This window comes from Silene latifolia, chromosome 7 (assembly GCF_048544455.1).
Source record: "Silene latifolia isolate original U9 population chromosome 7, ASM4854445v1, whole genome shotgun sequence".
NCBI lineage: Eukaryota > Viridiplantae > Streptophyta > Magnoliopsida > Caryophyllales > Caryophyllaceae > Silene > Silene latifolia.
Window position 1 is genome coordinate 10,636,631 of NC_133532.1, and position 144,179 is coordinate 10,780,809.

Below are 144,179 nucleotides of genomic sequence, written 5' to 3' on the forward strand. Positions count from 1 at the left end.
ATTGATTGAAGAGTGTGCAAAATGTGTGATGTTGGTATGAGCAAACCAAACTCAGAAATTGGTGAGAAATTGAAAAATCCGGTGAGATTTTGACCGGAAAAATAGAAGGCTTGATTTCACTTTAGAGCAAAGTTAAGGGGCTTGTTTACTCCAAAGCAAAGTTAAGGGGGTTAATCTCACGTTATAGCAAACTTAAGGGGTTGTTTACCACTTCCCCCAAACTCGTTAACATAGACTAGTTTATGTTTTTATTGAGATATTTTGGAGGATTAAATTTGTCATTTAATATTACAAATCTACCACTTATCTATTATTAATATAGATAAGTATTTGATAAATAATATAGACTAGTTGGAAAGCCCGTGCGATGCACGGGGCTCCAATTAGGATTATCTTTAACAACGTGCATGTTGAATGTTCCAAGAATTTGTTGAACAACATACTCCCTCCTATTCATTTTAACCTTCCCTATTTCCATTTCCATCTATTCATACAACCTTCCCCCTTTCCTTTTTTGGACACCTTTTTCCTTATAAAATGACCTAATTACCCTTACTACTTTTCTATTATTACCAAACTAACCTACCCTAACCCATTTACATAAACCACTAACCCAGCCCACTAACCTAACAATTAATCCTAAACTAACCCAGCCCACTTAACTAACCCCTCCCGCCTTATATTAATACCCACCCAGAAACCCTAATTACCCCCTCTCTCTCTTCCGCCTATAATCCCCTTCTCTCTCTCTTCCGCCTATAATCCCCCTCTCATCTTCATCTGCCCATTCTCATCCTTTTCCCTCTAATCTTCATCACTTCCGCCTACATCTTCATCTACCCCTTCTCATCTTCATCTTTTTCCGCCTCTAATCTTCATCATTTCCGCCAGATCCTTTGCATTACTCTCTGAAATAATGGGAAAACCCAAATATTCTGTTCCTGAGATTGATCTTCGTTATATGGAGAAGCTTTATGAAGATGCTTATGTGGGTGATTCTGAGTATGAGGGAGAAGGTGAGGGCGCGGGTGAGATGGAGATGAAAGTTGAAGAAGTTGTTGCATGTTCTTCAACTGTTGCTCCTTTGATATCTGTGGACGAGGAGAGGGAGGGGATGTTGGGGTTGGTGTCCTTAACAGTTAGTGCAAGGACTTATAAACCTCTAAAAGGATCAAAGGGTATACTTTGTATTATAATCAGTTGATCCACGTTTATCAATAACGGTTGGCTTGCTAGATAAGTTTGACGTTATTGTCATACAGATGGCGGTGATCAACTGGTCCCTAAAAGTCACACCTATAGGATACGTCTTGAGTGATGTGACGGTATGAAAATACAGTCATATAGATGCCAAATTTGACTAACCAGTTAGTCTGAGTTATTTGACTAATAATTAGTCAAAAATGTGATGTTGAGATATTATATTTAATACGGATTAAATATCATGGGCTAAAGGCGAATTAACCAGTTAATTCGTAAAATTAAATATAAGCGTTTTATATTTAATTAAATGTGTATTGAATATAATTATACAATACTGTTTTGTCGGACATGTATTAATAATTCAACTAACCCGTGATATTAGTTGATGCCTTAATTTCCGATAACCGATAGCAGTTTATAATTAACCCGCGTCGTATACACTTAGCGAGTTATGGACCGGACCACGAGTTTAAGTGAAGAGAATAAGAAAAGCCCATATGGGCTCCTCTCACTCGGTTTGGCCGAGTATAACATAGACAAAAGGAGAGTTTTCTCCTTAGTCTAACCTAATATTCATTTGACAAAAAGAATTAGGGTTTTGGGAATTGTGCCTCCCAAAATTCGGATCTCACATCCAACACAATTCACAAAAACTATCCTCTCAATATTGCTAAGGCAATTAGAGGAATTGATCTAGCACAAGGGCATTACTCGGACTATCTTGGGTGCATCGTTTAGGAGGAGATTTACTTTAATCTCTCATTGCCTTTTGCACTAGGACCGAAGGTTATTTCTACATCTTTATCGCTTTCATCTTGTTTTTCGTTTTATGACCATAAAATACATATGAATTTTGCGTTATAATCCTATAAAGAGAGGGTTTTATACGGATCTAACCCTACAAGTGGTATCAGAGCGAGGCCACGTATATTTTTATATGTGTTTTTCATTAAACGATTTTGAAAACGATGAATTTTGTTCAAAAATTGGTCTCGGCTGCCAGTTTTTTTGTCACGGCATTTTTGAAAAAAAAAAAATTGCTGCGTTTTTTTGTGATTGTTGGAAACCGTGTCTAGTTTACACGGTGTTGATTGCCTTGTTTTAATTTTTGATCTTTGCGTATTGTCTATGTAATCGATATTCATCGCTATATGTTAAAGATCGGTTAAAATCATTGCATAAAATTTCGTGTTGCACAAAAAAAAATTTTTGTCTCGGCATTTTGTTCTTGAAAACCGTGAGGCTTGTAATGTTCACGGCCTGTTTTCTGAATTTTACATTAATTTGCGTGCCACACAATTTTGTTAGATCGTTCGATCTCTTGTTTTAGTGTTGTTCTTAGCGAATTGTTGTTTTAATCGATAATTACAACAAGATGTGAAGAACATGTCAATTGTATTTTTATTTTAATCCGGATTAGAGTAAATTGCAATTGTGTTTAAATCAAACCGTTTTGTTTTGATCTTTCTTTGCTCACAAATTGAGCCGTGTAAATTTTTTTGGGGTAAAAGACCCTCTCGGCATTTCTGCCGGTTTTAAAAAAAAAAAAATTTTTTTTTTTTTGGCCCCTGGTACTGTTCACGTGAACAGTACAGAAGAAAATTTTTCTGTTTTTTTCTTTCGGCCTTTTTAATGCATAAAACGTTTTTTTTATGCTCTCGCTTGATTAGTGAAACGGTTCACCCACGAAAACTAAAGTTACTTTAAAAATTTATTGTAACGGATTATATCGAATTAAAATTAAGTTGATGAAGCGGTTTTGTCACATAATTTTAATTATCTTTGGTGGTTTGGATAAATTAAACATAATTACGGAATTATGTCACGAATTAATTTATTTTAGTTGATGCATTTTATTTATCGTTCTTTTTATATTTTGAATGTTTTGAATGCCTTTTAATTACGTATTTATTTATTTTGCAAACGGTTGTAACTTAGTGTGGCCTTAGTAGAACGTGTTACCGTAATGATGGAACACGGTCTTGGTTGTATTTTGAGATCTCGTATCTCCATTTTATTTCTTTTAATTACAGTTTTTATTTAGAATGTAAATAGGTTTATATTTGTAAATTTTAAATTGTAATTCTTGAGAAGACTAAAGATGGAGACCGGATGCTCACTCCCGCTACATGGATCAAGATGGAACACCAAGACAAGCTTTTCGGGTCCAACGGTGGATTCCAAAGTTGTATATTGTTCTTTTTACTAGGATAGGCCACACTAGGAATTTTATTTACGTATCGCATTCAATTTATTTATCTTATTGTAACGATAGCTTGCATCATATTCCGCCTAAAACCAAACCACCTAATTATTGCATGAAAACTGACACATATAGAGGTCACGAGTTAGTTTTCATTGACATTCGTATGTCACACGATCATGCTAAGCCATCACCTAAATTGATTCATTCACGCAGACGCTAGTTTTTCGTTCACTTAAAATGAATTATAATTAAGTTGATGGGATCTTCCTCGTATAAACCAAAATTGAGAACGGTCTTTATAGGTCAAACTCCAAGGACTCCCTTCTTCGTCGGTAGGCATACTATGACCCCTTCTACGTCGGGTAAATTGGAACCGATTGACTTATTTTATCTCAACACTATGGTCACTCGTACGATCCTGTGACTATGGTGGACTAATAGATAGGATTTCCGGAAATCTATCGACCAAGAGTTCTTCCGAAAGAATTAGCTAAACAGTTGGCTTATCAATTTACAGAAATTGAGTCTTGGGATCACTTGTATCTTTCTTGAGGGAGATCAATTATGCAAGTGCGAGAGTCTACATGTTTTAAAATGAATTTTAAAATAGACTTAAATCACCTCGATGAGTTGCTTATTTCGTTTTGTTTTTCTTTCTTTTTCAGTGTAGATCACGATTTTAAACTGCTAAACAACAAATGGCTGGTTCAAGTGATAACCCAATGCCAAGTGCCACATTGGACCGTGAGTCCTGGCTTAGGATCTTCATGAGTCAGATGAATCAGTCTACTCGACTGAAGAATGACGGATCCAACCGCGGGATCGGGAGGCGGATTACGGAATCTTTGCTGCCGCTGCTGACGGGAAGCTCAGATATCTGCTTGAGCCCATGCCGTTAAACCCAGGCCCCACGGCTGGAATTAACGAAATCAACGAGTATAACGATTTCGCTTTAGAAGCGGGTGCGGTAAAGAACGTACTCATTTTTGCAATGGAACCCAATTTGCAGAAACGCTTCATAGCCCAAGGTGCAAACAAGATTTTCACCACGCTCACTAAGGAATTCTCGAAAGCACCGAGAATCGTGACCTATGAGCATACCACTCGCTTCTTTGATGCGAGACTCCGAAAAGGCCAACCGGTTAGCCCACACATTCTCGGCATGATTGAGAATGTCGAGAAACCGGAGACCTTTAATCGTAACATCAGAGAATATTGTTATCGACCGTATTCTTCACTCACTCCACGATGGTTATTCGCAATTCAGAGCGAATTACTATATGAATGATTTGAAGAAAACTCCCCATGAATTACACTCCCTCCTCGTACAGACCGAGAAGGACATGAAGTTCGGTGGGAGTTCGAAACAGATGTTCTCGTTGTGTCAAACAAAGGAAAGGGAAGGGCAAAGCTCCGCAAACCTAACGATGAGGTAAGGCGAAGTTCAAGAAGTCGGGTTCGGGGAAGAGTGGTCCTGGTGAGGCGAGTAACTCATCAGGGCGCGACAAAGAGCAAAACCGAAAACATGGAATGCCATCACCGCCACAAGATCAGGCATTGGAGGCGGACATGTCCTGTTTATCATGAGGACATAAAAGCGGGTCGCGTTAAACCTGTTGGTATGTCTTCTTCTTCTACTTTTATTCATATGATTGAGATTAACCATGCAAGTTACGGAACTTGGGTGCTGGATCTTGGTTGTGGTTCTCATCTGTGTAATCATGTGCAGGGCCTCCGAAATCTCGAACCTCTCGTAAAGGGTGAGGTTGACCTGCGTGTTGGGAATGGAGCAAGAGTGGCTGCCATCTCCAAGGGGACATATGTGATCCAGCTTCCAAGCGGATTTGAGTTATCATTATATGATTGCTATTATGTTCCTAGTCTTTCCAAAAACATTATTTCAGTTTCTGCACTTGACAAACTTGGTTTTTCATTTGTAATAGAAAATAATGCTTGCATTTTCTCTTTACACAATATGATTTATGGCAAGGCAGTCTCCTTGAACGGAATTTATGTTTTAGATCAGACGACCGAAATATTACACGTAATGAATAAAAAATTAAAGGTAGGTGATAAAGATCAAACATATCTATGGCACTGCCGCATGGGACACATTAATGAGAAACGCGTAAAACAGCTCATAAAAAAATGGAGCTATCTCGGCCTTTGATTTTCAATCATTTGGCACGTGTGAATCATGTCTCATCGGTAAAATGACTCGTATTTCCTTCAAAGGTGTTGGAATGCGCGCTGTCGACCTATTAGGACTCATACACACGGATGTATGTGGACCTATGTCAATCACCGCACGAGAAGGCTACAGGTATTTCATCACTTTCACGGATGATTTAAGTAGATATGGCTATGTCTACTTAATGAAGCACAAAAGTGAATCCTTTGAGAAATTCAAAGAATACCAAAATAGGGTACAGAACCTACTTGGTAGAAAGATAAAAACACTACGTTCAGATCGTGGTGGCGAGTATCTTTCTCACGAGTTTGATCAACACCTTAAAGACCGTGTGGATCGCCCTACGCTTAACTCCACCGGAACACCTCAATGAATGGTGTGTCCGAACGGAGAAATCGAACACTACTTGATATGGTTCGATCCATGATGAGTCACACGGTTTTACCTGATTCATTATGGGGTTATGCTCTTTTGTCAGCCGCTCTAATACTTAACCGAAGTCCGTCTAAAGCTGTTGACAAGACTCCATATGAACTATGGAAGGGAACGGTCCCTAACTTGTCCTTTATACGGGTTTGGGGCTGCGAGGCTTATGTCAAGTGGAGACCTGAAGATAAGCTCGGCCCGCGATCGGTCAAGACATACTTTATAGGTTATCCTAAAGGAACACTTGGTCATTACTTCTATTCGCAAACCGAACAACGTGTTTTTGTTGCGGCTAGTGCGACATTCTTAGAGAAGGAATTTCTCGAGAATGCAAAGAGTGATAGAACCTTCGACCTGTCGGAGATTCCAGAACCAAACACCGAGCAACCATTGGAGGAACCTATTCCTTCAATCCCGGCTGCGGTGAATATTCCTGAGGAACCTAGGAGGTCGGGAAGAGTCTCTATTCCTCCAGACAGATACATTGGTATGGTCGAGGAACATGATATAGACGACGTTCTACTCTTAACGAGTAGTGAACCCGCAACCTATAAAGGTGCCGTGACCAGTTCTGACTCGAAACTATGGCTTGAGGCCATGAAATCCGAGATGGACTCTATGTATGAGAACAACGTGTGGGATCTTGTTGACTTACCTGCTAAGGTTCGTCCCCTTCAATGCAAATGGCTTTACAAGATAAAGCATTCTGTGGAAGGTCAACAAGATATCTACAAAGCACGACTAGTTGCTAAAGGTTTCACCCAAGTGCCAGGTTTGCACTACGATGAGATTTTTGCACCCGTAGTCATGTTGCGTTCCATCCGGATTATCTTAGCGATTGCCGCTTTTCATGACTATGAAATTTGGCAAATGGACGTAAAAACCGCCTTCTTAAACGGCTTTTTGGAGGAAGAGTTGTACATGGTACAACCCGAAGGTTTTATCGATCCAAGACATCCTAAAAAGTGTGCAAGCTTAAGCGTTCCATTTATGGACTTAAGCAAGCATCAAGGAGTTGGAATCATCGCTTCGACCAAGTGATAAAAGAGAATGGATTTACTCGATCTGTCGAGGAACCATGTCTATATATCAAGTCGAGTGGGAGCAAGATTGTCTTCCTAATATTGTATGTTGACGACATACTCCTGATTGGGAATGACATACCTCTCTTAACTTCGGTGAAAGTATGGTTGAAAAACCATTTCCAGATGAAAGATCTGGGAGAGGCACAAAGAATTCTAGGCATCCGTATCTATCGAGATAGATCACGACGGATGCTATCTCTCAGTCAGGAGTCTTACATAGACAAAGTCCTAGAGAGATTCAGCATGACTAACTCCAAGAAGGGGTTCCTTCCTATGTCTCCAGGGGTGCATTTGAGCAAGTCTCAGGCACCAGAGACACCGGAAGAGAAAGAGCGCATGGCACGGATACCATATGCTTCGGCAATAGGATCTATCATGTATGCCATGATATGCACACGTCCCGACGTGGCATATGCATTGAGTATGACAAGTCGATTCCAACAGCATCCAGGTGAATCACATTGGTTGGCTGTCAAGAACATTCTTAAGTACCTACGGAGGACTAAAGATTGGGCTTTGACTTATGGAGGCGAACAAAAGCTATGCGCAACCTAGGTTCTGTGAGATGCTAGCTTCCAAACGGATCGTGATGACTCGAAATCTCAGTCTGGATTCGTTTTTACTCTTAATGGCGCTGCTGTCAGCTGGAAGAGTTCGAAACAAACTGTTACAGCAGATTCTACGACTGAGTCCGAGTACTATGCCGCGTCTGAAGCTACAAAGGAAGCGATATGGATGCGTCAATTCTTACATGGGCTATCTGTAGTGCCTAGTTCGAATGACCCGATCACCATCTATTGCGACAATAGTGGTGCCATCTTCCAAGCTAAGGAGCCAAAGTCTAGCAACAAGTCTAGACATGTACAACGGAAAGCTCATCTAATCCGGGATTACGTGGAGCAAAAGACAGTAGTGATAGAAAAGATTGCTACAGATGACAACATAGCAGATCCTCTCACTAAAGCATTACGACAAGATAAGCATGAAGGGCACGTTAATTCCATGGGAATTAAACGTGTTCCTAAGTTGTAGTACTCTTTTATGGATTAGATTCATTCGCTTTTGTACTCTATACGACCTCATCGTTTTGATAATTTATATATATATTTTGTTTTTCATGTGGATTTGTACGACAAATTTTGAACACCACAAAGTGAACTGCAAAAACATTATATTTTTTTTAGTCCTTAATTGCCCACATGAGTGATAACTCGCAATTATTTTGTGACGTTGGTTGATGGTGGGTTCAACTAGCCATAAGTCAACAGGTTGACTGACCAATCACAGAGGCGTTTTATACGGATATTTCGTAGGACACAATTGTGACATCGACATGGAGTCCTAAATGTTTTCCAACATTCGGTGCCCGGTCGTGGATAGGACATCCATAATGATCCTAAGAGTCGATTCTGTTGACTATCGACTGTCTCTTGAGACTAAGGCAGATTTTGGGTGACTTTGGTTTCTTTCTCACGGTCATCCGTAACGAGGGGCCAAGTAGATTTTTTCTCTGGTCATTTCATGCTTTGTGCTTAGATCGGAAGGAGTTCGAGTTGAAGGAAATATTCACCTTTATCGGTACTCGATATTTCTCGGGGCCACTCGAGGAGTCAGAATCGAAATGCATGGCCATGCTCGGATACGGATTCGTTTTATCAGTTAAGTTACTCTCTAGTCGGGGAAACCACTCTTGATCCAGATCGATTGTAAAATACGACCTTTGCGGATCCAGAACTGCAAATTGTTTTACATTGAGTGGGAGAAATTTTAAATGAATATGAGAATCGGTTATCGCACATACACTTGTTCGGACAAGTGGGAGTTTGTTGGAGGTAGTGTCCTCCAGTTAGTGCGGATAACGTCATTGCACATACACTTGTACGGACAAGTGGGAGCTTGTTGGGGTTGGTGTCCTTAACAATTAGTGCAAGGACTTATAAAACTCTAAAAGGATCAAAGGGTATACTTTTGTATTATAATCAATTGATCCACGTTTATCAATAACGGTTGGCTTGCTAGATAAGTTTGACGTTATTGTCATACGGATAATGGTGATCAACTGGTCCCTAAAAGTCACACCTATAGGATACGTCTTGAGTGATGTGACGGTATGAAAATACAATCATATAGATGCCAAATTTGACTAACCGGTTAGTTCGGTTATTTGACTAATAATTAGTCAAAAATGTGATGTTGAGATATTATATTTAATACGGATTAAATATCATGGGCTAAAGGCGAATTAACCAATTAATTCGTAAAATTAAATATAAGCGTTTTATATTTAATTAAATGTGTATTGAATATAATTATACAATACTGTTTTGTCGGACATGTATTAATAATTCAACTAACCCGTGATATTAGTTGATGCCTTAATTTCCGATAACCGATAGCAGTTTATAATTAACCCGCGTCGTATACACTTAGCGAGTTATGGACCGGACCACGAGTTTAAGTGAAGAGAATAAGAAAAGCCCATATGGGCTCCTCTCACTCGGTTTGGCCGAGTATAACATAGACAAAAGGAGAGTTTTCTCCTTAGTCTAACCTAATATTCATTTGACAAAAAGAATTAGGGTTTTGGGAATTGTGCCTCCCAAAATTCGGATCTCACATCCAACACAATTCACAAAAACTATCCTCTCAATATTGCTAAGGCAATTAGAGGAATTGATCTAGCACAAGGGCATTACTCGGACTATCTTGGGTGCATCGTTTAGGAGGAGATTTACTTTAATCTCTCATTGCCTTTTGCACTAGGACCGAAGGTTATTTCTACATCTTTATCGCTTTCATCTTGTTTTTCGTTTTATGACCATAAAATACATATGAATTTTGCGTTATAATCCTATAAAGAGAGGGTTTTATACGGATCTAACCCTACAGGGGAAGGCTAAGAGGTGGTTAGCCTGTCATCAAACATTAGATCGAAGAGTTTTTATGGAGTTGCTCTGTAAATATTGGCCTCAATTTGGGATTTTTCTGGAGTACGAGGTTGAACAAAATGCTAGGGAAGGCAGATCTGATGTTGCATGTCCCATTTCTGTTGTTGATCTTCACCCAGAAGATGAATTAGACGCGATTAGCATTCGTAGGAGCCCATTGATAACCAGATGGTTTATTGGGGAGATTTCTAAATCTTGGCCTTGGTTTTGGGGAAGTTGATTTCTGAGTATTTGCCTTTACGGAGGTTGATTTCTTTTACTTGACCTTTTTTTATTGTTTTTAATTTTTTTTTTTTGTTAAAAATGGACTAGTGATGATAAACCTGGTTTAAAAACGCATAATTATCATTATACTTAATCTACCCAGTGATGATTTTGTTGAGGGTAGTTGGTTGGCTTCAAAGTTGATGTACATGCACAATGCCACCACCATTGTTCTGTGACGAGGCTGTGTGTGTACAACAACCTTGACATTATTGTCAAATAGTGCTGCTTTTCACTGAAATTTTAATGTTTAATGTTCATATCCATGCTGCCAAAGACTGAATATTACAAAAGTTGTGCAAAGTTCTAATTAATTAACCATCAGAGACTACAAAATGAAACAACATCCTGATCTACTACATTTTTTGGTCTTGTTTGTCTTTGGTCTCTCTGCTGTGTACCTTGACATTCCTTGGATATGCATTCTCAAAATATTGGCATCATTAGATCACTCAGTAATGTGACCAACAGGGGTATTGTTCCCTGTTGGGTCATTACTACCATTACCGTTGGCAATTATGTGACCAACAGGGACATTGTCCTCTGTTGGGTCATAACTGGTTCCACTTGTGCTTGCAATATCACCTGAACTCTCTGTTAAACTCAGTAATTCATTAACCAATGAACTTATACTTCCTGCATCACCAACATTCTGTACATATTGTATGCAATCTTTGACCATTTCAATGTTAGCACTAAGATACTCAGGCAGTAAACCAGCATTAGCTAGTTTGGATTTGTGCATATGTGGAATAGGATAATCAATGCCACCCTTTTTTTTCATTATTTCAAGCATACATGCCTGCAATGTTATCCATACGTACTTGAGTTTTAGAGGATCTTGTTCTTCATATGCACTGATAGTGTTTGATATGATTTCATCCAACCTGAGTGCTTTTTTTTTTGTTGGAGAGATTGGATTGACCTAAAAAAACCCAAATCCAAGTCATTTAAGTCTGGTGAATTGGGTGTTTGATAAGCCAATTCAATTTGCCATCCATCTGCTGTTGCATGTTTTTTGAATTCTGGATCATCATTGCTAAAATGTGGACGTGCATTGTCTTGTTGAATTATTATGCGTTTACTCAAATTTGACGGCCATTTAGACTTAATTGCTGGTAAAACCTGATTTATAATCATCTCTCTAGTTACATGCTTGTTTATAGACTCTATGCATTTTGTTTCTAATGTTCCTGCTACTCTATTTTTTGAGTTTCTTTGTGCTGGAACTTGGCAAACAAATGGCCAAATTCCAATCTTGCCATCAAAAACAACTTCCCCATTAGACCCATACTGTGGTCTTGCTACTGCACACATGAACATAACTTTTTCTATGAAACTCTTTGACTGAACACATCTATGTGGTTCAGTTTCTCCTTTAGCCAAATAAAACCTTGTGGTAGGTTTTGTTTTAGAAAACCATTTTTCATCTAAATGAATGATATTGCTTTGATCTTTGAAAATGACTTGTTTAGTTATTTCATGACATTGTAAATGTTGTAGACTGAAAATTAATCTAGCAAGTTTATTTTTGTCGGTCAAACCTGGTTTGAGTGCATTTGTATGACCTCTGATTTGTTTTGACATCACCCATCTTGAAACCGTGGACTGACTTACCCCTAAATTTTCAGCAACTCCATGTTGTGTGGACCTTTTGAGCAGCTCAATAGACTTGAGCTTCTCCTCATCTAACTGAGCAGACCCCTTCCTCTTGCAACCCATCTTTTTGCTTCTAACATCTACTGGAATTGATGCCAACCTTTGTGATTTTTATAGATTCCACAGTGTAGTTATTGTTTTTCTACAAATTGAGAATTGACTTGCTACTTTTTCCATGACACCATAATTTGGCTTTCCATTTTTACTGTTTTGTAAAAGAATCTCAAGGATTTTTGATTTTTCTAGGTTTGTTAAATTCTTCATTGATTGTAACTGATTCTTTTTGTTTGAAAGTGTTTATGAGAAAGGTAGTTTTTGTACATTAGCTACTAAACGAACCCTCATAAAGACCCATCTATTTATAGCACAAGAACTTTGCACAATTTAAAAATTTGGCTTTTGGCACCTAATTTACAAATCTGAAAATTTTGGCTCCAAATTTGAAATTTAGTGCCAATTTCAGATGGGATTAGAAGGATGTGTAACATTTCATTGATTTTTTGGGTTAAGTTTGCTTATGGACAGTTTAATGGGCCAATCAAGTTTTATGATGAAGGAAAGCATTGGTTAATCTGAAGTCCATCATCGTTTTCTTCTTCAGTTTGACGGAAATAATCTGAAGTCCGTCTTTCAGTTTAGTTATAAGGACTTGTGTAATTTTGTTGTTGTTTATTGTGTAATTTTATTATGGTAGTAGAATTTGTAATAATTGTAAAACAATGTAATTTTATTTTTACGCAAAACCGTCATGTATCGAAACTGGAACTATTATTGTAAGGAAATTTTATTTTGACAGTGTGTTTGTTAACTAAGTGGGAAATGAAATCCCCTCTAAAAAGGGAGGGAGTAATTAGCTTCTTAAGCTATTCCATTAACTCTCTAATTCATAACAACCTCACTCCACTCTACTACCCCTACTACTTTACTTTACATTACTTTTCATTATAATAACCCTCCCCTTAATTCTTGTGCAATTCTCAATAGGGAAGGTTAGAATGAATAGGAGGGAGTATTGTAAACGTTGGTTTACATTGCCATGTTTGGTAGCAGAAGTCAACTAAACTAAATATAAAAAAAAAGTCCAAATATGTTAAAAATTGGAACACACAAAACTTCTGGTTGATTTAGTTGATTACTGCTGGATCTTCAGTCCCTGTAACGTAAAAGTTACTCTCTTTGGTATTAATTATATCAGTTGTATAACATCCAAAGAGACAGTTGTATTATTCAATTATGTAGTTACCTATTTTTATTGTTGTAGGCACCATCAGTTTTTAGTTAACATAAAACGGTATTGCAAAACGTGGTTTAATTCTACCAAAATAAACATGTGATAATTGAAGCTCACAAATTCTCATTGAAGACATGACATATCCGTCACAAGCTGAAGACGGATACCATTTTACCTCACAATGTACCCACTTTTTCTCTCTCTGCAACACTATTCATGTGGTCCCCTTTCTCCACTAACCCATTTTGTTACCATTTTATCTCACAAAATATCCGTCACAAATGGTAACCCGTCACAAGAGAGACCAATTGATTGAAGCTAACCTTTATGTGCTTCGCAAATTAGATTAACGTACAATATCTACCCATATATTCGACTCTGTAAGCATAAGACGGTGTAAAAGCTGGTATAAAAGCTGAAAGAGGGTACGCAAAACAACAGGTATCTCGATCATATATGTAGCATGTCTGGATAATTTGTTATATCTTTAACCAATAGAATTTATTTTCATAATTTACAATTAAGACTGATTATTTCCTATGAATTTCATGTAAATAATATCTTTCGTGTGGCATTGGTATACTTGTTCCCTATCATCAATGTAGAGCATTCATCCCTTGATGATGTTGTTTTTTTACGTTGTTACTTAAAGCTAACCATGACTAAAATTTGAGTTCATATAAATTTCAACATGATTAAGTGACTGCCCCTTGCCTCTATTTATCGTCATGGCGTAGCATGACCTCAATGGATATTGTCTCCGGTTAAACACGAAATATATTTTTGTATATAAGAACCCATCATTATCCCCGTGCACATCTATGAAGATATGAGTCATTAAAGTTGCATGTCTATTATATAGATGTATCTTTATATCTTAGAGAATAACTAATTACTCCAATAATTAAATACTCCATTGTCTCAATAAAATGTTTACATATGCTTCATATACTCTCTCCGTCCCGGTCAATAGTTATCTATTTCCATTTTTGGCTGTATCATTGAATAGTTATCTATTTCCATTTTTGGCAACCTTTTGTGGCTCATGTGCATGTGGTCCAAATTCACTCATATTTATTTTCTTAATCTTTGTGCCAAAAGTAATAGATAACTATTGATCGGGACGGAGGAAATATATACATAAAGACCAAGGTACAAAGAGATGGGAATTGATTTTATATTTTTAAAAGATAAAGTATCTATACACCTTACTAAAATATGAGTAAGGCATGTTACTATTCCTAATGAATAGTACTTTTTTTGCTTGACTTTACTTGACTTTGTTGCGGGCTTAAGCTAACGGACTGAACAAGCGTGGATTTAAGAACGTGGCCCAGTAATTTCATCCGTTTTATGACCCATCCCACATTCCACAACCACAACTTTTACTTTTTTTTTTTTTTTTTATCTTTCTTGAACTCTATTTATGTCATCTCTCAATCTCCCCCCACAACCACACATTTTCCTTGAAATCTTTCCAGAAAAAAAAAAATGAATAGAAAACCCAATGTCACCCAGGAACTCAGCGCAAGTAATCGAAAAGTATTTTTTTTTAATCACCCATGTTTATTAATTTAATTTTTGGGTTTTATTTTTTTTTAATCATGATCTAATTAAGGTAAATATTGAATTTGATGGGTTTATTGTTTGATCTCAATGTTATCAAATTGGGTATGTAATCATTAAAAAAAATGGGTATGGAATCCTTTTTTCATCTATTTTTCAGGTACCAAACTAATTGCATCAACAACCAAACCATGGAGAGTTATGGGAAAATAATGCGAAGGTAACTGCCGCCATCAACTCCGCCAAAGTCATTGCAAGGGATATTACACCTGATGTCGCAAGCTCCACATTCTCCAGGTATATACTTATTTTTTGTACATTTTCTTTCCTATTTTTCGTTAAAGCTTTAGTGGTTGAATTTTACATAGTGGGTTTGTGATTCTTTGTCTACAAGTTTCATGTCAAGGAGGGGGTTTGTTGTTTTCGTGTCTTTTGTTTGAAATGATTAAAGGTTGGTTGTTTTAGATTACAACATTTATTTGGGATGATATTGTTGAATTAGTAGGTTGTGTGTTATCATTTTTGACTTTATGATTCTAGCACTCCCTTCACCTTTGTTTCTCAAATTGCCATTGACAGGACCTCTTTTCCTTTGGAGATAGTACTACTGGTACTGCTGTCTGTGAAGGACATCTTTTCCTTTGGAGATAGTACTACTGGTACTATGGTTTGTGGAGGCAAAGAGAGCGAGTTCCTTGTTGAGAAAGGTGTGATGGAGATCAGGTTATTGTCTTAAAGGTTTAAAACTGATCTGAATTATGTTTTGTTTTCTTTTCTTGTTCCATGTTTATTATGATGATTAATTTGATTTTGGTTTTGTAGTAGTTTTTAATTCAGAATGGATGCTTCCATTGAAAATATTGAGACTAGGTTTTGGTCGACTGTCTTCTTATTAGTTCATTTGTTATTAGTTTTTGGTCAATTGTGTAGATTGATTATGATTATAGTTAGTTGAATTATGCTTTGAATGATGAAGCAAGAGTTTAGATATTTTTATTATTTCATTAAACAATCATTATGCACACACAAAAAATCAGCATCGTAATAACAAGATCATAGATATAATCTCGCAAAGTACCCCATCGAAAAACTTGAACAGAAATGCACATTTCTATACTTTTAAAAGCAAATAAAGAGTAGGCGATAAACCTGAAGGTCTATTGTACCTATTTACTTTAGAAATGAGCTTTTTTACTTTTACGTGGCCGTTGCTTGGCTCTCTTGCATATTGTTATTTGCGTTTGGATTTTGCAGGGAGCAAGAAGGCCACAGTAGCAGAGTTGTGACAGATTCACAAGGTAGTACTTTTGCTTTTGGGGCTTTATTTTGTTAGCTTTCCGCTTTGCTGTTGAGCCGGTGTGCTGCACAATTATCGCAAACAATGTTGACATTATTTGTACGCTTTTATTGACACTTAGGTAGTTTGACATTTAGGTTGTTATTTATGTTGTCTCAAATGCCACCCTTAATTCTGTGATGATCAGCGACATAGGAAACGAAACGGGAGTCAATGCTCATATTTATTTAGAAAATTGAATGACATTGAGTTTCTATCCACTGTTAATAACACTCTTAATAAACCTTTGCTTTTTTGGGTGTTTATGAATGTCGAATGATTGGGAGGAATAACTATGGGGAATTAGGCTTACTCACCTAAAAGAGAAACTAATATTGGCAGATCTTGTGGGAAGAAGTGTTAAAATGTGATTACAATAGATGGTTGGGTAGCCCACTGATCCGATCAATCCTCTTTGAATTAGCCCTTTTACGCGATGATGACATTGACATTGCTTTGGATAAATCTGGCCAATAGACATAAACCATTCTGAGGATTGACAGGGAATAGTTTTGATCAACTACAGCAGGAGATGAATCAATTCCTTACAGGCATGCAGCTAAGCAAGCAATCTCTGTTAAAACTAAAAAAATTGAAGATTATTTCTTCCAAGAAGAACATATTTAAGATAGTTAATCCATATTATAAAACAGTGAGCAAAGGTGAGGTAATAAACAAAGAGCGATGATCGGTAATACAGGGGAGTCAAAATAATTAAGGGAAGAGGCTAATAGAGTAATAGGGAAGGAAAATAGGTGAGGGTATAAACCAAAGGTATTAAAAATAATTATTGATTATTTCTTTTCTTCTTAGGCATGCTCAATGTTGGGAAATTATCATTGTCGTATGCATCAAGAAGACTACTGAGAGTTGTTTGTATCTCGGATAAGCCCGAGCCAAACTCAGGTACCATTCTATGCTAAGAAAACTTTTTAGTGAATCAGCATTGCATGAATTATTTTAACAGCTCCTCAACAATGATTGTTTTCACTTACGGTTATCCTATTGAAATGAACTCTCTTGAATTGGCAAAAAAATCAGTAATAGATGAGACTATCATTCTAGAAATCGTCTGGACGAGTCTTGGAATCATGTTTAAAAGTCACTCTCGTCCCCTGGATTCTTATATTTACTCTGGAGTAAAATCAGGTTCCACATATATGAGTGTCGGGGAATGTAAAGTATGATAATTATGGCTGAGAGTTGGGGAAGGTTGATCCAAATATTTTACATATCAAGAGGTTAAGAGTAAGAAAGTACTTTGATTTATAATATTAGTTGTGGTTGACAGTAATCTTTAGTTGAAAAAAAAGAGTTTTGAACCTTTGGTTGTTATATCAGAAATTTCCAAAGGCACCAAACTATGCAATAGTTGTGAAGACAGGGATCATTTGACAATATCTAATTGGTAATGTTGCGTTGTCGTAATTTGTACAAGCTCTATAAGCCATGATGGTTGACATGTAACATTACGGTGAGTTGAGTTAATAGTAACCTTGATTAGAAGTAGGAGATCACAAAGGCCTATTGGTAAGCCTGTTGGGATGCTAGGTTTTTTTTGGTTGTTAATTCATGATCATTATTGTATAGTTTGCCATATAAATTTGTCATATTTTTACAATATGTGGTATTTTAAGGAAGAGGATAGAAAAGAGGAATAACAGTATAAGTAGGGGAAAGGATGGGTGAAGAGAAAGGAGGAAGAGGAGGAGAAGGAGGAGGAGGAGGATGGTGATGCGGAGGAGGATGTGGAGTAGAAAAAGGAGAAAAAGAGAAAGGAAAAGGAGGAGTTTGGTATAAGAATAAGAGACTGGTTAGGTAAATAGCTTTTTGCTTAAAAAGTACTGTCTTTTGGCAGTCAGCCGCTGAATTTATAACGCCAAATAACGTTTCTGAATAAGATCAGATAGAACTCGTGATGTTCTAACGCTTTTCTTTCTCTCTTGGTTCGCCGCGGCACCGATGTCTTTATTTCTGGATTTTTACCTCTTTCTGCTTTGTCTTAGTTCAACTCGGTTATCTTAGAAACCTACTGTTCCGTTAAGTGATGTATGTTTTAAATTTTTCCAGTGAGGGAATATCCTCATTCTTCGACTTTGTTTAATTCATTGATTTTCGCACTTCTCCCCTTCCCTTTTTCCTCAACCCTTTTCAGTTTTAGCCCTTGGTCACTTGTTTCTGATGGTCCTTTATCTATTTGATTGCAGGTTATGCAATGTCTCATGGTTGTCGTTGACACCCCTTGAAACACGGATAGGCTGCCATAAAGGCGCTCAATGATTAAGGTACGCTAATAGTAGGTGATATTGCTTTGTGCTGAAATTCTTGTGGTTTAATATATAGCTGGAGTGAGGCTACTTAATTATGGTCAATTATTAACCTGACAAAGTAACCATTCTTGAATTAAAAGAGAATAGTGGTATATAGGTTTGCAGTACTAAACTGACTTGGTGATAAACATTTGGCCTCTTATCAAAAATACAAAAATCTAAAAAATGACTTGTTCAACCATAATTCTTGGCCTCAAAATATGATAATTGTGCATAAAAGAAATTTCAAATAACCATTTCCGTAGAGAAACAAGTTTGCCTATTGTTTATTTTTCACGAAAAAAAACTCGGGACAACTCCTTTTTAACCAATACCTAGACCTCAATGGAACTCTAATGACACAATTACCTTGCACTATGATGTGACGTTTTGTTTTGTTGAATGACATCCAATTTATTTTCTAAAACAGAGCACTCAAGATAGATAGTGGAGTACGAGCTTATGAAGGCATGAAGAGTGGTTACCCACCTTGTCGTTAACTACTTCTACCAATAGTTTGTTGCTGCGATGTTGATATTTTCGACTACTACAAATATTATTTCATTTGTTAAATAAATAAGATATGTTGTTGCTTTATATACATCTTTGGTAATACTCAGTGTTGCCAAATTTACCTTGTCTCCATAAGTCGATAGTACATAAACATTACTCTTATTTTTCTCATCTGACATTTAAAACTCGTGATTCATCAACAAGTTATGTGTAATTTTTGTTCTTCACCAATTCTTGGGTATCGCCTCGTGAGGCCATAAGCTTATGTTATTTGTTGATAAATATGTTTATTCATACCTAATTTAATCCAATACTCCGAATACAGCTGATTTGTTCATGAAATGATCTCTAATTATAAAATTTGACTTGGGAAAAAGAAACTAGATTATGAAAATAACTTTGCGAATAGTAGTATCTTGTGGTGGTACCACGTGTAAACGCTTGCGGTACAACTAAAAGAACCATTGTTTTCGAAAGAAAAAAACTAGATAATTTCAGTCAATAGTACAAATTACATAATACTTTCCATTTTATGCACTATTCATAAGTGAACATTCCGTTTTGATCTTCTCTCAATACATAAGTGAAAATATATTTATGTGAGATCTTATTTGGTTCGTCTTTACAAGTACATTAAAAATATCTAACTTTTACAATTTTTGTAAATACGTAACTAACGATATTTAGCGCGTAAAACACGCGTTGACAAATGTGAAAAAACAAAGTGGTAGAGTGGAGTTGAATGGAGGAAGTAACATTTTTTTTGTTGAGAAAATTGCATTAAGCAAATCGTTTTAATTGAATGCACAAATGTTTTTTTTTATTCAAACAATGATAAAATATCACGGGCTTTCCTTTAATTTCTTGCTTTTTGTAAAATTACATCACTCAAGAAGGTTCATCGGATCTGTAATGAATTGATTACAACCTTAATTAATGTGGAACTAACTTTTCACAAAGAAATATATATATACTCTGATAAATTTGTGTTTAGAGACGGTCGCAAAAAAGGTTATCTTAATTGTGCGTGTTTCTTATATTAACTTTCATGAGCTTGCTACGCTAAAGGTATTAAACCAACTCGGTATAACTATCTTGGGGTACGGCGCGCGTCGCGCGCCGTGCAACAACTAGTAGAGTATAAAACATACCCAAAACAGAAACGTAAATTATTGACTGAAACACTCAAAAAGGGATAGTGTAAACTATTGACCAGGGAAGGAGTAAATGTTTAATTTTTTAGAGTTTAGGATAGATAGTAGGTATTACTTGTAAATCCGATTAGATCTATATTAGTTTTATTAAAAAATTTGATTATAGGATTAGTTAACCGGCAATATAATTTATATTAACTTCATTGTGTATGCACTTTATTGTGAAATTTTCAAGAACGAATTTCGTCTTGCCAAGTCCAACTCAAATACCTAGTCAAAGTCGCGCATAATGAAAGTAAAAAATGACTCATTTAAAAGCAAGGATGTCATATGGAGAAGGGGCATGAACGATGGTGGAAACCATAACTGCCTCAAGAGTTATGAAGATGTCATACCATAGTTGACATGATGTACAATTTAATACCGACCTAATAAATCGCCATTTACATTCACTCCAACCAAAACAAATGCACTGATATAATTGAACACTTTTAATAGAGTTTGCTTTCTAATAAAAGTGATTTTCTTATTGTAGTGCTAACTATTCTTATATTTACGATAAATGTTTAACATTTATTATGAACCAATTCCTTATTTATTATATTCATCACAATTATGGAGTATATACATATGTTCCTCTGTATTGATCTACTAATAATATTTACCACCATAATTATACAGCTTGTTTGGCTATATGCCCATTTTTTTTAGAAAATATACAATGTCTAATTGGTTTTGATTTTGACTTTGCTTTTATAAGCGTTTTTTGTCAAAAATTATTAAACATTTCTCTCGTTTCCAATAAACTAAAGTACTTCGTATTTAAACATTTTTTCCCCTACTATCTTAATTATTTACCAAAATTTTGTTATACTCTGCCAAATGCTGATTTTTTTTTTCTGTGACTTGCTGAATATATTATTTTTGGTTACAAATTTAAGGTTGACCGAAAATTATCGAATCGTATCAATTCTTTTAAGCATTAGAACTCATTCTGGTTCTCCTCTTCTATTATATACACCATACTTAATAGTTTATCTTTCGAAATTTTAAGCGAATTGTGCATTTGGTATACTATTTCAATGCACTAATATAATTACCTTATTGGTATACGTCAATAATGTAATAAAAGATTATTTATAGAATTAGGAGTCAAATTTGTATTATAGTCCACTTAAACTAAATTATATACATAGTAGTAATAAGTCCTGACTTAGTAGTAGGATTAGATCAACGTCTAGCATGGTTAGGGCACTTCAAAATCATACCTCTACCCAAAACTCATATACGGGGTATTTATTTATAGTTTTATACTGTCATTTATGTTTAAGTAGTTTGCAGATATTGGATTTGCTAACATAACTTGAAAATGGTCGGCAAAAGTGGGATGTTATGCACATAAACGTCACTATAATCTCATATGGAGCATTAAATAATCCACTCATTCTATTTTTATTGACCTTTTTTCTCCAAAATTTATCCCAAATCAACCATCCTCCGATAATGATAAAATCGATGGACTATTACTATTACCCCCAATCTTATACTATTACTCATTCTATTAAGATGACATTCTCCCCCTTCTTCTTAATTAAGGGATAGAGTAGTAATATCACCTGTATTTCTTAAATTTATGAAAATGAAAATAAAACAATAAAAATGGAATGAATAAACTATTATCTTACACTAAGTATACTCTAATTTTTTATTGCTTAGATAAGGTAACTATTTGATTTTCTTTGGACGTTCTAGTGAAAATTAATTTTGAAGCTCAAGCCATCATATTATAGTAGTTCAAGACCAGATAAAAATTTGTGTCACCGTACGATTACTTACAGAATATTTAAGATTGAAAAAGTACGTCTTGTTTAAGATGGAATATCCGTCTTAAATCTTAAAACGGGTCAAAGACTACCACATAGTGGTAATAAAGACAAAAAATTTGATATTTTCTAGGCAATTTGTCATGTGATTTGGTATATATTTGACCCGTTTTAAGCTTAAGATGAATAGTGTCCATCTTAATTGAGAATTTGTGTAATTTTTAAAATGAACTAAACTTTAGTATGTAATTATTAACATGAATCTTGCACCTATAACCTAGATATACAAAATTATTTCAAGCTAATACTCATTTTTGTAGACTCTAAATAAGAACAATTGTCGGCATACATTATTACTCATTTACACACTTGTTTCATCAATATATATTTGGTACTTTGAAGGAACAATTGCATTTTACAGTACTCCGTATATGATAATGGTAATGTGGGTCCCATTGATACAACAACTGGTCATTGCTTTACCAGTCTTAACATAAAACAACGTAGAGTAGTCAAATAAACGTTTTATAAACTCAAAATTTAAAGATGTTTTCAATATTGTTAATCATACAAATCCTCTCCATATATTATTTTCTCCTACAAAAGAAATTCACTTGAAAACACTATACCAATATCACAAATACTCGTGGAATATAAAGTACTAAACTGCCCCCTATAACACTTTAGTTCATTTTCAACTTAAGATAGAAAAATAAGTTAAAGTTACCATTACTTATAACTTTATACTCACTAAACTCTATATTTATATGCGTGCGATTTAATAAATTTAATCTACTTATATAAGGATAAAATTAAATGAAATTTGTTTTCTACTTATATTAGGATAAAATTAAATAATATTTGCTTTGTTCTTAAGAAATTTACTTTTACAAGGATAATTTTTTTTTGTTTTTTTTTTTATAAAATCTACTTTTATTAGGATACATTGAATGACATTTTAGTTCATTTTCAACTTAAGATAAAATGAGAAGTTGTTACTCACAATTACATATAAATTTATAATCACTAAAATCTACATATATGTGTGATTTAATAAATTCAATCTACTTATATTAGGATATAAAATTAAATAAAATTTTTTTTTTTAAGAAATCTAGTCTTATTAGGATAATTTTATAAATTTAATATTGTTTTAGAAATCTACTCTTATTAGGATAATTTATTAATTTTTTCTTTAAATTATAGGATTTCTAAAAAAATTGGACTCTCTAATATCGCTCGAAAAGTTTCTGCTTTATATATGTATTAATTTTTGGAAAGTATTTACTTTGAAAATTCTTTTAGTAAGAAAGTGTTAAAATAAGGTTGTGGATTGTGGGTGGCGACAAGGTTAATTAACAATGGAGATGAGAGTAGGTTGTGCTATGTTGTGCTGGTGGAATAAAATGGGAGTTCAGACATAGCCTACGGTATGATGTGTCGTGTTTGAGCGTGTCTAACAACCTACGCAATTCCTTCATTTGAGACTTATTTCTTTGTATTTTGGGCATATGCCCAAGCGTGTCGTGCCCAGGTGAAAGGGTGTCGTGCCTGGTTAGGCACGATCTTTCTTCTCAACCTTTGGCCCGGGCACGACTCACGACCCATGAGCATGTCGTGCTAGGTCGTGCTAAAATGAGCCATGAGCCGTGCTGGAGCGTGCCGGCCTAACAACCCGTGTGCCCATTTTCATCTCTAATTAACAATAACGGTTGTGGCAATTGTTTGGTGGTTTAAATTGTTGTTATATGAAGTATTGGATAAAAGAAGAAAATGTTATGACCGATTAAAGGGTAGAATATATACTTCATGTGTCCCCGTGAATAGTTTACATTTACTTTATTTTATAAGAGAGAAATATAGCAAGTGTAAACTATTTACCGGAACAGAGGGAGTAAGAAAGATATATTATCTCTTACTAGACAAAAGTAATGGTACAAATTGACAAGCTTCTACTCAAATTGGCAGCTATTAAAGCATCATGATGCACATTCATCTTATTAGCTTAATAACCATAATCCTCTTAGGTTAATGTTAGAATATAAAACCGATCATGAGACTCCAACCATCACCTTAAACTTTTGCTTGAAATCGTTTCTTGACGGTTAATACCATAATTTTATTTCATACATATACAACTCATAAGCCAAGCATAGAAGACTAACAAATTTCTAAGAACATGAAAAACTAAGTACAAAAGCCAAGGATGACTTGCCAAGCAGGCAGCAACAAACCCTCCTTACAATGGCTTATCGACCCGGGTTCTGAATGTCGGTTTCCTCCATTAGAGACGAGAAGTCATAGAATCAGAATTCTGATGGATGGTAGAAATCATCACTGGTGGAAGAAGTACTAGTAACATTAGAACCAGAAGTGGCAGAATTACTGCCTTCTCTATTACTATATTCCTGCACAGAAAATTTCTGGTTTACTTCTTGCAGCTGTTTTTTGCCAAGAAATCGCCCGCCTGGTCCTCTAGCCCGTTTCACAGCATGCTGATGCCTTGACTCATGAAGATACGGCTACAACACGATCTGACCCGAGTTAGATACAAAGTCGGAAGCTTAGACTCGGCCTTAAAACAAAGAATCAAAGAGCTAGTTACATACCTTACAGTTTTTCAGTTTGTTTTGAGCCTCAAGTTTTGCACGATGCTGTCGTCTCCTTAAGATCCTGCAATACTGCTTAGCATTGACATAAACAGGCTCATTGGTAGAAAGATCGAAAAGAAGTAGTGAAGCTCGAGCTGGTGCAACTCCCATCCCCTCGGATGGAAGAACCTCAAACTGTTTCTCATGTAAGTAGCCTATAACAGGATAAAAGAAAGACATCTTGGTGCACAGAGGACCAAGTCCTTAAATGGTTTAAATAACAAATGACTGGAACAGAGAGAGTGTTAATTTACGAAGTATTGTATACTCACTACCCTACTAAAGATAGTAGCGACAGCCGCAATGCTAATGCAACTAAGAGGCTAAGTAAGTGAAAAGATAGTAATTTTAAACTTGATGCTCATATAAAAAGCATTTCCCAATTTCTTAATTGCAGGTATCAGCTTTGTCAACATTGCTTCTTTTAGTAAATTATAAGAAAGATCCTGGAATGATTCCAAGATCCTTCATCACTCATTAAGTAATGAATTGTTTACATATTTTCTACCACAATCTATTATTCCCTTAAAGGGAAGGGTTAGTGACATGAAGATGTCAACTTTTAGATATTAGTACCAATTATGGAGTATATATATAAATATAACCCGTATTCAATATGTCTCGGGTTTAATTCCTCTTTCCAAACATACAAAGAGTACAGATATAATATAGAGAAGCCTTGGTCTAGAGGATCGATACATGGACCTCTTGATGAAAAGACGCGTTTTAGTTCAGTAAGCCAATTTGCTTTGTTCAATCATAATCCATAACCAAAGAAAAGCGACACTGTGATTGCATCATAAACAGAAGAATGTACCTTTGGAGACGATTTTTCACACACCGGTAATAAGGCCAGAAGGCCAGAATCCATTCGGTAGCAACGAAACACTATTTATATTCATATCAGCATTTTATGTGAACATAAATTTTCCATGAAAGTTATACAAGACTACAAACTTGAAAAAAAAAAAAAAAAAAAAAAAAAAAAAAAAAAAGTTTGGTTGGAGCAAGCTAAATTAGCTATAACATTAGCTAGAAAGTTACAGGATAAATCACTGTCACAAGCCATAACATTTCAGAAAATGACATCTAGAGTTCTTCGTAGCCACGGATTCCGATTCCCATAATGACATTGTGAAGAAAAATATGTACTTTGGCTGGATTTCCTCATCATTCTACTACACCTTCAATGCTTTGCAAGTACACATTGCAAGAATCAACTATCAATGATAGCAAAGAATGGTTTGTCTAAGGCCACCTCACTCTCATCTTCCATTTCAGTTCGTTGTATTACATGAGACGATTTTATATGCGAGATGCATCAATTAACCATACAACTAAATAAGGAATGTATTAAGTATTTGGGTTTATATCACATACGAGCCTGCCTCGCACAAGACTCACTGGTAGAATAATCAGTAATGTACTGACCTGAAAATAATGTTATCATAACTTTAGGTTAATCTTGTCTGCCCATTTGAAAATATCAGAATAAACGCGGTCACCTCCTAAATCATCACCACTTTGTCCGGCAGCAACCCTCATGATATCCTCAATTAACGCGAAATTTCCCATTATATCGACGTGTGCACCACTTTGGGTCCCACGACCTTCTAGAAAGTTGGCTGGGGGAGAATGATCATACTCTCGTACATAAGTTCGTAGTCCTGAAGGATTAAACCGGTTTTTTCCACGCCAACCTTTAGCACACATGAAACCCGAGCTTAATACTGGCACTGTCTCGTCTCCATCGACCAGAAGCACTCCGTCTTTTAAAGAACTATCTTGACATCCCATATTAGCTGATATATCTATCTGAAATGGGATACTGCAGTCAGCTGAAGGGGTTACTTTATATACATATGCTCTTTCGGTTGGGATACCAACTCCATATAGAGTGAAGATCTCCAGTTCAGGTGCATTTGGCAATCTGATCGTTAGGAATAACAACAAAGTCTTAGTCCAAAATTGATTTCTGGTCATCTAATTACATGAACCGTCAATTAATTTACAATAATAAGTTAATACCGATCAAAGAAAAACCTCAAACGAAGTTTGAAAGAAGTTAATAATTGAAATAGAAGCCAAAGAACCTTACTTGGTCTCTAGAGGGTTCGACCAATATTTGTAATGTTGGTACTTAGGATCGTCTAAATTGTCAGCAATGCCATAAGAGAACTGGGAATCACCACGAGCCATCATTTTTGGAGCAACAAAATGAAGTAGATCTATAATCTCACCAGCTGTGTACATTTTGTAGTCAGCAACAGCTTTTACTCCACCAATCCCCATATCATGATACTCAGTCCAAACATCTCGACAAGTCTTATTTGCAAAATTACTACCCTTTAGAGCACCCTGAACAAAAAGAAAAGCTTAGCTGTTAAAATACAATTAATGCATTACAATGAGCGCACAGCCGCACATATAAAGTTTATCACATCTCTTGAGGCTATGGTCAATGGGGAAGATATCAGGCCATTTGGGGGTTGGACTCGTGTCAACACGCTACTATCAGAGTATCAGGTCATTTCGGGTTTGGATCATTTTTGGAGGAGACTGGTTGAAAGTCAATTCAGGTTCAGGCTGAATTTAGGTGGTTGTTCTCGAGTTTGGGCCTAACTTGGGTTGGGTCATTCGGATTGGCTAGTTTTGCCAGTCAAATTCCAAGCATAAAACTATAATTCCTTACCCTGAATTCAATCCTCTTGATTTCAGACAATGATGCTTCAGCAACATCCTTGCCAAAAGATATCATCCTCCCATAATTGACCGCCTTTCTACTATTACCTTGAGATTCATCATTGGTGTTTTCCGATGATGTGTTATTGTTGATATGCTTTCGCTTACTGGGATCATAATCTTCTTCAGGTGCCCAGTCAAGACCTCCCCAAATAGTGTCTCCACCCCTTGGGATCATTGACATAGTAGCATCCCACGTACGAGTCATCCTCATCACATGCTGCAGTGTTTGAAAATGAAATAAATCATTATTCAGAACACCTGGTGCAATTGCCCTGTTCATGAACACAAAAACACCATGTAAACGTGTATATGAGACCAGCCCAAAAGGAAGTAATAAGAATAAGGGTTGGTCTTAGATTGTGAGACGGTCTCAAACAAGACTCATTGGCATAAGAATATGCAGCGATTACCTGGCAACAGCAATGTCCCTGGCTTCAGCTGAGAAAAGGCCAGGAACAGCCTTGGGAACACCTAGAAATGGTCCGCCAATATTCATCACCGATTTTATGTGCTTGGCGCACCAATCTGGGCCACCGCCTCCTCCCATTGGAGCCGGAGCTTCAACCCACTTCATAAAATGGAGAAAGTACAACACACCCATGGAATGTGGAACTATAACAGCCTTCTTGCCACCATTGGTTGCAACCATAAGCTCTATGCTACTTTTTATCCGACTTAAAGTTTGATCCCTAACCTGGTCCAGTTCAGTTTTTAAGAACGAGTTAAGCGAGAGAAAACAGGTTTAGAAAAGGGAGTGAATGAATGCTGATACTCCATTTGTCTCTACCATTTATTTGCTTACTGCATTTTGTCTGTCGCAAGTCGCAACCATTACAGTCTCTGTTTATGTAAATTTTTTGTATTAATAGGACTGATTTGCCTCATTTGTATGTGCATGCGTTCGCTTAAGAAATCGTATCCAAAGCAATAAGACACAGGGAATACAATTTAGAGAAGACCTCAAAATGTCGAAGTTAAATAATCAAATGTAATAGACATGAAGTACCTCAGTGTTTTGGAATGACAGTCTCCAATCATATGAAGCCATATACATGTTTTTCTCTTCATAACCTATGCGTGCCAAATTGGCAATCATAACTGCCCACACAAAATATCCTGGAGCAAAATAATCTGCAGCCACAAGTCCAGGAACCGCTCTAACCCTTATACTAGAAGGGTCAAGTCCAGTTTCGTTGTCCAGTGACATATGCTCAACCCAGCATAATGGTCTACAAAAGATGGATCAGGAAGTCAGACTCAAGAAATTGACATACGGAGTATTCCTTTCTAAAATTAGAGCAAATGATAATCCCTAGTTTAACCACTATTCCTTTCTAAAATTATTACTAGCCGATGTTTTGGCCATCCGCTACATACTGCCAACATTGTCAAACGGTAATAAAATTTTATTCAAGGTTTCACCTTTTTAATATTCATTCCTCTCAAAATGTTACAACCAAAGATCACTTTAAAGAAGAAAACTTTAGACCACCATATCACCGCATTCCTGGCAAATTATAAGGCACAATTGAAAAAATTCTGATTGAAATTTGGCGTTGTTAGAGTTGGGGCTATTTTAAGAAGATTCACCCAACAGTTTAAACTTTAACTATTGATGAATAATGCAACATTGGGTTTATCTTAAGAAGACCCAATTAACTTGGGATTATCTATATGAGTATATGACTGCATTCAAATTTCCTATTTGTTCAAGAACTCGCTACTTGGAAAGCGGACAAAAGTACTGAATGACATATTCCATCGCTAGCAAGCAATCAATTTCAATAAATAATCCCCCTAAGCAACATGATATACCAAGAACCAGGTTAATGTCGTTCTGACTTCCCGAGTCATGAGATACACTTCCGAACATTGTTTCTAGGCAAGTGAGATGTTGAAATAAGGAAATCCTGTCAATTACCTTGTCGTTAAGAAATCAAGTGTTCCCAACTTCCCATTAACACAGCTAAAATAATCCTCTCGAAAAGAAAACCAATTCACAAGTCTGTTCTTTAAACATAATTTACAAGAATCTTTTGCACAACCAAATGCAGGCAAAAAAAACAATAAAACAACCACAAACCATCCAATTTTACTTCATTTAAGGTCGAATTAGGCTAAGTAGCTGGGGTCTCCTAACAGTAACAGGTGCGAAGATCATCATCAAACATGTACAAATTCTTCTGACAGATGACAATCAAGTTATTGCAAGAAATAAAAGAGGAATTATGAACTAATAAACCAGATATTCACCTACTCCAGTTACTAAATTTTGCACGGCACCCAGAATAAGGAAAAAAAATAAAGAACAATCGTTCTGCCATCACTGAGCAGAATTTCAGCATAGAGATCCATACTCCAACCAAACAATTAAAACAGGTTGGGGCACAAAACAAACATGAATTCCAAACATAGATGAAGTACGTCAAAGTTTCAGTTATATGCCATTGCCGTGTGTGCTTGTAGATCATGTATAAAACATGTGAAACAGTTTATGCAAGTTGAACTTCTTTGCAGCTCCAGCGTAAATGATTTAGGTTGAGTACTGACTAACACCACTATTCTTTGATTGTGGATTATGATAAAATCAAGCAAAATACTAGCTGGCCTACATTTTATTGTGAAGTAACACTCATTGGATGCCATTCTCGACACAACACTTATTATGAATCTCCTTAACCGCCTCTGTGTTGTTAATACAAGGGTAAGACTACGTAGATCAAACCTCCTAACCTCGCCATTTTCAAGAGTCCCGAAACATTGGGATCATAATGTTGTTGTTGTTGCAGAAGTACTAGTAAATAACACCACTAATTACTATTCTTAACAATAGCCATGATCACCAACATGATTATATCCACTCAAAAAGTTGCAAAAGCAATAATTCAACAAAAACATTACTATCCTACAATATGATATAGACAAATTAAACAGAAACTCACACACAAGTCTACAATCCAAATTCGAATAAATTTCCATAAAAGTGACAACCCCATATACAATTCCATACTCTATAATGCACACACAAGTCTACAATCCAAATTTCGAATAAATTTCCATAAAAGTGACACCCCCATATACAATTCCATACTCTACAATGAGTATAATCCTATGCTACAAAATAGGTAAAAACTAACTTAGCAAGTCATTCTATATTTATTTTTCTTTCGTCTAAAGGGAACCAACCACAAGGGCGATTATGATGCTGACATAGTTTGAACCACGGTCATAAGTACCACCCCCGACTTTACCAAGCTAAGCTAACTGACATCTGCACCAACTCATTGTATACAAAATAGGCAAAAACTAATTTACCAAGTCATAGTACATGACCCGTATTAAGAGTAAAACGGATATATCCGTCTTAAACAAGAATTTGTGCTATATGAAATGAGCAAGTAGTATGTATGTATACCTTTTATAGACTTCACCAAAAGTACCACCCCAAAGCCTTTTCCTAAACAAACCATCAGCACAAGGCTTGCCTTCCCACAACTCAAGTCCGGCCGTAACGATCCCAGGCACAAAAACCACCGGGTGAACCGCCGTAAGCCCCTCCTTCCTAAGCTTCTCACCCGGCGGATCCGGCATTGGACCCGTTATCGCCTCCGTAACATACTGAGGAAAAGAAGAAGGCATTGCATTGTACAAAAACAATAAAAACCACCATGTTGAACATATTAAACCTATAAACCAACAACAATTATTCACACATGACCACTTATTATTACCATTATTCTTCCCTTTTCTCCCTCTCTTGCTCTTCTCTTCCCCATCATCTACGATTTCGGGTTCGGATTCGGGTCGGGTCGGTTCATTAGGTTTTCTCCTACGGAGATTCTGCATTTTATATTGTAAAATATACAATTAAATTACAAAGTATTTCTGGGTTTTGATCAGAGAGGGGAAATATGAACTGGGTATTGCCGGAAAACGGATAATTTGGCGGGAAATTGATTAAAAAGGGCAAATTTTTGAATCTTTATTATAATTAGAAATAATCAATTTTTTGCTGGAAAAATTCAAATCTTTTTTCTGGGATTTGGTGATTGAGTGAAGATTGAAATTGGGTATTGCCGGAAAATTGATTTAAACTCCAAAGTTGGAATCTTTTTTACGTTTTTGATATGCCGGAAAAACGGAAGTTTAATTAAGTTGAATTTATAATTTGTGAGGGTGATAATGGAGAGAATCTAGTGGATGAAATGGTGTAAGGTGGGACCCAGAAAAACAGAATAAGAAGAATGGGAGCAGAAATGGGAGAGACGATAATAGATGAGATTACGTTTTGCTTGTTTCTATGCGTGCGTTGGTTGGTTGGTTGGTTGGTTTCAGCCTTTCAGGGCAGCTCAATGTATCTGGAAACAACAAAGATGAGGTTTTAATTTAGTAGAGATGGACAAAATTATCTTGTAAGATTTGTATATTTATTACAATAGGTCTTGGTATAGACGGGTGGGGCGAATAAACGGGTAAAGACCTCTAATAAAATGGGTGGGGGACAAGGTGAGGCACCCCCCATGTGCTTCCCACTTTATGGCAAATGGGTATTTTGTGAGGGGAAATGGTATCCGTCTATACGTATAGACGGATAGTGTCCGTTTATAATAAGAATTTGTGTATTTATTAAGTCATTAGGGGTCAATTAGTAAATATGTAAATGGGTTAATCGGGTTGGGTCAGTTTGGGTCGGGTCACTTTTAAATCAGCAAGAATTCGGGTTATATTGGGTTGGGTAGGGTCATTCTGGATTCAAGTTATTTTCGGATCAGCTATTTTCAAGTTATTTAGGCAGGTCATATTTAATCGAGTCAATTTGCGTTAAAGGGATCATTACAACTAATTTTTATGAGGATTATTATAATAAACCGACTTTAATTAACCACAAATTATATTTAACACTCCTTTCATTAAGCGTGAAGTGATGATGAAGGTTATATGAATTGTCACGAAGGTTCATAAATTACAGGGTGGATTAAAGGGTAATTGGGTGCACTAACAGGTTATGAGTGGTTAACGGGTAATCGGATGGTTGAATGAGCGGATTAACGGTGGGCTAATTAAGGTATTAAGTTAACCAAGATGCACTGTATAAATGGTAGTATTAGAGTTCGTGGATCCAATATAAAGTTTAGAAAAGATAAGGTACAAGTGTACAATTTATAAAACTCAAGAACACAAGGAGTACAACTAGGAGTACAACTTACAATTGCCTTACATTTGTATATAAAGAGAGTTGAAGATAACATCAACTCAATTATAGGTCGTGCAGTCGACAACCGTGCTATAGTATAAGATGGTCAAACAGTGAATAGCCCAAAATTGACATTTAACTATATACGGAGTATGTATTTTAAGTATACTGGATTAAGGATAAATTACAAATAACCATCACGTATTTACATATTTTTACAAATTACCACCACGATTAAGGATAATTATTTACTCCCGTATCTAAGAACAAGTATTAAGTGTGAATTAAGGATAACATTAACTAATACGAAGTACTTCATTAAATCTATTGATAAATCAACAAGGAATTGGGCAAACTAACACTGCCGAAATGCCAAGTGCCGGTTGGCGTGTCTGATTAGAGCTCTGGATACTTCATATAGTTTCTTACTATCTTATTTGTACGTATACTCGACGATGTCGTTTTCCATTTATTCCACACTTCTTTCACTACTATTGTTATATGAGTTTCGAACCTTGGGCCCTTGGCAAAAGATAACCCGATCCAAACAAACCAGCTCTGATTGCTGAATCCGACCGTAAATAACCCAACACGATCATTTAGGTAAATCGATGAGTGATAGAACTTCTCGACCTAATCAGAATCGTAATTGAATTAAAATGATTTTTTAATTACGTATGTATTCGACGAAAATGATGATCTAACACTAAATTAATTTATTAATAATTTATTACTTAGTGTGAGACCGATGTTATTTGAAAGTAAAGCATTAATAAACTTTAGTTTTCTTTTTAGTTCATTTTTTTTTTCATACGTTTGTTCGAAATGTGTAATGAGAACATCAAATAAATATATTGAAATAGAATGAATGGAGGAAAAATAAAATAGTAACAAAGGTGTGATAAACATTGTCTAGTTATAAAAAAAAAATGATCACAGCCGATAATTGAATTTTACTTTCGGTAAACAGCCGATAATTGAATTTTACTACGAATAAACAGTATCAACTTATCAATGGGCTTGAATTGTGCCCTTAAAAAGAGAGATTAATCATTTTTCGAAGATGTTTAATTCTAAAATCAATGACAATATTAAGACACTTACAATCTTACTTGATAAACTTCTACTTTGACTGAAGTCATCTTCACATTATCAAAAAAAAATTACATGACACGATTTGACATGTGAGATTAATCACGAGTAATACATATTTATCATTTATAAATTCTCATTTGTGAAGAACACTTTTCGTCACAAGCTTGTAACTTCTTACAAGTTATAAGTGGATAAGCAAGTGGAAGAGTATGTTATTTGAAAAGGAATAAAACAGTGACAAAAGAATCAGAAATACCGAAAACCGGAAGGTAGTGCCGCGTATAAAGAACCGCTGCCTTGAAAACTATTTCTCCGGTATGACCGTGGTGGCGATCAGCTAGTGCCGGTAGTTCCCCAAGGTTAACACTACAATCTCTACGCAGTTCCGCCCACTCGGAACTGTGAGACTTGGAACGATCGAAAACAATACCCAGAAACTTTTAAGAGAGCAGAAGAGAAAAGGAAGAAGGAAGTGTGTTTGTGTTGTATTATTTCTAAAGTGAAGGGACTGCTTATATAGGAAAACGGAAGAAGAGCAAGGGCCAAAAACGGTTCCTATAATTGAGCAATCAAGGGCAGAAATTAGGGGAGCATTAACAACACATTAATCTCCCACTAACAGTCATATTGACTAAGCACCTGGACACTTCAGTCCATAACAAAACAAACGGTTCTGGCCCAAAAAGATAGGCATAGCCCGCCGCAGGCGATTGCCAAATCCCAAATCCCGAATCCCGAATCACGAATCCGGGCCGGGCCGGGCTCGGGCACGGCGCACAGCGCACGGCGCACGGCGCACGGCGCACGCGAGCTGAATTAAGCACCTCGCAAGGCTTCCACAAAAGCCTCCCTTGACCCACTAGTGATAGTGTAAGGTAAGAGAACATATATAAACACATGAAACTCTTTTTTCCTCACCAATGTGGGACAATTGGAAAAATAGGAAAGCCTCACATAAGCCCCTATTTTCAACAATCCCCCACTAGGGGCGCCAGAGACAAGAAAAGAATTCTGGGTAAAGGAAGAATTGGATACTTAGGTATCAATATCTTTCGATTTGAATTGACACTTTAGTGAAATGAGGAAACAACTTACTTACAGCGAGAAAATATCTTGCGATTTGAATTCCTAGCTGAGCTTCGGTCGATACCCCCCACAACACATATCATAACTTCAGATTAAGATCGTTCCGCGAAAGTGCAACGCGCTCTGTTAGAGCAATGCGTTTAACTTGGTATTGGCAGACATGTTCACTAGACTTCTCATAGTCTTGTGATCATCACACCTGCATAGGTGGCTCAAGTGCTTCTCAACAGCACTTTTCACATGAGTCATTAAGGACCCAAGTCCAACCTGGTGTATGATCCATCAAGTGCGTCTCAAAAGCACCACCATTAAGGCTATGAATCATACAACGTCATAGGAATAGAAGCTTTAGACCTAGTCAAGTCTCACTCTTGACCTAAGGACTTACGCCCCATTCCCCTCGACGTATCAACGACTAGTCTCCTAGCCAGCCCTTTAGTAAAGGGATCAGCAAAATTGTTTTCGGTCTTCACATAGTCCAACACAATCACTCCATTGTCTTGGAGTTGTCTAACTGCAGCGTGCCTTATTCGAATATGTCTCTTTTTCGAATTGTAGACACTATTCTTTGCTACACCAATAGCAGCCTGCGAGTCACAGTGCAGGGAGACCGGTGTTAGCCGTCCGCCCCACACTGGTATATCAGCTAAAAGGTTTTTCAACCATTCAACCTCTTGTCCTGCCAACTCAAGAGCTATGAACTCAGATTCCATGGTAGAGCGTGCAATACAAGTCTGTTTAGAAGACTTCCACGATATAGCACCTCCACCCATGGTAAAGACATAACCACTAGTAGAACAGATCTCATCATTACCTGCAACCCAGTTCGCATCACAATATCCCTCTAACACAGCAGGAAATTTACTATAATGCAAACATAAGTCAACTGTTCCCTTTAGGTATTTTAGTAAACGACGAAGAGCATTCCAGTGTTCATTGCTAGAGTTATGTGTATAACGACTCAGTCTACTAACTGCATAAGCAATATCTGGTCGAGTACAGTTCATTAAAAACATCACACTACCTAGGATTTTAGCATACCCTTCTTGGGAAACACTCTTGCCCAAGTTTTTACACAATGCTACACTAGGATCATAGGGTGTTCTAGCAGGCACATCATCAAATCAGTTAAACTTTCTCAACACTTTTTCAACATAATGAGATTGACTTAGACAGATTCCATTGGGGTTTCGGATGACCTTAACTCCTAGGATAACATCAGCTTCTCCTAAGTCCTTCATCTCAAATTGTGATGACAAAAATTCTTTGTTCTAATTATCACCTCTAAATTATTACCAAGTATTAACATGTCGCAACAACATAAAGACATATAAGCACACAATCGATTCTATTACTTTTGAATAAACACATGTATCGAATTGTTAACCACATAGCCATTACTTATCAAAGTGTTGTTAAATTTCTCATACCACTTTGTTTAGGTGCTTGTTTCGATCCATAAAGTGACTTGTTCAGTTTACACACTTTACTCTCTTGACCCTCAATCACAAAACCTTCAAAGTTGAGACATATAGATCTCTTCCTTAGTTCACCATTCAAAAGGCGTATTAACATCCATCTGATATATAACAAGGTTATGAATAGCAGCTAAGACGACAAGAGTCCTAATAGTCGAAATTTTGGTCACAGGAGAGTAAGTATCAAAATAATCAATACCCTTCTTTTGTGTAAAGCCTCTAACTACAAGTCTAGCTTTGAACCTCTCTATTGTACCGTCAGGTCTCATTTTCTTTTTAAAGATCCATTTACTTGTAATGGGTTTACTACCTTTAGGTAAATCAGTCAACTCCCAAGTCTGATTTGACACAATAGAGTCAAGTTCACTTTTAATAGCATCTTTCCAAAAATTAGCATCAATGGATTTCATTGCCTCACTATAGGTTTTTGGGTCATCTTCTATTAAAAAGGCCGAAACAAACTCATCACTAGCACAAACAGTGTATCCTAGTTCAGACAACATAGTTGTATCATAATCATCACCGAAGTTCTTTGGGCATCTAGGTCTTTTACTTCTTCTAGGTTCAACAGAAACATCAATAGAAGTGCTAACACTAGCATGTGAAGACAAATCAGGAGATGCAACAGATAAACTAGGAGATGGTACAACAGTTTTCTGAAAAGGAAAAACATGCTCAAAAAATTCGGCATCTCTAGCCTCAGATATAGAACGATCACTCAAAGACATAAATCTATAAGCAGAGCAATTTTGAGCATAACCTATAAACACACAATCATAGGTCTTAGGTCCAACGGTAGGTCTCCTAAAATCAGGTAAACCCACTTTAGCTAAACACCCCCATACCCTAAGGAAGCTCATGTTAGAAGGATAGCCCTTCCAAATCTCGTAGGTGTCTTGTCAATTTTCTTATGAGGTACACGGTTAAGAATGTGACAAGCTGAAAGAATTGATTCCCCCCACATATCGTCAGATAGGCCAGAACTTAAAAGCATAGCATTCATCATTTCTTTTAAGGTTCTATTTTTACGTTCAGCTACACCATTGGATTGGGGTAAATAAGGTGGACTAGTCTCATGTATTAAACCGTTTGCGACAAAAAGTCGGCTAGATAACTGGATTTATACTCACCACCTCTATCAGACCTTACCCTTTTAATTTTTCTGTCAAGTTGGTTCTCAACTTCATTCTTAAAGTTTATAAAAGAGTGTTCAGCTTCATCTTTAGTCTTAAGCAAATAGACATGGGTGTATCTAAAACAGTCATCTATAAACGTAACATAATAATTATTGCCACCTCTACTTGCAACATTTTTGAAGTCGGCTAGGTCGGTGTGAATTAACTCAAGAAGACTCGTGTTCCTAGTAGTCACAGGTTTACTAGGTTTCTTTGTAAACTTAGCCTCAACACAGCTAGCACATTTAGAGAATTCTTGACTCGTCAAACTCGTAATTAAACTCAGAGTTCTAAGTTTTTTAATATAATCCACATTTACATGACCTAACCTTCCATGCCAAAAATCAATAGACTCAGCGATATAAGCAGAAGAAGATGCAATATTATTAATAGCAGAATCAGAGTTCAATACAAAAAGACCCCCAGAAAGATAACCCTTGCCCACAAATTTCCCATTACGCGACATTACCACCTTGTCGGCCTCAAAAACAAGTTTCAAACCAGCTTTGTTTAACAAGGCACCAGAGACAAGGTTTCGACGCAATGAGGGTACAAATAAAACATTACTGAGAGTAAGTGTTTTCCCCGAGGTGAGTTTGAGAAAGATCTTGCCTTTGCCTGTGATCTTTGCAGATGAAGAATTACCCATGTAGACGCATTCCCCATCAAAGAAACTTCCTCGAACTCAAAGAAATAAACCCCTATCAAAGACACGAGGTGTCTCGAAGCTCCGAGATCAAGACCCATTCAAGAACATTACCCACCAGATTAGCTTCCACAACCACATCCGCAATAACATCATCATCACACAACATTGGCCTCAAGAAATTTCTTCTCGAGCATTGGTAGGCTTTGTGCCTGGTTTTCCGCAAACATAGCGGACAATAAGACCCTCAAAGACTTTACGAATCTTAGGAACCGGTTTGGTGTGCTTCCCTGAACCATTCTTCTTAGCAGACCCCGATTCTTACCCCGACCAACCTTGGCCTTACCCTTACCCTTATATTTCTCAAAGATAAGACGGACCACCGACTCAACCGTTAGCTTTAACAAAGAAGAACAACAGAACAGTCACGAGTTGACTAGCGGGGAAGGTCTTTAAGGCGATTAGCCTCCTCGGTCCTCATATGTCCTATAAGTTCCTTAAGGGACAAGTCTTTCTTTTTGTGCTTAAGTTGGTTTCGTAATCGGACCAGGAGGGAGGGAATTTTTCTAGCGAGACATTAGCTACGAAAATATCATCAAGTTTCATGCCTTCATTCACAACATCAGCACATAAGTTTTCATAGACATAGACTTGATCCATGATAGGTTTCCCGTCAGCCATTTGAAATCCCAACCATTTTCCCACAACATACTTCTTTTTCCCCGCATCATCAGCCCCATACTTAGTTTCTAAAGACTCCCAAATAAACTTAGCGGACTTATTTACAAAAATAAGTCAAACAGGTGTTTGTCATATTATTCGAAATATGCCACCTAGCAGTTTTGTTATCCTTTACAAATTTCGCAATATCCTCTTCATTGGACTTAACATCTTTAGCAGCAGGAGGGGTCGTCTCAACATCAGTAGGGGTGATAGGTTTAGGCGGGTCATTAAATAAAACATAATCAATTTCTAACTCGCTCAAAATACATCAAAAGTTTAGGGACCAACGCTTATAATTGTGACCGTCTAACGACTCCAATTTCGCCAATTCAGAGCAATTTTCGACATAATGGACATAGTTACAACAACTAAATAGTTTTCAAATTGTTATTCGAAAAGGAATAAAACAATGACAAAAGAATCGAAATACCGAAAAAGGTAGTGCGCGTATAAAGAACAAATTTGCCTTGAAAACTATTTCTCCGGTGCGACCGTGGTGGCGATCGGCTAGTGCCTTAGGTAGTTCCCCAAGGTTAACACTACAATCTCCACGCAGCTTCCGCCCACTCGGAACTGTGAGACTTGGAACGATCGAAAACAATACCCAGAAACTTTTAAGAGAGCAGAAGAGAAAAGGAAGAAGGAAGTGTGTTTGTGTTGTATTATTTCTGAAGTGAAGGGACTGCTTATATAGGAAAACGGAAGATGAGCAAGGGCCAAAAACGGTTCCTATAATTGAGCAATCAAGGGCAGAAATTAGGGGAGCATTAACAGCACATTAATCTCCCACTAACAGTCATATTGACTAAGCACCTGGACACTTCAGTCCATAACAAAACAAACGGTTCTGGCCCAAAAAGATAGGCATAGCCCGCCGCAGGCGATTGCCAAATCCCAAATCCCGAATCCCGAATCCCGAATCCCGATCCGGGCCGGGCACGGGGCGCGCGCGAGCTGAATTAAGCACCTCGCAAGGCTTCCACAAAAGCCTCCCTTGACCCACTAGTGATAGTGTAAGGTAAGAGAACATATATAAACACATGAAACTCTCTTTTCCTCACCAATGTGGGACAATTGGAAAAATAGGAAAGTCTCACATAAGTCCCTATTTCCAACAGAGTAAGTGGGAAGGGTCTGTGATAGATCACAAACTTGTGACGGTCACAATAAAGACTGTTTATTTATCATTTATTCATATTACTAACGGGTAACATATAAGTTTTTAAGTTATTGTATACTTTTTCATACGGAAGCGTAGGATCAATGTAAAGAGTGTGCTTATTTTAATGTCGTAGTTTTAATTTTAAATAAAGGTTATGTAAATGTTATCTCGGTGTATGGCTTTGTAGTGCTAGATTTAGATGTCAAGTGTCTGGGGCTACCTAGTCGAGTAGCTTACTATGTATTGTTCATAATAATATAAGTTATTCATCTGCTCTCAAAAAAAAAATTGTAAAGAGTGTGAGAAATTGAACATAACCATGGAACTAAATAAACATTAATCAAATAATTTGCTTCATTATTGTAGTAAACCTTGCACCACCCTACAATCTTAGTATCTTACATATTTATACTCACATATGCACCTTTCGAAAATCATTATTGCTCGTAACCGAGACGTATGGATGCGCTCTATAGTTATACGGAGTACTAATTAACTTGTCGAGCTCACGCTAGTTCGAATTTTAAAGATTCATTGAGCTTGTCATGGTTAGCTTGCGACAACCACAGCTTGTAACAACAACATAAAAAATGGTTAATCAACATATTTATACGATGTATAATTTTCGATCTAACTTACCTAATTGAATGCTATGTTTGGGAATGTAGAATTGGAATTGAATTCTGTAATTGAGACATTTCAAGCGTTTTAAAATTTCTAGAATTTGGAATTGGAATTAGACTCAATTTCATATCAATTTCAACCTAGTTAAAATTTGGCACTCTCAAATTCCTACTCCCTCCATACCAGACTAATGGTAATATTGACCGTTTTGTCACTATTCATGATCGTAGGGAATCTTCGATATTATTCTTAATCTATAAGACAAAATATAGTCATGTGAGATCTTGTTTGATTTATCGTTATGAATGCTATAAGAATATCAAATTTTTATAATTTTTAATAATGCGTAACAAAAGATATTTACGTTGCAAAACGTATCTCGACAAGTGTGAAAAAGTCAATGTTACCATTGGTGTGGTATGGAGGGAGTACTATATAGTAGTCATTTCAATTCCATCACTACTTGATTACGGTTTTTTTGTGATGCAAGCATGATTTTTTTTAAATTGCAAATACTTTCCGTCACAAAATTCTTTTTTTTTTCTAATAAAAAGTTATAAAATAATGCTGGTGACTTCAACCCATACCCGACCCGCCAAATTCCAATTCGATGGGTTCCCAAACGTCATTGAGAAATTGAAATCCGAAATCGAATTCCAAGTGATATCTAAACGAATTTTTGAAATTGGATTTGGAATTGATTTCAATCATTTTGATTTCTACAATTGAAATCATGAAAATGAAATCAATTTCGGGTTTTCAAACATTACCTAAAGTAATTTATTTGCAAGACTCACAAGCTAACAAAACATTAAATTCGTTTCCCCCAACTTCATCGGTCACCATTAAACAACGGGTTTTTCTAACCTATGCCCACTAGGCATAGGTTAAGAAAACAAAAATGGAAAGAAATAAATGTATTTATTGTAAAGAAAAGTAAAAGTAATAGGATATTCCAATTTCCCATAAAAACATCAATTAGTTCTTTCCATTTTTGTTTTCTTATCCTATGCCTTGTGGGCATAGGTTAGAAAAACAGTTAACAAAATAATACACATGTAATTATGAAAATATCATTTATTATAGCAAGAGTTACATTATATATCGTCTTACATTAGTGTGCCCAATTATAACGTAACTCAAACAATTTTGTATCCGAGTTGTATAAATACACTCCATCGGCACGAGCATGCCAATTACAATCTTTAGAGTGACAAGTTTTCGGATTTTTAAAATCAGCTGAAAATACATCAAAAACGCCATGACCTTTACTCCATTGCATGTCACAATAAAATAGTGTCGATAAAAAGATATTTACTCTAAAAGTCCAATTCACTTGTTGGGAAACACCTAAAATGTGTTGTCCAAGATCATCATTCTTAGATTTACAGTGAATTGTGAGTGATTCATTTTGTGGTAATTCATTTACCACATACACATTAACTTTTGCATTAAATTCACATTTTGCATTTTTTGGACAAGTAATTAATACTAATATAAGTATTAATACTAGGGATTGAAAGGAAAAAGGTGTATTCTTGCAATTGAAGATGTTCATTGTGAAATGTGATGTGTTAAATTATGTTTATGATTGTGTAAGTAACAATAATCTTAGGTGTTATATATATGCACTTTAGGTCTTCCAACTTGTTTTAATGGAGAGAAAAATATATTAGGATTTGAAATACAATAAAGGAACTATGCCCTTCAAATTATAGTGATATTTAATAAAAATCGATATTTATCACCTATTATATATATTTATTTACAAATTCTCATGCAATATAATATCTTTCAATAAGTACTATCTGTGGAGTATTAGTGAGATTTTAATTTTGTTAAAAAATTATATTTAGAAGGAAATTTTGTCTGTCTTTTCTTAAATGTTTTTCGTTAAATTGTTATTAGTTTGATTCTTGACTGTAATTTTGTGTGATTTTTTAGGAAAACTTCTTGTGATTCTAATGGCTAATGAATGAATATTATGTGCAAAAAGATACAAAATTACTTAAAAACTTTTTTTAGATGTCATTTAAATACCATTTTGTAAATAAATTGTTATAGTAGGTAGTTATTTCTAAGATAATACTGCTAATTTATAAGACAAAAGTGTATATAATAGGTTCTAAATACCAAATTTCTTAATCAACAAAATATGTTGAGATTTGTCTTGATCATACTCGATAAGACAAGAAAAGTATTAGATCATACATTATTTTTTTCTAAGTACTGCTCAATAATCAGTTAAAATATTTTTCAAATACGGTTTAACTAAACTAACTATCAAGATTGGCTCAAGGCAAACTCAAATTTTTCCAACTTCGCTTCAAAAACGGCTACTCACTCAATGATTTATACTAACCGTAGTTCTATGGTGCGGCGGTCTTTTCCGTGATGTGCAATTTTGCACTTAAGTTGTTGGATTGATTATTTAAAAAAAAAATAGGTTGTTGGATTAATTAATGGCTTTAATGACTTATAAATGAAGAAAAAATATTTATTTTTTTAATTTTTAAAGTAAAGTCATTAGATGGCTCTTTGTTCAACAATTTTTTTAGTAAACTATGTACCAAAATTGTTGAGCAAAGAGCCATCTAAGAAAACGGTAGTACCCAAACAAGAGAAGTTAGATACAGAAAATGGTAAAAAACACGATGATTTCACAAAATGGAACGCGATGTTTGAGCAAAACAAGTGACCACATTTATAGGAAGACCAATTCTTCGAATGAGTCTCTTTACTTTAAAGATCAGTCGACGACTTGTACTGGTATCCAAGCAACATAATGCGCTGTTGAGCATCATATGAGCAGCAAAATTCTTGTGACTCAAAGATTGAAACGAAGAAGCAGATAGTACGAAATTATAGGATTATAAGATAAAATAGTCTTACAACTTCAAGTTTGTTCCTCGAGATCATAATAACTTAAAGTTGAGGAACAAACCAAAATGGCGGGCAAGTTGAGGAACGTGTATCATCACCTTCATAAAATCTCCATATTTCATCACTCTGTATGTCATATATACCCATATCATGTCCACCAAACTCCGTAGGCCAATCCCAACACCCATTTCCATCGTCATTAAAATATACACAATTACGCTGCAAACCTGTAGCCTCTACAACCAAAACTGACATAGAAGAGTTACAACCTACAAACAATGCCACGTCACCAACATCTTCAATCTCATGCCACTTTTTTTCTTTCGGATCAAGTTTATAAACCTGAATATAAACTGTTCGATAAACAATGTCAAAATCATAAGTCCTAGGATCGTCTGGACTTAGCACTTGTTCCTTGTACCGTAGGAGCATAAGGAGATCAGTACCTGATCGTACTAAATATGTTGTTCCGAACCATTTTCTATATTCCACAAAAATGTTAGTCACTTGGTATATAGTCTATTGGTTTAAGAGGCTCAAGACGATCTTGGAATTTCTTAACGTTCCAACGTAAAATTTCTCCATCGTCATACAACGCAAATACCCAATCGTTAATCGCAACAACATCAACAATAAGTACTCTACTCGTAATTTCACCGAACCTAACAACTTTTTTTTTTTTGACAAGTACTGATGTCCATGATTCATCTTCATGCCTAGCAAAAGTTAACTTTTTGCTAAAGTCATAGACTACCATAATAACAAACTCATATTGACCGACATGACCGTGTCGAAGCACTTTCAGTACAATAAGCTTATTAAAATAAAATTGTAAAATATTATCGCTATCTTTTTTTTTTATCAAAATTATTGGAATCGGATGCAATGGTTTCTCAAGATGGGAAAAGGAGTTCGGGTTTAGTGATTGGATTGAACAATTGAACGGTATAGTCGTGGTCAATCATTGCAACCCTACCATAAGCCGAACCCCAACACCTTTTCCTAAATGTATGTGGGAGACTTGGTTTGTAACACTTATTATTATGATGATTAAAGATCTTCCGAATACAATTTGGATTTTCTTTCGTGTTTTCAGCAAGTAAAAGCCATGTCATGGTTGGTGTAGCCCGCCATCCGTGCTTTATTGATGATGAAGCACGATTCCACCAACGACATACAATAGAAAAAAGAATAAAACTCTTCAAAAGATATAACTTGGGTGCAATTATACTAAGAACATCGAGAGGCAAGCAAGACCAATCTGCCGCCATCATCCTAGTGCAGCAAGTGCGATCGTCCTGACAATAATCAGGCAATGGCTATTTATATTACGTAAAAGTCGGTTTGAGCCTGCCTTTAGTCCTTAATTCATCTGAGGTCTTCTTCCATTCCTCCATTCAATTTTTTTTTTCCTTTTTTTTTGGAAAATAACTAATCTTAAACCTATTAGGGAATATATATATACGGTATTAGTATTATGGAAAATATAGTATTTTCTTTTGAGGGAGGAAAATATGAAAAATTCTTGTGTACTCACGGAGGACCGTACCCGTTACACCTAAGCCACGACTCCCTCCATTCAACTCCACTTTACATGTATTCCTTTTTCGTCCATTCAACTCCACTTTACATGTTTCATTTTTAGGCCAAGAAAATGACCATTCTATCCTTATTCACACTCCATATTTACAAAAAATGCCATCTATACCCCACACTAATCCACCATAAAACCACACCTTTATATTTTTTTAACATTTTTAACCCCACCATTCTCTTTCCCTATGTACTTTTTATAATTTTTTTAATCCGCTCCTTAATACCCGTGCAAAAAGCAAACTTGCGAAGTGGAGTTGAATGAAGGGAGTATAATAATTGCATTTGGCAGATTATTTTTAGATGTAAGGACGACCGTCGTTCGAAAATACAAAAGAATTTTTCGGAAAATATAGTATTAGATTGATAATATCTAGGTAATTTTGATAAAAATAAACCAATTGAATTCAGCACAAAGGCCTTAATATACAACCAACTTCAAACATGAAACGATTGGCAAAGGATGAGTGTACTGCGTAAATAACAACAATTGGTCTCCCTTGTGACGGGTTACCATTTGTGGCGGATATTTTGTGAGATAAAATGGTAATAAAATGGGTTAGTGGAGAAAGGGGACCACATGAATAGTGTTGCAGAGAGAGAAAAAGTGAGTACTTTATGAGGTAAAATGGTATCCGTCACTCAAGAGTGACGGATATGTGCCGTCACAAACAAGAATTTGTGAAATAACAAATACCAAGTACAAAACAAAAATATCTTCTTAAAATGTACATTTGAAAAATCTCATCACGGTTAGTCCATTGTGATTTGATACAAGATCAGCATCATCCCTAAATTTTTGTTTCATTTTTACGAATCAAATACTCGATCATTTGTCATTCATCAGCAACCAAATAACACCTTAAGAAACAGTCAAGTTCAAATATGAAATGATTGGTAAAGGATCGAGTTTTTAGTAATTAGTTAGAGTGCAGTGCGCAAATAAAAGATATAAACCCAAAAAAAAAAATTGGTACATTTGAAATATCTCTTCACGGTTAGTCAGGTGTGATTCGATATAAGATCAACCGTCATCCCTAAGTTTTTGTTTCATTTTTACGAATCAGATATTGGGTTTATCTTTCCATGCTTAGTCGATTCTAGGGCTGGTCAACGGTCGGGTTAGATCAAGGGGCGGGCCGGGCTTCTTTTGGTTGACCTGGAACCGGCCCAAGATAGGGGCCGGGTAGGCCGAGTAAAAGGGGACGCGAGGAGCGGGTTTTGGGCGGGCCTAGGTGGGTCTGGGTTGGGCTTGGTTTGGGGGTCGGAACCGTTATGAGCAGAACGGGTCAAGCGGGTTGGTCCGCGCTTTTGACCACCCCTAGTCGACTCCAATAATCCTATCTTCGTACAAGAAATTACACACATTCTAGTTCGTTTTTGTGAAGATAATTTATTAGGTAACATCAACATCACTTTTATTCGCAGAAATATGTAAATTGAAAACAAATCTAGAATAGTCAAAAAAATAGGACAAATGATTAATTATGTAGTCCAAATTTCCTCACAAGTTTCTCCCAAAAAATAACCCAAACCGTTGTTACCCGCCCTACTATTTAATTTGTATGTGTTCTTACTCTTCTGAGCTTTAGTTTCAGGGAACTCAGTAATTCATCATTTCACTGAGATTTGAGAAAATAATACTTAAAACAAATAACACCTCTTTCAACCCTCATTTTGACAACTCATTTCTACAAGATTCTCATAATTCATGATTAATTCATCCAAATTCCTACATTAGGAAACTTCCCTTTTCATCATTTGTATTTGAATCAATCATACAAGAGCTCAATTTCCAAACCCTAGCTTGTACTTTCCAGGTATTTCACTTTGCTATTTTTGTTTGATTCTGGAGATCTGAATCAAAATTTGTTTGATTAGTAGCTGAATTTAGATGCCCATTTTGTTGAATTAAAGTAATTTGATTTGTTTTAGGAGGATTTTAGGCAAAAACTCAGTTGCCAAAATTGTTGACTTTTGTGAAATTGAATTGATTTTGGGGGATTTGAGGTAAATCCCAGGTGCCCAATTGGTTGAATTTGAAAAAAAGATTTGATTTTTGGGGGATTTGAGGTAAATCCCAGGTGCCCAATTAGTTGAATTTGAAGGAAAGATTTGATTTTTGGGGGATTTGAGGTAAATCCCAAATGCCCAATTAGTTGGATTAAAAGGAAAGATTTGATTTTTAGGGGATTTGAGGTAAATTCCAGTTGTCCAATTAGTTGAATTTCTAAATTTAGAAGGATTTTTGGGGAAATCTGGGTGTGAAGGATTGGTGGATGTATGAGAGTTGTGATCTTTGGAGAAAAGATTGAATCTTTGTTACTATAATCATGGAAGAAAGAGCATCATTGAAAACCTTGTTGATTGTGAGCTTAGGGATTTTATTGATCTTCTTTATCATCAATGTTGAGTCACAACAATCTCCATCACAACAACAAGGTCAACAAGGGAATGTACCTCCACCGCCACCGTTACCATCAATGCTAAGACCGCCTCCACCTCCTTTTCCCCTTCTTTCTCCTCCCCCTCCATCACCATTGCCATCGCCGCCACCACCACCTAGTATACCTCCTCCACCTCCGCCATTCACGCCTCCCCCACCTTCTCCATCACCACCACCGCCTTACGTGCCTCCTCCCCCTCCTCCTCTTTCACCACCGCCTTCGAGTCCTCCTCCTCCCTCTCCTCCACCACCGGTACCACCTCCGCCTCCATACCTCCCACATTCCCCTCCAAACTCTTCCAATGAGCTGAATCCCGGTTCTCAACTTAATCAAAATAGAAGAAAAGGGATAAAGAATGGTTCTAATCTCAACCCAGGTCAAAGGATCGGATTGCTATTTGCCGGCATTGTTGTGATCTTGCAAATTGGGGTGGTGGGTTTCTTGGCTTTCAAGAGGAGGCAGCTATTAAGGATGCATAAGCATAACCGATAATTGAGCATGCTGGTGAAGTTCGATTGTATCCGTGTTGTACCTATGTTTCATTAGGAGTTTTGACATTCTTTTTCCCAAAATGAGGCTGAATAGAAGAGATATGTGGTCGATTGTATTTGACGAATCAATGGGTGTCCCCGTTAAACTAGCACAAATGTTGAGGGGTCATATCGATTATCTTCTTGGGAAATTTCGATCATGGTTTGGGAGATTCTTTCTGAGTAATTCTGGTTCGGAGGAACGTAGATGCATCTGTTGGGATTCTACTAGTTTTCTGTTAATGGGTAAATTTTTGATCAGCTTTCTTTTTCTGTCGAATTCTTTATAACAATTTTAAACCTGTATGTCGAAATTCCTCTGTTTAAAGTACAATGACTTCGAATTGATACTCAGAATTCAGGAAAGTGGAGTGTTTTTTCTCTCCATGTTCATGTAACGGTTCTATACTTTTTATTCATCTAGGCTAACTTTGTACGATTGTAATGAGAGAATTTTACAGGAACTATTTCGCCGACCTTGTTTTGATTTTTGCCTCAATCTTTACACAGAACTGTTTTGTTTCAGTGCATTTCATAATTCAACTTCATTTTCTTTTAGAATGTCTTTAATTTGAATAACACAAATTCTCAGCTTGTGTCGGATACTTTGTCACAAGCTTGTGTTTGTGTTGAATAAATAGGTACATTGGTTTCGCGACCTGTTTTAGTCTGAAAGTCTTGTTTGTTCTTCTGCTAGTTTTGTACTCGTATTATGATTTCTCATCCTAGTCGAAAGTGTTTCTTGTTTGTACTCGTATTACAAAAAGATATTGGCTACTACTGACTGGGAATACTAGTTAAAACTTAAAAGATATTGGCTACTTACGAAAAGATTTTTACATCTCCAAAAATATCGACTCACCAGATCGAGTTGCCAAACATGGAGGACATTTCAACCAAAAAAGGTCGGATATGGACATTTTGCACATAATCTGTTTGAGCAAGTGTCGATTTCGATCAGTATGTACTTTGCCATACCGCAAATGGACTAATTAACCAATTTCACCATACGATAACAGAAAATTTGGAGTTAAGTGTCTACATGCATGGTTAAAACAAACCAGACTTCAGATTAACAGTAGGCTTAAACTGACAACAAAAAACCATTATTGGCGATTGTAGATTAACTTAATTACTTCTTGAGAATAATCCCATATCATAGGAGGTCTTGGATTTCATGGGCCAATCACCCAAGAAATGATGATAAAACTTCTGGGAGTCATGTTCTTGGTCAGTTCCCAGCTTTTCTTCCTCTAAAGCTTCTGAACCCATCATTCTTTCGTTTTCTCTTCCTTTTATCTGATTCGAGTATCTGCAAAGTATACGCAGCCTAAACTCGTCAATACTTGTCATTGAAATCGATAATGACATCGCATAATAAACGAGATGAGACGGTTACATGTATACAAACATCTCATGCAAAACATACGGAAAACAACGTATTCAGGTAGGTGTCCTGCGAGAGGTCGCTGACCAATGCTGCGCTGCATAAGATGTGCAGAGTTGTAGCCTCAACAAATAACACCATGCACAGTATACTTTATACTTCCCACTAAAGCAGCGCGTCCTAAGAGAGATGTAGTCGATGTAGATGTTCGCAAACCTTACCCCGTTTTCATGATATTATAAGTCGACAGCCGGTGGTGCATGTTTTTCAGCATAACACACTACTATTTTCATTTACGTCGTGACTCTATTTAGTAGCGGAGCTAGGATTCCCCATTAGGGGCAGGCGAAAAATTTCAGCGAGGGCAAACGAGTAATTTCACAAGGCAAATTTGAAAAAAGCTCGAAAATTTAACTAAAAACTTCGGATTTTTTCAACTTCAGCGGGGTGAAATTACTGAAAACTGAAAAATCTAACCTTATCTCCTCGAACCTAAGAACTACTCACTTTGTACAAAGGTAAACAAATGATCGAGAGAGATGCTTAGTTTATTCATCCAACATAAAAAGTAACTAAGAATCAAACCTGATTTCTTTTGCATTATGCTGATCAAGCCAGAGAGAACTACTACTGGTAACATCATCGCGATCCGACAAACTAACAGTAGCTGAGGATTGAGAAGGCAGAAAAGGGTAAAAAGTAGTAGCAGTAGTATTAGGTTGGAATTTGTTAGGGTAAGTAGTAGATTGAGTTTCAGAACTGTAAGAAATGGTAGGATAAGGTAAACATGAAGATGATTTCATTGTTGTTGCTGTGTTAGGGTAAATATTAGTTACTGGTTTCGGAATTGCAGTATTATTTGAGGCATCAATTTGCTTCTTAGATTTCCCTTTGCCTCTGTTCATATGTCTTTCACAGTACTTAGAATCAGGGTGTGCTTCTTTTGCGCATCGCCATTTTTTACCGTCTGTTCTTTTGCACCGTCCTGGCTCTGGGTCGTGTTTTCGCCCATATCCGTATCCTACCTGAAAACAACCCAATCCAACTGCCACATACACAATTTGCTGGTCATTAATAGATTTATGATGGCAATATAGACCTTAAAATAGAGTAAAGGTGACTGATTAGAGAAAGTCTTCATAATTTGATATTTACCACGTACTGGTCAATTGTTTACCTTTTCTATTTTAAGCGAGGTTAAAATGACTAAGATGAGTATAACATATACTCCCTCTGTTCCGGTCAATTGTTGTCATTTGGTTTTGGCACAAAGACCAAGAAAAGAGGAGATGGCCAATAACTAAATGACAAGTGGACCAAATTGAGTGTGAATAACCAAATTGTTCATCAAATGCATTCTTAAAATAGAAATGATAACAATTGACTGAGACCCCCAAAAATGGAAAAGAACAACAAATAACCAGGACAGAGGGAGTAGTACTAACAAGGATACCAATCAATGAAAATGACACAAATTTCAATATCAGTAGGTCTCATGAGAGAGGTCTCCCAATAACGTTATTGAGAGACAGTCTCTCCGGAGTTTTTGTGTTTCAATATTTTCACATAATAAGTAATTCAAACATTAATTGTCAATGAATTCAATCAGACATGGTAGATGAGTCAAATGTGTGCATCTTTATTCAATGTTGATTCAACACAAAAAACCTAATTTCAGACACAACATTGAACAATTATGCCTTAAAGGCTCACTCTAATAGTAAGGTCACAAGGTTGTATGAAACAAACCTAAGCTTATGTTAAAGTTACGAGTATAAATCAAACACAACATAATTTGAACAAACGTATAAAAAAATTTAAACAAATGTATGAAAACGACTTAAAAAGGGGATTAGATGACTAGTAGTAACATAGGTGAAGCCATCCACTAATTTTTCTCAATTATACCCTCTTTACAGTTCATTTTCATTCGTTTGTTCGAAATTCCTCTCACGTAATTTGAACAAACATGAAAATGACTTGAAAAGCGGGGGTAAACAGTAACCACTAAAACAAGCTAAAATAACCCTTTACCAATATAATAGTAACATAGGTCAAGACATCCACTAATTTTTATAACTACACCTTCCTTACAATTCATTTTCATTCGTTTGTTCGAAATTCCTCGCACGTAATTTGAACAAACGTATAAAAACAACTTCACTTGAAAAGTGGGAGTAATCACCAAAAATAACATAGGTCAAGCCATCCAATATAATTTGAACAAACGTATGAAAACGACTTAAAAAGCGGAAATAAACACGAAAAAAAACTAAAAAGGCAGGTAGCAAGAGCATACATGGTAGTGACTGCTGCAGAGGAAACAACCTAGAACAAGAAGAGGAAGAAGAAGAAGAAGTAATGACAGTAGACATAAGACCAGGAGGAACAGGAACACCAGACATTAAATATCTAAAAGTAAGCACTTGATTTTCTAATTCTTGCCATTGATTTGCAGTAAAAGGATATTGACATTGTTGTTGATTGTTACTGCACCTGTTGTTATTTCTTTCAGCTATCATTTTTTTTTTGAGTTTTGGGAAAATTTTAACTGTGTTTTTACCCACAAAAAAAGATTCTAGTTAAAAGCAGAATATAAAGGTCAAAAAGATGATGGGTTTTTTAGGGTTTTTGCAGAGATTATGATTTGGTATTTGATTTGAAGAATCAAGGTATAGAGTAGCTGTAAATGAAATGATAAGACAATGGAAAAGAGTTGAAAGAGTTGAATTTTTTTTTTTACTGCTAGCTGTAACCTGTAATGTTTGATGACTTTTTGTTGTTCTTTCTGTTTTTACTTGGTACATGAAAAACAACACCCTCTCTACTTAAATTACTAGCATGAGTAGCATCTACATATGGCTGATGGCTCTATCCTTTGGACTACCAAGCCAACACGTTTTATAGCACTAACATAAGTTTATAGTTCCTCCATTCAACCCCACTCGACTACTTTCTTTTTTCACGTTTGTCAAATCGTGTTTTACGTGTTAAATATCATTACCTAATTATTTGTAAAAATTATAAAAGTTAGATATTTTTAATGTATTTATAAACACGAATCAAACAAGATCGTTCATGAATATATTTTCACTCACATATCGAGAGAAAATTGAAATTGAATACTCACTTGTGAATAGTGTACAAAAATAAAATTGTTAAAGTGGAGTTGAATGGAGGAAGTACTTAAGGTCCGTCTTTATTGTGACAGTCACAAGCTTGTAACCTCTCACAACCTTCTCCCATTTGCACTTAGATCTGGCAAAAATCAACCCGACCCAATTGACCTGACTCGAAAAAGGCTAACTCAAGACCCGAATTCGACCCGAACCGCCGCACCCGAATGACATCCGAAACTCGAATTGTCCAACTCGACCCGAAAATGACCCGAGCTTTCATGGAGCCATAACAGACCCGACCTGGAATGAGCCGATCTGAAACCACCCAAGCCGAAAATGACCCGACAAAACATAACTTTAATCGACCCCAAAAGCTTTGAAATGCCTTTTTTTCTCTTAATCATTGACCCAAAAATAATTTACCCTAAAACAACCCGACCCGCTTGACCCGAAAAATATACCCGAAACAATCCGAAAGGAGGCGACCTGACCCGAACTAACCCGATAATGTGACAAACCCGAGCTGAGCCGACTCGTATTAACCTGACCTGAACCCAACCCGTTTTGCCAGGTCTACTTGCACGCCCACTTGCCACTTTTACTTGCCTCTTTGTGTCACGTCACAAGCTTATGAGAATTTGTGTTATACTTATCGTTTCTATTGATAATTTACGTTTTTCCTTTTAGGGTCGTTACATTAAGTTATTTACATTTTTGTTTACAGATAATTGTATATTTTAAATGACTATTAAACCCTCTTTCTTGTATGAGTATTAAGAGAAACGTATTCATCTTAAGATAAATTAACACCATGTTCTTTTGAGCTGAATGAAGGTGGAGTAATCTTAAAAAAGTTGGAGTAAACTGAACTTAGCTGAGATGAAATAAGCTGAGCCGAATTGAATTAAGTTAAACGTGGCCTAATTGTAATCTAAAAGAAAAATAGAAACTTTTATACTCCGTATATGACGGAAAAATTAATTTATCACAAATTCTTGTTTGTAACAGCCATATTCGTCACAAACTTGTGACGGATTAAATATCACTCACATGGGTTGATAAAGACAAGTCATTTATGACTTTCTATGCAGCCCTCTTCATTTTGTCGTATATACTCATATGACTGTAGAGCTGACAATTCTGACTCGACCCGAAGCCGAGTAAATCCGACCCAAAACCTGAGAATATTGCAATCCAAAAAGCCGACATGACCCTATGATCAGATGATCAGTGACCCGAACCCGACCCAAATCCCACCCGATATTAACCTGACCCGATTTTGGCCCAATTAAATTTATGACCCGATAATTATCAAGGATAATATTAATCAATGAAAGTAATTTTGTGTTTAGATTGACAAGTTTGACTTAATAATAAAGTAATTAAATTAAATATTTCGTATTGGTTAAAAACTAAATTTAATGGTTAAAAATTGAAGTATTGTGAAAAGGTAACTAGACTCGATATTGACCTGATCCTAACCCGACACATCATTTGACTTGAAATGACCTGACCTGATAACGACCGAACCCGACCCGAAAAGGTTGGTTGACCCAATCTGGCTTAAGTGCTTAACTTGACCCAAAATCTACCCCGACTGACCTAATTACCATCTACAAGTGACTATGTAAGTGATATTTGACCTATTAGACCATCCTCAAGCAGAAGGTCGAGTTAATCGGGTCATCAATATTTTTCCTCTTAATCACATCTTAATTATTTTGACTCACTTTCACGCTCCCAAGCAGAAGGTTACGACCTAGGTCAGCAACCCAATTATTTTCCACTTTCTAGCTAATGAGAGAGTGTCACCTACCGGGTCACCATACTCAAGCAAAGACAGCCTTCCCCTTGTTTTGACGGTTGTCTTTTTTTTTGTTTCCAATCATTGGAAAAGTACCACCTACCGGTTCACCAACAAGGTCACCAACTCAACTGAAGGGTCACCGATTGACCCTGAGTACTCAAAGGTCACCAAAATCATCCAGTTAATCTTAATTTAAGGTATCATTAAGGTGACCTAACAAAGTCACGACCCAGTCGATGACCTTATTTGGAGATAGACGGATAGTTACAATTTACGAAGTATAAGTTTACAAGGGAGAATTTTAATTTATTTATATTCAAGTGCATGATTATCCCAGTCGATGACCTTATTTGGAGATAGACGGATAGTTACAATTTACGAAGTACAAGTTTACAGTGGTTAGTGAATAGTGATGGCTACAATCCTTTTGGAAACCTATGTATAAGCCGATGTATAGAGTAAGTGTGAAAAATCTAATCACGAGATACTCCTATAGTTTTATTTTAGGGTGATGCTCATTCATGGACACAAATTACTCTTTTATTGACACAAATTACGCTTTTATCTCTTATATTTCTACCAATTCACTCATTTACCCTACTTTCCCCCCAAATTCAACTTGGAAAATAAACCCCAACAATTAGGGTGTCCACCACCGCTAGTTGACTCCCTCCACTGCTGAACATCAGCCATCCGCCACCGCCAGCAACCATCTGCCACACCCTGTCATCGTTGCCTCACTTTGAATGTTGTGCAACCATCCGCCACTCCCGAGACCGCTCGTACATATATTCCGCATAAATTATACTCCCGAATCACCCAGGCCCGGCTCGGATGGGTGTACAGCCCGCTCGGGCGCACAGGGCCTCCAGATTTTGGGGCCCGTTTCAGTTGCAATAAGAAGTTAAATATTTGACGTTTTATATATAAGCAGTATGCACGTACATGGCGCAGTGGTAATTCAACCAAATTATGCAGCGTAGACCCGCGTTCGACTCCCCATTTAAGCAATTTTTGTTAAGTTTTCTAGCTACAGGGCCCACCGTAGTTTTTAACTTTTTATCCACTGCATTTATCTTTGACTTTGTGGTAACCCGGGGCCCATTTTACAATCTCGCATAGGGCCACTAAAATCCTAGAGACGGCCCTGGAATCACCCGTACTAATTTACAATAGTTTGCAGCATTACGCCACTACATTATGCATCAATTTGTTAAGTTTTGACTTTTGAGACTATTATAATTAGTTAATTGATTAAATGTTCACTTTAGTCTTAGTGATTAACGAAATACTTCCTCCATTCAACTCCATTCTACCTATTTATATTTTTTACACTATTCACAAATACAAATTCAATCTCGATTTTCTCACAATATATAAGTGAAAATATATTCATGCAGGATCTTGTTTGATTCGTCTTTACGAGTACATTAAAAATATCTAACTTTTATAATTTTTGCAAATAAGTAGCTAACGATATTTACCGCGTAAAACACGCGTTGGCGAACGTGAAAAAGCAAAGTGGTAGAGTGGAGTTGAATGGAGGAAGTAATTAATAACCACTACCATTGTGTTTACTAGCCGTTCAGACGATATGTAGTCAAATCAATAGATAAGGGTAATTACTTGTTGAATAAGAGAATTAGGAATTATAATTGGAGAATTTTGGATTTTTTTTATTAGAGTTTAGGTGTAGGGGTGTTCATTGGTCCGGGACCGGACCGGACCGGACCAAACTCTCCGGACCGAAGACCAAATAAGGGTTAAGAGGTGGACCGAGGACTGGACCATATTAATATTGGTCCGGACCGGACCAAAAAAACACGTGGACCGGACCGGACCAGACCAAATGGAACAAAGTGGACCAAATATTATTGTGATTGACATATTTTAGCATATAAAACTAGAACTCGAGAAGTTCGTAATGATCAAAATAAACAACATTATTTCCGTACAAGATTTAGCTACATAATTACACATCTTATAAAACATGTAAACAAAGTAGAAAATAAAATCAATAATATTACAAATTTAAAAATTCTTTTATTACATAACTTTGGTCCATGGTCCGGTCCGCGGTCTATTCGGGTTGGTCCAGGACCGGACCGAAGACCAAAGTAGAGTAAATAGGTGGACCGTGGACCGGACCAAACAAATTTTGTCCGGTGCTGTCCGACAAATGGTCCTAGGTCGGTCGATCTTTGGTCCAGACCACTGAGTGAAAAGCCCTATTTAGGTGGGAAAAGAGAGAAAAAATTGTTTTCAAAAGGGTAGTACTAGGAAATTTTAAGGTAAAAAGTTCGTGAAAGAGTAATTCATGTACATAAAAGAGGAATAACGTTATTTTAACGTCACAAGTCTCAAAAAGCTCTTATATAATCTTGTTATTACTAGACTTGTTCATCTGACAAGCTAAGTATGAGTCTATGAATGTGACATTACAGATTTACAATACACCTCATTTTGATTTTCGACGGAGTATTCATTTGATGGTTTCAGAGAGCCTTATGTGATCATTTTAACGACGAAATATTATAACTAGTTTTTGTAAGTCAAATGAGTCACGATAATAATTACAATTTTGGGGGAAAGAAAATTTAAACTTGTTATCTATTTTCACTATATATCTTTATCTTGAATTCTTAACTGATTTGTTAAGATTCCTTCGGTCAATATAATAACTCTTTGTTCCATCCTTTTTCATCATTAATAAAGTACTACTCCGTATATCATTTTAAAAATATAATATAATAGCATAAATAACTTCTTTAAAAGTTAGAAATTTAGAATTAGCAAAATTTATTTTTGAAAATTAAATAGGATAACCGTTTTATAACAATAACAATGGAAAAACTTTATACTCCCTCCTATTCACAATAAACTTCCCTATTTCCTTTTCCGTCTATTCACAATAACTTCTCTATTTCTTTTTTTGGTAAATGTTTGTGTGATCCAAATTTAATTGTATGGTGGGGTAGTGTATTTGTGTGGTCCAAATTTAATTATATGGTAGGGTAGTGTGTTTCCTTAATATTTGTGCAAAAATGAAATGGGAGGTTTATTGTGAATAGGAGGGAGTATAGAGTTCTTCTTTTGTTATGTTACATTTCCTTAATTCCAATGTTTAATAACTTTTATTCAAATGACATTTTTATAAAGTTTTTAAATGGAAAATATTAAATACGTAATTGGTATTCACAATTTTAAAGTCATGTTTATTGGTCCTCAAGCCAACTTCATATTTTAGAACTGAATTCTTAAAATTAAGAGAACTGTACTCCTTCTGTTCAGTGAAATGTTTACACTTTCTTTATTTTGTGAAGAGGAAATAAAGGAAGTGTAAACATATCACCGAATGAAGAGTAGTTTTTAAATGGAAGAACCACTATTACCATTGCTCTTATAGATAACACCTAAGCTTAGGCCTGTTCTTTTGAAATTGTCTCAATTAATCGAATCGGGACTTAATGGAGTCAAATCAACTAAATCAATCAACTTAATAGAGTAATCAATCAATCAATCGATTCGAATCGAAATCGAAATAATAATAATAATAATAATAATAATAATAATAATAATAATAATAATAATAATAATAATAATAATAATAATAATAATAATAATAATAATAATAAATAAATATTATAATAAAAATAATACCAATAATAATAATAAATATTTAATAATAATAATAATAATAATAATAATAATAATCTAATAAGATATATAAAAAAAACAAAATATTAATATAATAATAAATATAGTAATAATAATAATATATTAGTAATATAAATGATAACATTATTAATAATAATATAATATATTAATAAAAATAACTAAAAAATAAAAAATAATAATAATAATAATAATAATAATAATAATAATAATAGGTCTAATATAATAACTTATTAACATAATAATATCAAATATAATAATAATAATAATAATAAATATGTGATTAATAATATTAATAATAATGAGTATATTAATAAAATAATAAATATTAAATAATAACTTATAAATATAATAATATTAAATATGATATTAATATTAAATATGTTATGAATAATAATAATAATAATAAATATATTAATAAAATAATAAATATAATATAATATAATAATAATAATGATAATAATAATAATAATAATAATAATAAATGTATTAAATATAAATATAATAATATAAACAATACGAATTAATTGTTAATAAATATAATAGTAATATAATAAATATAATAATAATAACTGATGGGGCATATTCTGCACCGCTGACCAAAGTCAACACACTGAGCAAGGTCAAAGATATCCACAGCAAGTCAACGACTTGGACTGTCTAGCCGATGCATCCCATCGGCCAACTAGCCACGTCTCGGCACCGACAACCCGACGGCCGGACACATACCCGCGTACTCATATCCAAGACCCTCTCGTAGGCCGCCATAGGTTCATCGGCCGAGGGTAGAACGGTCTTTCCACCTGATAAGCCACTTGGCCACTTGGCCACTACGTGACAAAAGGTGAAAGCCTATAAATACTCCTCAAACCTTCTTTGAGGAAAGGATCTCACAACTAAACCTAAATACACTATTCATCTGGTAACATCTCTCTTATCTCTCTACAATACATTCCTAGCCAATTAGCATACAACTTATACCTCTAAGTTCACCGACTTGGGCGTCGGAGTGGGTGCGCTTGCACAAAGCCAAGCCCTCGGTTCGTTCATTGTTGCGGGGGGAGGCCGAGGGAGACGATAGAAGCACGGAGGGTCTAACCCAAGACATTATTCTACAAGCCACGGGTGGTAACGATACTTGCTCTGGAATTATACCCGGAACAATTGGCGCCGTCTGTGGGGAAAGACACTAGAAGCTAGTCACATTCATTCCCAAACAAAAAACACAAAACAAAAACCCACCCAAAAAGCTAAGAAAATGTCGAAACAACAAGATGCGATCGAATGGCAAATCGAAACCGCATTTTACCAAGATGATACTTTCAACAATTCTCGAGTCGTGTGACCCTCCACCGGCGGTGTAATCCAACCGGAGTTCGGGATGCCATCAATACCCGACACGCCGCCGCCAAACAACCAGGTCACCATCATGGGACATGTGGTTGACGTAGCAAGGCTGAAGATGCTCCTAGACCTAATTAGTAATACGCCCGCTCACACTGTCACGTCGACAAGAGCGGCGGAAACTGTCCGGGAGACCAGGGCCCAAAATATGACTCCGAGAAATTTGAACGGAGCACTAGGAGAAGCCGACCCGGTCAAGACGCAGGGGAGCCCAAAGTGGGCGCGGTAGACCTAAGTCCTTCCCGCACTCACGGGAGGACAGCGTCCCCGCCACACGAACGAGGCTCACCCCGAAGAAGCTGAGAGGAGTCCGACTCGGCGAGTTGGAGAAGAAGCCCGAGTCGAAGAAGGAGCCCCTCCCGTCACGGAGGAAGGAGCCGAGTTAGGGACGCAAGAAGCCGATCGCCGCGTGTCGTTCGACACATGGTTAGGCGGCCCCCTCAACGCCTACGTCTTAGAAGTCCCGGTGCCGAACAAGCTCAAGCTACCACCTCTGTCGTATAAGGGAGATGGTGATCCAATCGACCACGCCGAGGCTTTCGAGTCTTACATGTCGGTATGGGAGCGACCCGATGAGGTCAGTGCCGAATTTTCCCAACAACTTTGCATGGGATGGCTCAGAGCTGGTACAAAGGACTTCCTGACGGCTCGGTGTATTATTACGCCGACCTGAAGGGCGCTTTCCTAGCCCAATACTCCTGCAACAAGAGAAGGGCCGTAGAGACATCTGACCTCCTGACTATCGAGACGAGGGGGCGAGTCTCTCCTGAGCTATGTGAAGAGGTTCGATGGAAAAGTCCAGAGATTCGAGAAATTAATCCCGAGCTGGCAGCCTTCGCACTGATGAAGGGCCTCCCACGGGGAGCCTTAAAGAACGAGCTCATCAAGAGCGGAGGCCTAGGCCTGGACGCCGCCAGAAAGTTGGCCGACCAGGCCATCAAGGTGGAAGACTACCACAAAACCTGGGAAGATCCCCGCGAAGCCGAGCACTCCGAAAAGAAGAGTCACAGCGGGACACCAGACCCGGGACGAAGGACGCCGCGACAACAACGGCTCGCGGTCCGAAGGAAGACGCCGCGAGAATAACGATCACGGTCGGACGATCCGACCGGAATAAGACTCGGCGGGCGCCGGGTGGAATTCAGAACGTACCACCGGAGGCGGTATAGTGAAAAAACCCCTCTCATCGCATCGGTAGCCGAAGTCTTCGCCCGAGCAAAACGAGGGCCGAAGTGGGAGAGACCCCCAAGCCAAAAAGTGACGGTGACACGAGCGAGCGATCTTGAGTACCACGGCCACACCCGGCCATTTAACCAACGACGCCGCCATCCGAAGAATGCCATGAGGAGCGATCCGGAAGGAAGCCTCGGCAAGTACGTTGCAAAAGGCCAAAAGACTGACGCCGGCGGTTCAGATAGGAAGTCCGTCTTCGAGCGAATTGGCGTGATTCATGTTGTCATCGGGGGCAACGAAAACGGAGGGTCCGCTCATGGGCACAAGCGGCACCTAAACGAGCTATACCAGGCCATCAACTTTGTGCCCAACTCAAGGATCCCCTCTGCAAGCATCCCCGATATGACTATCGGAAGAAAGGACTACGAAGGGGTCATCGCCCCACACACCCGCTTGTAGTCAATTTGGACATATCCAACCACCTGGTCAAGAGGTGCCCGATTGACACGAGTGCATACACGAATATCATGTTTAGGGAGTGCTTTCTCGGCCTTGGCACGAAGATCAAGGACTTAAGCCCCGCACCAACCCCTATACGACTTCGTGGCTGGGCGGCTGTGCCGGGATCAATTAGACTCCCGGTGACGTTCGGCGAAAAGAACGCGGCTAAAAACATCCTAGCTGAGTTCATCGTCATTGACGGCTCGTCCGCCTACAACGTTCTCATAGGCCGAGTCACCCCGAGCGAGGCCGACGCAGAATGTCCATCCGGCCCTAACGCGATGTATGTCTCGGACCGGGGGGAAGCGCATAAGCTCGTCTCCAAAGACGAGAAGGATGAGGTGGTCAACGTCCAGATAGCCGCCCGAGGTTGCAACATGCAATCCCTCAAAGAGGCGAAGAAGTCCGAAAAAGGAAAAAGCCCGTCCTTACAACAGGGGGGCGACCTCATGGATACGACTAGTGGCTGATTGGGGGGATGTGCCTGTGATGAGCCGTTAGGGCATTGGTAATCTCGTAAAATTTATGTAGCTGCGGAGGTGTCCGAAATAGCTGTGGACACCCCGACGCATGTTTTTCTTTTTACCTAGTAAAAAAAAAAAAAAAAAAAAAAAAAAAAAAAAAAAAAAAAAAACCATCCAAGCCTTTCATCAAAGCGACTTTGCCATCGCTTATCTATCAAGAAATGACGCCTCACACACACCGTCATACCGACAAGAGCGGCGATCTCTATCAAGAAACTAGCGCCGTCGCAGTCACCCTAAGTAGTAGACGCCACGGCAGTCACCCCAAGAGGTTTGATGCCGTCGCAGTCACTCCAAGTGGTAGACGCCACGTAACACGCTATCGAGAAACACGCCGCCACACACTGTCATACCGACAAGAGCGGCGATCTCCATCAAGAAACTAGCGCCGTCGCAGCACCCCAGTAGTAGACGCCACGGCGAGCTCACCCCAAGAGGTTTGATGCCGTCGCAGCCACCCAAGTGGTAGACGCCACGTAACACGCTATCGAGAAACAGACGCGCCACACTGTCATACCGACAAGAGCGGCAGTCTCCATCAAGAAACTAGCGCCGTCGCAGCCACCCCAAGTAGTAGACGCCACTGCAGCCACCCCAAGAGGTTTGATGCCGCCGCATCCTCCAAGTGGTAGACGCCACGTAACACGCTATCGAGAAACGTACGCCGCTCACACTGTCATACCGACAAGAGCGGCAAATAGCCTCCATCAAGAAACTAGCGCCGTCGCAGTCACCCCAGTAGTAGACGCCACGGGCAGCACCCCAAGAGGTTCGATGCCGTCGCAGTCACTCCAAGTGGTAGACGCCACGTAACACGCTATCGAGAAATGTACGCGCTCACACCGTCATACCGACAAGAGCGGCAGCCTCCATCAAGAAACTAGCGCTGTCGCAGCTACACCCAAGTAGTAGACGCCACTTTAGCCCCCCCAAGAGGTTTGATGCCGTCGCAGTACCCAAGTGGTAGACGCCACGTAACACGCTATCGAGAAATGACGCTGGCTCACACCGTCATACCGACAAGAGCGGCGGTCTCCATCAAGAAACTAGCGCCACTCACACTCGTCGCACCGATAAGAGCGGCAACCACCCTCGTAAGGCGGATACCACGACAAGAACGGCCGTCGCACACTACGTTCGCAAAAGCAAAAGTGTCTTGGAAGCATTGAGACACAAATCGAGATACACACTTTAAGACGGCCCCGGCCAGGTCAAGACGGAAACGAAAAAGAGCGCTCAATTAGGAAGACGGAGAACTCGACAAAGATGAGATAAAGACCTCGGCCAGGCCGAAGGCGAAAGAAACGAACTATTATTAGAAGATAAGTTACAAGAATTACAAGTGAAAAGAATACGACGACGGCGTCCCCACAGGGATAAGCCGAAATATAATCTACCAAGGCTGTACAAAAAAGAGGCAAAAAAACTAGCATTATGTTCGAGGAACCGAGAGATAGCGGAGAGGAAGGGTCGAGTAATTGACCCCGGAAAGTCAAGGACTGCTGTAAACTTGTTCTCATCAAGCGACATGGTAGCATGTGAGGAGAGCTGAAACAGATCTGCAGAAACTTGTTCTCATCAAGCCGCGTCTTCTTCGGCGGGCAACCCAAAAGCTTTTCTAGCGGCCTCGGCCTTGGCCTCGGCATCCTCACCGCCCTCATCCTTTCGGCTTCTTCCTTGGCTACTCTAGCCCTCTCAAGAAGAGCGCTTTCTCCGCGCCGCCTCCTCTCCATCTTCGCCTTCACCGCCTCCTTGGCCTTCTCCGCCGCGGCATCCACCTTAGCTCGGAGCTTGTCATCAAGCGACGTCGAACCCGCCCCACGGAAGGAACCATCAAGAGGAAAATCTCCCCGATAACTTCCCTAGCAAAGATCTTCGGCCAAATCCGGAACTCGGCGCACGGACTTGGGAAGCGGTCGGTTTGCGGCATCTCGATGTCCGCCTCCTTTTGCTTGATGATGGCATCTCGCCCCGAACCACCTCCGCTTTGAGCCTTAAATAGGTCCGGGACTCGTTCCTCTGCTGAGGTAGAGGTCGGCGCGCCCGAGCAAGCTCACATTTCCTCCGCAGCCTTCGCGGCCTTCGTGGCGCAGCCTCGGCTTTAGCCCTCTCGGAAGGACCTCCTTTTCGGCGTCCTCCCCTGAGTTTTCTCTGCCGAGAGCGCCTTCTCGCTTCTCCCCTAAGCCTCTCGCTCGTTGAGGAGATCCGGCTCGCCGATGCGACCACCGCTTTGTGGCATTACGCTCATGAACGGCCAGAGCCACGGCCTTCTCTTGCTCCCCGAGACGAGCGGCGGTAGCCACGTTCCACCTCGCCAGCTCCCTAATAAGCTTCGTGCCCTCCTCTATAAGCTCGGAGACGGAAGCCTTCTGGGATGAAGGGACGACGGTGGCAATTTGGCCACTAGCTTTGTGGGTCGGGGAGACGAAAGCCGTCCGAGATGAAGGGTTGACGGTGGTGCATTGATCACCAACCTGTGCAGAGGATCCCACCGCCTGCCGCCCAACGCCACAAGCCGGATAGGTACCATGCTTGGGCTTCTTGGCCGGAGGAGGCACTTCCTTGCCCGCGGTAGAAGCTGTCCTTTTCCTCCTACAGATAAGAGGAGGTCCCTCCGCATCAGAGTCCCCCTCATCAGGAATTTCAACAACCTCCACCTTCTTAGGGGAGGGGACGGGAGCTGAAACCGGCGCTGCTTTCCGCGTCCGACGCACCACACCGGTAACAACCCTCGCTCGCGCCTCCTCCTTGCCCAAGACCTTTAGCCGCTGCTCCATAAGATCATTCGACGACATCCTGCGGTCATGGGCTGGAGCCTTGGGATGCAAATTAGCAACGGTTTTATCTTTGTGTAGCCCCATTCTCCGAAGAAGATCCTCAGGTAGTTCCGGTCCAAAGTGGTCTACGAAAGAAACAAAGCAAAAGTCAAGTAGAAGAAATGAATCGAAGTTCGAAAATCAGGAAACATTGAGAGCGGCGGAGGGCCTCACACCGACCCCACTCACCCCGTGCTAGGGCCGGTATGAGGCCGACATAGCAGAGCGGCTCATCCCGAAGAAGAATGATCTGCGTTGGGGGAATCCATCTCTTCGGCATCCCACGCTTGTCCACCTCAAAGAGCCTCATTGCCAGTCTCTCATCCTCCGTAAGAGGGACCCTGCTAGCGTCCATTTTAAGATGCTTACGAGTGACCCATCTGTCATGCTCCGCCCTAGTCTCACACCGCAGATTAACCCGGTCTTTGGAAGGAACGGCGCGGATAGTCATTCGGCACTTTGACATACACCCACTGACCTTGCCAGCCCTTGCAAGAAGAAGGTTTGTCAGCAGAGACATAACCCTGCTCCGTTTGTACACTGTACCACCCAACACGGCCAGAGAGTGACGGTTTGAGATGATGGAGTCGGCGGAATAAATTCACCGTCGGAGCCTCTCCCTTAAAAAGACAAAGCCGACAAAACTAATTATGGTCCTCATGGCCAGCGGGTGCGGTTGGGCAACAAGAACGTTCATGGCTCTAATTATGGCCACAACGCATACCCGTTCGGCGAAACCGAAGCCCGAACTCCAAATGCCGCAGGTACACGCCAAGATACTGACCCGGCGGAGGGCAAAGACATCTGACTGACCCTCCTTAGGGATAACAATTTCGTATCCCCTACCCAAGAAAAAATGATCCTCGAAAAGTTTCCCGCCGGAACAACGGGCAAGCTTACGAGACCAAGCACGATCAAGGCGGTCTTACGGACATAGCCGTGATCCATGATGTACTGTCTCCCCTCACTAGGGCGGGACCTTTCCACTTCATCACCAAAGTCGCCACAGAATCGAGTCCTCCCATTCCTCAAGAATTTGAGGATCAACTTCAGGAGAGGAGACCTAGGGCCCCCAGACGCAGTTTACTAGGTCCAAAGATCAGCGAGAAGACATGTTCACAACAAATTACTAACAAGAAAAAAATAAAAGTTCGCTTGTTTACCTTAAAGAAAAACACTCGCCGGGTCAAAAACTCCGAAGATCAAGAAGAAGAAAACCCTTGAAAGTTTGGAGAGATGAAGATTTTAGAGAAAAATTTTCGAAAATAAAATGGAGGCCAAAATCACGGAATAACTTCCCTATTTATAGAGAAACGCCCATGAAGAAGGACCAATCAGGGCACAGCCCATGAAGTGTCAACCAATCAGCGAACACACACGTGTCAAGCATGCAACCGCGGAATGTCAATCGTCGCAACAGTTGAATGTCAATCAATGCAACAGTGACCAAGCGTCTTCAACAAGCCTATTCACATCTCTGCGATTTGTTCATTTCAAGCAAATTCTGGTATCTACTCTCCGCGGCTACCGATCAACCAAGTCATGGAGCACCGGCGGGGCAATCAAAGTCAACCCGACTCTCGGCCCTGGTCTCGGCCAGCGTCATGTTCCTTTTCCACATCGGATACCCTTTACGCATCCATGTGGAGGGGGGATATGGTATATAGTGCGGCCTAACAAGAGCCACGCCGGTACACAAGAAGACACCGATCAGAAATTTGCGGAAGTTTGTGCGAGAATATATGCTCGGATACATCGGAGCCCATACCACGGCATAGACTACGCTGGGGGCAAATTGATGGGGCATATTCGCACCGCCGACCAAAGTCAACACACCGAGCAAGGTCAAAGATATCCACAAAGAAGTCAACGACTTGGGTATCGTCTAGCCGATGCATCCCATCGGCCAACTAGCCGACGTCTCGGCCGACAACCTCGACGGCCGGGACACATACCCGCGTACTCATATCCAAGACCCTCTGCCGGCCTGCCATAGGTTCATCGGCCGAGGGTAGAACGGTCTTTCCACCTGATAAGCCACTTGGCCACTTGGCCACTACGTGACAAAAGGTGAAAGCCTATAAATACTCCTCAAACCTTCTTTGAGGAAAGGATCTCACAACTAAACCTAAATACACTATTCATCTGGTAACATCTCTCTTATCTCTCTACAATACATTCCTAGCCAATTAGCATACAACTTATACCTCTAAGTTCACCGACTTGGGCGTCGGAGTGGGTACGCTTGCACAAAGCCAAGCCCTCGCCTCGTTCATTGTTGCAGGGGAGGCCGAGGGAGACGATAGAAGCACGGAGGGTCTAACCCAAGACATTATTCTACAAGCCACGGGTGGTAACGATACTTGCTCTGGAATTATACCCGGAACAATAACAATAGTAAATACATTAATATAAAAATGATAATGATATCAATAAGAATAATAATAGTAATGTTGAAATAAACTAATATGAATCGAATCAATCAATCGATCTGAATCAACTTAATCAATTGAGTGAATCAATCAATTGAGTAATCAATTGAAATGAACAATCAATCAATCAATGAAGCTGAATCAATCGAATCGAGTGAAATTAAGTCCAAAAGAACAAGGCCTTACTCTAAAATTTACGAAGTAGTATGATTTACGGAGTATACATTTACAACAATTTTCCCTTATGACGAGAATATATGTCACAAGCTTACGACATATCAACTACTCCATATTAACTATATGGATATATAAGACAAAACAAATTACTACTCTCTAGATACTCTACTTTCATCTTATCTATCAGTATAGAGTAATTTTTAACCTGTTTCAAATTTACGACCGATATGTCTTAGACCATCCCCAAGCAGAAGGTCACCTTAATCGGGTCACCAAAATTTTTCCTCTTAATCGCACCTTATTAATCTTGACCCACTTTCACCCTCCCAAGCAGAAGGTCACGATCTGGGTCACCAACATAATCATTTTTCCACTTTCCAACATTTTCAATCATTTACCACATTCACTACCCCACCAAAACCTCTCTCTTACTTTTACAATTATTATTTAATAACATACAACAATTAAGTTATTCTTTTCATTTTTAAAATTAAATTTAAATATGTTAAGTAAATTAAATTTATAGTGTGCATTAAAAAAAATTATTGGCAATAAATAAACTTTATTGAAAACATGAGTCAACATATAAAAAAACCGCATACATAATTCAAAAAAAAAAAAACACGATCTTAAAAAACATCAAATACTACGAAATAAAAAAACGTAATTTATTTTCGCAAAGACATTTTTACTCATTATAGTACTTTTTACCTATTTTTTTCCATTTGATACCCTTTGATGAAAACTAGTGTGTACTACATCCTACGTAGTACAAACCCCAACCCACAACCAGGTTTAAGTTTTCAACCACCACGACACCACCATAGTACCATACTGACCCTCTGCCAGCCACCGGCCACACACCATACTTCCAGCCCCTTTTGCGGGAAGCCCGGAAACTAATTCGTCCTTCCCCACAACCCGCACAAACCCGTAATTTTTTACGTGTATGGTGATAGTAGTTGTCAACGGTAGAACGGTTGTTTATCGCGGTGGTTAACGTGGTGGTGGGTCGGAGAGTAAATGGAAAAATAACCAATTAAATGCCTTCTTGTTTGTTGGGAACACGCCTTTTATAATTTGATTGTCAACTTCAAATTGCATCTGTGTACAAGTTCTATTTGTTTGCTTTATAAAAAAATCAGTGGTCTGAGATTGCAATCGTTTGCAACTTCTAAATCCATTGAAATCATAAGAGAATGATAGGGTGAAATGAGAGAGAAATTAGATATAAGTTAGAGAGGGAAAATGGATTGGGAAATGAGAGGGGTATAATTGTCAATAATGTACTGCGATAAGTAAAATGCGTACTGCGAAAATCAGCACCCTAAAAAAATACATTCTAAACTAATTCAAGTTACGAAAGTTTTGCCAAATATGCTCACCATAAATTTAAAAAACATCAAATACTACAATTTCTTTACAAAAAAAAAAAAAAAGAAAAAAAAAAACGTACACCAAAATCAGAAATCATGTCTATCCACTATCCACACATTCATATCATCATTCATCCCACCAACTATCTACCCATCCACATTCATCCCACACACTCTAAACCAAAAAAAAAAAAACCCAAAAATCTCATTCATATCGTCATTCATTGCTATATCATTCATAAATTTGGGTTTTATTTCGATTTGGGTTTGATTTCGATTTGGGTTTGATTTCGATTGGTTTTCTGATTGGAGATTTCATCGAGTTCATTCATCCCGATTTCTGATATGCAGGTAAATTCTTGTTAAATCGTTTTCATTCATCGATTTCATTCATCCCGCTTTCTGATTTATTTTCTGATTCATAATTAATAATCGAAATCTTGTGGGAATTTTGTTGGAATTTTGTTAAATCGCTGGAAATCTCGTTGGAATTTTCTTGTTACATTTACATAGTTGTTGCGAGATTGATGATTAATGATTAATAATCAGACTTATATTGTTGCGAGATTGATGCGAGATCAATAAATCGACTTACATTGTTGCGAGATTGATGCGAGATCAATAAAGAAGTTGGCGAAAAGAAAAGCAAGGAAGAAAGGCAATAGCCTGTATGCAGCAGAACAGCAGAGAAAGCTGCACTTTTTTTTTTTGTACTTTTTTTATTTTTTTGATTTTTTAATGTTGTAAACCAATAGAAAGACGCCACGTGTAAGGTCACCAACTTCTAACAATTTCTCTACTCAGGGTCATGGGTTGCCCCTGAGTTATTCAAGGTCACCAAAATCGTGTTGTTAATCCTAGTTTAAGGAGTCATTAGCGTGACCCGACAAGGTCACGACCCAGTCAGTGACCTTGCTTGGGGATGGTCTAAGACCATCCCCAAGCAGAAGGTCACCTTAATCGGGTCACCAAAATTTTTCCTCTTAATCGCACCTTATTAATCTTGACCCACTTTCACCCTCCCAAGCAGAAGGTCACGATCTGGGTCACCAACATAATCATTTTTCCACTTTCCAACATTTTCAATCATTTACCACATTCACTACCCCACCAAAACCTCTCTCTTACTTTTACAATTATTATTTAATAACATACAACAATTAAGTTATTCTTTTCATTTTTAAAATTAAATTTAAATATGTTAAGTAAATTAAATTTATAGTGTGCATTAAAAAAAATTATTGGCAATAAATAAACTTTATTGAAAACATGAGTCAACATATAAAAAAACCGCATACATAATTCAAAAAAAAAAAAAACACGATCTTAAAAAACATCAAATACTACGAAATAAAAAAACGTAATTTATTTTCGCAGTACATTTTTTACTCATTATAGTACTTTTTACCTATTTTTTTCCATTTGATACCCTTTGATGAAAACTAGTGTGTACTACATCCTACGTAGTACAAACCCCAACCCACAACCAGGTTTAAGTTTTCAACCACCACGACACCACCATAGTACCATACTGACCCTCTGCCAGCCACCGGCCACACACCATACTTCCAGCCCCTTTTGCGGGAAGCCCGGAAACTAATTCGTCCTTCCCCACAACCCGCACAAACCCGTAATATTTTACGTGTATGGTGATAGTAGTTGTCAACGGTAGAACGGTTGTTTATCGCGGTGGTTAACGTGGTGGTGGGTCGGAGAGTAAATGGAAAAATAACCAATTAAATGCCTTCTTGTTTGTTGGGAACACGCCTTTTATAATTTGATTGTCAACTTCAAATTGCATCTGTGTACAAGTTCTATTTGTTTGCTTTATAAAAAAATCAGTGGTCTGAGATTGCAATCGTTTGCAACTTCTAAATCCATTGAAATCATAAGAGAATGATAGGGTGAAATGAGAGAGAAATTAGATATAAGTTAGAGAGGGAAAATGGATTGGGAAATGAGAGGGGTATAATTGTCAATAATGTACTGCGATAAGTAAAATGCGTACTGCGAAAATCAGCACCCTAAAAAAATACATTCTAAACTAATTCAAGTTACGAAAGTTTTGCCAAATATGCTCACCATAAATTTAAAAAACATCAAATACTACAATTTCTTTACAAAAAAAAAAAAAAAAAAAAAAAAAAAAACGTACACCAAAATCAGAAATCATGTCTATCCACTATCCACACATTCATATCATCATTCATCCCACCAACTATCTACCCATCCACATTCATCCCACACACTCTAAACCAAAAAAAAAAAAACCCCAAAAATCTCATTCATATCGTCATTCATTGCTATATCATTCATAAATTTGGGTTTTATTTCGATTTGGGTTTGATTTCGATTTGGGTTTGATTTCGATTGGTTTTCTGATTGGAGATTTCATCGAGTTCATTCATCCCGATTTCTGATATGCAGGTAAATTCTTGTTAAATCGTTTTCATTCATCGATTTCATTCATCCCGCTTTCTGATTTATTTTCTGATTCATAATTAATAATCGAAATCTTGTGGGAATTTTGTTGGAATTTTGTTAAATCGCTGGAAATCTCGTTGGAATTTTCTTGTTACATTTACATAGTTGTTGCGAGATTGATGATTAATGATTAATAATCAGACTTATATTGTTGCGAGATTGATGCGAGATCAATAAATCGACTTACATTGTTGCGAGATTGATGCGAGATCAATAAAGAAGTTGGCGAAAAGAAAAGCAAGGAAGAAAGGCAATAGCCTGTATGCAGCAGAACAGCAGAGAAAGCTGCACTTTTTTTTTTGTACTTTTTTTATTTTTTTGATTTTTTAATGTTGTAAACCAATAGAAAGACGCCACGTGTAAGGTCACCAACTTCTAACAATTTCTCTACTCAGGGTCATGGGTTGCCCCTGAGTTATTCAAGGTCACCAAAATCGTGTTGTTAATCCTAGTTTAAGGAGTCATTAGCGTGACCCGACAAGGTCACGACCCAGTCAGTGACCTTGCTTGGGGATGGTCTAAGAGCATCCGCAAAGGCGGGGAGGTGCCTCCCTATATGTACTCTCTCTCCTCAAATGGGGAGTCTCGTTATTGCACACACTTCCCCTTAATTAGAGGCTCCACCCAGGGGCGGAGCCAGGATTGAAAATTTGGGGTAGCGAAAGTAACGTGAAATCGTGAACACAATAACATACGGAGTAGAATTTTTTATAAACAATTCATTTTTTATTGTCAATAAAAACCACACTTTCAATTTGAAAATACGAAAAAAATGTTTTCACGATAATTGACGTGTTGTTGTTGATAGGAATGAGGGTGCCTCAAATCCTAGGTAGTTAAGACCTTTCATCAAGCATTTGTTTTGCGAGAACAATTCGTATGACCATCAAACGTAACTACTAAAAAACACTAAAACTTGAGAGAGACGTATATGGAGTAGCAAAATTTCATCTTCTTAGTCAAATTTCCGGGGTTTGGGGTAGCGGTTGCTACCCCATGCTACTATGGTAGCTACGCCTCTTGCTCCACCATTTGTAGGGGAGGTTCACATATGAAAAAGTGGGCCAAGTTCTATTAAAAAGTGGGCCAAATATATTCATGTGAGATCTTGTTTGATTCGTCTTTATGAGTACATTTAAAATATCGAACTTTTTTAATTTTTGCAAATACGTAGCTAACGATATTTATCGCGTAAAACACACGTTGACAAACGTAAAAAAGTAAAGTGGTAAAGTGGAGTTGAAATGGGGAACCCCTTTGTTGCAGAGATGTAGTTATAAAATGAGGAGGGTAAATGAAAAAGTTAGTGGAAAATTAGGTGGACGAATAAGAAAAGGAAAGAGAAAATATGGGGAGCCCCATTGTTGCGGATGCTCTAAAGCGTTAATAAGTGGGTAACAAACTAACAACATTTAATGCATGTGATAAAGTGTTAATAAGTGATTAAGTGGGTAACAACATTTACTGCATGTGATAATGGTAATAGGAGTCTGACAATAAGGTCATATGGACAAGAAAAGGACAATCAATCAAGGAAAGAGACAAAGGGTAAAGAGACACGTGGCAAGACGGGGTGGTAAGTTGTAAAGGTCAATCAGTGACTAAGGACTATAAGGTGCAAGGACAGGACAGTGCAATAGTGCATGCAGCTGCTCCAGAAAATGCAGAATAATGCAACAGATTTAGCAGATGCAGATGCAGATGCCCTTCGCCTCTCTTTCATTGTGCTTACATTATTGGATCACCCTCTTTTATCTTCTCCTTTTTTTTCCATTTTACTTGCATTTTCTGCCTTCCATGTAAATATTCGTCTTAAATTTTAAAACGAGTAAAATATCACCATATAGTGTTAATAAAAGATGAAAATTTTGACATTTTCTAGACTATTTACCATGTAATTTGATATGTATTTAACTTGTCTTAGAGTTTAAGACGGATACATGAATTTGTGTTCTTTTTGTGAGCAATGGTGGATGAGAATTTCGTAAATTTAGTAAATTTTAGTTAAATTTTTCGAAATTTTTCCGAGTGTACCTTGTATAATTATTCATTCGCCCCCCGTAAAAATTTCCGCCACCTAAATTAAAATCCTGACTCCGCCACTATTTGTGAATACGTACATCTTTATTATATCGTGTACAATTCTGATAATACATTAATATTTCTGTACTACTCCTATACTTATAAGTTTGAAAACATAGACTTTCCGCTTGGATTGATGACTTAATGTGAAGGAAATCATCAGTTGAGATTAGAAGAAAATTGAAATACATATTAAAGTTGAAATCTCTAAAATGTTGGTTGATCTGATATGAGGAATCTGATTTGAATTGTTTGAAATTTGATGAGACAAAATTAACTCAGCTCATTCAGCGGCGTATCCAGGATTTGGGTAAAGGGGGGGCACAGTTAAAAAAAAAAATTTTGCGGACAACATTTATACATTAAAATTCAAATATCGTCTTGATTTTATGGTTCTATTTTGATTTTTGTGTTTGTGTTTATGTTATTTCTGTCTCTGTGTTGTGTTTATCGTCTTTTTTTTTTTTTTTTTTTAAAAAAAAATTTTTGTCACGTGAGGGCACTTGCCCTCCCTATCCCCCCCCAGATCCGCCCCTGAGCTCATTCTTAAATCGTTTACTGATAGCAGCCCTAACTAGTAACTAGACCCAACCCGAGATGATAGGTGACCTGATGGACAATTAGATAACAAACTAATGTAATAGTGTTTTAAATAAGATCAATTTTACATAAGTATATCTTAATTGTCCTAACTTGAAAATTTAAAATAAAAATTATTTTAGTACTCCAATATTATCTATCTATCTATCTATCTCTCTATCTAGACTTGACTTTTTCTTTATAATTTGTGCTCAACCAATAAAGGTTGTCATCTAAAAAGTCATCAAAGAGGTCAATTTGAGTAACGAGTCAAGAAGTCATCCCATGACCTTTTTTCATCTTGGGTCATTCTAATTTGCTAGCTAATTTTTGACAATTGGTCTCCCTTGTGACGGGTTACCATTTGTGGCGGATATTTTGTGAGATAAAATGGTAACAAAATGGGTTAGTGGAGAAAGGGGACCACATGAACAGTGTTGCGGAGAGAGAAAAAGTGGGTACTTTATGAGGTAAAATGGTATCCGTCATTTTGAAGTGACGGATATTGTTGGTCACAAATGAGATTTTGTGAATTTTTGATTAGCATGACTCATCCCTCTCATGACCTAAATCATAACATTGGATGAGGATGAAACGATTCCCAAACCTACCATCTATAAATATCGACAAACATGAAGATTGGTATTGTGTGCAATCAACTATTGTATAATGGTTATGGTCATTGATGACAATTACTGATTCAATTAAGAAGACAATTCCGCTTTATGAAGAAGCTAAGTCGATCACCCTGACTTTAACTAAACCCAACTCAATATTGACCCGATAAAATCCAAACTTGATAAAACCCAACGCGCTTGGCTCAATTTGTAACCAACCCAAGTAACTTGATTATTTCTCCCATAATGTTGCAGTTTGAGAAATAATCCCAAAACAGTCTAGATATAATCCTGTTAGGGGCAATTTGGATCATCTCTATTACATTCTTTCTCCATTACCTCTCAACGGTTTAAATATAATCCTGAAACGATCTGACGGACATAACATTAAGTAATGGATGGTGATAGGTAGGAGAAATAATATATTAAAATGAGTAAATGACCAATTTAAGGTAATAGATTATCCAATACTTTTGAGGTAATAGAGAGGATCCTAACTGGGCGGTTGGTAATTCAATTGGAAACCTTCAATGCTTAAAGTTTTCCGGATCAAAATTTTGGGTATATCGTGCAAAAGGGCAAACCTCAAGGGCACTATGTGCATTTTCCCTATATATATATATATATATCCGTCAATACTTAAAGACGGGTCAAATAGCTTGAAAGTTGTGATACTTTTGGCTCCCACCACTCCATTTGTTACTTGTCCTATTAAAAATGTGGTATATATTTGGCCAGTCTTTAGTTATAAACGGATATGTGCCGTCTATAATGAGATTTTGTATTTATCTTATCTTTTTATTCCATTTTACTTGCATTTTCTTCTTTCGACGACTGAACATTCGTTTTAAATTTTAAAATGGGTAAAATATTAGTACATAGTGTTAATAAAGATGAAAATTTTAACATTTTTTAAACAACTTACCATATACTGTAATTAGATAGGTATTTAACCCGTCTTAGAGTTTAAGACAAATAAAAGAATTTGTGTTCTTTTTTGTGAGTACATCTTTATTACACTCCTTCTCATCCAAACCAAAGGTAACACTCGTTTTTTGGCACTATTTATGGTCGTAGAGAATCTTTGATATTATTTTTAATTTATAAGATAAAATATATTCATGTGAGATCTTGTTTAATTTATCGTCATGAATACTATAAGAATATCAAATTTTTATTTTTAATAATGTGTAATTAAAGATATTCACGTTGCAAAAGTGCCTCGACAAGTAGGATAAAACAACTACGTTTGGTTTGGATGGAAGGGAGTATATCTTGTACAATTCTGATAATACATTGATATTCTGATAATACATTGATAATACATTAGACTTTCCGCTTGGATTAATCATTAATGACTTAATGTTAAAGGATATCATCAGTTGAGATTAGAAGAAAATTGAAATACATACTTCCTCCATTTAACTCCACTCTATCATAGTACAATTTGCATGTTAAGAAAATAATAAAGTAGTAATAAAAGTACAATGGTAAATGGGATGGATGATTAATTTGTCCATAAAGTGGGTAATTATGTGGGCTAACCAGTGGCATTTTGTGTAAATAATTGTTTGCCATGAGGATAAAAGGGTCATTTTACTTGCTTTTTATGGAAAGTGGTAGAGTGGAGTTGAATGGATGAAAAAAGAAATATGGTAGAGTGGAGTTGAATGGAGGAAATATTAAAGTTGAAATTTCTAAAAATGTATGAGGAATCTGATTTGAATTGTTTGAAATTAATGTTGATATGACATGAGGAATCTGATTTGAATTGTTTGAAATTTGATGAGACAAAATTAACTCAGCCCAACTAAAGTTAAATCGTTTAATGATAGCAACTTTAATCAGACTCAACCCGATATGACATGGATGGACAGACAAATGGACAATCCGATAACAAATTAATTTTAATATGATATTATCTACTCCGTATCTATCTAGACTTAACTTTTTCTTTTTAATTTGTGTTCAACCAATAAAAGGTTGCCCATCTAGAAGGTAATCAAAGAGGTCAATTTGAGTAACAAGAGTTAAGATGTCACCTCATGACCCCTTTTTTTTCTTTTCTTTTTTTAAAATCTTGGGTCATTCTAAGACCATGTTCTTTTGGACTTAAAGTCACTTAATTTAAGTTCACTTTAGATCACATAAGTTAAGTCCTATAAGTTCAGTTCAGTTTAGATCCTATAAGTTCAGTTCAGATCCTATAAGTTCAGTTCAGTTCAGATCTTATAAGTTCAGTTCCTATAAATTCAGTTCAGTTCAGATCATATAAGTTCAGTTAAGTTCAGATCCTATAAGTTCAGTTCAGATCCTATAAGTTAAGTTAAGTTAAGTTCAGTTCAGATATTATAAGTTCAGTTCGGTTCAGATCCTATAAATTTCAGTCCAAAAGAACAAGGCCTAATTCTCCTAATTCTCTTTTGATTAGCATGACCATGAGAGTCTTGGATGAGGTTGAAACGATTCCAAACCTACAATTTATATATACCGACAAACTTTTTTTTTTTGTTTTGAAATAAAATACTGACAAACTTGAAGATTGGTAATAATGGTTATGGTTATTGATGACAATTACTGATTCAATTAAGAAGACAATTCCTTTTTTATGAAGAAGCTAAGTCGATCGCCTTGACCTTAACTAAACCCAACTCAATATTGACCCGATAAAATCCAAACTTGATACAACCCAACGCGCTTGGCTCAATTTGTAACCAACCCAAGTACCCTGATTATCCCTTCTCATAATGTGGCAGTTTGATTTAAGAGGATGTTAAGGGGCAATTTGGATCCTCTCCTTTACATTCCCTCTTTATTACCTCTCAACGGTCTATATATAATCCCGAGACAATCTGACGGACATAATATTAAGTAATGAATGGTGATATGTAGGAGAAATAATATATTAAAATGACCAATTTAGAAAATAGATTATCCAATACTTTTGAGGTAATAGAGAGGATCCTAACTGGGCTGTTGGGTAATTCAATTGGAAACCTTCAATGCTTAATGGACTAGATGAATTCTAGTTCTTCTGGTTCAGTGAACATTGCGGAGAAAAGCCCATAAATCATGGGGCTAAACCAATAGTTGGTGTTGGAGCCTTTGAAGAACCATCTATACCCTCGAGAGGCTTCGATAATATCCCATAACGACCGTGGTATAAAGAGGGGCTTGGACAATTGGACAAATGCCGACATAAGAAGTCGGAAAATTGGTAGAATCCAAATTTAACATAGGCAGCTAGTGAGGAGTGAGGACCATTTCTTAAGATATTATTTCCTCCGTCCCGGTCATTTGTTTACCATTTTTATTTTAGGTGTGTCATTCATTTGTTTACCTTTGTATTTTAGGAATGTTTTTTATGGACAATTTGGTCCTCCACACCCAATTTGAACCTCCTGTCATCAGATAATTGGAACGGCTCAGAAATTCTCATTCACTATTTTGACACTACGACTGATTAGTGAATGATAAGCTTAATGTTAAGAAATGGTAAGATATTTTCTCGCAATAATCTTCCAACTCTTCATACAGAGTATTGCATTTCGTACCCGTATCTGACACTCAGACGTGGATATGACACTTGTACATCTCTATTTAGACCAAAACATGAGAAAATTTACATATAAAGCAAATAGTCGAAGATCCGATACTCGGACATGAACTTGCGTCGGACACTTAAAACCGAGTTTAAGTAACATAGCTAGTGACTAGTACAGCACAACAGTAGTATCTATCGAGTGTTGAGTAGCCTAGCTGTTAGTTATAGTCTTATAGAAAGGTCCCTTTAACTCCAGCAAGAAGGAATAACCATATCAACAGTATCACCATATGTGGTTCTTACACTAGTTTTATCCAAACCACAGCCTGTTCTACTTATGTCTTACCAAACTACTTTTGGCCCATTAAAGTACCTTCCCTTAGCAATAAGGCCTATATTAACTCCCAACACACATACTCTTTTGTCCTACAATTACAACACCACAAGAGTAACTAATACCAATTACACTACAATGCTTCCTACACTCTTCCTACTCTCTCTTCTCCTTGTAACCGGTGCCCTCGAGGCAACCGCCCTCGACTTTTGCGTGGCGGACTTGATGGGTTCACAAACCCCGGCCGGTTACTCATGCAAAGACCCTTCTAAGGTTGTAGTTGATGATTTTGTTTACACGGGGCTAGGAAAGGCCGGGAACACAACGAACATCCTTAAGGCCGCAGTGTCCCCAGCCTTCGATGCACAATTCCCGGGACTCAATGGGCTTGGAATCTCGATGGCTCGGTTGGACTTAGCCCCATCAGGGGTGGTCCCCATGCACACTCACCCTGGTGGGTCAGAGGTGCTTTTGGTGGTTCAAGGTGCTATTCTAGCCGGGTTTGTTACGTCATCAAATGATGTTTACGTAAAGAAACTCGAAAAGGGTGATATTATGGTTTTCCCACAAGGACTATTGCATTTCCAAATTAATGCAAGAGGTATACCATCAATTGCATTTGTCAGTTTTAGTAGCCCAAACCCTGGACTGCAAATATTGGACCTTGCATTGTTTGGGAGTAACTTGTCTTCGAAATTAGTCGAAACCACCACTTTTCTTGATGATGCTCAGGTTAAGAAGCTTAAGACTGTTCTTGGAGGAACAGGGTAAATTAATCAAATGCGTACATTTCCTAAATCAAAGCAAATAATGTACGTAGAAAATTATCGTCCTGATTAATGTAAAATGCTACTCTAACGGTTACAATTTCAATTCAGTCATCATCATATATGATCATAATTGATTGTTCGTTTGTTTCAATTGTAATTTCGAATGCTTAATTTGCCTTTTATAACATTTTCAATCGTTTGATCGTTGATTAATTATAAATTTTATTTTCACATACACACGCTAACTTGCTGATTTATGTAGTTTTCAACGCAATTTTCATCTTGAGTCATTCAGAAACAGTCTCTTTGTGTTGCTAACACGAGGGTAAGACTGTGTACACACGCTCACTCTTTTAGTAGCAATAAGACGGGTTTATAGGAGTCTCTAAGCTTCAAAGCAGAGCATACGTAATGTTTTTTCATTCTCCCAAGTAATTAGCAAGAGCTGAACCAAACACCCAAGGTTCAAAGAAGAACAAAAGCTAGATTTGAACAGACATAAATCAATAAGAAAATTAACCATCTAGTCTACTGTTAATTGTTCTAGTGTAGACAGAGAACAAAATTATAAATCCCTACTTGTTTACATTTAACACTAGTCGTTACTCATTAGTCATTAGTCATTTGTCATTACTACTCGAGGCATGTAACGATAAGTGCAACTGTAATTAATAGATCCATGCAACGGGCTCATGCAGATGGGAGATTAAAAAAAGTCTATCAATGTTAGTATTACTATTACTGGTTAAAAATTAAAAATGTTAAACTTGACTATTTTGTGAACAATTCTAAACAATATGGTTAATTGGTTACAATGAAATGTTTGTCATACTCTAGTTCGGTGTCGAGTGTTGTACACATATATACTAGGAAATATGAATAGTCAGAAAGCCTCCTCATGGACAACACAACTGCTAGAAGAGAGGAAGTCGGAGGGAGAGGGACAGCTAACACAGTGTTGAAAACAAAGGTAGTTGGATCTTCGACATGGCCTTCTTCTAACTGGGGTGATTCAATCCTATCATCCTAGAACTAAATATGAACAGAACTGCAATAACTGAAAAAAAAAAGGTTCTCACCGGTAGTCGGGGTGGACAATCACATCACTTATCCAATGTGCTGGAGACAACTTTCCTGCTTTATCGTTGTGACTCGTGAGTGATCGATGATGTTTACTGATGCCTGCTAATAAATGTGCTTCATGAAGAATGATAGGAAGAATGATTAGAAACAAAAAGTCGGTGATGTCTGGAGAAAAAGACTAAAAAAACAATTCTACAAAATGACTATATTATTACACAAAATAACACCAACATAAACCGCAATGTTTCTCTATATATGAACAAAATTACTTGTATAATAACACGACAAATATTAACAGTAACACAAATATTAACTTTTTTCAAACCGAACATATACCTAAGAATCATAAATCCTGACAGAATTGCTGATCTCCTGTCTACAAACAGGACACTTCGGGACCAGGTCTCGTTCAACGGAATACGCACACCGTGGGCAACAAACCAAGTGGCCACATGGTACAAAAGCAGCCCGTCGCCTCCTCATAAGACAGATCACGCACAGCTGGCCATCCGGAATGTCTCCCATCTCATCATCTTCTATCTCATCCAGTTCCGGTTCTTCATTATTGTTGGCCATATCATGTCTTTCCTGCTGTGCCCTCCTCTGCTCACGCCATTGCTTCCATTTATTCCAGTTCCTGAAATACCCCCAGGCCACAGCCGCTTATTTTCAATCAACATTTTGCTTTCAGAAAGTAAAATAGAACAAGGATCATTTTAGATCCACATCTGTAAGGTTCAGCCTAGATTTTGGTTGAAATCAATCCACGTGATCTAAAATTCTGAAATCCATATCCAATCAGTCAATAAGGTCCAACGGATTTGATAGGATCCATGAGGTTTAGCCGATTTTGCAAAAAATACAGATCTCAAATTTTTTAAGATCCAGATCCGGGACAACAATATTGTCCAACAGATGTGGATATGCTGTATGGTTCATTCCTTCCATACGGAATAGTGCAACGCTTTAGCAATATGCCAAGACATTTCTCTATCCACCAGACCACCACTCCATTAGCAATACATTTTGCTCTTAAAGTGCACAAACAATAAATACTAGATGGTCAGTTCCGTTACAAAATTAAGATTCAGTGATGCATTTTAAAGTTTAGGTCCCATACGATTGTGCTTCAATCGATATATTAAACCCGATCCTGGTAAATTATATCATGCTCATGATTCCATAGATTATTTTTTTCTGCCTAGACTAGAATAGTCAAATTGTGTACTCCGTATCCCCCACCCCATACACACACCTTTTCCCCCAATTCTGTGTTAGGGAGCATTATACTTATTGCTTACTCGATTATCTCCATACAAGCAGTATCAAATCCAAGTTAAAAACAGACTCATGTCTTGCGTTTAAATAACACTACGTATGCTATTAGTAAAAGTTTAACCTCTCTTTATACAGCTCTACAGAAGATAGAATTAGGTATTTACCTATTTGAAAGTGAGTCCCGTGTGCTAAAAAAAGAGAAAATAGCCTCCCTCAAAATAGAAATAATCAGCCTTACTATAAATCATACTCCATTAAACTTCAGGTAAGTTTTTTTCCCTCGAAAAAAAAAAGCTTTCAAATCATTATCATACTCGGAAGTCGGAAAGGAAGAAACAATAACCAATTATAAACTACTGTAAAAAAAAAAGTGAGAAAAAAAAATAACCAATTATAAAAACACACTGGCAAATTACCTCACAATTGAATAACCAAGTACGCCAATTGAGACAGTCCCAACAACTATACCACTCCACAGTAAGACTTTCGACCTGACTGATAGTTCAATTAACATTTGTTCCTTGGTCAAATCACACCTGCGAAAGGTAAATACAGCATGATGCAAGGTACAGAAAGAAAGTTTCCAATTCCATGACAAATATGCTGTATGACACTTCTAGAAACCAATTCTCACATGATTATCCTGAAACAAGCTAATGAAAAGCATACTGCAATAAACATATAAATACACTTCTAACTTTTTTTTTATTTTTTTTATTTTTTTGACAGAAGTAAAGAGACACTTGAAAAACTGCATCTGATGATCAAAGCACATAGATTAAAGTTGGAACGAATTAGTAGAAATTTAGAAGGTAGCCATACAAAAAATATGGAAGATCTTTGCATGATTTGATCGAAGGAGCCCCATCTTTTGAGGAACAAACGCCAACAACTGTGACATCCTTTCCAAGAGGAAGAACTTTCTCCTCATCAACCAAACCGACCTTCAAATCAGTTTACACTCATTTAGAAAACAAGAAGAAAGGAACTACATATTAGAGCAGGTTAACTAAGGAAAAGACCGAAGATAACAAAAATCTTACAGGATAGTCATGTCCAAAGAGTGCCTGTAGAAAAGTATAGGGGGAAGCTTGAATTGGCTTCATTTCACGATAGACTGTTGTCAAAGGCAGTGGGTGTGTAGAACCATCTAAATCGACAACAACATAATCTGATAGTGCCTGTTGTCGACTGTCAACAAGAACAAAAGGGACCTAACGGTACATAGAACAAATGCATTAAACGTGATCATCAGGATTAGAACATAAAGGCCACTAAACATAAAAGAATCCCTTGTCAACTATGACATCTTCAAACATGATATATTAGCAGTCTTAGAAAAAGGGTTTAGCATATCCATATACCTCACTAAAATGTGACAACATTTCACTACCATGACAATGCGTTGATGCCACTACATTTTCCTCTTTTACTTCATTCTTATCAATCACTGATAAGGTAAAGATATATGAGATGGCAATCTGATAAGTTATACTGATAAGGTCCTTTGTTCTCTGCCTCACACATCAGACAGCAATATAAATTTTGCATACGCAGTAACTTAATTCCAAGATGATTTCAATAAGGGCACAAAAAGATTGGTAGTAAAGACAATATAACTGGAATGAGGGAATTATTCCGTGCACGTAAAAACTACCCACTCTATGGAGTATAAACTCTGAGATCACTTTAAAAGATGAAGAAATTCAGCTTTGCCTTAATTGTGAATGCAGAAGTCATCTGAGAATGTACTAGACAAGGTGTTATCCTTATCTGGCTACTTTAGAGTCCCTCAATAAGGAGATTTGATGTTTAGTTTCCGTCGTTTAGTCTGTTTTTCCAAAAAAATAGGTATCTTCAAGCAGCAACATCTAAAACTTTGAACCACAAATCTCACTGAATACAACAAATGAGTTCACCAATTCAATTCTGCAGGATAACTAAGCACAAGTGCACCATATGAGTACTACCTCTAAAATTTAAAAGATGAAATAGAGTAAATGTTAATTAAAAAAAAAAAAATGATTTGAGTTTTGACTTTTGATACACAGGCACAAATTTCAGATCAATCACTAAAAGAAAAGAAAAACGGCTGAATCTGAAATCACATATTAAGCTGAAGAAATTATAATACCGTTCTTGTGGTGGTAGACCCCTGTTCTCTCCAGATTCTACCCAAGACTGCTCGCAAATCAGGATACCATCCGAATAAGCCTCTCCATTCATTGTATACATACTTGAAGCATACAAAAGAAACAGAAACGAATTATGTAAGGGCACAATTCCAAGAGCGTCTTTGAAGAAAAATGATCATATAATAATGCATACATTTTGATAAATTCATCGTCAAAGTTGACATTCAAATTGGGACAAAGAAATGGAATGTATGGAGTATATGATTACAAAAGTTGCATTACACTACCAACGGCGCATATGACTGTAAAATTGTAAACCAGTGAATAGTGAGGTCTCACCAAAATCATTTTACTGATTATCCCCCCTAGTAGTGGGCCTTGAAATTTTAAGATGAGCGCTTGAGATGTCAAGAGAGGAAGAAGAGTTCGCACAAAGTGCATTCCCTTACCAAGCCAGAGTGCAGCTTACTTTTACAAAAGCAAGAGTTGTTCATCCAGCTTAGGCATTGAGTTTTCAATTCAGAGACTCAATGGAACACGAGGACTTTTTAGCAATGGAAACATCTGTATTGACAATTATCCAAGTAGCTTGTATTTTGTTTCTTAATGGTCTTGGGAAAAAAAACATTCTATCTCATTTCAGTGCAACATAGCAGCTAACTAAAAGACACCATCACCATCACCTTCTCCTTCCCCCCCTCCCCCTCTGCTTGGTTTCTACTCCATTAGAGGCCGCCTTTCTCTTTCAATCACTCTATTAATCCCGTACTATCTTTTAATGACATTTAGCTAACCTAGGGGTGTAAACGAGCCGATCTGAGCTCGAGCTTGGGTGGGCTCGGGCTCGGCTCGAAATTTTGAGCTCGAGCCTAAAAAATTGAAGCTCAAGCTCGGCTAGCTCATTTTGTCATTATATTATTTTAACTTCCTCACCTTTTGGGTCTAACTATATATAAATATTTTTAAAAAACAAATAAGATTATAAAAATATTATAATATACTTATAAATACCTAAATAACATATAGAATTAATATAACAGTATAAAAATTATACAAAGAAAAATTATAAACGAGCTTTCGAGCCGAGCCTTGCTGAGTTCGAGCTCTCGGCTCGGTGCCGAGCTTTAACTGAGCCGATTTTGAGGGCTCTACGAGCCAGCTCATATCATCTCATTTACAGCCCTAAGCTAACCCTCCTACTCCCAGGCAGCTCTATCACTAATTACCCCTTCTAGTAGCCAAGCATATCCTATTTCTAATCTACCACATAAGCACCAAATGCGCTACATAAATCTTCCCTAATCACCCTCTAGCAAATAGTTTCCACATTAAAACCTCTTAGATCACTCACACGCGCCCAAATATACGTATAATTTTTAAGTCACTCCATAATCTTCTACTATCTCAAATTACAACCGAATTGCACATCGAAACCTAATAACCTACTCACACAAGCTAAAAAAATTCACTACAAACTTCTGTATCGTGCGATTCCTATCACCATACCATATAACTTCTACGTCTCAACCTATTTGATCACTCACACGAGCTCAAATTACGTATAACCTAGAATCCGCTCCATAATCTTTTATTATCTCAGCTTACAACCTGAATTCCTCATTAAAACCTAATCAGCTACTCACCCAAGCTCAACAAATTCACAACAAACTTTCACATCATACGATTCTTATCAAAATACCACATAACTTCCACATCAAAACCTATTTGATCACTCACACGAGCTCAAATTTACATATTACCTGAACTTCGCTCCATAATCCTCTACAATCTCATCTTACAACCTAACTTCTACACCAAACCTAATAACCAGATATTTGCTCCATAATCTTCTACTATCTCAACTTCCAACTTCACCTCCACATCAAAAGCTAATCACCTTCCCACACAAGCTCGAAAATTAACAAAAAAAAACTTTTATATTGTATGATTCTTATCACCATACCACATATTTTCCATATCAAAACCTATTTGATCACTCACCCGAGCTGAAATACACGTAACCTGAAATGCCCTCCCTAATCTTCTACAATCTCAGCTTACGACCTAACTGCCACATCAAAACCTAATAACCTACTCACACAAGCTCAAAAAAATCACAATAAACCTCCACATTGTACTATTCGTATCACCATAACATAAACTCGGTAACTTCCACATCATACCTATTTGATCACTCACTACACTCACACAAGCTCAAATTTAGGTAGAACCTGAAATTCGCTCCATAATCTTCTACTACCTCGGCTTATGACCAGACTTCCACATCAAACCCTAGTAACCTACTCACACAAGCTCAGAAAATTCACAACAAACTTATCTATTGTACAATTCTTATCACAATACCACATAACTTCCACATCAAAATCTATTTGAACGCTCACATGAGCTCAAATTTACGTATAACCTAGAAACCGTTCCATAATCCTCTTATATCTTAACTTCCAAACCTAATTACCTACTCACACATCATATAACCAAACAATATAACTTCAACATAAAAACCTAATCAAATTGCTCACACAAAGCCTTAAATGTTCTCACCTGTCATAAGAAGCATAGATATACAACACAAGATTACAAGAACATTGAATTTTCTAAAAAACAAACCTATGAAAATGAATTATATCAATTCAAGAAACGAAAAACTACCTTCTGCGACCGCTGAATAACAACAGCGCGATCGCCGGAATCATGAGACACAAGAACGTCAGTCCATAAACTCTTCCAGCTTCCGTTGACTGCCGACTTTGACTCCACTGTTCCTCGTACAACAACTAACCTCTCTCCTCCACCTCCGCCGGCGATAACGTCATCTCCGCCGCCATCGGCGTTGGCGTCATCTCCGGCGTCTGATTCGGCGAGGATTGAGCGGAGATCAGAGACGTGGACGGAAGGTGCGTCGCGAATACGATGAAGAGCGGAAGAAGCGGCGACGTATTTGACGATGCTTCGAATAGCGATGTAGGCGAGGGTTGCGCCGATAACAGCGCCGTCAGCGGCTAGGGCTAAGTGTGTGACTATCGCCGCCGCGGCTTGGTCACCTGCTGACATTAATTTGGAGTGATTTCGATGGAGGAGAGTGTGATTTTGGGGTGGAAGAGAAAAGAGAGATTATCGGGGGTTTTGGAGAGGTGGTTATAAATGGTGGTTATGGGAGGGCATAAATATGTTTCTAGTGGTAGGGGCGTTTTTGTAATTTCACTTTACTCTTGCAAAAAAAGAAATGAAGAAAAATTACTTTAATTTGTACATAGTACAATATTTGACTTCCACTTCTTTTTTAACTTAGTTCAGTTCATCTCTTCACAAATTAATTCTTAGTTTATATTCTTTTTGGGTTAATTTCAGTTCAGTTCAGTTTTATTCACTTTAGTTAAGCTTATCTTTTCGCAAATTAACTCTACTCTAATTTAATTCAGCTATATTAAGTTCGGTTCGGTTCAGTTCAGTTCAGTTCCAACTTCCAACTCTATTAAGTTCAATTCAGTTTAGTTCAACTTCTTTCACCCGGAAAAAATAGGGCCTTATTTTAGCTCCATTCAGTTCAGTTCAGCTTATCTCCATTCAGTTCAATTCAGTTTCTATCGGCCGGGAAGTAGAGGGCCTAAGTTCTTGTGTATGGGTTGAATTGATATGAATTTAAAATGACGTTGATCCATATTGACGCATTTTATATCTGATTTGATAAATATGTGACTTGAATATATCTAAAATACAACCATGATCTAAGAAGCACTAAATTGATCCATCCAACTCTCGTGGAATTGCAAAAACGAAGGCAAGGTAGATATACGAAGTCATTTCTAAGGAAATCGAAGATATATCACCAGTTCACCACGTACATCAACCTATCTCAAAGCAGACAATTTTAATATAAAATGATAATTGATACACAAATTATAAACAACCAAAAAATGTATCACGTCTTAAATCGTTGAAATCAAAATTGATTTAATTTTTAGCTTTATTTATATTCTTGAAAAAACTAATTAAATTGAAAGTGTGTATAATTAAACTCGGTAGTTAAACGTTGATGATTCGTATGTAAGACTGAACACCAAGTACATGAAAATGCAATTCAATATGTTCAATTGTCATATGTGTGACCAAGTATAAAGGATTTGATCAACACATTAAGCTCATTAGGTGAATCAAGATTTAGTGCATGACCTATCTCCTTAAGAATGTTTAACCTCACATTATGCCATATCATCCTTCGTCAGTCATTTTCAAGTTTGCATTTTGTTTTACTATAGTAAATAATTGATGTCAAATTGAGTTAGTCGTAGTTACTTACCTTTGGAGTTGATATTCCAAGCTTGTTGGGAAAACATTATCCTCTTCGCCCTATACCAGAAATGTTTCCTTTTAGAAATACATCAAATGTTGCAACTTTTCGTCAAAATGTTGGTAATTTCTAGATGTAAATCAAGAATTTACTATACTTTTAATTTTAATTTCGTAATGTTTATAAAGGTTAAAACAATCGCTAAATTTTGTGTGCTTCTAATTTTGGGCACAATTTTTATTTCGCCGGGCATGGAAATAGTCGTTTAGACCCGTATTCTTTAAAAGAAGAGAACTTTTGATGGGGTGATAGTAGTTTTATGTTTGTTGTTTTTGCAAATTACGACAAATTGGATATCTGAGAATCTGTTTCTTGTGACATCAGGTGCAAAATAAGCTTTTCTTTTGCCTTCCGAGTCTTATCATCCATTACATGTAGGATCCGAAAACCAATGTAACCAAGTCGAACTATTTATCTCTTTAATGTAAGGGTAAAACTATGTATATATATCTAACTCCCTTAATCATCGTCGACAAGAGCCTTAACAATTGACATGTTCCAAGAATCGCAGTGATATGAAAATTCAGGCTAAATAGAATCTACTTCAGTAGTTAGCAAAACTCACCCTTATGAACTCCCACAGTCCGAAATCAGGAACTCGTTGAAAATCATACTTGCAAACTGGTTTTTTAACCAACAATATCAGTGCCTCAGGGTCTTGCGGTACAACCAATTTCTCTCTCGGAATTGGCAATTGCTTTAGCAACTCCAATTTCTGATCAGTGGCAGAGGCTATACCTAAACTAACAATTAAGACCATCTCGACTTCTCGAGGATACATCTCAGTCATTCGATAGCTAACTATAACATCTCCTTCTTACCCGACCAAGGTAATTGGAGGATGTTACCATCTCAGTTTCCCGAGTAAGTGAAATCAGAGTTGCAGTTAAGAAACAACTTAATTAAATAATAAGTTTAATGATTTACAAATGAATGGATAAATGAATAGTAAATGTGAACTAGACATTATACAACTTGTCTATTATCTAAGCCATCTATCTATCTACGCTACTCGACTCCAAGTCCAATATTCGTCCCGTCTCCCGCGTGACATCAAAACAACCTGTACTTAACCTGCTCCCCATATGATTGAAAATATCATACGGTCGACACATGCCACCCCGAAAATAGGTGACAATTACACAAACACAAACACACAACACGTCAGTTTCAATAAATAAATATAAGACACAATATGACCATTAAATATGCAACATGCTAATGATATGAATGAGATACCATTATGCAATTACCATGTCGGTTCCGGGACACGCACAAACGTATTCATAACCACCGGTGCTAGAGACACGCCCACGACACCATTCCTCACACAAAGGTACCGGGACATGCCCAGACGTAACGGGTCCGGAAGCCAACCGGATCCTCTGCGAGACGTCGTGCCTCAATCACATGAGTCCCTCCGTACTCAAGCCATTAATGTACATATCCCTCTTGGATTGAGAAGTTCCAAGGGGCGTCTCAAGCGTAAGACGGTCCCTCCGTACTCAAGCCATTGTATAGATAGATATTACCAATTTAATAATATATTATATTGATTACGATATCTGTATATTACCATTTACCCATATACAGAGTATATTATAAAAATAAATAAAAATACACGAATATTGCCTAACATGTTTAAGACTAGTATTTTTTTCCTAAAAATAAAAAGTTGGATTTTAGCCTTTTAGGAAGGGAAGAAGACGCCGGGTGAGTTTAAGGCAAGCCCGAACCGACTTTGACTGTGTCAAGGAAAAATTGATTAGAGTATTTTTTTTTTTTTTTTGAAATATAGAGAGTACTTTTCTACGTAATATAAATAGACATGATTCTCTTATCCCAAGTACATTCAAGGATAGTTAGGTTTTCTCTTCTGACTGATTGCAGCCGTGAATAACACTAATTATAGCAAATAAACAAGATTGAAACATACAACTTCTTCTACAGCCTGCCAGCCACCCCTGTTAGCTGTATCGTCGTCATCAATTCAGTGTCTGTAAGTTTTTAATTTTTTTCTAGTTTATCTTATGGCATTACTTGTTAGTCCCCTAGCCCCAAATCCTGATAGTAATCTAATATCCCTATTACTCAACAGATTGTTTACATTTGATTTGAATACCCGTCACAGAATAATAAAAGTGTAAACAATCTGTTGAGTCGGAGCGAGTATGAATTAGAGATAGATGGGATCTTGCAATTGAAATCTGTTCTTCAGCTTCTCACGGATAGTGTCCGTCTTCAATGAGAATTTGTGTAAAAAGAATAATTGAATACCATTTGAAATAATGTCTACCATTTCTAGAAGCAAAATCATCACTATATATTTTCAACGTTTATAAATTTTACATGTTCTTTTCAATGCTTAACAAACTTATGTCTTCAACATTTATAATTTTTTTTACATATTCTTTTCAATGCAAACACTTATATGTTCACTATTTCTAATTTTTTACATATTCTTTTCAATGCCGAACATTGTTAATCCATTCAACTCGATGGATTAACAATGTTCCTAAGGCCATAAATATTCCACGAGACCCTTGAGAATTTCATCCAAGTTTTAACAGCTACTTTTCTGTTATGTGTTTATACTCTTTGAATTAAGATGGAATGAATGTTCATATTTATTTGATTTCTTTTCTCTATAGTTAATATATCGATTTCCAAAAATTAGTTCGGGCTTGTGAATAGCTCCGCTTCTAATCAACCTTCTACTTTTCAAGGGCCATTTATTTTTTACAAGTTATCTAATTTTTTTCTTATGGCCCTAGGGACAGTGCGACCGCACTTGCTGCACTTGGTCTTTGAGGCTAATTTTATTGTGATGTACTCGTAATTAATAAATGGTTTTTGCTTTTGTGTTGCTAGTAGATGGCGCCAGATTGGTCTTCCTTGCCTCTCGATGTTCTTAGTATCATTGCACTCAAGTTGGAATCTTTTGAAGAATTTTTTTATTTTTCTGTTGTATGTCGGTGGTGGAATCGTGCTTCATCATCAATAAAGCACGGATGGCGGGCTAGACCAACAGTGCCGTGGCTTTTGCTTGCGGAAAACACGAAAGAAAATCCGAATTGTATTCGGAAGATCTTTAATCTTAATAATACCAAGTGTTACAACCTAAGTCTCCCACAGACATTTGGGAGAAGGTGTTGGGGTTCAGCTTATGGTTGGATTGCTATGATTGACCACGACTACAGCGTTCGATTGTTCAATCCTATCACTAAAGCTGAAATTCTTTTCCCATCTTTGGAAACCATTGCATCCTATTCCAATAATTTCGATAAAAACAAAGATAGTGATAGGCTTTTACAACTTTATTTTACTAAGCTTATTGTGCTGAAAGTGCCTCGAAGTGGTCAATACGAGTTTGTTATTATGGTAGTCTACGACTTTAGCAAAGGGTTAGCTTTTGCTAGGCATGAAGATGAATCATGGACATCAGTACTTGTCAAAAAAAAAGTTGTTAGGTTCGGTAAAATTATGAGTGCCGTACGTATCGTTGATGTTGTTGAAATGGGCGATCAGGTATTTGCTTTGTATGACGATGGAGAAATTGTATGTTGGAATGCTAAGAAATTCCAAGATCTCGAGCCTCTTAAAACAATAGACTATATACCAAGTGAGACTGAGATTTTTGTGGAATATAGGAAATGGTTCGGAACAACATATTTGGTACGATCAGGTACTGATCTCCTCATGCTCCTACGGTACAAGGAACAAGTGCTAAGTCCAGACGATCCTACGACTTCTGATCTTGACATTGTTTATCGAACAGTTTATATTCAGGTCTACAAACTTGATCCCAAAGACAAAAGGTGGCATGAGATTGAAGATGTTGGTGACGTAGCATTGTTCGTAGGTTGTAACTATTCTATGTCAGTTTCTGTCCTAGAGGCCACGTGTTTGCAGCGTAATTGTGTATACTTCAATGACGATGAAAATGAGTGTTGGGCTGACCCGACGGAGTTTGGTGGACATGATATGGGTGTATATGACATACAGAATGATGAAATATGGCGATTTTACCAAGGCCAGGATACACGCTCCTCAACCTGCCCGCCAATTTGGTTTGTTCCCGAACTTTAGGTTTATTATGATCTCGAAGCAATCATCCATGATCGTATATGCTTGTATATTGCTGCAGTTGTACCTCAGAGGCAAACCCCGAATGATTTTCATTGCTTGTCTTTTGTTCTTTTTCCAAAATTCAACAATTAGAATTGCAGAGTGTTTATATATTGTTGATGTGGTTACTGATCCAAATAATAGATAGATGTCAAATTATTTTGCTGAGTTTTCAAAACAATTGCAAAAGAAAGGAGAAATTATGATTTGAAAGTTAGAATAGGCTTAATACGTCTTCGTCTACATGTGGTCGCGGCTATAAGGATGTGGCGCCTTTACTGGGATTTAAGTCCGACAAACACAAGGAAATAAGAAAAGATCATGTCATTGGTATGAGAGGTATTGAGCTAGAAGAGAAAAATTTAAGGGTTGATTCAGGTTCTGATATAATATGGAAAAAAATAATCGTCGAGGTTGTTAATGGAAAAAAAATTGTAAAGTTCGGGTCATTGTCTTACCCTTAACTCCAATGCAAAAAGAGATGAATGCGTCAATAGGAGCTCGTTTTCTAAAACTGTTTTTTTTTTTCCGGCAACAAATAGCATAGCTTACAAAAGAGCTACCCGAGCAAGATTATGAGCTATCCTATTCACTCCTCTAGGACAGAAACTAAGAGAGCAACAATGAAAATGAGATGCAATAGACTTAATATTGTGGATAATGCAATTAATAGATACAATCGCCTTCTCCGCTCCAGCTACCTGCATAACTAATATAAGACAATCTGTAACAAGTCTAACGTGAAGGTACCCTTCGTCCAAGGCCCATTTGAGCGCCATGATAACTGCATGTATGCAGGGCAGAGGAGGCAAACAAGCGAGCGTGAGCAGTATTCCTTAAAGTCCCATTACCATCCAACAAGTACCACCCCATGCCAGAACTTCTATCAGCCCTCCAAGCAGCATCACACTTGACAGTGTAAACATTTCCGCAGCCAGGTCCAACAACAATCCAATAGGGGAAAGAGTTTCTAATCCTCTTAGTTAATCCAAAAACAGGAGAGGAGTCCAACAAAGGCGCTTGAAGGAGGCTAGCATCTTTACTGCACACAACCTCATTCATACACTGAATGTCACCAAGAATAGACTTGAGAGCACATATAGGCCAAGGGCGACGGTTCTTGAAGACCATCTGAGGGTTGACACGGGATATAAGTTGCGAGGATTTTCTTTGTCACTCCTTCACCCGGATCGAAACCAAGAGAAGAGAGATCTCATCTCCTATGATTATCATGAAGGTCAATAACCAAGAGTGTGGGATCAATAAGAGCATCAATGAAATCCCCACAAAGATCATGGAGACTATAACCCTCTATCCATTTACTCATTCAAGCATTAAGACAAGAAGAAGATCCGATAGTCCAAGCAATATTGTTGTAGATAAGATCGGAGCCCCAGACAAGGCTTTTTAGAGCCCATGACGACGCTTGGGGAGCCTTCCAGCGATTCCGGAATAAAATATCATCTTGAACACCAAGCTTGGGACCAATAACTTTACTAATAAGTGTTAGGACATATTTGTTGATGATGACATGCCCAATTTAATCGTGTTTCTAAGTGTACCATTTCAGGAATAATGCAACCTCCTCAAGCAAGAATTAATCAATGTCAAAGTCAAGATTGGTTGATCGTTTGCTACCCAAGATGTAGAGTCGTTTTGTCAATATATGTAAAGATGAAAGGGTATAATACATGTAATGGTAACAGTCAAGCATACCGTTACCTATCACGGGTAGGAGTATGTTTGACTGTCACGGTTAACCCGTCACACTTGAAGCAAATTTTTCATTTTGAATATTTCACTTTTTATCAAATGGGCTTTCATGCATTATATTAGATTTTAAACTTGAAATATTGAAGAGTGGTCTTTGAAAAGAATATGCCATTTGAATATCCTAAAATGCTTTCTCCAAAATAGTAAAAAGACTTTCCCTTACTTTTCTTTCCAAAATGGTCTTTCAAGGGTTGTCCTCTTTTGCTTGGTTCACATGTTAAATTTCTGAAAACAAACCTTCTTTGGGTGCCTTACAAACCTTCTTTTCTTATTTCACTTTTTAAAGAATTACCCATTTGTGTGCAAACTTTGGATGGTCAAACCTCTTGTCACATGCTAAAAAGTTTGACCTCTAAAACCCTAATTTTCAAAGCACTTGCATCCTCTATAAAAGGAGAACACTTCTTCATTTAAGAGGTAAGACTTTTCCTGAGAAATCAAAGTGTTTTTGCAAATCAGTTTTTAAGAACTCAAAACCTTTTCTTTGCAAAAAATCTTCTAAGTCTTCAAGTGTCACAGTCCTCACCACTGTTACTTCATAGTATTTTACTCTCTCATCTAGAATCGTTTGTACTAAGTTGTCCTTCTCAATTCTGTGTAAGAATCAGTCTAAGGAAACTTGATTTTGTAAACATTTTAGTTAGAGTGTAGAGTTCAAGAGACGGATAGTCTTAGAACTCGAGTCGCAACCGCAGTAGGTTGTTGGTCATTTTATTGTAAGTGTCTTAAGTAGTCGGAGTAGATAACTTGACTTATTAATAAAAGAAGATTGGACGTAGGCCTTTAGAGTGTCGGTCGAACCAATTCAAAATCGTTGTATTGATCTACGTTCGCTTTTAATTCCGCTGCAATTTTCTTATTGTTCTTCTTTCACGGTTTTGCTGGTAACAGTCCTGAATACTGTCACTTCTGATCTTCAGTCTTTCCTTCATAAGCTAATATCAGCAAGTAACAGTCAGAACAACTGTCACTTCCAAACTTCTCTTTTCTCCTCGAGCTTTCGTGATACACATTTAATCATTTAACCTAATTGATGTATCCACTTGTTCTTGACATTGTTCAATCAACTTATCTTTAAACAATAAAGATTGAAGTTGAAATTTTAAAATAGTACCTAATTCACCCCCTCCCCCTCTTAGGTACTTCGAATCCTAAACTCTTCAATAAGGCTTCCCGGAACACTTAAGATTCTCCAAGCAGATTTGGCAAGAAAAGCTTAGTTAAAGCATCAAATATTGCGAAGTCCCATACCCCTTTCTCCCATAGGCCTACTAAGGAAGTTACTACACCAATGAATAGACTTATTAGTTCTAGTTCCGCTCCACCAAAAATGCACCATCAAAGACTGAAGTTTTGATGTTACACTTACCGGTATGCGAAATACCGATAGAGAGAAGAGAGATAGTGAAGAAATAACAGAATGAATAAGAGTCAATTTACCAGCCGAAGAGAGAAGAATGTTATTCTAGGAGGATAGCCTTCGCTTAGTCTTGTCAACGAGAAATTTAAATAAATCCCTCTTAGAAGACCCTAAACTCGTTGGTAAGCCGAGATAGTTGCCAAGATCATGCTTAGGAGCAAGTTTAAACTCAGTCGGGCACTTCTTGACCGTCATAAGTGAGCAATTTGGACTGAAAAGAATAGTGGATTTATCTTTATTAAGGCATTGCCCAGAGGCAGCACAGTATTCATCGATAATGTTCATAAGAAAGTCCAAATCCCCATAGTCACCATGAATAAAGAATAGTGAATCATCCGCAAACAATAAATGAGAGATTTACGGCCCGTTCTTACATATTTTGATACCCTTAATGAGGTTGTCATCCTGAGCGTAGAGAAGCATTTGAGATAGGACTTGACTGGTACAATTGGTACAAAAGCAGAGAACTAAGCTGCATTTCGCTTATGACTTGGCTACACGCATTCAAATTGATTTTTAAGAACAACATTTACAAATACAATACAATACATCTATAAACAGGAAACACATTTAAGAAATTTTGTATGAACAATAAAGAAAACCAGTATATCATATGGCCTTAGTATTATATCAATCGGAATTGTAAGAACTTAACAATGCATTTTAGAATGCTTTGAATCGGACCAAGGAAAAAAACATGATATCAATTATTTCGACATTACAACTGTAAAATAATTAAGTGATCGAGGGATTGGATGACCGCGCGCCTTGGTGCGCAATTAGTAACTATAGCTACATAATTTCAATTAACGCAAATTAGATGGAATGAAAGTTTAGTTTCACGACGACAGTCAATGATACAAGTTAAAAGTAGGGTAGCAAATGATCTGAGCTAACTCGTAGACCCCTTAGAATCAGTTAAAGCTCGACTATAAATTGATGAAACTAATTCGGGGCTGAATTGGAGCGGTGTTTGACCAAATTTGGGCCGATTTTGAGTTTAGTAAAACTTAAAATGGACTCGTATAGACTCGTTTTATTGTTTTTATTATTCAATTTTAGTTTATCGATTCTTAATCAAATGTTGTTTTAGCAGTCTGATTATATTTGCTTAGTATTCTATACGAAGTATTTGCTATTTATCTTAAAATATGTTTATTTTTAATTTGATTTTAAAAGCGAAAAAAAAGTAAAGAAAATATCGAGCTTGAGTAGAGCTCGAGCCTATTCAGCTGATCCCTAGCTTTAAGCTTTTACGCTCGTAAAATTTATTAAGCTCAAATTTTCGAGCCGATTCTGAGCTCAACTAACTAGAGTTTAAACCTGCTCGGTTACACTCCTAAGAAGTATACGTATATTTCGGAAAATAAAAGTGTACGATTCAAAATCGCAAAAACTTAGAATTACTACGACTCAAATAGAAAAGGGGATCAAATAATTGGGCCGGAAAGAATAGGTTATAACCCAAAATTAAGTAGTCATTAAACATGAAAAATTATTAAGTCCTCTGGGAGGACCATTAATGTGTCCTCCTTAATCAATAAGAAGCCTTCATGGCTATTTAAAATCAATAAATATAAAGGTATTATAAAATATAGAGAAATATTGAACAATAGTAGAGAGTTGTCTATTTCTTATTAGCACAAGAGGTATATATATACATGGATACATGAGAGTTATGCAATAGGAGTGCCAATGGACGAGTCTAGAACCATCCTACAATAATGGGCATTTGTACTCTACAACTAGTTCCATTACCCGTGAAATTGTTGAACAAAATGTCTCAGACCCCATTACTTATTCCAAAAAAACCGCTTTGCCTTAGTTAACAATCTTAGTTAACTTCTTTAACTAAGACCCCATTACTTATTCAAAAATAGATAGAGTACTATTGCTGAACAAAATGTCTCTGAAAGTAAAGTACTATTGTTCACGGTATTAGCTATGTTATCATGTTGATGGTGTTATACAAGCCCCAAATTTGCGGTCGCACTGAGCCTTGATGACAAAAGATACTCGCAAGAAAAACATTTTTATTAATGAATACCTATATTGGCATAATATTTTGTCAAAATATATTTCCAGAAATAATAGTACTTTGCCACGAATATTGTTATGTTTATTAGTGTTTTGTCACGATTATTGTTATTATTATTATTATTGTCTTCATTTTTTTAGCTACGTAATTAATTCAATCTAAAAGAACTTTTTTAAAATAGAAATTTCTATATATTTTTAAATTGTAATTCAAATTAGATTGAATGGTTAGTATTATTTTGAAAGATTATGGGGATAATTATAAACACTGAAGAAATAAATGATGATAAAATATATTATCTTATACTCCGTAGATAATTAGATATATTGATTATTTTCTTATATGTTACAAAATATATAAGGACACTTTTGTAAGGAATTTTAGTAAATTTAATATTTATGTGAAGGGTAAGTTTAATAATTTTACATGGTTGTGACTTGTGAGGTGGTGTCACAACAAGCTAAAAAAATGTAAAATTTCGTTAATTAAACACACAACCTGCCTTGTAATATTATCGTATAGATAATTAGATATATTGATTTTACTTTTTAGTTTAATTTTTTTGTTTAATTTTCTTAACATATAAAAAGCAAATTTTAATATTTATTGTGGTTTAATTTGTATTTAATGCTATAATTTTTCAAATTTTTTAAAATAATAATGATAAGATAACATGCTCTAATGATTTTAAAAGGTGAATGGTGAAAGATAATGCTTATGTTTACTGTTTGATGTCATGTGTACAATATAATCGATCTTGACATCTTCTGATAAAGTATTGTTTATAGGGTTTTTTGTCAAAAACTACCTTATATTTAGGGGTATTTGTAAAAAGACTACCTTACATTATTTTTCTTGTTTAAGACTACCTTTGTTTTCTCTTTTTTGGGTGAAAAACTACCTATGCTGAAAATATGGCGAAATTTGGTCGATTTAACGACATTAACCTATCTCACATCACTCTCTTAACACCAACCAACAATGATCAAGTGCGTTCAAACCATAATTTAACTTCAAATAAGCATAATTTATGTTTTCACATTTCAATAATAACTACGAACATCTCTTAAAATTAAGCGTAAGTACATCATGACTTCCCAAAATAGTATCTAAGCAAGTTTAAAACATAAAGGACTCATGCGAGATAAATTAAAGCTAGTAAACTGACCAATTTCGTCTAGACTCTTAGCATAGGTAGTTACTGACCAAAAATAAAGAAACCAAAGGTAGTCGAAAACAAAAAAAATAATATAAGGTAGTATTTTTACAAATACCCCTAAATATAAGGTAGTTTCTAACAAAAAACCCTTGTTTATATGATAGCCTAGAACCTTGTTTTAGTTTTTGTTCTATTTTTGGATGTGTTAATTGTTAAGGTGCCGACTTTCATTCTATTCTACTTTATTTTTTTAGCTAAAGAGGGTTGAGACAATGCTCTTATGATGGAGATGGAAAAGTTAATATATAGGCAATATTATTGCATATTCAAAAATTAAAAAGAGGAAAAATTGAGATACAACCATAAAGGGAGTATTACTTTGGAAAATTGAGCTTTAAATCATTTACACGTGATATTATTTGCTTTAGTGATAAATAATCATCATTAAGACCCTTATTAAACTATCCTATTTATTTAACCTTTATTTCTTTTATTCAATGGGATGACCTTTTTATTTCCTTCAACATTATTATACTTTGTATTTATGTTACCATTTTTTTAATCTTCTCCTTCATTCACAAAATCTTTTTCTTCCCTGTAATAAATTGTTGAAATCAATGCGAAGATTAATTATAAAAAATTTCTTATATAAATATTTTAATAATCCTAATTTAAAATTCTTTACCAAAATGTCATTATATCTATATTAAATTAATTGTGTACATTAAAAATTTCATGAGCTAAAAAAATTCAAGAGTGATATAAACTCTACAGATCATATCTAAGTTTCATATTTTAACTAGTTTGAATGCCCGTGCGTTGCAACGGGGTAATTAGCTTATTTATAATGCCAAAAAAAAAAACGTTATAAGCGTTTAATGTTTACATTATATGTCTAATGATTTGTTTACATATTATTAAAATATCTCTTTCAAAAAAAATAAAAGATTAATATATACGTGGGTTAACTCTTATTTATAATCATATAATCACCCCACCTTATACTAATCTTTCGATGTGGGACAATTATACTATTTATAAGTAATATATTCACAAAAATTGGATTTTTTTTCTGATGTGGGACAATTCTAATATTTATACGTAATATATATTTATCAAACCTGCATTATTTTTCAATGTGGGACAAATAACATACTTAGAATTACTCCATCTTTTTTGTACTTAGTTCGACATCCAACCAGATCTTGAATACCGAATACAGATAATTGCTGCTCATTATATCTAATAGTTATATTTAAATTTAATAATATGATCAAGTACTATCCATTAATATTTGTACGTTGTTTTTATTCAAAAAAAAATTAACATAATTGAGATACGGAAATTTCCCGTGGTACCCCTTAATTTTGTTAGATTTTCCATGTTACCCCTACTTTTAAAAATCTGCCCATAGTACCCTTGAGGTTCCATTTTTTTGTCCATGGTACCCCCTAATGTAAAGGCTGTTAAATGGACGTTAAGTTTGATGGCGTGGCAATAAAATAACAATTAAAAAATAATAACCCCTTTATTGTTTTATTGGCACGGATATCTCTCTTTTAAATGCAAATTTTATTAACTATATCATTATAATCTTGGAAATTTCTCATGGTAACCTTGAACTTTGATAGATTACACATGCTACCATGGACGTTTGTTTCCTATTTTTTTTTTATCATAATTAAAATATGTGCAAATGATAAGAACCTATACTCTAATGATAGAATATTTTTTAACACGATTCTAATTATATTATTTAAACATAGTATATTTACCACACCTACATTATTTTTCAATATGGGACATATAAAATCTATAGGTAGAAAATATAATGATATAAATTTTTAAGAGCTCTCGAAGACAATACTTAAGCGACTCAAAAGATTTTGAGTTGATGCCTAAGTTCCACGGATGCTCATAGAATCACCCACCTTATGCTATATTTCGATATGGGAAAATTCTTTTTTTTATATGTAGTATATTTATCACACTTATATTATTTTTCAATGTGGGAGATATAACATACTATGAAATACATCATCTTTAATATGTGCAAATTATATGAAATCTATATATACTCTAATGATAGCATTTCTTACCATGAATCTAATAATATTATTTTCATAATTTTTTTACCTACATTATTTTGTCAAATGAAATTTAAAAGTTTTTATATAAAAATTAGAAACATTACTTGAATATAAAATAAGAAATACATAGTATATATTATAATAACTAAAAGATTTCCAAACATTAACTTAGGTTAGAAACCATTATTGAAGAGTTATCCCTGATAATACTTAAGGGTTATGACTTCTATTTATAATCATAAAATCACCATGGCTTATGATAATCTTCCGATGTGGGACAATTCTAATATTTATACATAGTATATTCACCACACTTACGTTACTTTTCAATGTAGGACAAATAACATACTAAGTACACCATTTTTTTTTTGCACCTACTTTGACATCAACCCGATTTAATAATGAGAAAATACAATACAATACAATATACACTCTAATGATAGCATTTTTTTGTCACAATCTAATTATATAATTTTCATACGATACTTTTTTTTCAAATGAAATATAAAGTTTTTATATCAAAATTATAAACATCACTTTAATATAAAATAGAAAATGTATATATATGGGACATATCTATTATTTATACATAATATATTCACAACACCTACATTATTTTTCAATGTGGGACATATAACATGCTAAAAAGTCTATATCTTTTATATCAAAATTTTTTGCATTAATACATAAGTTTCAAGGATGCCTCCTATTTATATTTATAGAATCACCCTACCGTATACTATTATTTCAATGTGAGCTACATAATTTAATTATTTAGACGTAGTATGTTCATAATGCATACATTATTTTTCAATGTGAAAGATATAACATACCAAGAAATACATGTCTCTTCTTAAAAAATCATTATTGTATACATATTATTTTTCTTTGAAGGTAAAATCACTTAGTCTCGATCATTAGATATGGATCTCTACATCGTACATATAAGGACTCATTAACGCTCTATTACTGCATTCAGAAGACAACCATTAATAAAATCTTTAGTTTTGTATTGTTTCAGGAGATTACCATTAGTAAAACCTTTAGTTATTTTTTGATTTTCTTGTTCATGTTCTTAACTCTTTCTCAGGTAGTTCCCAACGATTTCCACTTTATTTTTTATATCATATCGTAGATAATGATAAAAAATCTTAAGAACTCTTTAAAACAATATTTATGAGACTCAAAAAATTTTGGGTGGATACATAAGTTCCAAATATGCATCCTATTTATAATCATAGGATCACATCACCTTATACTAATCTTTCGGTGTGGGACAATTCTACTATTTATATGTAGTATATTCACCACACCTACTTATTTTCCAATGTGGGACAAAACATACTAAAAAGTACACAATTTTACGTATTAAGAAGTACACCATCTTTAATATGTGCAAATAATATGAAATTTATACTCTAATGATAGCATTTTTTAACACAAAGCTAATTATATTATTTTCATAATTTTTTTAACGATATTTTTTTGCCAAATGAAATGTAAAAGTTTGATATAAAAATTGGAAATATCACTTGAATATAATTTAGGAAATATACATATTATAATAATTAAAAGATTTTCCACTTTATTTTTTACATCAAAAATTATACTTTCCTAAATTGATTTTTGATGATGTGGACGCTCTCAGATCGCTCGAAAAAACTCTCTTTTATATAGATATATAGATTATAATTGACATTTTAATTAAAGTTTTCATAATTGAACGTGTTAGTGAATCGATTAAGGTTTTTCATACTAATTTTTTTAAACTGCTTTCATATGATAAAATATTGGTTGAAAATGTTATATTACTTTAAAATTACACATTCATTTATTTATTTAATATTTTAACAAATATGTAGATTTTTTTTAGAAATATTAGTTGCAAACACGAAAAAATTAAATTAAAACACCTTTTTATTTTCCTCTCTTTTCGTTATTAAACTACCCTATTTATTTAACATTTATTTCTTTTATTTAATGGGATTACCTTTTTATTTTCTTTCAACATTATTATACTTTGAGAAAATTGTTGATTACAGCCTTTTATAAACCACTTTTTGAAAATTACAGCCTTATATAATTTTTTTTGAAAATTACATCCAAAATTTTACTTTTCTTCTAAAATTGCACCACGACCATGTTTCCGGTGAAATTTGTTAAAATGTGACCGAAATGCCCTTGCTTAATTGTTTGCCTACTTACCCAGATGATATCAGTTTACCACTCATTTCTCACTTATTACCTCTCATTTAATCTAAACCTCATCTAAACCCATCTTCCTCAACATTAATTATCTCTAAAATTATCCGCAAATTACTCGCTAATTTGTACTGTAATTCATTCCTTTACCGTAATTCATTCTCCATTGTCAAAAAAGGCTCCAGAGTAAGGATTCATACACCTTTATTTGCTTTAATTTTATCTTCAATTTGTTGTTGTTGAATGTCACCGTAAATTGCTGGGTTTTCCCCAATTTGTTGTTTTTCAATTGATTGAATCGAATTTTTAGGGTTTGGTCAAATTTCGCAATTCAGGTATTGATCTTAAATTCCTTTTTTAATGCATGTGATTGTAATAGATATTGGTATGAATTTGTAGGGGCTTCCTACTTTGAAGAACCCTAATTAATTTCAATTGGGGGAAAATTGATTTAGAAGGTATAAAAGAGAGATGAAGAATGTAAATAAGGTAGAATTAAATTTCGTATAAAATGGAAATAGGTTAGAATTCAATTTCGTATAAGAAAGAGCAAATGAAAATTGGGTTGAATTGAATTAGAATGATTAATTAGAAATATTGTTGAACTTTGATGGGGAATTAGAGAGATGAAGAAGTTGTCAAAATCTCATGAAGGAAATGAAGATCAAGGGAATAGAAAGGAGGAAGGTAAGGGCATTTTGGTCATAAAAGATGAACTTAAGTGACAAAAATTCAATTTGGAGTCAATTGTCCATCGGAGTTAAAGTTTTGGCTGTAATTTCTCATCAGAAGTAAAATTTTGGATGTAATTTAAAAAAAAAAATTATATAAGGCTGTAATTTTCAAAAAGTGGTTTATAAAAGGCTGTAATCAACAATTTTCCCTTATACTTCGTATTTATGTTAGCATACCTTTTTTATCTTCCCTTTCATTCACAAATCTTTATTCTTCCCTATAATAAATTGTTGAAATTAATGCGAAGATTAATTACAAAAAATTTCTTATATAAATATTATAATAATTGAGACGGTCCTATAGTGGAAAAAAACAACTTATTTATCACCAATAAATGATTTTTGTTAACTCAAATGAACCGTCTCATATCTATAATTTGTGTTACGGGGTAAATAGTCTTTAAGCTAGTAGTTTGTTTATATTGCAATCATTACTCTTTAATTTCTTGGATCTCGCATTACTAACATCAATGAAAAAATTTGTTACTAACAGAAAAGTCACAATTTTAACAACGTACCTAAAAAAATGGATCTTATAGCATTTAAAAACGACATACCAAAAAAGTTATTGAGAGTAAATATGAAGTACGATGGAATTTTAATAAGACAAATTATTATCATTAAAAAATAAGGATTACAATATTGTTATTTATTCTCGAACCCACTTTGGTAGCTAGTAATCTAAAAGTTTTTGTGTATCGATAAAGTATTCAACCAAAAGGATTAGTCGCTAAAAAATCACACAAATTACATAGTCGAGGGTTTGGGCTCTGTTTGGCAAAACTACCTGAAAAGGTAGCTGAAAACTGAAAAGTTAACTGAAACTTGAAAAGGTAACTGATAAGGTAGCTGAAAATTAGGAGCTGATAAGGTAACTGATTATATAAAATGTGTTTGACAAACTAGCTAAAAAAGTAGCTGATTTTCGTAAAATGACGTAAAAGGATATGAAAATTATTTAATATTATAGAATAAAGGGGTACAAAATGGAAAATAAGTCATTTCAGGTATCTGATTTCTCAAATGCTACCTGAGGTAGCATTTCATTTCAGGTACCTTATTTGACCAAATAAGCTACTTGACAAACACTTGCAAAAATATCAGGTAGCTGAAATTTTGGTCAAATAAGCTACTTTGGTCAAATAAGCTACCTGAAGTCCTGAAGTGTCGTGTCAGACGGAGCCTTGGTGATTTAGGAAGCGACCACTTTCATCTGAATATCTCAAAATATATACACCTGACAAAATAAGAAAACCATATAAGGACATGACATGACATAATTAAAGGCACAATAATCTAAAGTAATACGGAGTATATCAATAAGTTAATCTTAATTGCTAAAAAACACAAACAAAAATTATGCCAAGATAGAACATGCATACTGCTTACATCTCAAATCTCCTCCATTAAAAGACAATATATCAGTATATTTGAATTCTCATACAAAAAATCCTACAAAATAAATAATGAAGTAAAAGTTATGATAATTTTACGACTGGGCCGAGGTAAGCAAATTCCGCTAAACACTTGGTAACAAAAATTCATATAACAAGTAAAACATAGGTATTTGTTTTAAGATAAACACGTCATTTATGAATATATCCACGACCACTTAACCACAATTTGTGGTATAATTTTCTTTCAATCAAACCTATTATGTGCTTCCATTCACTTCAGGGAATAATGCTCATTAATCAAATTTCTTATGCAATGTCATATTCATTTATTCACTGTAGGGGATAAGGTTTGTTAACCAATAGGACGAAACTTTCGATAATACTCATTACTTTTGTTGAGTCGCATATGGAATGAGATTTCACAGATACTGAATTAAGTCACTTACACGATAATGTGTCTATAGGACTACATTATTTGTAAGAAAGATAAAATAATTTCATCCTCAAAACATGATATCCCATTCACTACAAGGAATGGTTTTTAGTTGATTTGGTATGATTCTCAATTTGCAAGAGTATATCATATTTTGCAAATTTCCATGTATAATCCCAAGTTTATTTTTAATATTGATACTCAAAATAATATTCGCTAAACGAAAAATAAAAATATATACACTGTGAACTACAGGCCACAGTTTTAATATCTGTAAATATTATAAACCTCGGGTCATAATTCAGTTTATGTAAACACTATGAACTTCTGGTCATAATTTGTTTTTTTTTCTTAGACACTATGAACTCCAGGTCATAGTTTCAAGTAAGATCACATACATTGGGCTCAAATAAGGCCTCTTTACTTGGCTCACCAAAGACCACATTATTAGGCTTCTCATTTTGCCAGGTTCTGACACCATGTTAGAACATGCAAACGGGTCGGGCCGCACCCAAACGGAGGAGAGACGGAACACTTGACAAGGGAGGTTCCATCCTAAAACCAATTGGTAATAGGAGGAGTAACACCCTTGGTTATAAACTAATCCAATCTCTCTTTCTCCAACAATGTGGGACACTCACATGTGAGTGGTTTATATTCTAACAAAAGCGATTGATTCATCTAACTCCCGTGGAATTGTAAAAACGAAGGCAAGTTAGATATACAAACTCATTTCCAAGTTAATCGAAGATATACCACCACGTACATCGACCTATCTCAAAGCTGAAAATTTTAAGATAAACAAATTATAAAAATCGAAAAATATATCACATCTTAAATCGGTGAGATCAAAATTAATTTAATTTCTAGCTTTATTTATATCCTTGAACAAATTAGATTGAAAGTGTATGTACAATTGAACTTGGTAGTTATACGTTGATGATTCGCATGTAAAGACTAAACACCAAGTACATGAAAATGTAGTTCAATATGTTCAAGTGTCACATGTGTGACCAAGTATAAAGGATTTGATCAATGCATTGAGCTCATTAGGTGAATCAAGATTTACTGCATGACCTGTCTCCTTGAGAATGTTTAATCTCGCATTAGGCCCTATCATCCTGCGTCAGTCATCTTTCAAGTTAGCATTTTATTTTACTACAGTAAATAATTGATATCAAAAAGAGTTACCGTAGTTACTTACCTTTGCAACTGATATCCTAGGTTTGTTGGGAAAACTTTATCCTCTTCGCCCCATACCAGAAGTGTTTCCTTTTAAAAATATATCAAATGTCGCAACTTTTCGTCAGAATGTTGGTAATTTCTAGACGTAGATCAAGAAATTACTATACTTTTAATTTTGTAATGTTTGTAAAGGTAAAAATACTCTGCTAAAATTTTTGTGCTTCGAATTCTTGGCACAATTTTTAGTTCATCGGGCTTGGAAATAGTCTCTTAGACCCGTATCCTTTAAAAGAATAAAACTATTTTTGTTGTTTTTGCAAATTACCTGTGACAAATTGGATATTTGAGAATTTGTTTCTTGTGACATCAAGTGCAAAATAAGCTCTTCTTTCGCCTTCCGATTCTTATCATCCATTATCTGCAGGATCCGAAAACAAATGTAACCCAGTCGAACTATTTATCTCTTTAATGTAAGGGTAAAACCGCGTATATCTAATTGCCTTCACCAATGCTCATTGAAGAGGGATACTTTTCGTCACAAGCTGAAGACGGGCTAAATGTCGCCATTTTAACGGCAAAATGTAACCATTTTAATGACAGATTATTATAGCTTAGGAAATTGTTCTGGTAACTTTATAGGTAAAATGGTTACATTTTCGTTTTAAATGGGTCACATTTTACCCCGTCTTCAGCTTGTGACGAAATGTACCCGTCACAAGCAAGACGCTTTGAATTGCCTTAATCATTGTTGACAAAAGTCTTGACATGTTTTGCATTTTATAAGAAAACATTCAGGTTGAATATAATCTGCTTTAGCAGTTAGCAAAGCTCACCCTTATGAACTCCCAGAGTCCGAAATCAGGAACCCGTTGAAAATCATACTTGCAAACCGATTTTTTAACCAATAATCTCAGGGCCTCAGGGTCTCGCGGTACAACCAATTTCTCTATTGGAATTGGCAATTGCTTTAACAGCTCCAATTTCTGATCAGTGGCAGAGGCTATACCTGAACTAACAATTACGACCATCTCGACTTCTTGAGGGTACATCTCGGCCATTCGATAGGTAACCCACCCGCCATAGCTAATCCCGTAAACTGAACACCTTTCCACATGAAATCCCTTCTTTAGTCCTTCCATTATACACTTGGCTTGAAATTCGGGTGAACGGTCCATGGACTTTGTGGATGAGTTACCGTAGAATAGTAAGTCTGGCATGTATATGTTGAATGATTTTGATAGTGAGCTCATCTGCACAATCTTGTCAAATTAGGTCTTACAAAACCGAGCTAGATTAGCGTACATTCAACAAAATGGCTTATAATTTGAGTGACTCGATAACTACCCATGGTGATAGAGTATTTGAATAACCTGACTCGAGATCCAAGAACAATAATTCAATTGTCATAAACCTGAATTGACCTAACCCGTAAATGACTTGACCGAAATAATCAAGAATGACTAATTTGAAATCATACTCTCTATAATTTATGGATACACCAGCTGACCCGACCTGAGGAACCCGCCCCGCCCGAAACCCGATTCGATCCGACCCGACCCAATAACCGATAGCAGCCTTAGTTTTTCCAACTTGAACTCGACCTGAACCGACCCGACCCGTGACTCGATATTTTCTCAACCCGATAATGAACTAGCTTAAGAATGGTTAAAATAACACCAAATTGACATTCATCTTAATTGTTTTCACTTAAAACTACAATTAATACACCTACCCATTATTTAAACATAAAATTAACATATGCTGATAACCTGACCCGACACTGATCCGCTAATAACCTGACCCGACTTGCCACCCGTTGATGACCCGACATGAACCAAACCCATCACTGACCCAACATAACCAGAACCCGATATGACCCGACCCGCTTTGACCCGACCCGAGTAACCCGATTGCCACCTCTAAAGTCTAGCCCTAGCCCCAGGTAACCGAACACAAAATGACTTGACTCAAAATGGACGTCAGGAACCACTTACCACAAAATGACTCAAATTGATATAACTCAAACCGACCCAACCTGACCCAAAGTCCAAACGACCGTAATCTAAAGTAAATGATTGAATTATTGTGCATAAAACATAGATAGACAATTAAGACAAATCACACTGAGAGGACAAATATGAACATGCCTGAAGGACGAATTGCCAACGAGCATCACCACCACAACCGTGGACGACAACCAAATTACGCAAACCGCGACGCCGATGCTTGGACACCCAATAATGCATAGTGGTTTCATCATCCAAATCAACAGAGCAAGGTGAAAGGCCAAAACACAAGTAGTAATATAAAGACAACACAAAGTTAACCATAGGAACAAATATAGTCACATTCTTTAACCTTGATACATTACATATAACCTCCCAAATCACCCTGACTGTTGTTATGGTGTACTGGTGAGCTAGTTTTGCATAATCCATTGATTAATTACGAGTTTAATCGTTACGACTAATCATTTGAGTAGTTATAATAAGTATTAGTTTGAGATGTTCGCGTTAAAAATAAATGGGTGATGTTTTACGTGATGTTTCTTCATGTTGAGGTTAATTAGATGCGTATAAGTTTCCTCTACGTTATGAATCATGTTAGTAGTAGTACTTTCTAAGTAAGTTTAGAAAAGGGTGTTCTTGCTTTCTATATACGTGAATTCAGTGGCGAGTCCAGGATTTTGATTTCGGTGTAGCACAATATATACTCAAGGTAAAGTGTATAGATAATTAGTGTGAAAGTAGTAAATTTTGGTGTAGCAAATCACAAAATTCTAACCGAATTTTTCGCCTTTAGTGTAGCGGCTGCGACACCAAAGGCCTTAGTGGCCTCGCCCCTGCGTAAATTGACAGATAATTTGGACTTTGTGCCATATAGCTCTCAGTCGGTAGAGCTCCGCTCTTGCAATTGGGTCGTTACCAGTATTTGTTGTGAAGACCAAGGTTTGTGAGGAAATTTTCATTAATTTTTGGGAATACTTTGCAATTGTGTATGCTTAGTTATATATACATGTTCTCATGCAAAATCCTACATAAGATCTGGAAAAAAGGTAAATGTCAGCACTTCCACTATCTTACCAACTCCCACATATTTAATTTGGTGGGAATTACAGTGTATATCCAACTTTGCCTTACACCATTGATTACAGGATTAGGCTAAGTGGTGAAGCGAGGGGCCGGGAGGGGGGCCGTTTCCGGCCCCTCCCTAGCTTATGTAAATTTCGGGTTTTTAGTTCAAATTTTCGATAGTTACCTAATTTATTACCCGTTCGTCCCTGCTTTTCGCCCCTGCTGATTTAAAATCCTAATTAGATGTTATTGATAATGCAACTTGGTTGTCACATTTCTGGGTAACAGGTGACTGGTTCGTAATTCTTAGGTCTTTAAGCAGGTTCTTAAGAGTCCATTTCAACATGTTCGGTTCTTTTGTGAGATTTGGTATCGACACAAAATATTATGGACATAAAAAGAGAGCGTCAGCATCACGGAGTCGACATCTCCATTTCACATGCAGAGTATGAGTCTTAGAATGGAATCGACATCACCATTGCACCTTTGCACATGCAGTGGTAAGTCAAAATGGAGAGAATAATATATGTGAGATGGTAGTACTGAAACTACGCGTCACTCAATGGCACTGTGAATGCCATAGGAGGGCATGCCCTCGCATCACATGTTTCTTCTTCATTTTGACAGCTTGTTAAATGGAGTAATATCAAATAAACAATATGCTAAATTGCTAATTAAAACCGGAGAAAAGGAAACCGAGATATACGAATCATATATTACAATGTAAGGATTGATATTGAAGGGAAAAAAAGGCGGTGGCTGGAATTAACCTTAAGGCCTGGAGAAGTGCAACATATACAATCTACTACATTTGGGAATGCTTTCACAATTTTCCCTTTCTTTAAGAATACATTCCCAACATACAACACAAGAAAGGGTCTTGTTATGTACAAATGAACTAGTATGTACAAGCATATAGCATTGTGTTTGTTATTCAACTGTAATCCTACTGTTCATTCTTGGTCAGCTTCTCCAGCCAACAACGCTAGGACGTCCGGCAGCCACGCCTGGTGTCGATACAGAACGACCACGATTGTACATTCGTTGTATTTCTTCCCTGTATTCAACCAGGGACTTGTCGGGAATAGCTGGAGTTAGCTCGATGACATCTCCCATTTTTAATTTGCAAGTCGGGTCACTTACAGGCTCGTGGTTGAGACGAGGCCTCAAATCTTCCTTCACCGGGAATCCATATGGTGTCCAGCGGGGGCTACCGTTGCCTGTTCTCTCTAAGAGATCCATCATGGTTGAGTTTGTAGGGAACTCTTGGACCGACATCTACAGTAAAAATCATAGATTACTTGCCGCAAAAAAAAATACTCACAACTACACGAGAGCAAGACTGTCAACAAGAAGAAATTTTGCACGATATAGGTTCAGTGAGTAGAATTTCACATAACAAGACTTGGTTCCGCGTTTGTACTAGACTATTAGAGTCATGGTAACCACAAGGATTGCAAAAACACACATTATAACATTTTCATCGAATCTTAGACTTAATTGTGACTTTAAGAGCTAATTTGCCTCAGTCAGAACTCCCAAAATAACACAAGGTTTTACAAATTCGACATGCTAATCATTACTTCCAACTAATCATGAACATATCTGTGGAACTACCACGCGCATTTCGGTAATATTTGGGGGTTGGCATGTTATCTCTTGACTGAAACCGCAAGATGATACTCCCTCCACTCTCATTTACGCTGTCCTTATTTGTGTGCAAGAAGGTGAATATATATATTGTACAAAGGAGTAGTTCCATCATGGTTTAGTTTGTTGGGAACTCTTGGACAGGCATCTTCAGTTAAAGACTGAAAGCCACAGTACTCTCTGCACAAAAAATCCGAGCTACACAAACTTTACATAGTACTCCCTCCCATCCACTCTTTTCTTCCCTATTTCCTAAAACGGATTATTCAGGTTTTCTTCCCCTTTCCTTTTTGAGAAAGTTTTTATTAATATAATACTCCTACCTCTCTCCACCCATCAAACCCCACTATATTTTTTATTAATATTTAATTCTAATTATTCCTACCTCTCTCCAATAACCAAACCCCACTCATCTCCTTTATTAATATTTAATCCTAATTATTCATACCTCTCTCCAATTATCAAACCTCACTCATATCTTTATCAATATTATACTCCCACTCTTAATCTCCGTGCCCACTTCAAATGGGAAGAAAATAGTGGATGGGAGGGAGTATAAGTTTTACCTCAGTAGAATTTTACCTAAGAACTTAAGAATATTTAGTTCATCGTTTGTACTAAAGTCATGGTAACCACACAGCTTGAAAAAACTCACATAATAGCATTTTTTTCATCAAATCTCAACATCAAAATCTTAAATTGACTATACTTGGACTATACGGAGTATAGTTTTGGCTTGTTCGCCCGTTTCAGAAATTTCACATGCTAATGATTACTTGCAATTTATCATATCCAAATCTATGGAACTATCAAGTGTATTTAGGTACATTTGGGGACTGGCATCTGATTATCCCTCGACTGAAAGTCTGAAACTGCAAGATGATACGCCATCCATCCACCCTTTAACTCTGTCCTTATTTGTGAATTGTAAGAGAAAAAGAGGACGATATAAATGGGATAAAGACAGCAAATCAGAAAGATTATTTTCAATTTTTCACAGATTTCCACATCCTTTAATCACAAGATATCAGTAAAGCGGAAAGGCTGGAAAAACGAGGAGTCGAAGACTAACCTTTTCATTCTCGATCAAGATGACGAATACTGGCCCGTCTTGATTAGTCATGGGCTCGTACGAATATGGGCAGTCCGCAGAGTGAGTCGGGAACTTGCACGGTGGCTTGAGGGAATCAGGGGATCGGTCCCTGTTCATAGTCTCACAATGCCAAGTGACAACCCACCTAGCCCACTCAACCATTTGAAGTACAAAAGATGAATGCTTGCAATCACCCTCCTTGTACCTCCAGTGGGCAGCAAATCCAAATTCTGCTTGTAGGTGCATTTCCCTAGTGCGGATTTGAACTTCCAGTGGAACCATTCCTTCACCAACCACAACAGTGTGTAGAGATCGATACCTACATATAACAACCAAAAACTTGCTGTCAAAAAAAAAAAAAAAAAAAAAAAAAAAAAAAAAAAAAACTACTAATTACGAGAAGAAACGCCAGATAAAGCTAGAACTCCCTCCATCCCATTTATATCATCCCTATTTGTTTTTGGTTGTCTAATCATAACTTTGGTTATATTTTCTAGCAATATACAAGACTTGTAGATTTTTATAAACGAGAGATACGGAGTATTATGAAAATGGTTGTTCTCATGAATCAAAGTATCAAACAGTACAAATTTTAAATTATATTTCGTCTTATATTAGGAGAAATTATTTGTCAAAGTTGACAACCGTCACTACCAAAGCCAAGTAGTTTAATAGGAGTAGTATCAACCCAAATGATGAAGAATTGCATAGCATACCCATTAAACTTTGGACGATCAATGTAATTCTTGAGCTTCCCGGGCACTTCAGGCCACAACTGATGAACGACTTTCAGGGCTTTAAAACAGTCGTCCTCATTCTCAACAATCAAACGCAATCCATGTATATCATGAACCTTATCCATGGTCAGTTTCTTCCTACAAAGATTAGCTTTGGATCAGCCCAAATAACAATAAAGTCTCGCTAGGGTACTGCGTGATAAAGAAAAAGGAGAGTCTCGCCAAGGATAGAGTGAGATAATACTTGAGCATTTTGCGGTAAATACTGTATAAGCTTTTGTGACGACCAGACAAGTCTTGATATGATATATCCTCAATTTTCAGGGCTTTGTCGAGTTTCTCGGTAGCGGACTCAATAACTGTTTGGTCAAAAGTCTTAACAAGCTTAGAGGACAATTCTTCATGCTCATTCGGGTACAAATGCTTGAAGCACAAGTTTTCTAGCTGCTCTTTCCAAGTGGAAATACCAAGTCTATTGGCCAATGGAGCAAATATCTCCAATGTCTCCTTCGCAAACCGCTGTTGTTTGTGCAGGGGCAATGCTTCGAGGGTCACCATATTATGCAACCTATCTGCCAATTTAATAAGAACTGCTCTAGCATCAGCCACGGCAAGAAACATGGTATGTAGTCGATCTGCTTCAACAGTTTTGTGGGCTGTATTATTATCACGTGCTAGCTTGCTCAAGTGGCTAAGTTTTGACACCTGAAATAATGATGGACGACACCAAAAGCAATCAATACTGTTGCTGAAGTATAAACTGGAGCATATTCAAAGGACAGCAGTGGACTCGAAATTTCATATGACACAACACAATGTATGATCAATTTTTGGCTTTTTAACCAGGATAAGAGCAACTAAAACATAACAGTGCTGAGAGCCCGAGATAATCACACAACTAGCTCCATTACCAAGGGACACAATAAATCTTGATGCTAAGGCCTTGTTTGGATTAAATTGTAGGAGGAAAAGGGAGGTGAGACTACGAGCGAGGAAGGAAGGGTAGGGAAAATGAATGTATGATGTTTTCCTTCCTAATCTTTCCTTTGTTGAAAGCATTTTAATTTAGCCTGTAGGAAGGAAAATCCCTCCAACCCAACCAACTGTCAAAACAAGGACGTTGTCTTTGCTCTTTCCTCCCCTCTTTCCGAGCCCCAATTCATGGCAAAATCTGCATAAAAAGTTGAAAACAAGAATCTTCAGGGAGGATAAGTAAGTTTGCAACTTCTCCATGAATCCACATGCGTGCGTAGCCTTATCATAATATTCCAACTTCTCTCTGAATCGACATGCGTAGTCAAAGCCTCTTCATAAACTCCCAACTTTTCTATAAATCCACGTGTAGTCAAAGCCTCGAAATAATGTTTCACTTTTTTATGAATCCACATACATGGTTGCAAAAGACCAACTCAATTATCTTGTAGCTCATATGAACAACAGACCCAGGAAAAGAAAAGAATAAATCACAAGAAACCTTACCCCGATGACTAAATCCGCCACTCCTGCTCCGAAAATATCCAAAATGTAGTCATAAGTGAGAAAAGAATCATCGATAGTGTCATGCAACAACCCAGCTGCTACAACAGTTGAGTTCGCTCCAATTGTAGCCAGAAGCACCGCAGTTTCCACACAGTGCTGCAAATACAGGTGCCCACTTGCTCTCCTCTGCACAGACAAATACCAAATACCAAAAACACAACTTCAGAACTCAATTACAACAAAGATAGGCGCATGATTCATTAATAACCCCAAACCACAAAGCTCAATAGGGGCAGCAGAACTTTACTCGTCCGAATAAGATCAAAGCTAAAATTCCAAGTCATAAGATCACACGACTTATCAAGGAGACTAACCCAGTAACCCATTACCCATATACGGAGTTGTCGGAGTACATATTTCCTGATTCAGTTTTCAGCTTAAACAGCCGCACAAAGATCAAATCTTTGCAAAAACCTCGTACTACAACTAATAGTCATCCAAAAATCTCGAACACGAAATCTTAAACAATTGGCAATCTAGAAAATCAAATCCCACTTTAGCATATTCGCCAATTAACACAGACTAAAACATTTCAAAACATCCATACTTAACAGAAACTTTCCTTGCACTTCCAAAAGACTAAACATTTCTCAATACATATCACTAACAATTTCCTCAACTCCATCCCATAACAACATTCCAACTAAAACTTCACCTCAACTAAAAAACTCAACAAGTCAAACAAAGATCAAAACTTTCCAACATCTAACAAACACGGCAACAAAATAAAGCACCAGGAACACTGTCTTTATTACATAATTTCACAGATCAAGCAAAATCAAATACTACACCACCACCACTACCCCAATATCTCAATGCCTCTCACAAATTGCGGGGTAAGGGGAATCGAATTTTATACTTTTATAGAACAATTACCTGTCCTCGATGCGCCTTTTCGGCCTCGTAAAACGCCTTAACAACAAATTTATCATAAAACACCTTATGCCTCCTTTGAGCATCACTCAACAAACCCTCCACTACACCATCATCATCACCATCCTCCATATCAAAAGTCAATTCCCCAAACCCTAACCCTAACCCTAATTCCCGATCATCCAAACACACTCCCACCCCCACCCCCATCCCCGCCGCCTTACTCCCCACCACCGCACTCCTCACAAACCCACTGAACAACCCACTCGAACCACTCCTAAACGAACCGGATCCCGGTCCGACCGGTCCATGTAAAACCGAAACCGGACTACTCTGATGATGGTGGTGGTGATGATGATCGTCGCCGCCGTAACAGGCGGCGCTACTAGTTGACGCAATCGGCGATGACGTGGACGATGACGACAACAACCGCGATAACCCTCCAATCATCGGAGATGATGACGTGGCGGTGGTTGACGGTGACGTGGAAATCAGATCGAAGTCATACGATGACGTGGCAGTAGCGGTGATTGAACATGGATGATGTGGTGTTGAGCATACAGTACTTGGTGATGTTGCGTATAGTGCTATTGTTGATACCGCCATTAATGGACCTTGAAATTAAATTAAATTTAATAATATAATATAATATGATATTAATTTTAATGGGTATTTGTTTGATTTGAGAATTGTTGTTGGAGGTTGGAGATATAATTTGGGGATTTTGATTTTAATTTTGATTATTTAGGGTTCATCTTCATCTGTATTGTATTGTTTTAATTTTGATGATTCAGTGGCCAGGAAAAGGGAGACAGTGAAATGACGATATTACCCTTGAGAGATACTGGAATTAACGCATGCTTTTTGTGATTCATGGAATCTTCGCCACAATTTCTGACTTTTTTTTATTATTATTTTATTTACTTGCAAATATCTGTCTCACTATTTCCTACGGATATGCATGAATATGAACTTATGAAGTTACTTCGAGTATAATTTAAAAGTAGACCTGATAAATTGGTTAATCGAGTCGGGTGAGATTATACAGAGGATTATTTTAGGTAATTTATGGGTATAACTAGTTGTATATGTTGTACGTGTAGAATCTGAGCTTTATAATAAAGTATCTGAGCTTTATGTTAAAGAATATGAACTTTATTAGAAAGTATTAAGCTCATCCATTTACACATTAATAATATGAACTTTGAATTAGCTCAAAACGAATACATACACGCTCGAATTCTTATAACTTAGTTGTACAATGCTTATGGTACAACTAGATGTATAATCGTATTTGTGCATTTTAACTGGGATCATTTTTTATGTGCTAGAGATTTTGGTAAAGGAAGGTTATAAATATAGTGTTAAGTTTTCGGATTATGCTAATTACTCTATGTTTTATGTACACTTTTGGCACATAAATAAGAAAAATAGTTTGATAGGTTGGGAATGGAATAGAATGAATTCTAGTCATTCTAATGTTTGGCTGAGATATTTTGGAATGGAGTTATAATCCATTTTTTTATGTTTATTTTTTCTAATGAATCAAACATATTTTGAAATGTATGGAATTGAAACCTCATACATTTATCATTTATGGGTTTTCATTCGAATCCATTCCATTCATATGGAGTGAACCAAACAACCTATAGAGAATGTTCTAGGACTTATAAAAAAAGTAAATAGGTTGTACATAAAAATGATTAAAAAATTTAAGAGAGAAACACTAAAAAATAATTGAGGCCCAAAGAAAAATACTTACATTAATAATGGAGACAAGAAAAGTATAATTGAGTTAAGTTGATTGGTCCACAATGTTGTATTTTGTTTGCGGGAAAGTGGAGTAGAGCGTGATTATTGAAATTGATATAATTTGATCGATTTGATTAGGCAGAATTTGGTGCAAGTGTGAGTAGAGAAGATTATAGTTTGCTTTTGCATTTTCTATTTGGTAGAAACAATTATAGTGGATAACTTGTCATGTTAGAGATGAATAGGACCATCATGGATAAGCTTAGCTAAATGAGTTATTATTGTATTATTGTATTGAGTGCCATGTTCATTAACAATTAATATTTTAAAATATTATCAAATCGACATAACAAAATTTAAAAAACTCCGCTCAAATGAATCGATATGCATTCAATTAAGGGGTATTTGGTTGGATCATTTAAAATTGTTTGGAATGGGCTGTGATTGGAGCATTTTGAAATGGAGTTAGATATTTGATGGATTCTAATTTCATTCAACCCCTTTGAATACCATATCCATCTCTCCCCCAAGTTTTCAACTTCATTCTACCCAAGCATTATTATTCGGTTATTCTCATTCCCAAATTGAACCAAACAACTTTAAACATCTTCCTTGCCTTTCTTAGATTATTTTCTAACTGTTATAGATGATTTATTAACGTAAATATGATGTACAATAGCATATATATTCAGGATGTATCTTTGTATCAAACACAAATTCGGAATATTGAATATATCAAACGTATAATCTTTCCAACATATAATTCTAATATGTATTCGATAGAGAAGAAAAAAGAACACAAGAGGACAACGTACTGTATAATTAGGGGTTGTTTGGTTCACTATGGGAAGATAAAGTTTCTAGGAAGTTAAGTTCATGTGAATTTGTAATTCATGTATTCATGTGAATTGTAAAAATGTTGTTTGGTTGTCATGTGGGAAATGAATTCATGTGGGAAGTTGCACTTACCACGGGGGGTTAGGTAAGCAACTTCCTACATTATGGAGGAATTGAAGTTCCTTGGGAAGTTCTAATTCCCATGAAATGGGCAACCAAACAACATCATATTTAAGCAATTCATTGGAATTTCTATTTCCCAAGATTTAAGAGGGCAACCAAACAACCCCTTAAAATTTGAAACCACCCACTCCACAACAATATCACCTTACCACCTGCCTTCAGCCCTCGCCGGCGAACCCACACGATGATCACATCCTTCGTGCTCAACTGCCTTTAACCATCCACCGATGACACCTTCGTCAACCCGGTTAACCACCTCAAAACGAAAATAAGTATTGTAGATATACAGTACATGTGTACTACATCGAGAACGCAAAAAAAAAAAAAAAAAAAAAAATAGAGAATGCAGGAAGGACGTGCCCCAAGAAAACATAGAAAAAAGATTGATTTATTGGTTAATGGTGATTTAAAAATTAAATACATATCCTTTAATTAAATTATGACCCGTAATCGACGAAATTTGATCTAATTTGATAGATTAGGAAGAAGGTTTTTGTTTGTCAAACACAAGGGTATATAAATGGAAAGTATTGTGTAAAAAATACTATAATGAGCAAAAAATATACTGCAAAAATAAATCAACATTAATGCGGCAATAGTGAAAGTAACAATAATTACGGCGAGAGAAATTATCAATATTAATGCGGCAATAGTGACAGTAACAATAATTACGGCGGGAGTAGTGAAATTATAAATATTAATGCGGTAGTAGTGACCGTAACAATAATTACGGCGATAGTAGTGAAAGTAACAATGATTATAGGCAAAAAGTAAAATGTTATTACTATTGTTTCATTAATAAAAGTAAAATATTAAAAGCGAGAGTAGTGAATTTGTCTCAAAATTTATTTCATCGTAATTTTAGGATATATCATTGAAAAATATATTAATGATAAATTTAAGAATTATGCAACTTTAAGTAATTTTATTTAATGAAAATAAAAAGAATGGTAAGTAGAGTTAGCCCGGGCAAAACCGATCACCAATAATAGTTACAATAATTTTGCCATCTCAACATCTGAGCCCACTACAACGAAAATCAGTCCAAGTCTAATTACATATTGGATTGTGTTTTTCACAGAACAAGGGCCAGTGAGGAAGAGATCCAATTAGGTTATACTGAGTAGTTTTTTTTCAACAATGGACCGGGTTCGAGCTGGTTGTCGGTTAAGTGTTGAGTCGAGTTTGGTTTGTGTCTGTGGTCCGTGTTAGACATTTGTCACTATAGTCGCTGATCATGTTGTCGTACTGAGCAAGATTTGTTCAAGACCTAAAAAATTACCGATTTGTTCTATTGAACCAAACCAAACCGAACCAAATAAATTATGTTACTTACCAGTATTATATTTGTATGTCCTATATGAGAGTTGCTGCAAAATTTCATTCATTCTATTAATCGAACCTATAAGACAAGCATGTAGCTCGTAAGTAGTTTAATTAACTTGAACATACAAAAGAGTAAGAATAACTGAATAAGCATGAAGGCTTTGAAACAGAAAACAAATAAAATAGAAATTAAAATAGATGTTTAAATTGACACTAATTTAATGTTTTTCTAATTATTATTGAGACCTTTACATTTTACAGAACAGAACACAAACCCTTTATTAGGGCAAATTATACACCAAAATACCAAACCCTAATTGCTTAATACTCCGTACAAGTCAAGTGAACATACTCCTTAAGAGACATATTTAAACTTTATTTGCGACGCATACATACACATAGCCATAAACATATATAGGTAAATGATAACGTCAAAGGAAAAACGTTACACATTACTATAATACAAGTGATGAGGAAGTCTAGGCTTAGCACAAGTAATCAAAGGAATTTTCTTAGGATTTGAAAGTCCATATATTTCTTCCATATCAACATCCTCTGGCTTCATATTTTCAGGCAATTTCCAAGTGAACCCATGAATTAAATTCGCCAAACTCGATTCAATTACCTTAAGTCCGAGACTATACCCGGGACACATCCTTCTTCCTGACCCAAACGGTAACAATTCAAAATCATGTCCTTTTACGTCAATGTTTTTGTCAATAAACCTCTCGGGTATAAATTCTTTGGGTTTTTCGTATACATTTGGGTCTGTTTGGATAGTAAATGTGTTCACTAGTATTGCGGACCCCTTTGGGATGTCGTACCCTTGGATTTGTACGTCTTCACGCGACATACGAGGCACGAGCATTGGTGCGACCGGGTGTAGCCTCATTGTTTCTTTGACTATTGCTCGGATGTATGGCAAGTTTTGTATGTCCTTCTCTTGGACCCATCTTTCCTTTCCGATCACTCGATCAAGCTCTTCGATTGCCTTGGCTATGATTTCGGGTTTCCTTAACAATTCCGACATTGCCCACTCTACTGTCACAGCTGAGCTCTCAGTACCACCCGCGATTATATCCTGTAATTAATTTTTACCATTACATTTAAATTGAAATTAGCCATTAGGCTAGAAGTTGTCACGAATCGACCTACAAGGTGACTCTATATATACAATACGGAGTATTATAAATCTACTAGTATATAATGCACAAATAAGATTATACATAAAGTTTACCATAAGCAGTGGTGGAGCTAGGGGGGATAGCAGGGGCGGTCGCCCCCCCTGGCGGATGAAATTTTCGAAATTTTTAGTTAAATTTTTCGAAATTTTTCTGAGTGTATCTAATGTAATTAGTCGTTCGCCCCCTCCTAAAATTTTTCGCCTTCTAAATTTAAATCCTGGCTCTGCCACTTACCATAAGCATTGTACAACTAAGGTATAAGAATCCGAGCTTATATGAATTTTTCCTGAGTTAATTCAAAGTTCATGTTTTTAATGTGTAAATGGATGAGTTCAATACTTTCTAATAAAGCTCATATTATTTAACATAAAGCTCGGATATTTTATTACAAAGCTGGTGTACAATATATACAACTGGTTGTATAATCCATGAATTGTATATAATGGATCTTTATCATTATTCAAAAGTTAGATTAATATTGAGAATTTTGTTTTATTCTCGAGTTTCTACCAAAATCAAGCGACTAAAATTATATAATCAACAGTGAACAGTGACGGAGAAAAAGGAACATAATAAACTGAGACTCCGACAAATAGTTCAAATTGACATTCTTACTAAAAAATTTCAAAAAGAAAAAAAAATCGAAAAATTTGTTCGTGTCAATCTCGTCAACTATTACTCCATTTCCTTCATAATCCATACAATAGCAATTACTATAGTCCTTCTTGTTTGTGACGGTTACAAGCTTATGACATCTCACAACCCTCTCCTATTTACCCCTCCCACTTACCACTTTGTGTCACGTCAAAAACTTGTGAGAGATTTTGTGCGTCATAGATTAGAATTTGTGCAATTACTAAAGGGGCAACTTTGGATGCTTCTAAGTTCTACGTAACCTTCTACTTTTTTTTATAGGAGCAAATAAATGTATGATGTGTATATGCATTGTAATACTTTTTTCTTGCAATTTTGTCATGTATGCATTAAAGCAATAATTACACAAATTCTTGTTTTAGAAGGATTTTGTGACCATTTTATAGTCAAATATAAACCATAATAGTCTGTTAGTTTTATAGTTTATGATAACTTGTCATTTATTTGTATATGCATTTGCAACTTAGTTATTAAGTAGTATGCAGTTGCCATTTGTATCTGTATGCACAACCTAATTAAGTATGCACTTGTCATATGCACAACCTAATTAAGTATGCACTTGTCATATGTAGTTTGTTTTCACAACCTAATTAAGTAGTATGCATTTGCGGTTTGTATTTGTATTCACAACCTAATTAAAGTATGCACTTGTCATTTGTAGTTTGCGTTCGCAATCTAATTAAGTAGCGTTTCTAGTTAAAACTTTGAATAATAGAACCCATTGTCCTACTTGTCACCGTCATAACCCTGTGACCTCTCACAATCGTTATCCCAGTTGTCCTTCTATTTGTTCTCCCACCTTTTGTCGAGAGATTACAAGATTATGACGGAATAATACCGTTAAAATTGAGAATTTGTGATAATAAAATTACGCTAGCCGTTATCAATCGTCTCTTTTTAGGAATTGTCATTGTCTAATGTTTTTTTGAAGGTACATTTAGTACATAGTCATTGTCTACTGTTATGGTAGGTAGATATACAAGTCACACATTGACACATGTCACAACACAAGTGACAAAATTAAATTACCACGTTTTATATAACATTAGTTAGCATGAGACAATAAAAACATCTTTTATTCTCTTGGATAAAAACTTTTCACTTTTGCATTTTAGGTACAAAAATTTGCTCAAATATAAACATTAGATAAGTTTTTAGATGGGGCATTTAACAGTCGAGTATAATATCAAATTATTTAAAAAACAAGGACGATCGATGTTTAACATAATATAAATCCACATATATACATAAAAACAAACTTGTGATTTTAATTATATTGTGATGTTATTTATCTCTATTCATTAAAGTAAAACCAACTCGAATGTCAAATGCTTGGTGAAAATTGTGACACGTTTAAGCACCAATAAAAAAGGACTGAAATAATATTTAAACTAGTTATAAATTCGTGCAGTATTGCACGGGACTCAAATAATAGTAAATATTAATCATTGGTTGCCCATTTTAACTATAAAACTTATATTATTTACAAAATATATAATGTATAATAAACTTATAAAATACATAAATATATAAATGTCAAATTTAAAAAGCGACAATTAACTCTAAATAGGTTTGTCATTGTTCTCCTGAAATTAAGCAACCAGTTATATTTATTGGAAAAACTTTGCTTTTATATATATAAGTAGATGACACATCAGCTAAGTATAATCTAATTATCTAATTCAGTGTGTATTTGGTCTGACTTTTTAAAGTGTTTTTTACCTTAAAAACAGTTTTTGGCCAAACACATCTATATTTAAAAGCAAAAGCAAAATTTCTCAAAATTAAAAAAATATCTTTTTGTCCATAAAATTAGAAGCAACAATTTTCTACTTCTGCTTTTGAAAAACACTTTTAAAAAATTAAGCTTAAAAAATAAAAACTCGTTTTCAACAAGTTTGGGTCAAACATGCTCTTAGCTTAAAAAATTACAACCCTAAGGAATACTCTTGAGTCCTGATCAACATCTAAAGAAGTAAAGAAAATGAATATTACTATAAATATAACAGGTAAATAAATGATTGAGACGGAAAGAATACAAGGATTTGCAAACCTGAGTAAAAGCCTTGACTCCAATCCTCTCAAGCTTGACTTCAAGTGTAGGATCAAGAGCAAGTAATAACAAAACATCAACCATATCCTTAGGCACCCAATCATCCTTCTCTATAACCCTTCTTGCATTATGTTCATCCAAAACATGCTCCATAAACCTATCAAATTTCTTAGCCAAAATCTTCATTCTTTTCACATAACCTTGAACATCTAACCATTTTATACAAGGTATCCAATCACCAAGATTAAACACTCCATTTAACAAGAACAATTCATCAAGCATTGTTTTAAATTCGCGAGGCGTAATAATTGAACTACTTTCCTCTTTGTCTAAGTACCTTTTCCCTAACACCATTCTACTTATAACATTTAAGCTTAGATTAGTAAGATGATCTTTTATTAATGTTGGTTTTTCGCTAACCTCGAAAATTCCTCTTAACATTGAATTAAGTTCTTCTATACGTATATACTCGTATGATTCGAGTCTCTTAACGCTAAATAACTCCATTAAACACATTTTTCGCGCTTGTCTCCAATACGGACCGTATTGTGACCATGTTATGTCCGAATAATTATACGTTGTGTATTTCCCTGCCGCGGTTTTGGGCCGGCCCGCAAAGGTTACGTCATGGGTTTTTAGGAATAGCCTCGCCATTTCGACTGACGAGGCTATTACCGTTGGAATGGACCCGAATTGTACCATCATTATAGGTCCGTATTTTTTAGATAGCTCGTCGAGGGACCGGTGTGGGAGGGACCCTATGAGGTTGAAGTTTCCAATTATGGGCCATGGTTTTGGGCCTGGTGGTAGGTTAAGTTTACGGTGGCGGCCCAACCGGTTGGAGAGTAGTAGTAGGGCTATTGTTATTAGCCATGCACCTACATATGCCACCCAAGTTGGTAATTCCATAAGCTAGTTTTTTTTTTTTTTTTTTTTTTTTGGCTAAGTTTTTTTAATTTAGAGATGTTTTTTTGTTGTTGTAGATTATAGTTTTAAGTATAAGGGAGGTGTATATATAAGGGTGAAACAAAAAGGAAGCAGTTAGTCTAGGATCCTTTAAGACGGAGGTATCTGTATTAATATTAAAACGAGTTAAGTATCATTTTACTTGACTGTATTAGACAATTTTTTTGCATTTCTCCATGTAATATGTTTTTGTGTTATTCTTACTATTTAATTCATTTTAAACTTAAGACAGATATAAGACTGATACATTCGTCTTAAAAAAGAATTTGTGAAAAGGAAAAGAGTTAAGTATTGCATGCATGAAGTGTATGTGGACTTGGAGGTTAGGTAGATAAGACTTATGCATAAGAAAATTGCATTGTAATTGGTAGACAATTAATAGAAAATGTAGATTGGAATCTTACTTTGTCATGTTGATTTTAATGAAACTTTGAGGCCTTTTCCATTGGGTCTTTAATTACTTGTGAATTTGTGGTATGATAAGCATGTGTTCCTTATTAGGAATTTCTTTGTTTTTCTTAGACCTTAATTAACAAAAAGGTGGAGGCCAAGTAGATGACTTTGAATAATTAAATGGGTAATGGTCCACTAGGTCGAAATAGTCGTCTCATATTATATTAGATACTAATGAGTAATGACTATGATTATGTTTTAATTAAGTTCGAATTAACAAAAAAGTGAAGGCCAAGTTGATGACCTTAAGTAATTAAATGGGTGATGGTTACCAGGACGAGATAGTCATCTCACATTATATGAGATACTAATAACTATGATCAGGTTCTAAGTTTAAATATTATAAAGTTGCTTTTAGCACATTCATATGGGTGAATAATGTATATGTATATGTTCACTTTTAAGTTTTCTATCTTTATATAAATATTTTTATCTTTTTTCCCTCAAAAAAAAATAATATACCAATTTAAGTAGTTGCTTTTAGGATGGCGATAGACAGCCACCCGATTCCCAATGGTATCGGATCTCGGCGCCACCCTAATTAAAAAAAGATAAAAAATAAAAAAATAAAAAACAAAATCTAAATTTTTGTTTTTGAGCCGAAGTTGTAAGGTTAGACATGTAATTTTATATCTATTCAATTAAAATAAACAATAACTAAATTAAAGTTTATCTATAATAATTTACACTAAAATAGATTTTTAATAATTTACATTGAAGTATCTTCATCATAATTACATTTCTTCATCATTTTATTTTTTTGTTCTCCATTTACTTAATTTTTCATTATTAGAGTTCTTTCTTCATCAATGACGACTATAAGCCAAAAATACAATACATAATAAATGATTTCTCTTTATTTAATTTGTGATATGATGATCATAATAAGCATGTGTTCCTTAGGAATTTTTTGGTTTTCCTTAGACCTTAATTAACAAAAAGGTGGAGGCCAAGTAGATGACTTTGAATAATTAAATGGGTAATGGTCCATTAGCTTAGGTCGAAATAGTCGTCTCACATTATATTAGATATTAATGAGTAATGACTATGATCAGGTTCTAATTAAGTTTGAATTAACCAAAAAGTGGAGGTCAAGTTGATGATCTTAAGTAATTAAATGGGCGATGGTTTGCCAAGATAAGATAGTCTAAGTTCAAATCTTATAGGGGGTGTTTGGTTCACTCACTAAAGATATGAGGTATGAGTTTGGAATGAGCCAAACCTATACCAAGTGTTTGTTTGGCGAATTCGGGGGTTTCATACCCATACCTTAAACCCATGAGGTATGGGTTTCTCATACCCAAGGAGGGGGGTGGGTATGAGATTGATACCCATAGGTATCAAATTATAATGAACAAAAATATGAAAATAAATATTATAACATATTGAAAATGAAATATTTGATACAATTTTTTTTTTTTTTTTTTTTTTTTTTTTTGAAATCCCACAAAGGGTAATTAATTCATAACTTGTAAATCCGCAGCTACAGCATTAGCAACATTAAGAGGAAAATCATGCTCCCACCTACGCCTACCCTCCACCCATGGTAACACATGAACAAAGTTATGAGCGACCTTATTAGCTGTCCTACGCGCCCAAGGCCAAATAATATTATCAAAACTATTACAAAGCAAATAGATATCCTCATAAATTAAGAAAAGCAATCCTCTCCCTGATGGTATCAAGCTATACCTCGCAAGTGCACGATTTTATCGTTGTACACTATTAAGGGTCGATCCCACAAGGAGCTAGGAAGATTACTAATCGTTTTAACTCTATGGTTTAGCTAAGTCAACAATAATGGGAGAAGGTTATACTAAAGCTACCAACAACAAGGTAAAACAACTAAATAAAGAAATAGAAGAAAGAGCAAGATAAAATAAATAGATGTAAATCAAATGATTAAAAACCTAAGACTCAGTTCTTCCTAAACAAATCGTAATTCCACACAATCAAATCTCTAGGCTAATCACAAGGGTAGTTAGGTGAGGAGGTGACGACTCTAATTCGCCTAAGACCCCCCTCTCGGGTTCGAAATAGGACACTAGTGCTACCCACCAACCCCCCTCTCGGGTTCGAAGGTCGGAATCTCTAACTCAATACCCGACTACCCCAAAAACATGCATTATTCCCAAGGTAGTCCAATATTTGCTAAGGTCATTAAGCCCCGTCAATTCCCGGGTCATCCCACTCCCTCTCTCGAGGGTCGATTTCAAACGCTAGATTAGAGGTGTTCTACCCCGGTTCTCCCTTTCGGTCTCAACCAAGGTCAACAATAGGGTCAAATCTCGGGTATCCAAATCACAACCTAACCAACTCTCGTTGGTGGTCAAGGGTCGTAAGTCAACACTACCCAAAAGTCAACCCTTAAACCAAGTCAATCCTCTAACCTACCCTCACCAATTTCCCCAAATAATTAGCCTTTATGAAATTCAATTAGTGAAATTACTCATGTTGGGTCAAACCGAGCCCTAGTGGGAGACTACTCACTAATCATGGTCCTAATTGTAAAATAGACAATAAAGATGGAAACTTTGGTCACAAACATGGTGGGAAGATGAAATTCACTTCTAAACATGCAACAATCTAACAATAGGTGTAAAGGAAAGATGATTTAATCTAATAACAAGAGTGATTAAACCTAAAGACACAATCTTTAACCAAATCAACTCAAAGATTAAGTCTTTGAGGACAACTACCCAAGGAAGAACAAATGAAAGAGAAACAAAGGAAAGATGAACAATGAAAAGATAAACAATGATGAAATTAACAACAACAAACAAACAACACCAACAATCTTAACATAAACAATCAAACAAACATAAAAGAAGAACAAAAATGTAAACAAATGAAAATAGGGAGAGAATTAATACCAACAAAATAGTGAAAGAGGAATTTGGATAGAAATAATAAAGAAGGAAATCCTTCAATCTTCTTACAAACCCAAATTCAATCACTAATTGATTGAAGAACTTCTCTAATTAAGGAAAGATTAACAAAGAGATTAAGAAAGTTTAAAGCTTGAAAGGGTAAAAATTCTGGATCTAGGGTTGTGTGTACAAAAGGGTTTAAGAGGGGGTATTTATAGGCTTGTACAAGATTAGGAAGAAAAAGGGAAGAAAAGCCCAAATCCCGTCTGCTGCGTTTTGCTTGTCGCACCGCAGCAGGGTGCTCCTACCGCAAAACCGTGCAAAGATTTAAAAATAGCCGCATCCGTGTTTTGCCGGTGGGCGGTTCTTAGCTTGCCCTGCCGGCAAAACACACTCTTCAGGACTTCTACTTCTTCTTTATGGTGCGTAATGCCGGTTGACCGGCTGCTTCTGCTCTACCTCTGGCAATGCGAGGCCAAGCTTGTTTTTCACCAAAATCTTCAATTAATTCCATTTGCTTGCTTTACCGGTGGACCGGTTGCGGCCTGCCGGCAAAGCACATTCCTCACTTTTCTTCAAAATCTTAAGTGATTCTCGGGGTGTGTTTTGCCGGTGGCCAGACCGGCCACGGCCTCTGCAAAAACACACTCTTCACCATTTCTTCCCCTCCTCTTCATGTAAAGGCAATGGGGTGCCTTTCTTGCCCCAATTTCTCCATACTTAGGTCGTTTCCTACAAAAGGACACACACGGTAACAAGTACGGGTATTGGGCACAATATGCAAGGAAAAACACCCGAAACCGACTCGATATGAGTCGGTATGCATAAAAGAAAGAGGGAATTAGAGGTAAATTAATCGTATATCAAACCTCCCCACACTTAAGTCTTACTCGTCCCCGAGTAAGTCCCAAAACCAAATGTACAAAGCATTATTATGATGGATATGAAGAGTGGATGCACAATATAAGCATCACCCAACTAAACTACTACTTAAGCCGATCGAGTATTAGCGCACTCAACGCCCCTTCAACTCACAATTTGACACTCATGAGGGGAGAGCGCCCTATTGCAAGGCAAGTTGGGTCTTGCTACAAAACTTTCGACACATTCATCATGAAAGCACGTAATCAACAAATAGAATGCATCTAACAAAATGATCCACTTTCCTCATCTAAGTGGTCGGATTTTTCAAACAACAAAACATGGTCTCAGTCGGGAGTACCGTCTCAGAAGTGCCAATTGAGGTGCCAACCCCCTAATTGTGACAAAAGCAACCCTTGTGTGGCCAATGCTCAAGAAACTAATTCAAGAGCGGGGAAAGGGAAGAAATGACAAGTCCGCCGAGAATTACAAAACCGACACAAGATTCAACCAAAGGGCCCATGACTAAGGAGACCAAGGCAACGACATCCTCACGGTTTTCACTCGTCACTCAATGAAAGAACAAGGTGATTTTTGTGACCAAAAGTAACCAAAATCACTCAACTAACTCGACTAGCGAAAACGTGCCCGCAATCTAATGTGTAACACCGTCCTATGTCCTATGAAATGCAAACTACGGGAAAATGCACAAAACATGAAGCAAGGGTTACAACGGGGCTAAGGAGAAGGTCGAAACGGGATTGGTGCAAGCACCGTTTGGATATGTGGGGCTCAAATCAAGAATCGTCGACACATCACATCCCATCTCTTATTGCAACACATGAGACACGTCTATGCCCTAACATAGCAATGATGACCAAAACTATGCAAAAATTGCATAAACCTAACTCAAGTAGGAAAAATTCGCTAAAACTCCTTTTATTTCAACAAATGGTAACGTCTACACCGTAACACCGACTCGGTTTCCAAGCCATGCAAAAAATGTGTAAACCCGACTCATCTTTGGAAAAACATCAATTTGCCCCTTTTTATTTAGCAACGGCTTTTTCTACCCCTTTAAATGATGAGTAGGGGTGTTGCTTGCCTTTTTCTTTTTCTTGACAACAAACAAATATATACAACATAACTCATTTTTTTGATTTTTCATGACTTTTTCACTTTTCTATTTTGTTTGTTTTTTTTTTTTTTTTTTTTTTTTTTTTTTTTTTTTTTTTTTTTTTTTTTTTTTTTTTTTTTCAAAACCTCTTATTTGTATATAAAGCCAAATCATACCAAATTCCGACCCAAATGGATATGTATACTATCCATCACAATGTCCCAAATCACCTCCTACAACACAACTACAAAAACCGACCAATTCTTGATTAAGGAAGGGTGGTTATGGGAATGTAGCTATCTAGGTGGGTTTGCCAAATGAAAAGGGCTAAGCTCAAGGGGGTGAATCAAAAACGGAAACAATGTAGGGAATAAAACAAGGCTATTTGGCTATGTGAGGTTCATATAAACTGATTTTTGCTTCATATCATATACACAAAAATGTAATGCAATTTCATGATCTAAGGACGATGCGACACACTTATGCGTAATGATGTGACACGCCTCGCGAGGAGACCTACTCTCGAACCTAGATGAGGGCGGGGTATGAATGTACCCGCCCTAGGAGGCTCTACCCTTACCTTTGAGTAGTTGAGTCGAGTCAAAGGTCTAGTCTACGGCCCTAGGTCTCACAAGATCGGTCTAAACTCGTTGGTCAAGCCCTCCTTCCTCGGCTAACTAAGAGGCCACGGGCGCGAGTCACGAGGAGGGGAAAGGCACAATTGGGCACATTAGTTCATCATGGGGGTACTTGGTTCCCTTCCTTTGACCATGCTCTTCCTTAAAAGCTTATTTACAAACTCAAATGCAAAAGAAAGAAATGCAACAAGTATTTACATGTGAACAAATGCATGCGGAAATTTAAACAAACATGAAATGAAACGTGCAACAAATTGGCTAAAGCTAGCAGCACATCAACACCAAAATTCCAAACGGTCTCCCAAGGAGACACCCAAAGCAACAAAATTCCCATTCTCCTTCAAAGTATGCAAGATACCAAAAAGAAAGAATAGTAAAAGGAGCAAGAGATAGGAAGGATTATACCAAGCGGTCTTCTAGCTCCCTTTTGCCTCAAGTGGTCAATGCGCCAAGCCAAAAGATTAGACAAAACATATATATACAATGCAATTTTTTTGAATTTTTCAGAAATTTTTCAATTTTTAGGCATTTTCTTGAATTCTCTTAAATTTACAAGCATTCACATATATATACAAATATTCACAAGAGTGATATTTCCCTCCCCACACTTGAGATGTACATTGTCCTCAATGGACAAAAGCATAGGGAGTGAATAGGAAAAAGAAACGAACATATTTTTTTTGATTTTTTTATTTTTCAAAGGGAAAATAACATATTTTTGTGATTTTTGGTTTTGAAAAATTAAAAGGACATATTTTTGGGTTTTTGATATGAGAACTCCCTCCCCACACTTATTTATTTACATTACTTCCAAATGGAAATAAATGTGTGGAGGGAATTCAAATTAAAAGCATGTTTTTGTTTTTTTTTTAGGCCCTCCCCACACTTATTTATAGACATGGGAGGGCATTTTAGTGAAAGAAAATAACATGTTTTTGGTGGTTTTTGTCATTTTTCAATTTTTTAGTTGGTTTTTTTTTACTTTGAAAATGCAATGCATGCTCTATTCTATATGCATAATTGAAATGACAATGCAAATTATGCTAAGTGAATGCAATTACTAAATGTGACAATATATTACAAAATTGAAATCTAATGCAATCCTATATGATGCAACTAAATGATTTATCAACTAAATGCATGCGAAAATTAAACGTGAAGAAGAGATTTGGATAAAAGGGAGAGATCATACTTGTCATTTGGATTGATTGTAAGGAGCATACCAAAGGTTTTGGATTTGAAAAGGGAGTAATAATAGGCCATCAACTCGGCCTCTTGGGACTAAGACCCCATCACATCATCAAAATCTTCATCATTGATATCATCTCCGGTATTTAGATCGGAGCCTTGGACTAAATCCTCGGGGTTGAAGGTGAAGTTACCTCCACTACCGCCGGCACCCATAAGACCTCCCGTGAAGTCTCCACTCATGTTCATCACACCTCCATCACCTCCCGTGAAACCACCACCGGATCCCGACGCACCCGCATCACTAGCAAAATAGGGCCGAACTCCCCCAAACCATTGGGCCTCATGCCCCTCCGGTCTAGACTCGGGCATAGGCGGGAAAACGGGTCGCGCAAAGTAGTCCGGTTGGAGGTTAAGACCTCCGCGGACCATACTCCCATCCTCTCTCGAGTAGTTCCCATCGGGCCAAGTGAAGTAGGAGGGGTGAGGGTGCTCATAACCCACGTATTCCCGTCGACAAAAATCATCATAGATGGGATAAGTACCGGTAGCTTGATCATAGTATATCCGGTCCAACTTTCTCCCCAACACGTCCCTCTCACTAGCGGCCTTTGCCGTGGCAATGTCCATCCTCTCCATCCATTCGGTGAGAGACGGAGGTAAGGGTGGATAAGTAGGTTGACCCGAGGAGGAGGCCTCCCCTTGTTGAAATTGCCATGGTGGTGGTTGGTGAGTTTTTGGCGCCGTTGCCGGGGAGTTCGGCTAGATATTAATTGTTTTCGTTCTTGTTTAGACTAAGTCTTTTGTTACTAATCCCTCTCTTGAGTGTGTAGGACTTTTTGCATGGTTAGGAGAGCTCGAAGAGGTCAACCAATACGCCCGATTGACCACGAGATCGAAGCAACCGCGAGAAGACTAAATTCACTCCGTAGAAGAGGGCTTATAGAAACACCGATTCCTCAAGAAAATCCAGTAATTGAGAACCTTCAAGAAGGACCACGGGTCTTTGAAACTTTCGAAAATCCTTTTGCAACACCGGAAACGGAAGTAACAATGGTCGCGGTTCCAATGAGAGATAACTTGGCTCCGAAAAAGGTGGTGAATCCAAGTATTGTGAAGCCACCCATTCAAGCCAACAATTTTGATGTGAAAGCCACCTTGCTACAACTTGTCCAAGGGAACCAATTCGGAGGGGGAGCCACCGAAAACCCCAACGAGCATCTCAACGAGTTCTTGGATAGTTGTGACATGTTCAAGGCCAATGGAGTCACGGAAGATGCCGTACGCCTTAGGCTTTTCCCTTACTCTTTGAGGGGAAGTGCCAAGGAATGGCTTAAAAGTTGTGAACCCGACTCTCTTCGGACTTGGGATGATGTCTCTAAGGCTTTTCTCAACAAGTATTTCCCACCCCAATGAACCGCAAGAATCAAGAGTGAGCTCCAAGGGTTCACCCAACAAGAAGATGAGACCCTTTATGAAGCATGGGAGAGGTACAAGGGCCTCCAAAGGCTATGTCCTCACCACGGTATTGGAGATGATGAGCTCATCAACAATTTCTATGAAGGGTTAAACAATGAGATGAAGATGAACCTTGATTCCGGCTCGGGGAAGGGAGCTTTGGATAAGATAGACCACAAGACGGCGAAAGAGCTTATTGCCAAAAACTTGATGGTATCAAGCTATACCTCGCAAGTGCACGATTTTATCGTTGTACACTATTAAGGGTCGATCCCACAAGGAGCTAGGAAGATTACTAATCGTTTTAACTCTATGGTTTAGCTAAGTCAACAATAATGGGAGAAGGTTATACTAAAGCTACCAACAACAAGGTAAAACAACTAAATAAAGAAATAGAAGAAAGAGCAAGATAAAATAAATAGATGTAAATCAAATGATTAAAAACCTAAGACTCGGTTCTTCCCAAACAAATCGTAATTCCACACAATCAAATCTCTAGGCTAATCACAAGGGTAGTTAGGTGAGGAGGTGACGACTCTAATTCGCCTAAGACCCCCCTCTCGGGTTCGAAATAGGACACTAGTGCTACCCACCAACCCCCCTCTCGGGTTCGAAGGTCGGAATCCCTAACTCAATACCCGACTACCCCAAAAACATGCATTATTCCCAAGGTAGTCCAATATTTGCTAAGGTCATTAAGCCCCGTCAATTCCCGGGTCATCCCACTCCCTCTCTCGAGGGTCGATTTCAAACGCTAGATTAGAGGTGTTCTACCCCGGTTCTCCCTTTCGGTCTCAACCAAGGTCAACAATAGGGTCAAATCTCGGGTATCCAAATCACAACCTAACCAACTCTCGTTGGTGGTCAAGGGTCGTAAGTAAACACTACCCAAAAGTCAACCCTTAAACCAAGTCAATCCTCTAACCTACCCTCACCAATTTCCCCAAATAATTAGCCTTTATGAAATTCAATTAGTGAAATTACTCATGTTGGGTCAAACCGAGCCCTAGTGGGAGACTACTCACTAATCATGGTCCTAATTGTAAAATAGACAATAAAGATGGAAACTTTGGTCACAAACATGGTGGGAAGATGAAATTCACTTCTAAACATGCAACAATCTAACAATAGGTGTAAAGGAAAGATGATTTAATCTAATAACAAGAGTGATTAAACCTAAAGACACAATCTTTAACCAAATCAACTCAAAGATTAAGTCTTTGAGGACAACTACCCAAGGAAGAACAAATGAAAGAGAAACAAAGGAAAGATGAACAATGAAAAGATAAACAATGATGAAATTAACAACAACAAACAAACAACACCAACAATCTTAACATAAACAATCAAACAAACATAAAAGAAGAACAAAAATGTAAACAAATGAAAATAGGGAGAGAATTAATACCAACAAAATAGTGAAAGAGGAATTTGGATAGAAATAATAAAGAAGGAAATCCTTCAATCTTCTTACAAACCCAAATTCAATCACTAATTGATTGAAGAACTTCTCTAATTAAGGAAAGATTAACAAAGAGATTAAGAAAGTTTAAAGCTTGAAAGGGTAAAAATTCTGGATCTAGGGTTGTGTGTACAAAAGAGTTTAAGAGGGGGTATTTATAGGCTTGTACAAGATTAGGAAGAAAAAGGAAGAAAAGCCCAAATCCCGTCTCTGCGTTTTCAGGTGCACCGGCAATAGGTGCTCCTACCGCAAAACCGCAAAGATTTAAAAATAGCTGGCATCTGTGTTTTGCGGTGGGCGGTTGCTTGCCTGCCCGGCAAAACACACTCTTCAGGACTTCTACTTCTTCTTTATGGTGCGTAATGCCGGTTGACCGGCTGCCGGTGCTCCTACCGGCAGCGAGGCCAAGCTTGTTTTTCACCAAAATCTTCAATTAATTCCATTTGCTGTGCTTTACCGGTGGACCGGTTGCCGGCCTGCCGACAAAGCACATTCCTCAGCTTTTCTTCAAAATCTTAAGTGATTCTCAGGGGTGTGTTTTGCCGGTGGCAGACCAGGTCCGGCCTCTCGCAAAAAACACACTCTTCACCATTTCTTCCCCTCTTCTTCATGTAAAGGCAATGGGGTGCCTTTCTTGCCCCAATTTCTCCATACTTAGGTCGTTTCCTACAAAAGGACACACACGGTAACAAGTACGGGTATTGGGCACAATATGCAAGGAAAAACACCCGAAACCGACTCGATATGAGTCGGTATGCATAAAAGAAAGAGGGAATTAGAGGTAAATTAATCGTATATCACTCCCCTTCCGCTTCTGCTTCAAATCATGTATAACTGTAGCGCAATCACTCTCCATCATCACAGATTTTAATCCGGCATTACATGCTTCCTGCAATCCAGTCAATATTGCAACTGCTTCCGCTTCCACTGGCTCTAGGAGTTCCCGTCTTTGTACCGTAATACCCCACTTCACAGCACCCGCCTCATCTCTACACACAACACCCACACCACTCCCCAAACCATCAAACACCCCTGCATCAACATTTATTTTCACCTCCCCCTCCCTTGGCACGACCCATCTGCCTCCCTCCATCATCCCACGGCTTCCTACTTCACCGCCACCCTCACACTCTCTCATTTCAAGCAACAACTCCCTCGCCCGTTGTACCACTCGACTAACTATCCAATCCTCATTCTCAAACACAAGCTTATTCCGCCCTTCCCATACCGCCCAACAGCCAACTGCAAAATCCTCCCTATCCCGTACATCCATGGCCCGCATCACATCCTCCAACCAATCCCGGACCTTATCACGCCGACCATCCATTACCCCTTCTAAGCCCATACTATCCCACACCGCCACACACTCCCTACATTCCTTAAAAAGGTGAATACTAGTCTCCTTATCCCCCAAACACAAAGGGCATACCTCCTCACCAACCCTTAACCGAGCCACAATATTAGCCCTTGTCGCCAATGCATCATTACAGAGCTGCCACATGAATATTCTGACCCGCGGTAACACCTTCATCTGCCAAATACAATTCCAAATCCACCTCTCCTTCGACCCATCCGACTGTCCCGGCCCCTCCTTCCCTGCATCAGCAAGAAGCCGATATGCCGACTTCACCGAAAATTCCCCATCCTTCTCATACATCCAGTACCAACTGTCTTCAGGTCTTGACATGCTTATGCGAATATTTAGTATCCTTTCTTGCTCAAATGGCAGAAATAGCCCACGCACCCGCTCATCATCCCAACGACTCCCATCCTCCACCATCAATTCCGCCACCTTCATATCATCCCTCGCCCCACCCCTTGCAGTAATAATTAGTCCAGTCTGAGTACCTGGTACCCACGGCTCCCCCCAAACCCGAGTACCCTGTCCATTTCCTATTCGCCTCCTAAGCCCCAACTTCAACACCTCCTTAGCTTCAAAAATCCCTCTCCATGTATAGCTTGGATTCGTCCCTAACTCCGCTTCCATATAGTTTCCCTCCGGAAAATATTTACCCTTTAATACTCTAGACATCAAACAATTCTCATTCGTCATAAGCCTCCATCCCTGTTTTCCCAACATCGCCATATTAAACTTACCATACTCACGAAAACCCAACCCCCCCAACGGCTTTGCCTCACACAATTTACGCCACGCAATCCACGGGATCTTCTTCTTACCATTATTCGAGCCCCACCAAAATCTAGAGACCATCGAACGCAACTCATCACAAAAATTACCTGGAAGCTTAAAAATACTCATCGCATAAGTCGGAATAGATTGGGCTACTGCCTTTATCAACACCTCCCGACCCGCCTTGGATAGAAGCATCCTCCGCCACCCAGATAATTTTCGGCTAAGCTTGTCTCGAATGATAGCCGTCAAGACCTTCTTCGAATGTCCCACAACTGTAGGTAAACCAAGATATCGCTCTTGCTCACGCACCTCTCTAACCCCCAGAATACCTGTAACTTGGCTCCGTCTGTCTCCACTTGTGCCTTTACAAAAAGACACCGTCGTTTTCTCCATGCTAACCTTCTGACCCGACGCCTTTTCATACACATTTAGAATTCGTTTTACTTCCCGAGCCTCCCTCTCATTAGCCTTAACAAATAAAATGCTATCATCAGCAAAAAGCAAATGCGAGATCACTGGAGCTCTAGGGGCAACCCGAAGACCATGTAGCACTCCCCTCTCCACCGCACTTCGAATCATAGCCGACATCACTTCAGCACACAGAATAAATAGATACGGAGACAAAGGATCTCCCTGACGTAAACCTCGGCTTGGTCGAAAACACGATGATGGCCTACCATTAATTAGCACGGAAAAAGAGACAGATGACACACACTCCATCACCCGATCAACCCAGCCATGATCAAAACTCATACGTCGTAACACCACCTCCAAAAAATGCCACTCTACTCTATCATAAGCCTTAGCCATGTCAAGCTTTAGAGCCATGTATCCACCACTACTTCTACTATTTTTCATATAATGAAAAATCTCAAAGGCTACCAGTATATTATCCGAGATGAGCCTACCTGGCGTAAAAGCACTCTGGTTCTCAGAAACAATGTCCCCAAGAAACACTTTCAATCTATTAGCTAAGACTTTAGAAACTATCTTATAGACAACATTGCAAAGACTAATTGGCCTAAACTCTGTCATCTTATCCGGAGCTTTCTTTTTTGGAATAAGAACAATATGAGTATGATTAATACCTTCCGGCATCGGCTGACCTCGAAGAATATTAAGCACAGTCTTAGTAACCAAAGGGCCAACAATATGCCAGTAAGTCTGATAAAAAAGCCCATTCATCCCATCTGGACCCGGCGCTTTCAGCGGATGCATTTGCCTCAAGGCCTCGACAACCTCTTCCTCAGTGTATTCAACTCGTAATCCAGCATTCCTCTGCTCACTCACACGCCCCGTAACTCCATCTAACTCACTACCCAGACTATAAGATTGCTGTGCAGTAAACAACTCTTTGAAATAATCATTCGCCACTTCCGCAACCTTCTCGTCCCCCTCCCATACTAATCCATTTCCATCAACAAGCTTAGTAATCTGATTCTTCTGCCGCCTCTGAGTTGCCTTTCGATGAAAAATTTCGTATTGCGATCCCCCTCCTTAAGCCACACCGCCCTCGACCTCTGCCTCCAAAAAATTTCCTCTTGACATAACAGCCTATTAATCTCCTTCGACACTCTCCTTCGCTCCTCCACCATTAGCCTCCCCCTCCCCCCTTCATTCAACACCTTAAGCCGCCTCCTCTTTACCCTTAGATCACGCAATATCTTTCCAATATTTATACCCTTCCATTTATTTAACTCCGTCGCACACCTGCTCAGCACACCAAACAAGTCCATATCACCCCCATCCCATGCCCTTTTGATTGTTTCCTCACAGCCATCCTCCCCAACCCAAACTTGCTCGAACCGAAATAATCTCCTACTCCCCACCTCCTCCCTCGGCCTACCATCCCACAGCAGCTTAATTGGAGCATGATCTGACCACTCACGGTCCATATGAATTAATCTTGCATACGGAAATAACTCCAGCCACTCCTCATTCACCATATAATTATTTGATTAAATCTTTATTTTCACGATTTTATGTGTTAAAATTATTATTTAAAGTTATGGATTTTACATATTTCAACGTTTACTTAGTTTCAAACTCATACCGCGTACAATTGAAACAAACGCAAGGTATGAGGAATGAAGTTCCAAACCAATACCACCCAGGTATGATTCCTGATTCCAAACCCATACCCATGCGCGAAACAAACGCCCCCTAAAATTGCTTTTAGCACATTCATATGGGTGAATAATGAATATGTATACCGTATATGTTCACTTTTAAATTTTCTATCTTTATATAAAAATAGTTTTTTCTTTTTTTCCCTAAAAAAAAACTCTCTTTTAACACAACAAATTTAATTCTAACTTCATTAATAAATAATAATATACCAATTTTAAGTAGTTGCTTTTAGGATGGTGATAGGCGGCTACCTGATACCCGGTGATACCGAATCTCGGTGCAACCCTAATTAAAGAAAGATGAACAAATAAAAAATAAAATCTAAATTTTCGTTTTTGAGCAGAAGTTGTAAGGTTAGACATGTAATTTTATATCTATTCAATTTAAATAAAACAATAATTAAATTAGTTATTAAAATAAAACAATAAATAAAACAATAAATTTATATCTATTCAATTACAATAAAACGATAATTAAAAATAAAACAATAATTAAACAATAATAAAACTATAGTTAGTTATGTAAGTTCAAGTTCCTAAACTACCCTTTAAATTAGTTTGGAATTCGAATTTTAAGGAGGGGAATGAAAATAGCTACATAATTTATGATAATATCCCGATGACGCTTTGAGTACCACCCGGTGACACCATCTCATTTTTCTTATTTATGTTCATATACTACATTTATAGCTAGTATTCCATGAGTCCATATATAAGATATATCTGATTAATTTGATTAATGGATATTAAAACCAATAAAAGGGTCAATAGATAGGCTTGTGTCGGATGCTGGTCCAGTCAATTCAGATGTGATTGTTTTACCTTTTTGGATTTGTAAGAAGTTGGCTTAGGTTGGATCATTTCGAATTTGGTTCTTTTTCACGTGTGTTGTTATTATATACATGGATAATGATCAATATGCGGCAAAAGACATTTGACTCGACTCAGATGGAGTTAACTGCTCAGGTTAAACGAAGAACACCAGTTATTAGGACAAAACAAAATGCTACTCCATAGAGATTTTACTTTTGTTTTATTTACCATATGAATAATATTTAATCCATCGAAAACTTGTAACGGATATACCATCTCAAATGAGAATTTGTGATATAAATTACACAAATTAAGATTGATAATTCAATTCTTAAATGTCTCAACTTGTATTCGTCCTAGACTCGTCGTAAACTTATAATCGTCTTATAATATTAAATTGCTTTATTACATAGTCAAGCCTGCTCCAATTATTTCATAAGAACTAGCACAAATTCTCATTTATGACGGATATTTATCTTAAGTTTAAGACGGATTTAGTAGTATGAAGAAGACAACAAAAACAGAATATAAAAAAAAAATAACGAATTTGTCTTATAAGCTTAAAATGGATAAATATTTAACCTATTTTAAATTTAAGACGAATACCCTACCTTAAAAGAGATTTAAAGACTGAGTGACTAGTGACCACATACAATGGAGTACTATGACTTGTGCCTAAATGACAGTTAACTGCAATCATAAGGATGTTTAATATCAGTTAGGTTTTGGATTGAACTTTGAAGTAATCTCTTCATTTCGATTATTTGTTTTTATTTATTCATTTGTGGTTTTGGGCACTCTTACACATGGATAAAGCAAAAAGAAGTAGATTATTTATAGATATAATTGTTGAATGACAAGTAAATGAAGATAGGTGGATGATCAAATAAATTATGAAAAATATTTCCAAATTAAAAAAGTAAATAAATGATAAAGACGGAAGGATTAGATTGGAGTATTGGACCGAACCCATATAGATTGACTGAATACCGGAATAAGGTAAATAGGTGGATTATGTAGTGGTCTATGGCATATCGGTATATGAGTGAATCGAACCAAAATGGGTATAATGTTTTAGAGAGACGGTCTCTCAAAATTATATAGTCAAACTTACTCGACTATTTCCTAGTGACAAATGACTAATAATTTTCACCTTTTTTTCGACAATTTCTCAAAATAAAAATTTCGTATAAAAATACCATTTTTTTTCAAAAGAATTTCTTTATTATATAAAGACCGGTAAGCAAAAGTGAATGACCGTGTGACATGATTTTTCACACTAAAATCACAAACACGGTAATCTCCTCATGCTCAATATGTACCAAAAATAAAAATAAAAAATCTCATGCTCACAAAAGATTTTTCATGTTAGATTTTCTTGTCACTCTACTCCGTAAATTAAATTTTATATTAATTTATATTTTCACTTTTTTTTTTCAGGTACATAATTTCACAAACATAATGTTAATATTATAACGATAACTAAAATAATGATGGATTAAATTTTTAAAAGTAAAAGCAATTATGTACGAACTCGGACTAGGATACAAATTAGACCCAATAATGTTATTTAAGTGCTACCAAGTATATATATACTAAATTGTTTTATTAATTTTGACCCTTCTTATACAAAATAATGTTCTCTACATTCACCTTTTTTTTTATTTTCTGGCATGTTTGAGCAGTAAGGATTCCCTGTCCCAATTTTATGTCTCATTCTGTATCTCACTCTATTTATCTTCTGACAGATCACTAGTTGCAAGAATAAAATATGCAATATACATATTAATTAGTTGATGTGTCAGAATATGTATGAAGTGAGATACGTAACGAAACACCAAACGGCATTTATGATCCTTACTGATGTTTGAGTTAAGGCGCTCTTCAAAAAAACGTCTTATATGCATGCATGCATACCTATCCCAAAATGTTGGGTTGGACATTTTGGATTTGGCTATTTTTTAAGTGTGTTATTATAAAGTTATTCAAGGATAATGAAAAAAAAAAAAACATTTGGCTCATATTAAATGGAGTTTGGCGCTCAAGTTAATTAAGAGTTGCAGGACAAGTTCGACCTCTCTTTTGGGAACTAGTGCACTAGTTGGATATGGATAAACTTATTATGGTCGGATTAGTTTTATGAGATCTAGTAAATACTCCTAGTAAATGTATTACTCATAATATAACTTGAGATCGATAGTTCAATTCTTAAACGTCTTATTCGTCCAAGACCCGTCACTACATCATCTTATTAAATTGCTTTATTACATAGTCAAACTTACTTGACTATTTCCTAGTAACAAATGACTAAATGACCAATAACTTTCCCCTTTTTTTCGACAATTTCTCAAAATAAAAAGTTTCGTATGAACAAACCATTCTTTTTAAAAGAATTTCCTTATTATATAAAGCCCGCTAAGCAAAAGTGAATGACCATGACATGATTTTTCACACCAAAATCACAACATGGTAATCTCCTCATGCTCAATATGTACCAAAAATAAAAATAAAAAACCTGCTCTCTAAAGGTTTTTTCATGTTAGATTTTCTTGTCATTCTACTCCGTAAATTAAATTTTATACTCCCTCCTATTCACCATTTTCTTCTCTATTTCCTTAAACGGATTTAAACGGATTATTTAGGTTTTTTTCCCCTTTCTTTTTTTTGGAAACTTTTAATCTTATTTTATTCATTCCTCTCTCATATCACCAAACCCCACCCAACTCACAATTCCTTATTTAATTCCTAATTATTCATTTCTTTCTTCTATCACCAAACCCTACCCAACTCACAATTCCTTATTTTATTCATTCCTCTCTCATATCACCAAACCCCACCCAACTCACAATTCATACTTTATTCCCCTCCTTAATTCTTGTGCCCCCAACAAAGGGGAAGAATATGGAGAATATGAGGGAGTATTAATTTATATTTTCACCTTTTTTTTTTATTTTCAGGTACATAATTTCACAAACATAATGTTAATATTATAACGATAACTAAAATAATGATGGATTAAAATTTTTAAAGTAAAAGCAATTATGTACGAACACGGACTAGGATACAAACTAGACCCAATAATGTTATTTAAGTGCTACGAAGTATATATATATATATTACTAAATTGTTTTAATAATTTTGACCCTTCTTATACAAAATAATGTTCTCTACATTTACAAGCTATAACACACACTCAAGCCCTCATCTACTTAATCCGTCTTAGCTCTAGGCAAATTCTCATTTCAGACAGGCCTTTTCCGTCTAACTCTAAGGCTCTAGTTAAGCCTCTAACATACATTTTAGATAACAATTAGACACATATCCAAATAGTAGAATAATAATGGGCTTAATAAGCCCAAACAAATAGAAAGCCCAATTAAAGCATTCAAATAGTAATGCTATTAGGCACACCTCTACATGTAACACCAGGCTCAGAGCTAGGAGCCATGAGCTCATATGGTATGACCCCAGCACCACATCTGTTCCTAAGGCTAGTATCCATGTTCCTCCTATCAATCTCCTTCTCGATACGACGTATCTCGGACGAGAACTCGAAGAACTTACCCATGATCTCGGGGTCTCCGGTCCATGTGGATGGTTGCGCTCGCTCTCCTAAGTATTCTTCATCGGGAGAGTGAGTCGAAAGGGTGTCAATAACCGCGATGAACTTGCTGGTTTGTAGCACACTAGGAAGAGCAGATAGGTAGAACCTCTGCGGGTCTGCGAGGAAGCTAGTGTACTCTGGGTCGTTCTCGTCTGGGATCAACCTACGCATTAGAACAGGCCGATTTGGGGCGTACCCGCCATATGGGTACTGCCCGAAATTTAAGGAAGCATGTTGAGCTGAGGCTAACCAGATGAGGGTAGTCAAAATCTTGACGAGGTCCTCGGGAGTATTAAGTTCTGGCCACCAGGGTGCGTCGCTCAAGTCAGCATGGCCCACATTTACAGCCTCATCGTACCAAGATTGGAGCTCTCGGTCTTCCGACACTAGATTGGAGTCGGAATAGTAATGGTTCACATAGTCTCGTACCCAGTTATTAATAGCATCCCATATTAGAAGTCCATCAGCTGCATATGGGTAATCCTCGAGTAAAAGCTTCAGTCCATGTGGTTTGGTGCTGTCTGGTACCGCGATTCCTCTGAATTACAACACGGCAAACAATATTATTAGACACTCGGGTCAGTTTACTGGTTACTCGAGTAAAACGGATTAATTATATGAATTTCCATACCTTCGAACAAGATCAGAGGGGAGGCCTTCCATATCAAAGCGCCAGTCCTTGTACGCAGCTGCACTAATCTCCATAAAATAACGGCCAGGGGTGAAACATGCCTCGATTACACCATCACCGTTGATTAGGACCTGCCGAGCAAGAGCATTGATATGCAATGTATATCTCATGTGTGGGTCCAACAGTTTATAAATAGGATGCATATAACTCAATTGCCTGTGGGTTGACAGGATGAATGGCTCCAATGCTGCATGCGTTCTCAACCTGAAATATTTTCAGCAAGAACATCTCGTCAATTCTAAGGATGCGACTGTAAAAATGATAATAGTGACCATTCAGGATAGTTTTTTTTTTTTTGGTGTTGACCAGGAGTATCCCCTTGGTTAAGAGATGAATGGCTCCAAGTTTGGCTTTTTTCATTCGCAATAGTCAGGAATCGAACCCTTGACCACTTGGTTAAGAGATGAGAGCCCTTACCAATCACACCAGCCAACTTTGGTACCATTCAGGATAGTTGTTAGTAAGAAATTGTTGCTAATACCGATCACGCTTTTTTTAGAGGACTATTTGCTACTCACCAGTGATGGACGAGTTGGTGTACACCAGCGTCATTGGCACAGACGTGAGCTTTGGCAAGCTGCCATATCCAGTTAGAGGTAGCGTCAACAGGAGGACTCACAACCTTTCTAGATTTTGAATTGGGTCCTGAATGCGGCAAGGTGAGCTCAA

The 144,179-nt window shown here is 36.7% G+C and overlaps 10 protein-coding genes, 3 long non-coding RNA genes and 1 other non-coding gene across 16 annotated transcripts in view; 5 read left to right on the top strand and 9 right to left on the bottom strand.

Moving 5' to 3' along the window:
• Positions 1–23,971: 23,971 nt before the first annotated feature.
• LOC141591702 (nuclear transcription factor Y subunit A-5-like) lies at positions 23,972–24,846 on the bottom strand. The gene is made up of 2 exons (XM_074412120.1): positions 24,524–24,846; positions 23,972–24,436 (listed from the first exon to the last, which is right to left on the bottom strand). Exons 1-2 carry the CDS (start codon positions 24,743–24,745, stop codon positions 24,221–24,223), a joined length of 438 nt encoding a protein of 145 aa, XP_074268221.1. The 5' UTR covers positions 24,746–24,846; the 3' UTR covers positions 23,972–24,220.
• Positions 24,847–25,808: 962 nt separating this feature from the next.
• Positions 25,809–31,676, bottom strand: LOC141591701 (phospholipid:diacylglycerol acyltransferase 1-like). The gene is made up of 6 exons (XM_074412119.1): positions 30,726–31,676; positions 28,317–28,539; positions 27,721–28,004; positions 27,258–27,582; positions 26,664–26,923; positions 25,809–26,495 (listed from the first exon to the last, which is right to left on the bottom strand). The coding sequence occupies exons 1-6, from the start codon at positions 31,154–31,156 to the stop codon at positions 26,012–26,014; spliced, it is 2,007 nt and encodes a 668-aa protein (XP_074268220.1). The 5' UTR covers positions 31,157–31,676; the 3' UTR covers positions 25,809–26,011.
• A 14,769-nt stretch (positions 31,677–46,445) lies between these two features.
• LOC141591697 (uncharacterized) lies at positions 46,446–48,427 on the top strand. Its single transcript, XR_012520972.1, has 2 exons — positions 46,446–46,789; positions 46,905–48,427. It is a non-coding gene; the product is annotated as an uncharacterized LOC141591697 (long non-coding RNA).
• A 438-nt stretch (positions 48,428–48,865) lies between these two features.
• Positions 48,866–52,208, bottom strand: LOC141591698 (growth-regulating factor 5-like). The gene is made up of 3 exons (XM_074412117.1): positions 51,633–52,208; positions 49,919–50,378; positions 48,866–49,258 (listed from the first exon to the last, which is right to left on the bottom strand). The coding sequence occupies exons 1-3, from the start codon at positions 51,853–51,855 to the stop codon at positions 49,075–49,077; spliced, it is 867 nt and encodes a 288-aa protein (XP_074268218.1). The 5' UTR covers positions 51,856–52,208; the 3' UTR covers positions 48,866–49,074.
• Positions 52,209–68,032: 15,824 nt separating this feature from the next.
• LOC141591699 (uncharacterized) lies at positions 68,033–69,797 on the top strand. The gene is made up of 2 exons (XR_012520973.1): positions 68,033–68,688; positions 68,887–69,797. It is a non-coding gene; the product is annotated as an uncharacterized LOC141591699 (long non-coding RNA).
• Positions 69,798–70,105: 308 nt separating this feature from the next.
• On the top strand, positions 70,106–71,246 carry LOC141591700 (uncharacterized). Its single transcript, XR_012520974.1, has 2 exons — positions 70,106–70,764; positions 70,963–71,246. It is a non-coding gene; the product is annotated as an uncharacterized LOC141591700 (long non-coding RNA).
• Positions 71,247–78,073: 6,827 nt separating this feature from the next.
• On the bottom strand, positions 78,074–86,412 carry LOC141591703 (E3 ubiquitin-protein ligase SPL2-like). 2 transcript variants are annotated; one of them, XM_074412121.1, is made up of 7 exons: positions 85,914–86,412; positions 83,243–83,344; positions 82,152–82,322; positions 81,931–82,052; positions 81,525–81,644; positions 80,167–80,467; positions 78,074–79,944 (listed from the first exon to the last, which is right to left on the bottom strand). In XM_074412121.1, exons 1-6 carry the CDS (start codon positions 86,313–86,315, stop codon positions 80,167–80,169), a joined length of 1,218 nt encoding a protein of 405 aa, XP_074268222.1. In that variant the 5' UTR covers positions 86,316–86,412; the 3' UTR covers positions 78,074–79,944. The 2 variants fall into 2 exon arrangements, with proteins under 2 accessions (XP_074268222.1, XP_074268223.1); XM_074412122.1 differs by having other exon boundaries at positions 79,462–79,929.
• LOC141591704 (auxin-binding protein ABP19a-like) lies at positions 78,116–78,960 on the top strand. Its single transcript, XM_074412123.1, has one exon. The coding sequence runs from the start codon at positions 78,116–78,118 to the stop codon at positions 78,746–78,748; it is 633 nt and encodes a 210-aa protein (XP_074268224.1). The 3' UTR covers positions 78,749–78,960.
• Positions 86,413–89,460: 3,048 nt separating the features above from the next.
• Positions 89,461–91,955, top strand: LOC141591707 (F-box protein KIB4-like). Of its 2 annotated transcripts, none has more exons than XM_074412125.1 (2): positions 89,461–89,611; positions 90,484–91,955. In XM_074412125.1, the coding sequence occupies exon 2, from the start codon at positions 90,487–90,489 to the stop codon at positions 91,699–91,701; it is 1,215 nt and encodes a 404-aa protein (XP_074268226.1). In that variant the 5' UTR covers positions 89,461–89,611; positions 90,484–90,486; the 3' UTR covers positions 91,702–91,955. The 2 variants fall into 2 exon arrangements, with proteins under 2 accessions (XP_074268226.1, XP_074268227.1); XM_074412126.1 differs by having other exon boundaries at positions 90,487–91,955.
• A 13,894-nt stretch (positions 91,956–105,849) lies between these two features.
• LOC141589704 (uncharacterized) lies at positions 105,850–108,609 on the bottom strand. Its single transcript, XM_074410331.1, has 5 exons — positions 108,319–108,609; positions 107,005–107,421; positions 106,497–106,589; positions 106,191–106,258; positions 105,850–106,107 (listed from the first exon to the last, which is right to left on the bottom strand). Exons 1-5 carry the CDS (start codon positions 108,607–108,609, stop codon positions 105,981–105,983), a joined length of 996 nt encoding a protein of 331 aa, XP_074266432.1. The 3' UTR covers positions 105,850–105,980.
• Positions 108,610–109,896: 1,287 nt separating this feature from the next.
• On the bottom strand, positions 109,897–117,102 carry LOC141591705 (putative GTP diphosphokinase RSH2, chloroplastic). The gene is made up of 6 exons (XM_074412124.1): positions 115,141–117,102; positions 114,205–114,390; positions 112,970–113,430; positions 112,705–112,863; positions 111,968–112,307; positions 109,897–110,523 (listed from the first exon to the last, which is right to left on the bottom strand). Exons 1-6 carry the CDS (start codon positions 115,741–115,743, stop codon positions 110,209–110,211), a joined length of 2,064 nt encoding a protein of 687 aa, XP_074268225.1. The 5' UTR covers positions 115,744–117,102; the 3' UTR covers positions 109,897–110,208.
• A 2,340-nt stretch (positions 117,103–119,442) lies between these two features.
• Positions 119,443–124,108, bottom strand: LOC141591708 (trimethyltridecatetraene synthase-like). The gene is made up of 2 exons (XM_074412127.1): positions 123,127–124,108; positions 119,443–120,316 (listed from the first exon to the last, which is right to left on the bottom strand). The coding sequence occupies exons 1-2, from the start codon at positions 124,033–124,035 to the stop codon at positions 119,681–119,683; spliced, it is 1,545 nt and encodes a 514-aa protein (XP_074268228.1). The 5' UTR covers positions 124,036–124,108; the 3' UTR covers positions 119,443–119,680.
• Positions 124,109–132,641: 8,533 nt separating this feature from the next.
• Positions 132,642–132,748, bottom strand: LOC141593704 (small nucleolar RNA R71). The gene has a single exon (XR_012521773.1). It is a non-coding gene; the product is annotated as a small nucleolar RNA R71 (small nucleolar RNA).
• Positions 132,749–142,309: 9,561 nt separating this feature from the next.
• LOC141591709 (linoleate 13S-lipoxygenase 3-1, chloroplastic-like) overlaps positions 142,310–144,179 on the bottom strand; it is a 7,300-nt gene continuing 5,430 nt past the window's right edge. The window contains exons 6-8 of the mRNA XM_074412128.1: positions 144,029–144,179; positions 143,451–143,714; positions 142,310–143,357 (exon numbers count right to left, since the gene is read on the bottom strand). The exon at positions 144,029–144,179 is cut by the window's right edge and continues 151 nt beyond it. Coding sequence (XP_074268229.1) covers positions 142,601–143,357; positions 143,451–143,714; positions 144,029–144,179 — 1,172 coding nt within the window. The 3' untranslated portion in view covers positions 142,310–142,600. The remainder of the gene's footprint in view (positions 143,358–143,450; positions 143,715–144,028) is intronic.

Excerpts from the sequence above, each read along its gene's own strand:
- LOC141591701 (XM_074412119.1), bottom strand. The coding sequence starts at position 31,156 with ATGCAGAATCTCCGTAGGAGAAAACCTAATGAACCGACCCGACCCGAA. Across the intron at positions 28,540-30,725 it reads TTTGGTGAAGTCTATAAAAG|ACCATTATGCTGGGTTGAGC; the intron begins GTATACATACAT and ends CATCTTTTGTAG. Across the intron at positions 26,924-27,257 it reads TCAAGAGGATTGAATTCAGG|GGTGCTCTAAAGGGTAGTAA; the intron begins GTAAGGAATTAT and ends CTTTTTGTTCAG.
- LOC141591698 (XM_074412117.1), bottom strand. The coding sequence starts at position 51,855 with ATGATAGCTGAAAGAAATAACAACAGGTGCAGTAACAATCAACAACAA. Across the intron at positions 50,379-51,632 it reads TCTGCAGCAGTCACTACCAT|TTGGATTGGGTTGTTTTCAG; the intron begins GTATGCTCTTGC and ends TGTATGTGGCAG. Across the intron at positions 49,259-49,918 it reads CATAATGCAAAAGAAATCAG|ATACTCGAATCAGATAAAAG; the intron begins GTTTGATTCTTA and ends TATACTTTGCAG.
- LOC141591707 (XM_074412125.1), top strand. The coding sequence starts at position 90,487 with ATGGCGCCAGATTGGTCTTCCTTGCCTCTCGATGTTCTTAGTATCATT.
- LOC141591704 (XM_074412123.1), top strand. The coding sequence starts at position 78,116 with ATGCTTCCTACACTCTTCCTACTCTCTCTTCTCCTTGTAACCGGTGCC.
- LOC141591705 (XM_074412124.1), bottom strand. The coding sequence starts at position 115,743 with ATGGCGGTATCAACAATAGCACTATACGCAACATCACCAAGTACTGTA. Across the intron at positions 114,391-115,140 it reads AAAAGGCGCATCGAGGACAG|AGGAGAGCAAGTGGGCACCT; the intron begins GTAATTGTTCTA and ends TTGTCTGTGCAG. Across the intron at positions 110,524-111,967 it reads TCTTGATCGAGAATGAAAAG|ATGTCGGTCCAAGAGTTCCC; the intron begins GTTAGTCTTCGA and ends TTTTTACTGTAG.
- LOC141591702 (XM_074412120.1), bottom strand. The coding sequence starts at position 24,745 with ATGTCTTTCTTTTATCCTGTTATAGGCTACTTACATGAGAAACAGTTT. Across the intron at positions 24,437-24,523 it reads ACAAACTGAAAAACTGTAAG|CCGTATCTTCATGAGTCAAG; the intron begins GTATGTAACTAG and ends ATCGTGTTGTAG.
- LOC141591703 (XM_074412121.1), bottom strand. The coding sequence starts at position 86,315 with ATGTCAGCAGGTGACCAAGCCGCGGCGGCGATAGTCACACACTTAGCC. Across the intron at positions 81,645-81,930 it reads AAAGATCTTCCATATTTTTT|GTGTGATTTGACCAAGGAAC; the intron begins GTATGGCTACCT and ends TACCTTTCGCAG. Across the intron at positions 80,468-81,524 it reads CTTGGTTATTCAATTGTGAG|GAACTGGAATAAATGGAAGC; the intron begins GTAATTTGCCAG and ends GGGGTATTTCAG.
- LOC141589704 (XM_074410331.1), bottom strand. The coding sequence starts at position 108,609 with ATGGATTATGCAAAACTAGCTCACCAGTACACCATAACAACAGTCAGG. Across the intron at positions 107,422-108,318 it reads GTTGGCAATTCGTCCTTCAG|ATGAGCTCACTATCAAAATC; the intron begins GCATGTTCATAT and ends AAGATTGTGCAG. Across the intron at positions 106,590-107,004 it reads GACTCTGGGAGTTCATAAGG|ATAATGGATGATAAGAATCG; the intron begins GTGAGCTTTGCT and ends CGGATCCTGCAG.
- LOC141591708 (XM_074412127.1), bottom strand. The coding sequence starts at position 124,035 with ATGGAATTACCAACTTGGGTGGCATATGTAGGTGCATGGCTAATAACA. Across the intron at positions 120,317-123,126 it reads GAGTCAAGGCTTTTACTCAG|GATATAATCGCGGGTGGTAC; the intron begins GTTTGCAAATCC and ends AATTAATTACAG.